A 126,699-nucleotide genomic window follows, 5' to 3' on the forward strand; every position below is an offset into this window, starting at 1 on the left:
TCTTTTGCCAAATCCCAACTAATTTTAAAATTATTATCAAATTTCAGTGGATATATATCAGGCTATCAGCATATATTAGAGATTAATGGTTGGTACTGCTGCCCTATTTTAATTTCAATATACGTCCTTGATCACAAACAAGGAATCCATAACACAATTGTCATGAAACAGAATTAGACACTTGTTGCTACAATTTTTTTATAATTCATGGCTCATTGAGTTCCTGCTTTAAGGAACACATAGTAACTATCTTCAGTTATACTCCCTATTGTTCTACTACCCTTTATCACCATAAAATCATTATAATTTTCCAAAGGTCATCATTTTTTCTGTTTTACAACACAATCAGCACCAGTACATGGATTACTAGTTGTTTCTTGGACAGAAAAGCATGGATAATTACTATTGTATTGCCCCAAAATTTAACAGCAATGGTGAACAGAAAATAAGAACTCAGATCCACAGTTTCAATGAATAGTAAACAGTTGATATATTATCCAGGCTTATTATTTCTCCCTTTCCAAATTGTCTTTTTTTATTATATTACATTGAGAAATTGAATCTCTGGCTTCAAAAGTCTAGATGTATAAATATTTTGGGATGATAATTTGATAGTCAGTCATAATTGTTGCATACCAAGACCTAGTGTTTTGCTTCAAGACGACGTTTTCTTTATTTGATTTGAAGACTTTAAACCTATGCTTCTTGCACTGCAAGGTCATAGTTTCATCTTATATAAAAGACATAAGTCATAGAAAAGCATTGGCTCTTTGACTTCTACAGATATAGGGTTATAGATAATAAGTCATACCATACCAGATGTCAATGGTATAAGAGAAAGCTTTTGCCATAGGAGTTGGCCCGTGTTACTCAAGGGGAAAATAAACCTTTAATGCTTAGTCCATTGTTATTTTGCACCTGCAATAGCAGGGACGGTGCTTCATGGGTGATTCCTTGGAACCTCAAAAATATTAATTTCATAGGTATATTAATTAATAAAATATATTTTAACTTCGTCCCAAATAAATCTATCTTTCTCCCAGATCCTAGGAAAATACTTTTGCTCTACCCTTGTTAGGAATGACATGTTCTGTGCTTGCTTTTAAATTTATCAGAAAATAGTTTTTTTTAACAGAAATCAACCTTGCTTGTACAGGGAAAGGAACCTTCTTAGTAATAAACAGAAAACATAGAGGAGATGCATGATCAGTTAAATATATTGCCATTGCACACATAAAATTATATACTGTGATTTTGTCAATTTGATGGTCTTTCTTTTCCGTATTTCTTCAGAAAAGGAGTTCTTTACAAGTTGAGAAGATGCCTAATGTACAAAAATGTCACTACTAATCTATGTCAGCCTACTAAAGTGTGAGTTTTATTGTCCATTTAAGCAAGAAGTTAAACGTTGGAAGACATCTTTGCTTCAAGGAATTGTGAGACCACCCATGGGATGCCATACCCAAACTCTTCCTCGGCTAGACTCAGCAAGTCATGGAATGAAGGTTGGTTCAAGTATGACACAAGGATTACAAACTGCTTCATTTTCTCTCCAACATAGACTGCAAGGTAGCCCTTTGGTGCATCCCCTGCTTTTGATGATACTTGATTGGCTGCAAATAATGCCTTTTTGATACCAGGTAAACGAAAATCCATTGTTGTATTGATTGTTTTATAGACTTGAGAAGAAAATGGTTTGAGAAAAGTCTTGAAAAACTTTGAATGCTTTTGGACGCGAATGATTTGTGTTGGTCCTAAATGCTTGAGGCCATGAATGTGTGTGTGTGTGTGGATAAAAGGATATGTAAGAAATCACTAACTACATGAATTATTGGTGAAGGAGGGATATGAGATTTGAGTAATGGGACCAAATGAAAGACAAGGTATATGGTGTTGTCTTGGAGGACTTATCTTAAGAATCAGTCTAACATGTTATAGTAGATAATGCAAGTCCCACCTTCTGTATCTTTGAAAAAGAAAGTCTAATTGGATCATGTTGACACTGATTGAGGGTGGTGGGGACCAGAAACTTCATTTATGTGTTCAATATTGGTTCTCTTCGTATCTCTGAACACTATTGCAGAGAGCTATTAATCTGGTCTGCTTAAGGTTTACTGGTTGCTAACTGTCACTATGATATTAGTCGATACATGGTGGAATATTTATATATATATAGAGAGAGAGAGAGAGAGAGAGAACTGTCATCTTATTTAAAGAAGCAGGAGGCGTGTCTAAAGCATGTCCACCATTGGATTAGCTATATCACAATGCTTGAACAAACTTTAGGTGTCAGGTGCGTAATTTGTTTGCCATTACCTAAGAAGGTGGGGTATACACTCCCATTGAACTTCCTAATCCTTCAAACAGATCTCTGAGATAATACCATGTGATCCTTTGTCCCTAAGTAGACCCCACCATGGCCACGACAAAAAGTAATCCATTGTTGAATTGGATTCAGAGGCACATAGAAACTATATATACACTATTTCTTGGGTTCTCAGGGTACCCAATTCATTGCATTCCTCCAGTATCAGAATTCAAATATTTCTTTCTTTCATATTCAAGTCCATTGTACGGTTTGTTGTGAGGAGCCAGAGAAAACAATGGGTTTCCGCATACCTGCTATTATCAGACAAGCATCGCTATCTACAACCCAAACAGCCTCCAAGAGGGTTGAAGTACAAAAAGGCTATTTTGCAGTCTATGTTGGAGATAAGATGAGGCGGTTCATGATTCCAGTATCATACTTGAACCAACCTTCATTTCAAGAATTATTAAGTCAAGCAGAAGAAGAATTTGGATTTGATCAGCCAACGGGTGGTCTCACAATTCCATGCAAGGAGGATGAGTTCCTAAACATCATCGCTAACTTGAATGAGCTGTAAATCATGCTAATGCAGTCTGAGATCGACTAGATTAGGCAAATTTGTACAGAAGGCATATTCGTTTATCGTAAAGATTTTCCATTTTCTTGTATAGTTCCATTGGTAGTTGGAATGTGTTCCCAAATGAGAATACAACACAAGACATTTGTTTTTTGACATTTTTATTTTGCAGAATCCTTACCAATTTTAATTTCCTTATCAAATTCTAGTTAATATATATCAGGCTATCATCAGCATATATCTATTTATAATAATATATAAAAGCTGAGCTATTTCATATTACGTTGTCATGTCAGCGAACATGATGATGTGGAAGAAGAAGAACATTCTTCTATTGAGTGATACTCACAATCTTCCAAAACCCTATACAATACATTTCAATTGAGTGATACTCACCTCCAGATGCCCCAGTCTTCTGCATTCCCTTCTACGTACCTGTTTTTCATCTCAAGATTTTTCACATACAACTTTGTCCTCTCCCAGATCTTCGGCGCAGAAGAACCTTTTGAAATTCGATCGCTTCATTCATTCTACGTTCGCGATTATGATGATGATACTATAGCAGTAGTATTTCGTGAACCATATTCACATCAAAAACCGAATCGCATGACCTCCAATCACATATGGCAACCGACGATAACCTCAATCAGACGGATTTGGGGTTGTGCGAGCCTCTTCGCATCAAACCCTGAATCGTACGACACTCCACGAAACCTCGGTCAGACTTTCTGAATCACATGACACTCGAGGAAAACTCGGTCAAATGAATTTGGGGATGTGCAAGCATCTTCACATGAAAGACCGAATCGCAGGACACTCTCCCAATCGCAGACACTCCATGAAACCTCGGTCAGACCCTCCAAATCGTGCGACACTCGACGAAAACTCGGACAAACGAATTTGGGGATGTGCAAGCATCTTCACATGAAAGACTGAATCGCAGGACACTCCCTGAATCGCATACTGCATTGTATAGTGAGAGCCTCTCCACAATCGCATACTTTAAAGTTTTGGTCCTACACACAGGTAAGACTTTTGATACTGAGTTTTGTTGATTTATAGTTTCACTTTTGTGATATATTTATTTTTCTAATGTGTAGATTTTCCCATTGATAGATGCAAAAATATGAAAAGAGGATAGACAGGGCAAAAGAACAATATAACTTAACTTGGAAAGAAGAAGGAGATTAGCAAAAAGGTGCATCCAAATGATGGTATGTAAACAATTTATATTTCTTCATATGAAAAATGTTTTTTTTATTAAGTTGAAATTCAAATTCGAATTAGTCATTGGAATTTAAATTCAAATCTAATAGACATAAGTGTTATTTTTGTCCTCTTCTTTACTATTGTCATTTTATAAGCCGGAAACCAAATAAACAAACAAGTACGCACACACACACTTGTGTAAAAGTTGAACTGTTAGTGTTTTATATAATTTTAAGTGAATGTGAACTTTTGTTAGGCTTAATTAATAAGGTTGATGAATTTGTGTCTTCAGAATGTTCCTTTGTTTAAATAATCACATTGCCTCACTTTAGGGATACATGTAGACATTTTAAAATATATTGTTAGTCCTTGGTTGACAACATGGTCCGGGAGAAAAATAAGCATAAGAGTCAGAGGTATATATAACTCAAAGGCATCAGATCAACATTTGAAGGTGTATCACCCAGAAACTTAAAATACGCTAATATTAACAAATAAAGTCATTATATATTTTTGTTAATTTATTTATCTCCATATTTGTTAATGTATATGTTGCTTCATGAAATTTCATTTCACCTCCTTAATTTCATAAATTCTAATAATAGGTCCAAATGTAGCAACACAACTTTGCCTCTTCCAAGTACATTATACAATCATGGTTACTTAACTCACCTTCCTCTTTTAGAAGAGAAAGCTCTTAATACAAACTTGCAACTACAATCTACAAGAAAGTTTTTTTCTAACTCAACTTTATAGTTAAACAATATTTTTCACAATATGAATAAATTTTAACTTAAATAAGATATGCTCTTAATTATTCATTGCCTAAAGGTAAAAAAAAAAAAAATTTAAGGAGTTGGTTATGAATATCACAATCTTTTTTCAATATTAAGATAATTGACCAACGTGACAGAGGTCGTGGAGATGTTTGACCATTTGGTTAGCCAACGGCAGAAGCATCAAGAGGGAGAGTAGTTATGAGAATAATTTGATATGATGAAACACCTATTTCAAGTAATTAATCTCCTCTCATCTTGTAGCTATTTGATATAGTTTAAATTATTTTTTTTATAATAATACAAATAAATTATTTAAATATTCTTTAACTATAGTGAGCAACTGAGTGTCAATTTTTTATCCCCTATTTTCATAGCAAGGTAATGTGCATTATATTATATTTTACCATGACAACCTAACCATGATTAGCATGACACAAAACTTGCATAAATGTTACTTTTAAATGAATATACAATATCATGGGTGTGCTTGCTAATATGATCTAATTTTAATATTTTGGCATATGATACTTCATGAGTGGCTGATGTTCAGCTATTGGTTTGGCCTATTGGTCTTTCACTACCTTATGTCAAACATGAATTTATGATTATTTTGTAACTTTAGGAATATATGCTATGTCAAAGGTGAATTTATGATTATTTTGTAACTTTTTCTGTAATTTAATTTGGACTCAAGCATGCACTATAATTGATTAGTGTGTAACGGAAGTATGTAGCAATCACTTTGTGTATAATTAGTATTAATGTTATCATAACATTAGACCATGTTTGATCATGTTGTATGCAACTTAGTAACCATGCTCCTTCTCTTTTCTTTTTGTTTTTGTTCTAACAAAATACATATATGAAAACTAAAGCATTTTCCAGCGCATCCACCACCATGGTTATCAAGTTAATCACCTAGAGTAGCCTGGACTTTGGCTCAAGCTCCTACTGTAACTCTTGCTTCTGCTATAACTCCTACTTCGGTTGCAGCTTCTTGATGCATAAGGTGATCTATAGTATGATCGATTCCTATACTTTCTATCCTTGGTGAGATTGACCTGAATCATAATAAAGGTGAGTATAAATATTATAGATCATCAAAAATGAAATTTTAGCTAATGTAATAACAAACCTGTAATGTCGTCTTTGTCTTGGAGGACAATAGTCTGGGTTAGGTATCACCCAGAAACTTAACATATGTTAATTTTAATGAATAAAGTCATTATATATTTTTTGTTAATTTATTTATCTCCATATTTGTTAATGTATATGCATGCTTATTATATATGTTGCTTCATGAAATTTCATTTTGCCTCCTTAATTTCATAAATTCTAATAATAGGTCCAAATGTAGCAACACAACTTTGCCTCTTCCAACAAGTCAAAAGGTACATCTTTATCATCTGATGAAGAAGTTTATGAAATCTCACAAACTCATTTAAGAAAAAAGGTAAATGAAGAAGATGGCACAACTCAAAGTCCAAGGCTACAACTATCCAAGTCAAAAAATGTATCTTCATCATCAAAAGAAGAAGAAAGTCCATTAAAGAAAAATGTGAAAAAAAATTTGTCATAAGCAAAAGCTCCAAGCTACAAGCATCCAAGAAGTCAAAAGATGCATCTTCATCATCAAATGAAATTTATTCAATCTCAGAAAGTTCATTAAGGAGAAAGGCGAATAAATAAACTGTTCTAATATCCTCTAATGATGAAGAGTCAATCTTACTTGAAAGTTTAAAAAGGAGCACACCAAACAAAATAAAATTCAACAACAGGTCGCCAGCAAAAAGAAATAAATACAAAAAATCTATTTAAGCAAACAATATATGGAGTTTTATTAGCATAATTTTTATGTGTTTTAACATTATGGTTGACTATTTTTCTTTCATTATATATATTTCACATTATGTGTTTTAACATTATATGTTTTATTATGTCAATTTCACTTTATTCTTAATTACTCTTATAATATTTATGCATAATACTTTCTTTTACTTTCACGTAACTCAATTTTAGTTGAGTGATCATACTCTAATTTTAAAATATTTCCTTATAAATATATGGATAAATATAAATTATCTTAATTTATACATAATTTTTTTTAACTCATTTAACTGTCAATGATATAAAATATCATTAAGAATTATATTTTTAATTTTTATTTATCAATCAAATTATTTATTTAAATATTTTTAAAAATTATTTATAAATCCGTGGATCGTGCGGGTCTATGTCTAGTTAGAGATAAATGCAGTAACTCTATACGAGATATTGACAAACCTTTATAATGGTGGTTATTGATGCGCTATTTTATTTTCAATATATGTCCTTGAGCTAAACAAGGAACCCACATAGTAACTATCTTAAGTTAATTTACGATAATTCGTTGATCATTCAGCTCCTGCTTTGAGCACCACATAGTAACTATCTTAAGTTAATTTAGTACTAGCTCCCTCCTGTTCTATTATCTCCGCAAAATCTTTATCATTTTCCAGGGTCATCAATTTTTCTGTTTTCCTAAACAAGCAGCACCAGCACATGGATTATTAGTTGTTTCCTGGGCAGAAAAGCTTGGATTATTACTACTATTGTATTGCCCCAAAATTCACCACAGAAATAGAACAAAGATTTATCCACACAGTTTCAATGAATAGTAAATAGTTGTTGTCTTACCCGTGGGCTATTATTTCCTCCTTTCCAATTCATTTCCATTTATTAAATTTAAATTGGGAATTTGGATCTCGGGCTTCCAAGTCCATCTGTATTACTGTAAAAAATTTGGGATGATAATCTATGATATAAATATTAGTCAGTCATAATTGTCACAGATCTAATTAAACCTATTAACTTTGCATTAAGGCAACTTTCTATTTATTTGGTTTGAAGATTTTAAACCTATGCTTCTTCCATTGCAAGGTCCTAATTTCATTTTATCCAAAACAAAAGTGAGAAAATCATTGGTTCTTTAATTTCTCCAAATAGGGTTATAGATAATAAGCCGTACCATACGTCAATAGTATGAGAGCAAACTTTTGCTATAGGAGTAGGCCAGTATTATTCAAATTAAAGGAAAATGTAAACCTTGATGTTAAGTCAATGGTTATTTTCCACCACCTTGCATTCGCAGACAAGGTTCCTTGTGTGATTTCGGCCTTGACACCTCCAAATTTTAATTTCCTATGTATATTTATTAATGAAATATATTTAAAATTTGTTCCAAAAATATTTTTTTTGTTTTTTAATATTTAACGTAACTACACATCTAGATAGATGATCAGTTTAACTGGAAAAACTTGCATCATCACTTGATCCACGCTCAATGAGAGATACATATACAAGATGTTATTCTTATTTAATTATATAATATAATATATGGATAAAATTCGATCTCGTGTCAGGCTAAGTTCCATTGAGTAGTGATCACCATGGACCAAGACTTGAATTTTTTATGTTTCTCTTTTATATTTGACTTTTTCTCTATATTAGTATTAATTATTATATCACTCATTTTATTTTGTTGCCTCTCTTCTTTTCCTATCTCTCTCTTATTTATAAAAAAAAATGGTGTATAAAAATATGGAAAAATACAATTACTCTACTAGTACTAGCCCTCCTTAAACATAGAAGGTACGTAACGATACAAATTGAAAACAAAACAAAAATAACTATATTTTATTGAAATTATTTATAGAATTAACAGTTTTCTTTCAATTTCATGCATATAACTAATTTATTTAAATTAATAACATATTTTAAGTTTTAACTAATTTCTGATTTAATATTTACGTTCTTTCATAATTTTTTTGTCATATAGGGAGCACCCTTTAATTTCTCCTTTTCTAGAACAAGGGGAGAAAATCAAGTTTATAAATGAAAATAATCCTCACTTTTTTTACTTTATCAGGATCAAGAAAATAATTTTCCATTTATCTTTATAAATATTTAAATATTTTCACATTGATAAATGAAGAGAAAATGTGAGAAAAATGTTCATGATGTACGAAATTTCTCATTCAGATGAACATTTTTTTTTTACAGTTGCCCAAGTAAGATAACAAAAATGGAGAGGGAATATTTTCAAGGCAAAGAAACTATGATACAAAAATGTGTCAAGTTTAGTCTACGTCTATATATGTCAGTTTTATCTTCATGTGATTAACACCTATTCAAGCGAGAAGAGGTATCTAAGAACACATCTTCTCTGCAAGGAATTGTGAGACCACCCATTGGATGATCATACCCGAATTCTTCCTCAGCTTTACTCAACAAATCTTGAAATGAAGGCTGGTTCAAGTATGATAAGGGGATCACGAACTGCTTCATTTTCTCTCCAACATAGATTGCAAGGTAGCCCTTTGGCACATTCAAGGCTTTTGAAGATGCTTGGATTGCAGCAAGGGATGCCTTTCTGATACCAGGTAAACGAAAACCCATTGTTAATTATATGTACTGTTGATACTTGGGAAGAGAAAGTTAACAAAAGAGACTTATAAATAAGATGCAAGTTTTTGAACTTGGAAGGCTGAATGATTTGTGTTGGTCCCGAGTGCTAGTCATGACCGGCCCATCTTATTAAGAGACCTAAAGCGAATTTTAAAATGAAATCTTTTTTGGTCTAACAATTTTTTTAACAAAAAATTATATTTTATTAAATATTTTTATTGAAAATTTATTTTTCAAGCTTTTAAAGATGTAAAGTTATTTATTAATTTATTATAATCGATTTTCTTTAATATTTTTCTTGAGACATTGTTAATCTTAAAAAAGATTTAATTAATTTTAATTTTGAAAAATTTCTTTCCGTCAAAGCAACATTTACTAGAATTATTAACATTATTCTATTGCTTTATATACTTCTTTGAGTTGAGATATTCACCGCAATGTTCTCTGAACTCTAAAACTGATAAATGTAAAACAAAAATATTTTAGAATTTCAAAAAATTATACAAAAATAATACCAGAACTGAATTATAAAAACTACAATCGTATTTCAAAAAGCAAAAAGATCATAAAGAATTCAAATAATTTAGTCAAATGGATAAAAAAATTATTAAAATAACATGTGTAATACCTTACATGTGAATCGGAACAAGAGCATCAAAGTCAAGCCACAAATCAAAAGCAAAACAAGGAATATTGAAAAGAAAAAAAACCAATAAACATACTTAATCAAATAAGAATAAAAGGAATATTTGCACGAACAAAGGGCCATGGAGAGTATAAATGAGAATTAGAGTGATATTTGAGCTAATTTGGGAGAGAATAAAAAGTGACTTTTGGATTACTTTCGATAATTAGAGAAAATAAGAAAAAATATTTCAGATTAATTTTAATGAAAATTGATATATTCATATTGAGAGACCTTTGATTTAGTCAATCAAGTCAGTGAGTAATTAATTTTAAGTAAAAATTAAACAATGAAATTATGGGTCTTATTGAAAATTAAAACTATATTTCTTCTATATTATTTTTATGGGTATTATAAAAAAATATGAGTCTTATAATTATTAATATTTTTTTAGACCTAATTTTTTTGGAAGCCTAAAGCAAAGGTATTAGTTGTTTTAACCTTGGGCCGGCCCTGGTGCTAGCAGCCACTAATATATATAGATGAAAGAAGGTGCAAGAAATGGGTCACTACATGAATGATTGAGGGGCCGGGTGGACCAATATGGTGATGCCTTACAAGACTTTCTTAGGAATCAATATATGTGACATGTTATAGTAGATAGATAGTACAAGTTCCACCTTCCACCAAAGCGAATCCACTTGAAAAAAGTAGACGTAAGATCTCAAATCTCAGGAATATAATGGTCTATATGATCTCTCGCTATCCGTCGCCGAATAATTCATCAGCCAGAATTTAAAATCTAGCTGTACTTCAACTTTATATAGGCCACGTGAAGGAAACATGTCCAAAGCATGTTTACAAAAATATGGAAAACAAATTAATGCATGTCCATAGGTTCTCACTTAGGCACGTCTCATTTGGTTACATGCATGGGGAGGCTGTGTATGTTGGTCATTGTTTGATATGGTGGGGTTACACAGTACTAATTTATGCTTGCTTGATAGAAGTACTGAAGACAACACCACGTGATATCTCATATGTACACCCTCCTTCCTTTAACAGTCACTTTCTCTGGGAATTTGGTTCTAGAGAATCTTAAAAGCTATATATACACTATCTTTTGCCTTCACTAACAACCCAAGCCATTGGCATCCTCAAGCATCAACATATAGGCTCATTCTCTGTAAATTTGGCATTGGCCTTCTTCCATCAAACAAGCACAAAAAATGGGTTTCCATTTACCTGCTATTCGAAGGGCATCATTCGCAGCTTCAAAATCTGTACAAGTCCCAAAGGGATATCTTGCAGTTTATGTTGGAGAGAAACAGAAGCGGTTTGTGATCCCCATATCATACTTGAACCAACCTTCATTCCAAGAGTTGTTGAGTCAAGCTGAGGAAGAGTTTGGATACGATCATCCCATGGGAGGCCTCACAATTCCTTGCAGTGAAAATGTCTTCCAAAGTACAATAAATCTATAACCTTAGCTAGGAGACTCACATAGATTTAGTAGAGACATTTTGTACAATAGGCATCTTCTCAAACATGTAACAATTGTTACAAATTTTTGAGTAATGACAACGAATTCAATTGCTCATACTTCTGTTTATCAATTATAATGTTCACTTCTCCTTGCAATTAGAACCATAGACAGTATTAGAAGGTTGCTTATTGAAAAAGAAAAAGTTGATTGTTCTAATAAATTCCACAGCATAATAGACCAGTGCTTCACAGGCAGGGCAGGGCAGAGCTAAATAATACTATTTTGCTAGGGCCAAAGACAAGCGTCAATTTATTTGGGACGGGTTTGAAAGAATTTTATGGTTTATATATACACACACATACATGTAAAATTAAAATTCATGGCCTCAATCATATACAAGATGCTTCCCCTGCCAGCTGCCAAGGCAGTTATAATGGACTTAATATGAAGATTTATTGTTCCTATTAATTTCAAAGGATAACATCCATGGCTAAAGAAATTTTATATTCATTTGACATATTTAATTTATCTATATAAAAAATTAGCAATAATCCATACCTTTTAAATTACCAACATTCATTGATCAGTGAAGTATTTATGAAAACAATCAAGTCTGGTTTTTCTTACAGCAAGCAACCTTGCTCGTAGTGAACAATGTAACAAATAAAGAAAAAGAACAGAAGAGCCACTTGAGTTGTTGAATTCATTATCATTCACTCATTGTATATGGTACAAAATGTCTATACAAATCTATGTCAGTCTCCTGGAGTTTGAGATTTACAACCCACTCAATCTATAAGTTATATGCCAGAAAACATCTTCACTGAAAGGTATTGTAAGACCACCTGTGGGATGATCGTATCCAAACTCTTCCTCAGCTTGACTCAACAACTCTTGGAAAGAAGGTTTGTTCAAGTATGATACAGGGATCAGAAACTGCTTCATTTTCTCCCCAGCATAGACGGCAAGATAGCCCTTTGGCAAGTCGACAGCAGTTGAGATGCTTGGTTTGCAGCAGATGATGCCTTCCCAATACCTAATACATGAAAACCCATTGTTGTATAGTATGTGTTGGGTTGGGAGTACTTGAGAAGGTAACTTGGAAGTGGAGGTTTTCGAATTTTGAATGCTTCACGATGTGAATGATTTCTGTTGGTCCTAAATGCTTGTAGCCATGAATATATATAGATAACAGGATACGAAGAAACCATTGGCTTCAAGAATTATCTGTGAAGGAGGGCTATGAGATAGGACTAGGGACCAACTGAGAGACAAGGCCATATGGAGTTGTCATAGAGGACTTTCTCAAGAATCAACGTAACAAGTTAAGAGTAATTAAGATAACATGTCCCACCTTATGGAGTGACGGCCAACAGATTTCCCCACTTGAAAAGAAAAATATATCTACGAAAATGAAAATATAATTGGACCATGTAGACAATTATTAAGGAAGTACGAAAATTTCAAGCTAAGTTTTTTAGAATTTTCCGTACATAAAAAATGTGGTTGATAGTGCCTCCTGATTATGTGTCCAATGTTGGTTCTCTTAATTTCTGAACACTATTTCAGAGAGTTATCAGTCTGGTCTGCTTAGGATTTCCTGGTTGTAACTGTCACTATGATATTAGTCAGTACATGGTAGAATTTATATATATATATATAGCACTATCATCTTATTTAAAGAAGCATGTGAGATGTCTAAAGCATGTACACCATTGGATTAGCTATATCACAATGCACGAACAAACATTAGGTTCTGAGGTGCGTAATTTGTTTGCCATTACCTAAGAAGGTGGGGTATGCACTCCCATTGAACTTCCTAATCCTTCAAACAGATCTCTGAGACAATACCATGTGATCCTTGTCCCTCAGTAGACCCCATCATGGCCACGTCAAAATGTAATTCATTGTGGAATTGGATTGCAGAGGCAATTAGCAACTATATATACACTATTTCTTGGGTTATCAGGGAACACAAGCATTCCTCAAGTATCGGAATTCAAATATTTCTTTCTTTCATATTCAAGTACTTTGTACTATTTGTTGTGAGGAGCAAGAGAAAACAATGGGTTTCCGCATACCTGCTATTGTCACGCAAGCATCGTTTTCTACAACCCAAGCAGCCTCCAAGAGGGTTGAAGTACAAAAAGGATATCTTGCGGTCTATGTTGGAGATAAGATGAGGCGGTTCATGATTCCAGTATCATACTTGAACAAACCTTCATTTCAAGAATTACTTAGTCAAGCAGAAGAAGAATTTGGATATGATCATCCAACAGGTGGTCTCACAATTCCATGCAAGGAAGATGAGTTCCTAAGCACCATCGCTAACTTGAATGAGCTGTAAATCTTGCTAATGGAGTCTGAGATAGATTAGCAGGGGCAAATTTGTACAGAAGGCACATTCTTTTATTGTAAAGATTTTCCATTTTCTAGTATAATTCCATTCGAAGTTGAAATGTGCTCCCTGAATGAGAATACAACACTTTAAACACTTTTCTTTTGTGGAATCAAAACCAATTTTAATTTCATTATCAAATTCCAGTTGATATATATCAGGCTATCAGCATATATTAGAGATTAAGTGCAGCAATTCTATACGAGATATTGATAAACCTTTATAATGGTTGTTACTGATGCACTGTTGTAATTTCAGTCTGAAACAGCTTTAGCTAGTTGTTGCTATAATTTTCAATAATTCTTTGATCATTCAGCTCCTGCTTTGAGCACCACATCGTAACTGCCTTAAGTTAATTTAGTACTCCCTCCTTTTCTATCATCACTTCAAAAACATTATCTTTTTCCAAGGGTCAACAATTTTTTCTGTTTTTCCTAAACAAGAAGCACCAGCACATGGATTATTAGTTGGTTCTATGCCAGAAAAGCATAGATTATTATTATTATTGCAAATTTTGGTTATCCATGGCCTATTATTTCTCCCATTCAAATTTATTTCTTTTTATTAAATTTAAATTGAGAATTTGGAGATCTATATATCTTCCATGCCCAGCTGTATACATATTTTGGGATGATAATTTAAGATATAAATTTTAGTCATGCATAGTTGTTACAAAACTAGACCTATAAAGGCAACTTTTTCTTTATTTGGTTTGAAGATCTAGACCTAGACCTATTAGCCACTCATAATCTATGCTCTTGCATTGTAAGTCATTGTTTCATTTTATCTAAAAGACAAAAGTTATAGAGAAGCATTGGTTCTTTGACTTCTACAGATATATATAGACATAGAGGGTTAAAGGGGCCATACCATACCATACAGTCAATGGTATAAGAGAAATCTTTTGCTATAGGAGTAGGCCATTGTTACTCAAGGGAAAAAGTAAACCTAAATGTTAAGTCCATTGTTATTTTGCAGGCAAATTTCCCAAAAGGGGTTTATTTTACAAACTATTTTCGTAAATGGGGTTCTTTTCAAACTATTTCCTATATGGTGTTATTTTTTACGTAAAAGCCATGCAAATCGCAGAAGGCATTGGCGAGTTCGGACTGGGGGTGACATGTGGCACTGGTCTCGCCAGTACCACCAGCGATTTGAGCTCCATGAGACTCGCTAGTTGAACTGGCGAGTTGAGCAGGCTGGGAATTGCCAACTCTACTGGCGAGTTGTGCAGCAGATTGGGAGTGCTTTATAATGCCATTAATTAAGGAGCTTGAGGAATATATACACGGAATATTTTTTAATGAATTATGTTTTTAACCTGTTATTAATTTATCCAGCATCATTAACTAACTAATCTGAATATATAAAATATTAAAAACATATGTTGACAGTGTCATGACATTCCTTTTAATAATCTCTGCCAACAATGTCTACTTTTAAGGACTAAAAACATTTTTTTTTAAATTACAAGAATTAAAATTATTTTAAATTTTAGGAATTAAAAACATAATTAAATCAAATTCAAAGCATAAATAAGGATAGAGCTAATAATTATTTTTAAATTCTCTGAAAAATAGTTAAAAAATACAATAATGGTTATTAATGAGTATACAAGAGTCAACCAAACACTGTAAAAAAAAATAAAATGAAGTGAAGTGGCAGGCACCTCTCACTTGCGTCCCAACTTTTTTTAATATTAATATTGTAATTATGATCAAAAAGGAAAAAATGACAAAAAAATATTTCTTTAAATTATTCCATGATTATTTTAAAAGGAATTTATTAAAAACCAAATTGCATTTCAAAATGATATGAAAGGTGCAGGTTCTTCTTGTTTGTTCTGATCAAAAGATTCACAATAAAAAAGAGAAGATAATGAGCCACGCCGCATTGTATCTCTGCTGCCAACGAGAGATTCCTGAGACAAAAACGGTAGTGCAAGGACACGCCATATATTAGGATATTATTAATAAAAAATATCCAAAGGTTTTAGCCAGCACAACTCGTCAATAGAGTTGGCAATTCCCAACCTGCTCAACTCGCCAGTCCCACTGGCGAGTCCCATGAAGCTCAAATCGCTGGTGGTACTGGCGAGACCAATGCCACGTGTCACCCTCAGCCCGAACTCGCCAATGCTTTCTGCGATTTGTATAGCTTTTACGTAAAAAATGACATCATACAGGAAATAGTTTAGAAAGAGTCTCATTTACGGAAATAGTTTGTAAAACAAACCCCTTTTGGGAAATTTGCCTTATTTTGCACATTCCTAGGCAGGGAAGGGGTACCTCATGGGTGATTTTGGTCTTGACACCGTAAAATTTTAATTTTATGGGTATATTTATTAATAAAATATATTTTAAATTTGTCCCAAATAAATTTATCTCTCTCCTTAATCCTAGGAAAAATAATTTTGCTCTACCCATGCTAGGAATCACATGTCCTGTTCTTGCTTTTAAATTTATCAGAACAAAGTCTCGGTTTTTTACACCAAACAACCTTGCTCATACAGGGAGAAGGGAACATTGTAACTATTAAACAGAAGACACAGAGGAGATGCTTGAGCACTTGAATTCATTCTCATTGCACAAAAAAAAATGATATACTGTAATTTTGTCAATCTGATGGTCTGTCTTTTCCATATTTCTTAAGAAAGCAAGATCTTTACAAGTTGAGAAGATTCCTATTGTACAAAAATGTCACTAGTAATTTATGTCAGCCTCCTAAAGTGTGAGATTTATTGTCCATTCAAGCAAGAAGTTATACGTTGGAAGACATCTTCACTGCAAGGAATTGTGAGACCACCCATTGGATGTTCATATCCAAACTCCTCCTCAGCTTGACTCAACAAGTCTAGAAGTGAAGGTTGATTCAAGTATGACACGGGGACCACAAACAACTTCATTTTCTCTCCAACATAGACTGCAAGGTAGCCTTTGGGTGCATCCACCACTCTTGAAGATGATTGATTGGCTGCAAATAATGTCTTTCGGATACCAGGTAAACGAAAGTCCATATTTGTACAGATTGTGTTAGAGAATTTAGAAGAGATGGTTTGATAAATATCTTGAAAACAAGCTTTAGTATTTTGAATGCTTTAGGATGTGAATGATTTGTATTGGTCCAAAATGCTTGCAGCCATGAATATATAGATAAGAGGATATGTAAGAAACCACTAGGAACATGAATTAGAGGTCAAGGAGGGATATGAGATAGGAGTAAGGGGGCCAAATGAGCGACAAGGCATGTGGAGTTGCCTTGGAGGACTTATCTTAAGAATCAACTTTACATGTTATAGTAGATAATACAAGTTCCACCTTCGGCATCTATGAAAAAGAAAGTCTAGCTAATTGGATCATGTTAGTATGTTATACTTATTGATGGTGGTGGGGGCCGAAAACATCAGTTATGAAATTTCCTGCCCTGTTGCTTAAAATTTGGCATACATAGAAAATGTGGCTCATAGTGCCTCCTGATCATGTGTCCCATGTTGGTTCTCTTCATATCTCAGCTGTTTCAGACCAATCAACCAGCTCTGCTCAAGCCTCAACATTTACAGGTTGCTTATGTCACAGTGATATTAGTTGGTACATGGAAGAGATATATCAACAGCATTGTCATCTTATTTAAAGAAAAATGTGAGATGTCTAAAGTTTGTCTACATGTCTACCATTGATGTATCTATAGCACAATAAATGAACAAGAATTAGGTTTTACCTTTGCTGAATCTGTTGGCCATTATCTCAGAAGGTAGGGACGTGGAGTATGGTATGAACTCTCATTTATCTTCCCAATCCTTGAAAGTTAACTCGGACAATACCATGTGATCCCCTGTCCCTCAGTAGATCCTAGCATAGCCCTGTCAAAAATCATTCATGGTGGAATTAGATTGATGTTGCAGACGGCCCATTTTGGACTATATATACACTCTTCCTTGCATCCTCATGCAACACAAGTCATTTGCGTCCTGAAGCATCAGAATTCAAATATTTATTTCTCATACAAGTCCTTTGACATCACTCAGTATATTATTTGTTTGTGGAGAAACAAAAAACAATGGGTTTCCGCATACCAGGTATTATTAGACAGACATCATTTTCTGCTGCCAAAGCAACTCGCACGGGAGTTGAAGTCCCAAAAGGCTATCTTGCAGTATATGTTGGAGATAAGATGAAACGGTTTGTGATTCCAGTATCATACTTGAACCAACCTTCATTTCAACAATTACTAAGTCAAGCTGAACAAGAGTTTGGATTTCATCATTCAATGGGTGGTCTCACAATTCCATGCAAGGAGGATGAGTTTCTAAACCTCACTTCTCGCTTGAATGAGCGGTAAATCAGGCTATAATGGAGACTCAGATAGATAGATTAGTTGAGGCAAATTTGTAAAGAAGGAACTTTTTTTGTCGTGAATATTTTCCATGTTTTTTTTCTTGTATAATCCAACTGAAGTTGGAAATTTTGACTTGAATGAGAATCTTAAGACTAGACATTTCCAAAAACACTTTTTGCTTTTTTTCCAAATCTCAATGAATTATAATACACTACAACATTACAATTATCTAATTTCAGTTTATACGTATCAGGTTTTCATCTTTTAATAGGGATTAACTAGTCCCAAATATGAAACCTTTCTCCATGGTCCTAGGATTAAGTTCTGCATGAGTGCAAAACCCACTTCCTCAAATGAATAGCCAATACTTGCAATCAAAGGAGATGTGATCAAGTAAAACCTAATGTTTGTTTGTGCGTTGATTGAATGATTGTTATCCCATACTTCTGTAGACACACGCTTTAGATATTTCACATGTTTTCTTTTATATTCCTAACGCGGCTTAATGCTAAGTTACAGCTGCCAATAGCCAGCTAGCATCTACTTGACGAGATGAATTATGTAGCAGTTGGCACTGAAATATCCTAGTGTTACTGTGTTAGTAGGGCACAGGAGAACTCGAGCATTATCAGTACTAGACTACTAACCGATGTAACCTTAAAATTTCATCTACCTAAAGTTGTAAAATGGAGTTATCAAAATTTTATCTCAATTTGATACATTAAATATTATTATTATGATATAAGTTAACATTATATATATGGGATAGGATCATTGACACTATGTATCAAACTTTTACACTTACACCACTCATCATTACGAAATTAATTAATCCAACCAGTTGAATAAGTTGATATTATCTTTCTTTTCTTTTACTGCAATTGATATAAAAATTGAATTTATATGGTCATAGTTTCATTCATATAACAAAAAACAGTAATATAAAAAGCATTGGTTCAGATCAATAAACCCTACGACAATGGTAAGAGAGAAAGTTTTTTCTGTAGAAGTAAGCTGGTGTTTTTCAAGGCAAAAATCAAACCTTGATGTCAGGTCCATTGTTATTTCACACCATAAATATCAGGGAAGGTACACCTCATGAGTAATTTTCATATGAAAAGGGGGAATACTTACTAATAAAAACATTTTAACATTTCCCCAAATAAGTAAATAATTCTCCTTGGTCCTAGTAAAAAAATACTTTTGCTCTTTCCTTGCTAGCTAGGAATCACATGTTGTATCCATGCTTTGAAACTTTCAGGACAACCAGTTCTGGTTTTTCTTATTATAGCAAGGAGGAACCTTGCCGCTACTCGATCAAGTGAACATTGGCAATGTAACTAATAAATTAATAGAAAAAAGAGAGGAACTACTGCTTGAGTAATTGAATTCATTTACATTGAACAAAAATAAATGGAACAAAATTGTCATTCATTCTAAAGCTTTTTTCTTTTCTCCTATTTCTCAAAAAGGAGATCTTTACAAATTGAGAAGATGCCTATTCTACAAAACTATGTCAGTCTTCTACAGTACGAGATCGAGTTACAGCCCAACCAAGCGTGAAGTTATGTTTTGGAAGACATCTTCGCTGCAAGGAATTGTAAGACCACCCATGGGATGATCATATCCAAACTCTTCCTCAGCTTGATTCAACAATTCTTGGAATGAAGGTTGGGTCAAGTATGATATGGGGATCACAAACCGCTTCATTCTCTCTCCAACATAGACTGCAAGATAGCCCTTTGGCACCTCCAAAGTTTTTGAAGATGCTTGGTTGGCAGCAAATGATGCCCTTCTGATACTTGCGGGTAGACGAAAACCCATTGTTGTATTATATTTAATGAGACTTGAGAAGAAAATGGTCTATAAAAGACTTGGAAGTTCTGGCTTATGAATTTTGAATGCTTCAGGGTGTGAATGATTTGTGTTGGTTCTAAAATGCTCGCAACCAAGAATATATAGAGAGAGAGAGAGAGATAAAAGGATATGTGTAAGAAGGCAACTTGAATCATTGGTAAAGGAGGGCTGAGATAGGAGTCATGGGAACAATTGAGAGACAAGGGCATATGGCAATGTCTTCGAGGACTCTCCCACAAATCAACGTACGTAACATTTTATGGTAGATAATACAAGTCCCACCTTCTGGAGCAAATTAGGCCATCAGATTAGCCCACTTGAAATGAAAAACACATATCTATGCAAAAGAAAATTTAAAACAATGATGTGGACACTTATTTGGGGTGGATGGGACCACAAACTTTATGTAAGAAAGTTCACATGGTGTTGCTTAAAATTTGGCATACACAGAAACTGTGGTTCATAGCACCTAATGATCATGTGTTCAATATCAGTTCTCTTCTTATCTCCAATTCCTATTGAGTCTGCTCATGTTTTAGAGGTTGCATACTCTCACTCTGATACTAGTTGGTGGACAATAGATATATCAATAGCATTGTCATCTATACAAAGAAACATGTGGGATGTCTATAGCATGTCTATCGTTGAAATAGCTATAGCATAATGAATAAACAAGCATTAGGTTTCCCCTGTAAATCTGTTGTTAGCCATTATCTCAGAAGGTGGTGGGGTATTTACTCCAATCAACTTCCTAATCCTTGAAATAGATCTCTAAGACAATACCATGTGATCCCTTGTCCCTCGGCTGACCCCATCATAGCCCCACCAAAAATCATTCATTGTGGTATTAGATTGCAGAGGCCATTGTCAACTATATGTACAATATTTCTTTGGTACTCAATAAACACAAGTCATTGAATTCCTCAAGTATCAGAATTCAAATATTTCTTTCTTATACAAGTCCTTTGACATCAGTACATTATTTGTTGTGTGGAGATTTAAAAAACAATTGGTTTCTGCATAGCAGGTATTATTAGGTACGCGTCGTTTTCTACAACCCAGGCAGCCTCCAAGGGGGTTGAAGTACCAAAAGGCTATCTTGCAGTCTATGTTGGAGATAAGATGAAGCGATTTGTGATTCTAGTACCATACTTGAACCAACCTTCATTTCAAGAATTATTAAGTCAAGCAGAAGAAGAATTTGGATATGATCATCCAACTGGTGGTCTCACAATTCCATGTCAGGAGGATGAGTTCCTAAATGTCACCTCTCGCTTGAATGAGTTGTAAATCATGCTAATGGAGACAGAAACTAGATTAGGTGAGGCAAATTTGTACATAAGGAACTTTCTTTTATTGTAAAGATTTTCCAATTGGTTCTCTTGTATAATTCCATTGGAAGTTGAAACTTGTTGCCTGAAATAAAGTGCAACACAAAACATTGTTTAAACACTTTTTGCCTTTGGCAAATCTCAATGAATCCTACTATATACAAGAGTTTCATTATCAAATTTCAGTCCATATACATCAGGCTATTAGCTTTTACCAGTGATTAAGTAGTGCACCAAGACTATTGGAGATATTTTCCAATCTTGACCCTATTGTATTCCAATATATATCCATTTTTGAGCCAAATAATGCACACACAACACATTTGTCATGGAACAGCTTTTGCCACTTGTTGCTAGATTTTCAATAATATGTGATGCACTCAGTTCTTGACTTTTTTCTTTCAGAATCACAGAATAATTATATCAAGTTAATTTGGTGCACCTTACAATGCTATCATCCCTGCAAAAACAGTTAGTATTTTAGGGGAATAGAAAAATTGGGTTGGTTGTTTAATGGCTATTGATGTGAGCTTTAGAGAGGTTATTAATAATTGACTTAGTGAAGGGAAATTGCATAGAAGTGTAATAGTGAGAAATTGGCCGTGTAGCTCTTAACAATAGTGGAGGAGCTTGTATTGATCTCTCAAAACTCATTACAACAGAGTGCAGATTACATATTTATAGGCAACACTTCACCACGTCTACTACATGTGTCGGTGGACTATTAAATAATATTATACATTATTCTAGCATTTTCCTAACTTAAGAACTATCGAGACATTTCTATTACATGTATCTGACTACTATAGCTTTATAGAAAAATCTAGATTTATCAAGACACTTCTATAGCTTTCTTTATAGTCATCGTAAAATGTCTAGAAATTTGCAGCACTTTCAACAAAATCATTCTTCATTTCCCAGGGTCATTGATCCATCTATATTTTTCCTAATTAAACAGAACCATCACATGGATCTCTGATATTTAAGGAGTAGAGACTTCAACCAGATAAGAATTTTGGGAGGATAGTTTGTAGCATAAACATTAGTGTTAATTGCAGGAGTGCTTGATATAAAGGAGGTTTCTCAGATTACCCTGTTATTTAGCTTTGAAGTACTAAAAGTTTTTGTTTGTAATTGTATGTATGGAGTGAAAACTGTTAACAAGTTGTTGGATAAGTGATCACATAAACCTGAATAACAAAAATTGAGCAAAAATTTCAAGGCTTCAATTGTAAGGCATCTCCCCAAGAGATACACTATTATAGACCGGAGTAATAGTGGACTTCCATATATAGTTGGGAGGACGACCAGTCTATGAGACACATCACAAAGTTCTTAATGTGAATGTGAGACTTTCTATTTAAAGCCATAAACTTTCTAATACTTGAGCAATATCAAACTTCTCCCATATTTTTTGGAAATGCTCACACACTCATACACTGTACAATGTAAGGTTACAGGTGCATTTTATCTAAAATGACAAAAATCAGAGAAACGCATCTGTTGCTTTACTTCTTTTATGAATTTAAAAGAAAATAAATTATTTTTTAAATATAACTTCTCATGTTGCCCCACAAATTTATTGACCAAACATCACAGAAGAAAACACTCCAAGCTAATAGTTCATGACTTCAAGGTCATATTACTGCAACTGTAAGTTCTTAACTGTATTGGAACAACTACAATAAAATGACTAAATTACTTATTAGTATTTCATGGGTAGCAGAGTTATTTCCTTGCATTTTTAAATAAATAATAAAAGGGACTGTGTTAACATTTGAAATACAAAGATTTAAAAAAGGATTTAGATTTATGAATTTCTCATTATGGATCATGACCCAAATTATTAACACTATTCCCAACTTCTGTCAAATAGTTGGATTTTGATATGAATCCAAATATATATTTGTTTAGAAAAAAAATGAGATAAAGAAAGTTCAATTCCTTTGCTTTCAACAAAAACAATTCATGGAAGGAAGCATCATCAACACTGGACTCCAGGTCTAGCCATCAATCAGATTTGTGCACTAATAAAAATATGATCCTGCAAGTATACTTATAGTCTAAAAAAATAAATTGACAAGCATGCATCTAACAAGTAACAACCAGAAATAAGGGGTCATGGGAAAATTTGGAAAATAAATGGTTGTCACAATCTCTGTTTATAAGTTTCTTTCAGGATACATCTTTCCAATTCTCCTCTAAGTACAAAAGTAAGATAAAATATTTACAATGCTCAACTATGTCTTCTCTGCAAAATTGAATTGGTCATTGACCATCTACATTTCAATCGTCTCCTCTACGACCTTTGCAAGCGAGAAGTGATATCTAGGAAGACATCTTCTCCACATGGGATTGTGAGGCCACCCATTGGATGAGCAAATCCAAATTCTTGTTCAGCTTGACTAAGCAGGTCTTGGATTGAAGGTTGGTTCAAATATGATATAGAAATCACAAACCGCTTCTTTTCGTTTTCTCCCACATAGACTGCAAGATAGCCCTTTGGGACATCACTGCGCCTTTGAAGACCAGGCAAACGGAAACCCATTGCAGATCAAGAGAATGATTTGAATGGACTTGTGTAGGAAATAATTTATGTTTGAAAAATGCAAAGGACTTGACTTGTTTGTGACTGAAGCCATGACTATCTCTATATATAGATTAAGAGATGGCCTTGGAAAACAATTAGACACAGAAATAATAATTGATGAAGAGATATCCAACAAATGGGGTCTAGCTAGAGGCACAGGTGTGATGGACCACATGGAACTGTCTTTGATTAATTTTATCAAAGACAAAGAAAATATGTGTGGCTGAATACCCCAGTTTTTTTATGAACGAGCAAGATGGTACCCACTTGAAAATTTAAACCAGAGAAATGTGTACAGTTCTACACCAAAAGGTTATCTGGCATTATCATATAGCTGGCTTGTTTATTGTGTCCCAGACACACTTGAGACATCTCATGTGTACTACAATTAATGTGATCGACCAGGAGGGAATTCATAACTAGTCTACCTTTAACTTAAGCCAATATATAAGGCTATGAAATTTTTGACCCATCACTGCAGTCTTTTTTAAATTGTTTAATAAATAGAAATAACCTCTATGAATTGTAGGAGTGAGAAATTTGGAATAGTCAATACCATGAATCATGATCCCTTGTCTCTCGGTTGGTTCACTGGATGAAGATTGTTGTTACTTCTCCTTCATTTCACGGTGCAGTGTTACTTTAGTTGTTAGGGGTTATCATAAAAAAAAATGGTTTTATATATAATCAAGCTATAAGGTGGAATAATTCTTTGGGAGATATTGACCAAACTTGATATTGTCACGACTCACTCTAAAGCCATGACCAATGCACAGGCTAACACTAACTCAAATGACTTTTATTCTGGCAAGCCTACAGATCAAACTGAACTAGGAATGCATACTCCAACAAATCAAAAAGTTTGATTAAAATTTCATTATTCAAATTTAATTACGGCCACGAGTTCTAAAATTTAAAGTTCATAGGCATGTTGTGTATATTTGTTAATAAAAAAATTAACTTTGCCCCAAATAAATTATATTTCCCCTTAGTCCTATTAAAAAAAGTGTTCTTCCCTTGCCAGTAATCACGTGATCTAGTCATACCTTCAAATAAATCAGGACAACCAAGTCTGGTTTTTCTTATAAAGACTGAAGTGAACGTTGGCAATTTTAAAAACAAACATAAAAGATAGGAGATGCTTGCGTAGTTGAACTGCTTGTCATTAAACAAAAAAAAAAATGGAACAAAATTGTCATTCTAATGGTCTTTTCTTTTCTCCTACTTCTCAAAAAGGAGATCTTTACAAATTGAGAAGATTCCTAGTGTACCAAATGTCTACAAATCTATGTCAGTCTTCTACGCTACGAGATTTATAGTCCATTCAAACGTGAAGTTATGTTTTGGAAGACATCTTCACTGCAAGGAATTGTAAGACCACCCATGGGGTGATCATATCCAAACTCTTCCTCAGCTTGACTCAACAAGTCTTGGAATGAAAATTGGGTCAAGTATGATATGGGGATCACAAACCGCTTCATTCTCTCTCCAACGTAGACTGCAAGATAGCCCTTTGGCACCTCCAAAGCTTTTGAAGATGCTTGGTTTGCAGCAAATGATGCCCTTCTGGTACCGAGTAGACGAAAACCCATTGTTGTATTGTATTTAATGAGACTTGAGAAGAAAATTGTCTAAAAAAGACTTGGAAGTTCAGGCTTATGAATTTCGAATGCTTCAGGGTGTGAATGATTTGTGTGTTGGTTCTAAAATGCTTGCAACCATGAATATATATATAGATAGATAGATAGATAGATAGATAGATAAAAGGATATGCAAGAAGGCAACTTGAATTATTGGTAAAGGAGGGCTATGAGATAGGAGTCATGGGACCAACTGAGAGACAAGGGCATATGGTAATGTTTCAGATGACTCTCCCATAATCAACGTAACATGTTATGGTAGATAATACAGGCCCCACCTTCTGGAGCAAATTAGGCCATCAGATAAGCCCACTTGAAATGAAAAACACATATCTATGTAAAAGAAAATCTAAAACAATGATGTTGACACTTATTTGGGGTGGAGGGAACCACAAACTTCACGTTGCTTAAAATTTGACATACACAGAAAATGTGGTTCGTAGTGCCTCATGATCATGTGTTCAATATCGATTCTCTTCTTACCTCCAATTCCAATCGAGACAGCTCATGGCTTACAGGTTGCTTGCTCTCACTCTGATTAGTTGGTGGATGGTAGATATATATCAATAGCATTGTCACTCATCTAAACAAACATGTGACATGTCTATAGCATGTCGACCGTTGAAATAGCTATAGAATAATGAATGAACAAGCATTAGGTTTCACCTGTAAATCTGTTGTTAGCCATTATCTCAGAAGTTGGTGGGGTATTTACCCAAATTAACTTCCTAATCCTTGAAAGAGATCTCTGAGACAATACCATGTGATCCCTTGTCTCTCGGTGGACTCCATCTTAGCCCCACCAAATATCATTCATTGTGGTATTTGGATTGCAGAGGCAATTGGCAACTATATATACAATATTTCTTCGGTACTCAAGCAACACAAGTCATTGTATTCCTAAAGTATAAGAATTCCAATATTTCTTTATCATACAAGTCCTTTGGCATCAGTATAATATATTTGTTGAGTGGAGCAATAGACAACAATGGGTTTCCGCATAGCAGGTATTGTTAGACGGGCTTCATTTTCTACAACCCAAGCAGCCACCAAGGGAGTTGAAGTACCAAAAGGCTATCTTGCAGTCTATGTTGGAGATAAGATGAAGCGATTTGTGATTCCAGTACCATACTTGAACCAACCTTCATTTCAAGAATTATTAAGTCAAGCAGAAGAAGAATTTGGATATGATCATCCAACTGGTGGTCTCACAATTCCATGTCAGGAGGATGAGTTCCTAAACGTCACCTCTTGCTTGAATGAGTTGTAAATCATGCTAATGGAGACGTAGATTAGATTAGATGAGGCAAATTTGTACAGAAGGCACTTTCTTTTTGTTGTAAAGATTTTCCAATTGGTTCTCTTGTATAATTCTATCGGAAGTTGAAACTTGTTGCTTGAATTAAAGTGCAACACACGACATTGTTTAAACACTTTTTGCTTTTGCCAAATCTCAATGAATTCTAATATATACAACAGTTTCCTTATCAAATTGGCACACTAAGTTCTTGACTTCCTGCTTTCAGCATCACAGAATAATTATCTCAAGTTAATTTGGTGCACCTTCCAATGCTATCATCCCTGTAAATCATTCTTCATTTCCCTAGGCCATTGACTCATCTGTTTTCCTAATTAAGCAGCACCATCACATGGATCTCTGATATTTAGTAAGTAGAGACTTCAACCAGATAAGTATTTTGAGAGGATAGTTTGTAGCAAAGACTGCTTGATTTGACGGATGCTTCGCAGATACCCCTGTTGTTTAGGTTTGGAGTAACTAAAAGTTCTTGTTTGTGTGTCTGGAGAGAAAACTTTAAGCATGTTGGTAAGTGATCACATAAACTTCAATAACAAGTGCAAAAATTTCAAGGCTTAAATTGTAAGGCATCTCCCCAAGAGAGACTATTCTAGAGTAATAGTGGACTTGCATGGTTGGAGGGACATCCAGTCTACAAGGCATATCACAAAGTTCTTAATGTGAATGTGAGACTTTCTATTTAAAGCTTCAACTTTTCTAATACTTGATCAATATCAAACTTCTCCCTTATATTTTGGAAATGCTCTCACACTTATGCAATTTACAATTTACAGTGTAAGGTTACAAGTGGTTATTATCCAAAAAGACAAAAATCAGAGAAGCACGTTTGTTGCATTACTTCTTTTATGAATATAAAAGAAATCAAATTATTGTTCAAATATAACTCCACGTGTTCCCCCCATAAATTTATTGATCAAACATTACAGAAAGAAGACACTCCAAGCTAAATAGTTCAAGAGTTCAAGGTCATATTAAGGCAACTGTTCGTTCTTGACTTTATTGGAACAACTACAATAAAATGAATAAATTACTTGTTACTTGTTACTTCTTAACATTTGCAATACAAAGATTTAAAAAAATATTTAGATTTATGAATCTCTCATTATGGACCATGATCCAAATTATTAACATTATTTCCCAACTTGTTTCAAAAAGTTGGATTTTGATCATGAATCAAACTATATATATGTGTGTGTCTAGAAAGAAAAAAAGAAAAAAGTTCAATTCCTGTGCTTTTAACAAAAGCAATTCATAAACAAAAATCTTTAAGCATGCAGATCATCAACACTGGACTCCAGATGTAGTCACTAGTCAGGTTTGTGCACAAATAAAATTATGATCCTGCAATTATACTTACAGTCTACCAAAAATAAATTGACAAGCATCCATCTAACAACATGAAATGAATGGTCATCGAAAATTTTGGAAAATAAATGGTTGGCAATAATCTGTTTATAAGTTACTGTTAGGGTACATATATATCTCTTTCCAATTCTCTAAGTACAAGAAATAAAGATAAAAAATTTACAATGTTTTTCAACTATATCTTCCTACAACATTGGATTGGTCATTGACCACCTACATTTCACTCTTTTCTATGACCTATGAAAGCGAGAAGTGATATATAGGAAGACATCTTCTCTACAACGGATTGTAAGGCCGCCCAATATTGGATGATCAAATCCAAATTCTTGTTCAGCTTGACTAAGCAGGTCTTGGATTGAAGGTTGGTTCAAATATGATATAGGAATCACAAACCGATTCTTTTCGTTTTCTCCCACATATACTACAAGATAGCCTTTTGGAACATCACTGCGCCTTTTAATTAGACTAGGCAAACGGAAACCCATTGCAGATCTAGAGAATTTGAATGGACTTGTGTAGGAAATATTTTATGTTTCAAAATTGCAAAGGACTTGACTTGTTTGTGACTGCAGTCATGACTATCTCTCTATATATAGATTAATAAGAGATGATGGTCTTGGAAAACCATTAGGTACAGAAATAATTGGTGAAGAGATATCCAACAAATGGGATCTAGCTAGAGACACGCACGGGCGTGAAGACATGGAACTGTCTTTGATTTCTTTCATCAAAGACGAAGAAATTATATGTGTGGCTGAATAGCCCATACACATTTTGTATTGAACAAGCAAGATGGTACCCACTTGAAACTTGAAACCAGAGGAATGTGTACAGTTCTATACCTAAAGCTTAGCATTATATAGCTGGCTTGTTTATTGTGTTCGAGACACGCTTGAGACATCTCATGTGTACTACACTGATCAGGAAATTGATCTCTAGTCGCCTACCTTTAAGAAAATAGATAAGGCTATGAAATTTTGAACAGCTAAGTGCCTGTATTCTCTAAATGCTTTTTTAGTAATAGAAATAACCATTATGAATTGTGGGGTATATAAGAAACTTGGAATAGACATCCTTCTTGAGCTCAGTTAATTATTGCAATCTGACAAACGTAGTAGCAGAAGAAAATTATAATTGAGTTCCACGTAATAATTAACATCCTCTCAACATTTCTATGAATGTGTTGTTTGTTGGCTTATACACCTTTCCAAACGGCCCGTGATGTTTGACCACATGAGAATATGGTTGGTATACACTTTATAACTGCTGTAAATTCAACACAGGCTGATATACATACATTATATTTCAATAAAAGATGTCATGGAAATGTTGTTTGATGTGGAAAGTGTTCGGATTAGGACCAGTGGTATGATTATTAATAGGGATAGGTACAATCTAGTCTTGATTGAAATCTCTCTCACATCTGGCTTACATTAGAATAATAACATAATAAAAAAAACGGCAAAAAAATTCTGCTTTTGGCTTTCAACTTGGAGCTGAAGAAAAGTACAGTGATAGCCTATCACTGATAGGATATCCCTGACCTTATTGATATTGAATGTAACATTTTACTTTTGTTTTTTTGCTGAATGTGACATTAATTTGACAAAAGAACATCACTAAACTAAATTTGGATTTTTATTTGTTGTTATTATTTACTTGATATTGTAAATTTGTCATTGCTTCTAGTTGTTTTCTTCTTCTTTGCTTCATTATTTCTGAATGAACTTGAAGCCTGCTTCACCACTGAATTAATTGCCTACTAAGAACTGGAATCGAAAAGAAAGTCTTGAAGCCGGCCAAGATTATTGCTAAATACTGTATTACATTACTACTACAAAACTCACATTGATTATACAAGGTCATGTTACTGGTATGAGTTATCAAGGATTTGTGTCCTGTAATAAAAAAAATTATAGGCACCTGTAATGATTAACATTTTTTCCAATCTAGATTCAACTGTAATACTTGTTTGGGAGATTATTCCCTGTAAACCAAATCCTTGAAATCTCTCAAAAGGAATATGCATTCATGGCTTTTGTGTAGTGAGTATTCAAAACTGGGATAAAAAAACAAAAGAGACGAAGGAATGATATTGTATTACAAGTGATTAACCTATGCATCACTTCTTTATAGTAAACCCTTTAAAAAAAATAAAAAAGACTTCCAATTCTTAATGTTGGGGCATGGAGTTGGTTTATTGAAAGAAAGAAAAATCACCAAGGATTTATTGAAAATTTTGTAGTTTATATACATTCTCATATTTTAAAAATAATTTTCTGAATTTTTAAACTAAAACTTAAAAATTTTACCAGGAAAAAAAAAAAAAAAAACTAAAGAACACCAAGTCTTTTCAGGCTTCAGCTGGCCCATTCAAAAATGCCCACTTGGGTTTTGGGTTGGGCTCGCTAAGTGATGATGGATCAGAGAGAGTTAAGAAACGACGTCGTAAAAGCCATGAACTGTGCAGCGTAATTTTGACAGACACACACAAACCCTAGCTAGAACTTGATGCTCAGATTCAGCTTCTATCTTTGAGACGAGGAGGTCGTTGATTGATATGATAAGACCAAAAGCTCATGTTCGATAAAGCACCGTCAAGAACAGCCTGAATTTAGTGGTCCTACCCCTAAATCACAGCGAACCAAAATGGGCAAATCCGAAGACAACGATAAGAAGGTAACTTTGTTTGTTTCGATTCAAAAAATTCTGATAAAACCCCAAAATAATGATTTCCCCCAAACCCTGCGCTTTTGGGAGTGTGTAAAGATTGCAGCTTGTTTCCGCTATTGATTCAAATTCGAAACTTTGATTTGGAACCCTCATCCATCCTGCACTACAAGGATTTCAAATATGATTTTAGAATGTCGTACAATGTGAAAACAAATTCCTCTATATGTTTTACTAAAGTAGGTTCTTTGTGTTGATTGGTGTACAAGTATAATAACCATTTCTGGGTTGGGTTTTGTGTAGAACTTAGGTAAGAAACTCAAAGATGTGGAAATAAGCATTCCAATAGTGTATGGGAACATAGCAATTTGGCTTGGCAAAAAGGCTAGCGAGTAAGTATCCTACATTGCCACCAATTGGCCTAACGTTTAGCTTGAAGTCACTAAAATGTTTTTTTTTAAATAATAAAAAAATAGAGAGTAAGAAAGTGGACATTTATGTTATGCAAGGTATCAGTCGCATAAATGGACAGTAAATGTTCGTGGAGCAACCAATGAGGATCTTGGGACGATAATAAAGCATGCTGTTTTTCAGCTGCATTCTAGTTTCAATAATCCCACACGTGTGGTGGAGTCGCCGCCTTTTGAATTGTCAGAGTCAGGATGGGGGGAATTTGAAGTTGCCATCACACTTTATTTCCAGTGATGTTTGTGACAAGCCTTTGAACTTGTGAGTTGTTGGGTACTGCTTACTTTGGATTTAGTAGCTGGTTATTGAGCCTCTGTTGATTTCTTGATTCAGTATAGAGGTTCAAAATATGCTCAAAAATACTCTGGGTAGGCAAAATGGAAACTGAATTTCTATGTGTCATCAATAAGTGCAGGTATTTATGGCAATACTTTTATCATATTTAAAAGTATATAATATTTGTGGATGTGAAAGATATTGTTAATTGGTGATGCCTTGATGGTATATTTAATGAATCTGAATGAGCCATGACAGCAAGCATATGCTTGCATCTTTAGAAAATAGAAAAGAATGTATCATATATGATCACCTATTTGGCTGTTTGTAGTTACCACCCTAGCAATATAGATTATAGATGCGCTGGATAGTTTCTTTATCGAGAAATGTGATAGCAATACCATCAAGATTTGTAATCTTGATGCTGGGTTAATGTTTTATTGAAAATGAAATATATAAGGATTGTTGGAGATTTCTTTTTCTTCAAATTTTCTGCACTTCAGAACATATACTTGGGACTCATCTGTCAATATACTGAGACTACTGTTCTATGCTCGGGAGTTTAGTTTTGTTTCTATGATGTTTATGGCCTTTTTTTGCTGATTAGTCGAACTCGAAATAACTATGCCTTTGAATTATTAGAACAGAATGCAGAGGCATTTTCTTAATTTACATTGTTGGGTGTACTGATATGTGCATGTAAGGATTCTGGTTTGTAAGTAAATGATTTATTCAACTTCTAAAGAAAGGGGAATCAGTGGAAAGGGAGGGGAAGGGGAGAGGGAAGACAGATAAGATGTTGTGTATGTTGATTAACATTTTTCTTTTATTTAATAGCCGTCATGTTGTATTACTTCTGCTTGTTCATCATTAAAGGATTTAATTAAAGCATCCATTATCATCAATATATCGTGGGTTCTATATGTTCTAATCATGTTCTATGTGGCACATCATAATGCAATTATATATTAATAATAAAAAGAAATGACATGACTAAAGTATACAATTCTGACATTTATGCTTTACTTTTTAATTTGAGAGCACGCAGTAGATGAAGTTCTTTTCATCCAAATCACTGACCCTTGTCAGTATACTGAAGTCTGTATTATTCCTTTTCATTATATTTCCTTGATAAGTTATTGATTGTGTGGGTTCGTGTTAACTTGTGTATCCCCATTATGCTTGTAAATTACGAGGAGCTGAGAGAGGTGGTTGATCTTATTTTCTTGTTAGTTAAATTGCGAATGTGTGTTATTCTTGAAGGCTTTGAATGTTCTATCATCTCTCAATCTTGTAAGAAAACTGTGTTCCAATTGACAGTTATTTTATGCTTCCGATGGGTTAAGGTCAAGCTCATATTGCTAAACTCAGACGACAGATAAGCTTGATAGATGGACAGCATCAGCAGTTTAAATCTTCTTCTGACCAGTAGGTGTACAATTAGGATCTGACGTTTATTTTCTAATTACTGAGAGAGCAGAAGAATGGGATGGTTATATGCTTCTGATCAGCTAGTTGTTTCTTCAGCTGTATTGTAACTTATTTCATTTTTTTTTGGGCGGTGTTGTAATCTAAGAGCACTGTACCTTTTGCCAATAAACATAAGCAGCCAAATGTGTATGATTTAATCATAAAATATTGAAAGATGTCCTTTTTTATTTCTGATAATATATATTCAATATAGCTATCAAATTTAGAAATACCATTGTTGACAGCGGTTAAAGACATGTTTAAATAAGTAATGTAATTAAGCATTTATTAATAGTCTTTGTCAAATAAGAACTTGTATACTATTCATAGGCTTGGCTTAAATCTTATTGGTTGTTAAAGTGGTTGAAAAGTGTGTTTATTAAATTATAAAAGTTTGGTAAAATTAGTTTAAAAGTGAAAAATAAGATGAAAGCAATAAATTATTATTTATTTAAAAAAGATAACTAAAAAATTTGATAAATATATTAAGAAAAAAAAGATAAGAAAAAAAAACTAGCTATAGAAGCTAGAATTTAGTATTTTAAAAAATGTTACTTTAAGTAATGTTTTAAAAAAATACTAGAAATTATTAAAATTATTTATCAAACAGTCAAATAAGTTTTTCGACTAATAAAAAAGTTAAAATTTAATTAAAATAGTTAATAAAAAAATTAAAAATTAATTGAAATATTTTATTAGATAGATGTTATAAATGCACATGAGGTTTTTTCATGTTATAAATGATACGTGTGGACTTGAGTTGGATATAAGTATTTTCTAAAATGCACATGAGAACAAGTTCCAAAATAGCCTACCCAAACCCTACTTGCTATCATCCCTAACATTTGGAAGGCACAAAAGGTGTACGGAATTGCATAGGCTAAAGAGTGAAAAAAATCAGTAATTGAGGTGGTAAACAAGTGTGCAATGTGCATCATGAAAACAACATACTTTTCAGCTCTAGGAAAAAAAGAAACAGTATACTTTCTCTTTTGAATTGGTATTAAATTAATGTATTGAAGTAGCATGGTGAGGGAGAGTACAGTCCATTTAAAGGCTGGCATTACATATACATTCCTGAGTGGGTTTGGGTGGGTAATATGGTAGCTAGTAGTAGACCTTAGGGCTTGCCGTTAATGGGAAAATCCAACTTCCAGCTGTTTTATTTTGGTGGGTTTTGTAATTCTAATCTAAGTGAGGCTCCTACAGTGATGTTCTCTTGAGCAGGTACAACGAGCAGACCAAAAATTACCAAGTAGTTAGCAGGTACATTGGTACAACAACGTAATGCATGACATGCTAGCCAAGGAATGGCCCTTTGGTACGTCGCTTAGTACAAAATAATAATTTATGGAAAAATTGCCATTTGGGCCCCAATTCGCACTGCCCTGGTCATGGACATAGGTTTTTGCTTTTGTTGTGCCAGCTATTGAGGACAATTCAATCCATTATATGTATACGTAATAAATATTTTTTTGTTATAAATTAGAACAAGAACAAGAACGCACTCAACGAAAATTTAATGTTTGCTGCTTAATTTAGACACAAGCTTTCGTTAATTGGATATGATAAGACTCTTACAATAGTCGGAACAAACGAGAGTCTTATCATAGAATTGACATATACATAACTGGCATCTTTTTTCCAAGAATAATTCTTTTAAAATAAAAATCATAGTATAATATTCATACTGTTAGAACCAGCAAGTGGATGATCCAAGTAGTGATAGACTTAAATCTCCTAAGCAAGTGGTTAACAGTTCAATTTAGCTCTTGTTGTATGTAGAAAAAATGTAGTTGAAAGTTAACAATATCTACCTTTAAGTATTAGTCTCGGTGGCAACAAGGTACCCAAAAAAAAAAAAAAATAATGATACTCCTAAAAATGATAAAGGATCAGAATATTACACAAGTTTCTTAGATGCATTCGAAGGCAACTCAGAAGAATTTACAATTTTACAGAACATGCACTAAGTTGTGATTCCAAAAGAAACAAATAAATGTGTTGTTGTGGCTAGTGAGTTGTGACGTTTTGTTCCATTGGAAGAAGGTTAAATTAGGCGATCGAGTGAGTGAGTAAAGATGGGCGTTTTCAAGTGGTTGGAATGATCTCACAAGTGGATTTTGGGGGCAAGAGTAACATGGCCTTCATGTGCCAAAGTAAAGGTTAAGTCCCCATCAACTTAAAAGAACATCCCCTTCTTTGATTTGCTCCTCAGAGCACCGCATTTTGGTGAAAATGGTGGGCCTTAATATATTTCAACTCTCTCCCTCTCCTTAATTTTAATTCCATCTCTTTCTCCAATTGATCTCATTCACAGAACATGAAAGAGTCTGTCCCAGGAAGTCGACATCCGTTTATCTGGTTTCCCATGTACACCTTACCTTACACTACACTGTAATATATGTGCATTATTACATTTCAAATGGTTGTACGTACTAATATCCTTACAAATAAACAAACCGACACAGCTATCCAATTTTTCCTCTCTTTTTTCTCCACCTTACTTTTTTCATCACATCTATTGCCATGATTAGCCTTTGTGAAATTTCTCTATACAGTATAGCAAATCCATTAAATTCCTCACTTTCTTCTTCGAACTGTGGTCCATTTTCATAAGGACATAAATAAAAGCACTATATATATGAGTGGTGAAAAAATGAAACCATAGAATTCAATTAAACTAGGCTAGGCTAGGCTAGGCTAATTTACAATTTTGAGTTAGGCACTTGAACATGTGCTTGTGAAACCATGTTATATATGTCCTACTAATTATTAGCTAGCAAGGAGTTTGGCATTCAGAGGGACACAATTAAAGTGCAAAACAGATCACTAAAATGCCGGACACTCCCGTATACGAATCACTGAATTAATATAAATAGGATCAATTTATTAATTATTGTGGGCATAGAAAACATGCTAATGTAACGAAGCAGGTTAAACCTAAATAGTGGTGCGCATTGAATATAATTTATGTCTTATTATACTTATATGCTATTTAGAGGTCATGGTTTAGGCAGGACCACATGGGAAGCCCTGCATTGTTGAGACACTGATTTCTAAGTGCACTAACCATTGTGTCCAAGTACTTGGCCAAGGCCAAGCCGAACCATCAACTCCTATATATCATATGTTACATGTTCCATGGGAATCTAAATACTATACAAGCATATCTCTGTCAATGGATTGAACATTGAACTATAATGTTGGAATTGATGCCAAATCATTCACACTATTTGAGTTTTCAATTACTTTATTGTTATTATATATATATATATATATATATATATATATATACATTGAGCCTATCCTTGTATAGTTTTTCGACTAATAAATACGAATGTCTTCTATGAAAAGAACTAACCAACCACGTTGTTGAGCATGACAACTTTAGGTTCACATCAGACAGCTTAGCTTGCTGATTATGCATGATGATTTGTTCTAAATTAATTTGTATTTTAATAAATCACAATAGCTAGATAGCCAGATTGGGATTAATTAATGGATACAGTCGAATAACTATTTTAATCAAATATTTGTGCATGAAATTGGAAGGTGATGAAGCATGCATACAATTTTTCCTCTCTCGCTGACAAGACTAAGAAAATTTTAAACCAGCTCCCAGATCTCATTGGTTTAATTAAACTGAACTGAATGTGTTATCCTTCTTCACTAGCTTTCTGTGACAGTTCTGTTATTTCAATTAATTACACTTTATAACACTCTGGGGTTTTAATCTATCCAATTCTCGTATACATCCACATTATTGTAGTTAGGAATTCTGAAATCAGCAGACAACTTGTATGTATAGTTCGGCACTCATGAGTCACGATACTCAAGTGTGACGCACATACGTACTATTTTGCATTGTGATTTTTTTTTGTGAATATTTTGCATTGTGATGTTTGCAAAGAATAGAATTTTTACGGAATTGAAATTAATTAAAAATAAATTATGAAAATGTTGCATATGGACTGCACGACTCCATGTTCTTCTACGACCAAGGAGATAAAAACAGAGAAGTATAGGAAGTATAAGTTATATATATATATATATATATATATAATGTGATTGAAGAAAAAAAAAAGATTTAAAAAGTGATAGATGATATATGATCGAGTATTTGCAAAATACTAGTGTTCATATATATCACCATTCATAATTATTTTGATAAAATAAATTTTACGATCAAATTCACATTCGTGTGATAAAAATTTATATTAGGTATATACTACTACATTAAGCTATTTATCCAAAAATACCTAATCAGTGGTGGTCATGCGATTTCGATGAAATGGGCGAGAAAAGGACGTGAGTGTGTAGGCTATTTTTAATTTTTTGCTGAAGGTAGAGTAATGATACTGAGGCCAAATTAAAACCGGTGAAGTATAAATAAATATCACTGCAACAGACACATGGGTTTCTGTTTCATGAGTCACTTATCACTTATCAGTCCTCACTCACTCGTCAGTATCACAAGCCGAACAATCAGAAAGGCCAAACCATCACCAGGACCAGCTTGTACGTGCCCATGATTCCATAGAGGTTCATAGAAAAATTCATTCAAGTCACTTCTTCATACACTCGCATATATATCATCTGCACTCTTAAGATAACAAATTAATTGTGTTTACGTAAGTTTGGTGTTATTAGCAGCACCAAAATATATAAAATCCAAAGTCTTACTTACGAGGGATATGCATGTGCAAATCAAAATAAAAGGTTTCATATTTATTTACCAAATTCGGGAGAGACTATATAAGCCACATGTTTTTTGAACCAGATAGATTTCAGAAGCCTTACGGAATTGAAATTACTATCTGTTTCCATCTTCTTAAAAAGTGACGTACGTACAGTTTAAAAGTAATAGTACTTTTTCATGATTGTTAATTTTATCACTTTACAATTAGGCAGAGAAAAGAGAAAACAACAACTGTTTATTCATGTGGGAATTCATTATTAACTTATGCTATATATGAAAAGAAGTCTACGTAGAATAGAAGATTTGTTAAAACAAAATTAAAATTGAACGATCATATCATCATATATACTATGTTATCAAAAAATCGAGTCAAAAAAGAGAAGACACATTGTATAAGGCAAAAGCTAATGAGAAGGAGAAAGATTTTTTTTATTGAGATACATTGTATTGTTTCTTGATTATTTTTACACTTTTCCATGATTTTTATAATAAATATTTAAAAAAACAATCAATGTCCTAAAAACACTAACAAACAGTCCTAATAATAATAATAATATTTTGGAAGGAAGGAAATGATGAAAGAAACAAAGAAAATGAGTTGGGTGAATTAACAAGCTAGGTTGAAAGCAGACAGATAGGAAGGTGTATTAGAGTGAAACTGTGGACCATGTTGCCGTGAGGAGGACCAACATAGAATAGTATAGCCAATGGGTTTGGCTCCCACCATGTCCTTGCACAAAATACACAAACCCCAAAACACCCGTGGTCTGTCCTTTAATTTGCCTTGTGCCCGACACCACCCTCTCTCCATAAATACCCCCTAGCTCCTCATCCATCTCTCAACTCAACTCAACCTCAAATTAAAATGGCCATTAGAAAATCAAACAAGCTTCCCCAACACGCAGTTTTGAAGCAAATCTTAAAGAGGTGTTCAAGCCTAGGAAAGAAAAACGGGTACGATGATGATGGGCACCCAGTTGATGTCCCAAAAGGGCACTTTGCTGTTTATGTTGGCGAAAACCGAACTAGGTATATTGTGCCAATCTCCTTCTTGGCTCACCCTCAGTTCCAATCACTCCTTCGACAAGCCGAAGAAGAATTTGGATACGATCACGAAATGGGCCTCACAATTCCTTGTGATGAAGATGTCTTCAGGTCTCTAACATCCTCGTTAAGATGAACAAAAAACATCAACAACAACAAGGGACGAGGTTTATTTATTTATATATGATGGACGGTTCTGACTGAAGAGGATGGCCAAGATGAAGCACACCACTTTTTGCTTCTTTTTTCTCCCTTCGTCATTGCCATTTTCATTGGCCTTCGTCCTCTCATTAATATTCTTGATCTTCATTAGCTATTTTTAAGATCCATCTCATTCTTTTTTTTCTTTTTTTTTTTGTGGGTTTGTTGGAACAACCTGTTGTGATGTCAATTATGTGACTCTAACCTTGTTTCCATGAAGATTGATTTCATGGTAGAAAATTGTACAAAGGTTTGAAGTTTTCCTCGCAGAGGTTTCTAAATAATTAATATACCCTGGGAGAGAAGTTCTATATATGTCCATGAAAGCAAGTTCCTTTATGTTCTACACTCATGCTTCTCCTTTCATCTCACCCTGCCTCCTCCTATACCCTCTCTTATTCCTGGCTGAAAATTATTTGCAGTGGATGGTGCAAAATTTCAGTAAAGTACATAATTTCTAAATTATGTCTATTTTATTTCTTTGAAATTTGAATTTCTTTTTAAGAAAAAAATAATGTTTGAAGAACTTTATTTGCTTAAACTAGTCCACTTAATTAGGTTGTTTTTTAATCAAAGTCTCAAAAGGAAGACCAAGTTGTGGTGAAGGATTACAATAAAAGAAAAAAAGAAAAAAAAAATAAGACTAACAATTGTTACAGTCATTACAGTTAAAGTATTAGACTCATAAATTCTTAAGAAATTAGGTTTTTCATAAAAGAAAATAAAGATAATGGGCCAGTACCTGTGTTGTACGGATTATCTCGGTACGGCTGGGCTTTATTTTTCAATTATCTCAACTAGAAAAATGAAAAAAGGCTCTCACTTTGTAAGATTCCCTAATACTAACATTACGTATAGTAATTATATATGGATACTTATTTATTAAAAATATTTTATTAATATTCATATTTTTTAAAAAAATTATCTTCTTTATCTCACTATATTTTTTAAAATTCATTATATATTATGAATAATTTATTAATATTCCTTATATTTTTTAATATAATCTATTATATTTTATTTTCTATTTTTTTATCTCTTTCTCTTTAAAGTATCAAATAGAGCATTCACCCATCGTTTTACCAGGAATAGATATACATGGTCGAACAAGAAGCAAAACGATGTCAATTTTTTCTCATGGTTTTGTGATTTGCAGAGAGTTTTTCAAACCACCATCAACGTGTAACTTCGAACATGATATAAAATAAAAGAAAATCATATTTTAAGGAAGATTAACTAAAAAAACGCCTACAAGTTCCATTCACTTATCAGGGGAACGTTCATATGTTAAATGTCTTTGGTAGAATCCTATGTAAAAATACATTCTTTTATGTTTTTATGTAAAAATACAATCATAAGAGGTCTGATTTACTTAGTTAAATAGGAAGTGTAAATGAGTTATTATAAACCTCCTTATACCTATCTTTCACTATCACAGATTAAAAAACTCTATAAATGTGAATATTCATTAAGATAGCTTTCAATGATCATACCCTATAAATGATTCCTTATTTTGGTTCAAATTCAAAAATATTTTACAATTAAAGTAACTGTCTTAATTAATATTATAAGAAAAACCAGAAAAGCCGTTGGATTGGGAGGACCATGGTTTTAAGCCAATATGTGCAAAGTGGTTGTTAATGATGAAGACAGGGCAAAAATGATGTTTGTGGCCGCAGGTAGGCAGGCCTCTGATAATAACCCAGGAAGTGCGTACTAGCCTTACAATCCTTTCTCTTTGCCAAAAGCAGATACACTTTTTTACGTTGAAAGAGACCAAAAAACTACCTAACTGTATTTACATTTATTTAATGTCAACATTAATAGCTTAATTGTACATCTCAAGCAGCCCTCAACAAATTGTTGCAATAAAATTATTCTATCAACTTTTTTTCCCTAAACTCCTCTCTCACTCGACCATCAAGTAAAAGATTGCATTCTAGAAAAAATATGAAAATGCAAAGTCAAAAATTAATCTCTTTCCTTGATATTTATTATGAGAACAAAACTTAGAGAAAATAAGGGTGCCTGTGCTTAGATAGATGGTCCTCTCTGTATTATTATTAATGCTTCCTACCTTTTTCTTTCTTTTGGTTTGAGCCACAAAACACTTCTGACACTCTTGTAAGTTATAACTTCCTAGCCAACTCTTGTAAGATAGATGATATGTCATCTCCTTCTTCCCACAATCCAATTTTTTATGTCCCTCTTCAGAATAAATATCTTCGCCCCATTTCTCTCTTGTCCATGCCTTTGTTTTCTCACTCTCGAGGTCGTTCACAAGTACAAATGATGAGGGTTTGATTTTGTCTGGACCATAAAAGATTCAATCAATTTAAAGAATGCCAGGAGTTCAACTTCAAACTAAATGCAAGTTGGGACTTCATTATATATGTGGCGAGAGGAAATTGATCGATTTTGCAAATCTCATGTAGTGTCAAGTGATTAAAAAATAACTTTTGTATTAATAAATTATACTATGTTTTACATCAGTTGATAAAAAAAACTATGGTTTACATCAAACTTGAAAAATATTAATAAATCATTTTATTTTAAAATCAATTTTATTCAAAAAAGCAATTTTACAAACCATTACTCAAAGTCTCAAACATACAGTTATATCTTTGTTTTTCTTTTTGTAATATCTGTTACTAGTTTCTATCTCCAATAATGCATTTGCACTTTGCCCTGTACTTCACTGTTAATTTGATTATACATTATATTCCCAATATAGAATAGTTCAGGGTGTTATTATCTATTGTCTTTAACTATGCTGAGTGAGATCTATTGTATGCAATTTCTCTGCTGAAAATTTGTCCCTAAAGTGTCCCATCCATGTGTCCTCTGCTATTTCGTGGAAGGTTCCCATCTTGAACTATTATCTTAGAAACAGATTAAGAATCAATGTTACCTTTTTGTTTTGTATTAGCAATTATCTATAACACCGTGCAAATAAATAAAAATCTTAGGACATGTTTGGTTTGTATAAAAGAAAAGGGGTTTATTTTTATTTTTATAATATTATAAAAGGCATCATTTACTGTTTGTTTATTTCTTAATTAAAAATATTTATAGAAAAATGATATACATTATTTTTTATCATTTCTTAATATTTTTTAAGAGAAGCAGTATAAAAATAAAAAAAAAATATACTATTTTTGTATTTATTTAAAATATAAAAACAGAAATCATTTTTTCATACCAAACCTATCATTACAGTTTACATGAAAATAATTTATAAAAATGTAATATTTTAAAACTAATTTCTATATTTTTCTATTATATAATAATAAATTATAACGACAGTATAATAATATAATATTATAAATAGTAATATAAAAAGGTGAAACACTGGAAAAAACTAATTTTGTAATATTTAGTAGTATATACACTATTATAGAAATCTAAGGTGGGAGGGAAAGCTAAAAAGGAGTGGAATGACTAAACAAAAACGTGAAAGAGAAGAAGAGCTTTGTGTGAGGAAAAGTTTTATGGAAAAATGACACATGTTCAACCAAGGTCAATGTTTTAATTATTATGTATAGTAATATATATAGTAACTAAATGAATATGTACAATAAAGTGAGCTTACCCTGCATAAGGACATATTTTGTGTACTAGTGCACAATGGTTTATCAACCCTGCATGTGCTTGTGTATGAAAACATGAATACAAGTCACGCCACAACCTTTCCTACTGACCAACCTACACCCTTTTCCCTAATGATCGAACCTCTAGGTCTCATTGTGATAACACATATCAAGAGAGGAATAGGGATCAATTGTCATTGCATCAAAATAACGGTTAAATTATCAGCCAAATTAAAGAAATAAAATGGTTTTATTTTATTGTAAAAGTATGTGTCCAAATCAAGTTTTTACTCTTTAATTAGTCGATGGTATAAGTAGTCATCATTTGATGGGCTTTAGCCAACTTTAAACAAAAAAGAAAAAGGAAAAAAAAGAGTCATTTGGAAATTAAATTCAGACAAATTTAGTGTAGTCATAGTAAAGGACTTTGAGATCAAACACTATGGTGGTGATTGGTGAAGTCTTTATTTCTTATTCTCTTGCTTTTATTTTTCCTCTTATTGTTGATTTAATTTTGTTGGATTAAAGGGAAAATAGTTCGAGGTCTCAATTTTTACTTTATTTTTTCTTTTATTTATTTGGGGTGTAAGTATATATAGAGAAAGCGTGTTGGGCAGCCAAGACAAATTTGAGAGAGATAGCACCAATTAAGATATATAGTATTACCTTCATTTGCAGCATGGCGTGCTATATCATAAATATTACTCATTTCGCATCATCTTATCTGTCACATTTTGGGTGTTTTAATTTGTTTCAAAATACTTATCACTTTAAAGAATCAAGATAATATTGATAATTTTTTAAAATAATATCTATATTTTATTGGTATCATATCTCGCATAAATACTTATATTATATAATTGGCGAGTACATTCTAATTCTTTTAATAAAAGATATTTATGTAAAAAAACCATTTATTATAGTAATTTGCGTTGTTAATATTTTAATCTTGCTCAATAATTTTATTTTAGTCATAAATGCTAGTCTTAAAAAGTGGGCGCATTCAAATAACTATTTTGAAAAAGGAAATCAAGATTTTTGCCAAGAGTCTTAGACAGTGTTATATCTGACATTTTTAAGAGTTTAAATTTTACTTTAACATTGAAGTTAAATTGTTTTTTTAACTTTACTGGACATGTTAATAAAAGAGGACAAGATAGGATTATTATCCAGTGATATCAAAAGTACGAATTCCATATAGGGTCCAACCGTTTGGGGAAGTATAATGTCACCCGCAGTCACCTATCCAAGAAAAAGGAGAAGAAAAAAAACTAAAATGCTATTTCTGAATGCTGATTGTGACCTGAGGGGAGGGGCCACCGAATGATGGACCCCACCACAGAAGATGAAGATGGTAAGTATTTGGTAGGTATGAGCGGCACGTGATAGACGCCCCACAACACAAAGGCATCACCACAAAAACTCTTTGCTCTTAGGCCATCATCACATGACCTCTCTTCATTCACAAATCAAACACTAATGATCATATACGTAGATTGCATGAATGCATGCATTTTGAATTTTGATTAGATATCAAATTATTATTATTATTCTTCTCAAGAGTTGTATTATATTAGTATACTCTTATAGCATCTTTGAATTTTTTAATAAAAAGTATTCAATGAATATACTTGAAGACATTTCAGTCAAAACAAATACTTTAAGACATAAATTGAGTATGGTATAATTAATATCTTAAAAGAAGTTATACTAAAATTTGGATTCATGGTTTTTTGTGTATTTCATAGTTTAATAAAAGATCGATCATGCTAGATACATGTTACTCGTTATATATAAGATATATATTTTGATATTTGGTTTAGTTCAACATAAGAAACATAAACAGAAAATAACATCTAAATGCACGAGGATAGAGCGGAGAAAATCTTTTACTTCTTTTTCCCATTTCTCATTATTCTTCCATCTCTATATCCCCCAATCCTACTATCCTAGACTTTGTGTGTGTATGATGGGATTTTGTCATTCTTATTATACAAAAACTTGCTTTAATTGACAGAATTGACACCTCTGTTTATGACTGGAATATTCTAAATTAGAAGCAAAATTATCATTTTTTTTTACTGCAAATTGTCATCCTTGTTAATTAGTATTAGAAGTTTATCTCTCAGTAACTCCTTCTAGTCAGGAAAATTTATAATATCTTGTATTATACCAAAAAAGACTTTTTGTAAGAAAATGTGAAAATAAATAGATTTGCAAACATCTCATATTACTTCATCTGATTAAAACAAAAGTTGTTTAATTTCTAGTAAAGATCTTTTGTTTTGTTTTATTTATTATTTAATAAAATAATAAATACTAATATTTTTTAAGTTCATTCTTATTTTTTAGTATTTCTAGCTAGGAAATAGGAAATAGATGAGAAATGTCATGAATCAAAACAAAAGGATGAATTAGTTAGAAATTGTTTTTTTTTTGTAAGTTATGAATATGTAATACTTTTTTTATCATGTAAAAAATTTAATGAACCAATATTTTGAAATAGATTGGATAGTGGATATATAAAAACTTTTTATGTATCATTATTAAATTAAGCATTTAAGTATTTAAAAATCAAAACAATAATGATCAGAATAACGACCTTTATCATTATTGATAACATATAATTTACATTCATAATAAATTAAATCTAAATTCAACATCAATCAATATATAAAAAGACCCAAAATTTGAATACTAGGGACATGCCATTTGCAAATGCAGTGGATAGGGTGTGCTTAGCGAATGGATAGAAGTTAGAAGTCTATTTTAGAAATGACAAGACCAAGTTCTCGTACCCAAATCGATTAATGACGCCTTCTTTCAAAAATAAATTATCGTGGCCTTTTTAATAACGGAAATGTTTGACATATACCCACTTTATCTTTTATATCTCCTTTTTCTTCTTAAGATAACCAATTTATTTTAAAAAATTAATATTTTTTAACAGTTATTTTTTCATACAAACTTGAAAATTAAACTCTTAACTGAAATAAAATAAATATTTTTGTTTTACATTTGATTTGAAAAATGATAAGAAACACTACAAATCCTCTAATTTTTGCTACTCATAGTATAACATTTTATGTTAGATACAAAATATTAAAAAGACATATATATTTCTATTTTTATCTCTTTAATAACCAAAAAATAATAAGTAGTAACTAACCAACATAATCATTTTAAAAAAGAAAACACTATGTTTTTTTATTCTAATCTTTCTTTATTTAGGTAAACACATTAAATTTAATATAAATTGTATTAAGATAATTAATATTAGGTATTATAGTAACTATTATATTATTTTACTTATATTTTATATTTTCACAAGATGATGTACAAGATAAAAAAATAATCTTTTAACTTATTTTGTTGTTCTCTGTTATTTTTTTCATGTCTAGTATCATAATTTTAATGAATCAAATAAATTTTTAATGGACAAAATTATCTAACAATCATATTACAACATATTAATATATCTCTCCTTCCATTTCTTTTTCTCTATTTTTCATCATATGATTTTTTTTATATCTCTTTTCCTTTGCCTCATTCACTCCGAAATGGGGTGTATGTTCATGGACTTGTTTTACTTTTTATTCCCCTTTCAATATTTAATTTCCATATATAAAAACACATATATCTTTTCAGAAAAGTTGAATCCTTTAGGCTTTAGCATGTGGGAAATGATAGCATGAGGGCCCAACTGGAGGAAAAATGTTGTCAAGAATCCAATTAACGAGAAGACAAGATCCATTGAGGCTGACCCAAGTAATGCTTTCCGTCGAAACAATCAGTTGGTCTCGGATTATACTTTTAGGCCATCATTATTCAAAGACTCCCAGTGGGCCCTTTCTTTTACTTTTTTCTAATCTTCTTAGGCATAGCCATTAACATTCTGATTAGAACAGGATCATTAGGCCTCAATCACTCTTGGCATAATTCCAAGCAAGATGCTAATCACTGACAATCAATTGTTTCCAACCACCCTCCAATAGAATTTAACATTTCTGCATTATGTGTAGATCATCCTATTGTTTTACCATTTGCACAAATAATTTGATATTGAATCTTTTTAATAAGGTTTAAAGTTTGATTTCTGACTTAAAAATATAACCATAATTAAAAATATTGTTTTATTTAAAATAAATCAATCCAATAAGAGATAAGTTAATTGAATATCAAATAAAAATATGGAATATATTGATGATCGACTTAATATATGCATCTGTGCTTGCACATGCATGCAGTACTTTTTTCTTTCTAGATTAACGGTCTATCCACTCACTAGTCACTACCTTTTACATTGTCAGCAAAACAAACCCGTGATCCATGTCATGTTGGAAATTTAACATTGTGTTTTTTTTCTTTCAAGAGTGAAAAAAATCTAATATGTTAAAAAAATAATTAAGTATGATATGAGTGGAAAAATATATACGTACTCGTTACTTTAAGATTTGAAATTAAAACATGTGGTGACTGTCAATTGTCAAGCTTATTATGATTTCTCGATTAACCCATTAATTAATATATGTTACTCTCTCTCCTTTTGAGTTTTGGGTTCCCTGGCCTAACGCAACATTGACTATGAATACCTTTATATCAGTACTAAAGAATATACTGATCTGAAAATTGTTCAAGTACGGAGAGAACTAAAGCTGAATTCTTCGTTGATTGAGGGGATCAAGCTCAAGAAAAACAATATTCAAAACAACAATGATAGTAATTTACGAAAAAAAGAAATTAGGAAGAGGGAGGAGAGGACATGGACTCCCCACACACTAGAAGAGGCATCAATCACTAACTCATGCATCCATTCATAATGATAAAAAGTGAGGGAGAAAAAGCTTGGAGTGATCGATTTCATATTCAGGCAAAAAGAGAGGTAGAAAGAAAACATACATTTGCATCAAATCATGGTGAATTGAACGAGTATGATTTTAGATTTTTATTCAATTCAATGTATAATTTTCGTGTTTAATTTCGCCTACTTAGATCCTGAATATATATTTGAAAAGTCGGCATTACTTTTACTTTATTCAAATAAAAATAGAATAAAAAATCTATATCGTTATTATCGTTTTCATTTTTCTTCTTTATGTCACATACATACGATATATAACCCAATCCTTTCCGTTTGCGTACTATCGTGCATGCTCAATTATTGCAAATATGAAAATTATTTTGGATAAAAGTTACTTAGATGAGCAAGCTTACGTCAAATCATATAGTTATCCAGTGTATGAAGCTTTAAGACCACATCTTATAAAAAAAATCGCCTTCAATATTTCTTAAAATCAAGATGAAGGAAAACTTGTCTTTTGATACGGTGTTCTTTTCAAAGAGTTTTGCTATATTCTCTTAAAGAATCTTCTTAATAATCACCAATTATAGAAAACGCTGCTTTAAATTTTAATGATTTAAAATTATAATTTTAAACTAAATCAAGGGTAGATATACCTTATTTATTTAGAAAACAAATTTTTTTAAGAAAAAACGTTTGGCAAATCAAAAATAAAAATGAGTAGATGTTCAATATCTTTAAAACAATATTTATACTTACTTTATCTAATAATTAAGAAAAATATTAAAAGCATTGACTTCAATTGGGGCCATTTTATAATATCATGTCAATCAAAATTACATGTGCATTTGGTTGAGCTTAAGTTTTTTATGATATAGGCTTTTTAGGACTTTTTAAAAAAATTATTTTCTGACTTTCAAAATAAGCACTAAATTTATATATTCTTTTTAAGGTTTTGCTTTTCATTAAAAGTAGAATATAATTCTCTTTTGTTATTATTTTAATTAAAAAGGTTATTTTTTCTTAAAAAAACACAAATATTTCGAACATAGTGTAATTTCTTGATCCACGCTATCTTAAAAATATACATCTCATTCTTGAATTATTTTTAAATAAAAATACTAAGCAAAAAAAAAAACGTATGTGTCTGTAATGAAAAATAAATGTCAAATTTTTCTGCTGGAGTGAGCAGGACGGGCAATTAAAAGCCTTCCAAAGTGCAAAGCACAAGCATAGAGATTAGGTTAACATTTCCACGTTTGAAGAGACGTGATTAATCCTCCTTTCATTTTATTTGCTATTTTTCAATTCATTTAAAACCTTAAAATAATATTAATTATTATTTAAATTATATCTTTACCTTTATAATTTTATTCAACCTTTGATTATTTTATACATTCATTATAAATTAAAATATTAATTTTTATTTTATTTTATTTATTATCTTTTATTTTAAAGTCAACAAATAATAACAAACAAACAAAAATGAAAGAAGTCAACAAATAATACATTTATTTTTAATCAAATTTGTCATAGGCAATCATCCAATGCAGACAAGAAATACCTCCTAAGTCCTAACATTTAATCATCATTATCATCATAATAATAAAAGCTCCTAACATTGGATTTTTTTTTTTTGAGGCAGCTCCTAAATTGGATTAACAACCATTAAAAATAGATGTAGGTTTTTTTTTTTTATCATCAAACATAGATATAGTTTTTTTTATCATAAAAAATAGATAGATGTAAGTTTCCAGTTAGGGATTACTAAATATACTTTTATCAAAAGATATTATATTTAATATTGTTGATACATTAAATGCCATAATTTTAAATTTTTAATACGAATTTTCATTTTAATCTTAATTTTTAATAACCACCATTCAAACAACGATTAACAAACTTATTTAAAATATACATGAAAATTATTTTAAAAATTAGTGACATATCCTTTCTGTTTCAAAATATTATTCATTAAATAACCTTAATTTAAAAAAGATCATCATAATAACTGTCTTAACTTGTAAATTGTCATTAAATATTATTCATTAAATAACCCTAAAATTGTCCTAAACCCTATTCTACAAATAGTTGATTATTAAATTGGACATAAAATTCTCTTAAACTCCCAATGATTTTCTTGGAAATAAAATGATTTTTTTTTTAATTTTTTTAGTTATTATAGTGAATATTTAAATGTTTTCAATAGATGTTAACTATAAGATGATTATAGTTTATCATCAAAATAATATTTTTTTAATTAAAATAATTTAAAAATGGGAAGTCAACATTTATGTCATAATTTATACTTTTCTATAATCAATAAGATATATTCTGTTAAATATATTTTAATATTCTTATATTTTACACAAGTTAGCTTGTAAAACAAATAAACTTTCAACTTTTTTCTTTGAATATTGAGAGTGTTATCATTTTAGTCCTACAACTTAACAAAGCAAAACAAAAATAGTCCCAAAGCCAGTATTATGAAATTCGATTCCGTTATTGACCCGATGGAGATAATGGGTCAATAGTTTAATCAGTGGACCAATAATTAACTTGATTTGATCTGGTATATATATTAAAATTTTAAAATTATATATGCATCAATTATTTATAAATATATAACTAACAATATTTGATTAAGAAAAAGTTCATCCATATTCCAAAAATTAGAATAATAATTGATAATAATGAGATATTAAAACGACATCATAGAAGTGATTTTTTTTGTAAAATCAACTAAGAATAGATTGGTCTAACCGGGATCCGATAACTTAATCGGTCGGATTTGACCGGATCATTTCGAATCAATTAAGTGATCGATCCAATAATAAAATCAATTCAGTTAAGTCACCAAACTTTGATTAGACCAATCCAACCGATCCATCGAATTTCATAACACTATCCAAATCTATAATTTATTATTTAAGTTAGTCCTTCCATTAAGTATTTGTTAAGTATTTGTTGTTAACTTTAACCAAGTATGATATGTGGCATGTTAAAGTGCTTATATGATACACACATGAGACATCGATATAATTTATATGTGTAAGGATTCTTTTGAAGAGTTTAAAATTAATTATGAAAAATTATAAAGACTTTAATTTGATCTCTGAATTTGACACCTGTTGTCAAATTAACCACTGAATTCAGCATTATGTTGACGTACTAGTCTATAGGTTTGACAAAATTTAAAAATTGTCTCTGATTTGCATTCCACAATTCATATTAGTCTAACAATTAACTCGTGTTTGATAATTTTTGTGAAGCGTCCTAGTTGGCACCTTCGGTGCCTATGTTTGTACACACAAAAATGACTTTCATGCCTTGGTCGATAAGGACCAAGATATTGCATCTTCATATCTAGCGCATTCCAACTTTGTGTTGCTTACAACAAATTATATAATATACATGTCTTCGAGGACTCAAAATTTTTTTTCGAGCTCAAACCATTTTCCTAATTGGAACCGTGAGCCATTTTTAAAACTTACATTGAAAGTTTTCCAAATTTCATTGTGCTTCTTATCAATTATTTTCCCTAACCTCATATCTCACTAAAACCGCAAAAAGTGGAAACGCAAGATAAAATCACTTGTCGCATATAAGATGGAGAAACATCACCATGATCTATGAGGATGAGGAATATCACAATGTAACACATGACATTGTTGCAACCACTATGTTAATTCACTGTGTTGTCACTGCATGATGATGCATGCTAAATGATTTTTATTGTAAGAAACTCAGTGAAGACCCTTTTCCATGTGTGGAGGGACTTCATCATGTAATTCCAGTGTGTTTACAATATAAATTTTTTACCCTGACAATATATAATCATTAAAGATTAAACTTAATTATATTTTTTGTTTCGTTCATATTTCGCACATTTAAGGCCAATTGGGGATTGACTTTTTATCTTATAAAGTTTAACTGTAGTGTAAGAAAACTTTATCCATGCGTTATTATAAAATTAAAATAAAAAATTTAAAAGAGGACAAAAAGGAAGAACACACATCTTGTAAGTTGTAACCTTGCTCTAAAATGGAGCCAAGTAATTTGCATATTTTACAAATTACAAATACAATTAATAGACAACATTGGATCTAATCCAATTCACCCCGCTCGACTTCGCCTTCTTTTCATCATTCCCCTAATAACTAAAAAAAATCAATAATTAGGGTAAAAAATACAAGCCCAAAAAAAGTAGTTAGTGATTAACGATTATTGTATTGCATTTTCAGCAAATTGGCTCGTCACGAAGCAACGGCCACGATTCTCCTCCTACAAAGTCCACGTGGCAGCGTGTCTGAAAATCCTCGAGCGAGGAGAAACCGGGTAGGGGTACGGGTCGGGCCACCACCCGAAGAAGGTGTTCGAAGAGAGACTCGTCGCAGGGAATAGCGAGAGGACCGTGGTTGCAGAAACCGTATTCCTCTTCGGCCTTCACAAGAAGCATCTTGAAAATCGGGTGGTTCAGGTGCGTCGCGCGCACGATGAACCTCCTCCTGCTGGGCCCCACGCACACTGCCACGTGTCCCGCCGGAACGTCCACCGCCACCTTCCTCCGCCACCGGAGAAGCATTTGCCGCACGCGCACAATGCGCCGGATTTTGCTGCTGCTGCTGCTTCCCGTCGACGCCGACGACATTATCAAAAGACTCAACTCAATAGAGTGGGTTCGGTTTTTTTTTTATATTCTCAAAGTGTGAAACGGTGGAAGAAGAGAAGGGGCGCGTGGGGGTATATATTGTTCGGGGGAATGGGAAATGCCACTGGAGTTTGAGATAATTACGAGATTGTGCCTGTTGCCTCAATCGTAGTCAAGCCCATGTGGAACCGAGTGGAATGTGGGCTTTGCCTTATAGGCTTATAGCCCACTAGGCTGCTTCTTTCTTTCTTTCTGATCGTGCATTACAATTTTCCTATGCATTGTACTAGACCTCCTTTTAGAAAGCTAAAAATAAAATCTCCACTTTTTATCCTTAACAGCTGGTTTCTCTGTTCTCATCAACTTTTTATTTATTTCCATTTTCATGCAAATCACAGCTATCTTTTGCAATAAATAATTTCACTCAAACTTATGACAATAAAGTTTTTCTTCTGAATATTTAATACAAATGTATATTTAAACTCCCAAATTTGATTAAAACAACTCTTGCCAATTGATACACTGTTTTGTTTGTTGGTGATATTTTGATACAGTTTTTAATTGTCTTGTTTTAGTAGGGTTCGAATCGAATCACTGTGTTAAAGTGAACGAAAAGTGGTAATGTGAATTATAATGAATGTGATGAGATGATTCGGAAACGAGAGATTTTATTTTATCCGTGATGAGATGATTCAGAAGACAATGCACCTGTTGTCAACAATCAACCAACATATAATTCATGGGACTTTGGATCCATCTATAGTGCAGCAATTGTAAGAAGTGGGAGTTGAATTAATGTTTAAGAGACCAGGCCACGATACAAGTTTGACTCACATCTTGATATCTACAATTCTACATCACCGAATGTTAATAAAATAATTGAAAACTAGTATAATTTAGTTATCATTAGAAACTAGAAAGACAAGGAAGTGGCTCTTACTAAATTCATATGTTGTTTTTTAATAAAAAGAAAGAAATCGTAGAAACGGAGATGTTGTGAATCAAAACAATTTTTTTATTTTCAAGTTGGAATATGAATTAAACTAGAACAATTAAGGCGTAACTTTGTTTTTAGGTTATGTTACTAAACAGGCTCACGTTACATGTGCTTGCCTCAATTAATTATTATGTTTCCCCATATCTAACATCGAGATTATGGGAAACTCAAAACCTGATCTTTGTCTTTGAACTGCATTAGATCCCAACTACATACCCCTGTTGCAAATTTGTACTGTAGCTTTCGTTATCTTGCAAATTACATATATTTTGCACATACTGTTGTAAATTAATTACTACTAATCAAGGGCACGGAAATGGGAGTGCATGCGAATCGTTATGATTAGATGAATAATGAGAAAAATACATAGCGCCGTTGGCTTCGGTGGACATCGACCAACATGAAAAATCATTTTGCTTGGAATTGATTAGTAATTACAGAAATTGTTTGCTTTTAGAAACCATGATTTGATTCCATAATGAGATAATAGGAGGGAACTTTGGTGTAATATAGGTCATGTTCCCAACTAACAAAGTATTATAAACTACTCATAAAAACGAAAGAAGAATGGTAGCGAGCAAAAGAAGACATAAAATACGGAGGTGATGAGATTCGGTGATAACACTCAGGTCAAATCAAATTAAAAGTTTGTGTTGTTTATTAGTAAAATATACAAAAGATTGTGAAGAAACAGACAAACATGGAGGGACAAAATCAACTGCATTTCATTTTGTAATGTTTGATTTTCTTAATCCCATGATTTTCTTGTCCCCAGAATCATTTTAACACAGTAATCCTGATTAGAATACAGGCATAACTGATGATTTTCAAATATATGCCGGCCCCCGCATCGATCAACAATAAACAGTGGAGAGAGAACGTGAACCGTTTTGCATTTTATTTTCAAGCATCACAAATATAATGTGATAGGATCCAAATTCCTATTAAATTTCTGTCCTTTTCCTTGTACATATTAGGAGTTAAATTTGGCAATGTCACTCCATTTTACTCAAAGTAAACCAATTTAGGCCTCGTTACGGATGATGGTGAGTTTTTTATTTTTTATTTTAAAATGTTTTCAAAATGAAAACGATAAAAATGAGACTGAGTTAGTTTTTTTTTTGTTTTCAAAATAGTTTTTACTCTATTTCAAAAACAATAAAAATGGGTTTATTAATTTATGTTTCCGTTTTTACCTGACCCTCATGCATTCCCTTCATTTCACGATGCTTCCTTCACGCCATTGTTGGTCTCTCTCTATTGTTTGATCCTTGTCACTCGACGATCGCCGCCATTGGTCGTTCGATGTTCTCCCTCTCGTACAATGCACTCTCTCTCTCTCTCTCACATGTCGCCATTGGCCGTTCGCCACCACCATCTCCTCTTCATCTCTCTCCCAAGATCTAGATATACTTTGACGTTGATCCTCCCCCAAGATCGTCGCATGTCCCTGTCACATGTTTGTGTTCTGTGTTTTGGGGTTCTGCATTTTGAGGGTTTGGATCCGGATTTTTTGTGATTAGTTCTAATTTCTGACATTGAGTTTTGGAGTTAGCGATTCAACTCTTCCCTAAATTATAGATTGAAGGTGATGGTTAATAACTTCAAAACAGTTAAATGCTCATCTTGTTGAAACAAATTTCGAAACTAAAGAGGTGAGTGTATTTAGTTGTGCCATTTAATCTATAAAATTGGATTAAAAGTGATGGTTGTTGTTTGTGTGGAGTTGAAGATGATGTTGAATTGGGAGGCAAGTAGATGCAAGGAGAGTTGTTGGATTGGCATCATGCTTCACATGAGATGTGATACGGATTGGAGCCCGAAGGAGTTGATGAGAAAGATAACTATTTAGTCAAAGTTGAAATTTTTTTAAAACTGAAAATTCAAATCTAAAATTGGGTTTAGTTTATTAAAATTTCAAAACTACAAACTAAAAACCACCCCAAGGGTTGAAGTTTGTGTGTTGTTCTCTACATTGAGCAATGGAAACTACTATTCCCACTACCAATAGTATTAATGACAATGCCAAGACATCTAAAAAGACCTTGCTACCCTCCTCCATTTCCTAGACCACCATCCCTTTCTCTTATTCCTCACCATCCTCTCTCCTTACACCCCACCGTCAAGATCTGCATCACACCATGTTTTGTCGTTAGGATCTGAGAAACACTGCGCCACATCAGCCACCAACGCAAACATCCAGATCCATGCACCTCACCCAACCCCTCATCGATCCACATGTACACCACCCTCAATTTTTTTTTGGATTTTGTTGTTGTTGTCAATGGGTTTGGGATGATAAGTTTGGGATGTTGATCGTGGAGGTAAATATGTGTTGTTGCTGGTATTGAGGATGTTGAGCCAATAATAGAAATATGATTATATTGTACAATGTGCAACAGAGTCATGTTTCCGTTGGAAGGATAATTTTGAAAAAAGTGCAGAAAGCTACCCAAGTGGGAAGTGCCAATAGTAGTTCCCTTGAGCAATTCTGTCACCAAAAACAAACATGGGCTTCTACTAACGAGAAAAATAAATCATGGGCTACGCTGACCAAAGCATGTGCTTCTCAGCACTAATGCTTTTGGATATACCCATCAAGCATGTGAAATCCATTGAATATTTCACGAGGAAATAGGACCACTTTTTAAACTTTGGAGGACGTTCTTCCTCATGATTTGCTTGAATTCAGTCTTAATACATTCAAGCCTTAAAAATGATGAGATCATTAACTTTCATTCATTCGAACAACGCAATTCATGAAACGAAATATTTGTTGCAATGATGTGGAGATTGTGAAGAAATTTCACTATGATTCGGTGGTTATTCAGCGTAAACTTATTTGAAGAAACCACAAATTCCTATTTAGAGTAGTGCATAAAAACACAACACTAATCAATTTTAACCTTTTAAACCTCAATAATATTTGACAAACCAGTGTATTTCGGTTGTATTTAGCTCACAAGTGTGGAGAAAGAAAGCTGTAGACAAAACAACGTAATGTGGCGGTGTTATCATCCTTAAATACAGGTGGAACGTTTCACATTGGACAGCAAGAATTTAACGCTCAACAATAACAACGTAAGAACTCTTAAATCTCGAGCTTGAACACAAGGGCAGGTTTGGCGTGATATGTAGATGAAGTATTTTACTATTTCAACAGTATAAATTATAGAAACCATGCCATTTTTATGCTAGTCTTGCTATTATTAAAATAAAATTTGAATAGATTTTTTGTGGTACATGTTTTATTGTAACACCAAGCATGGCATACTTTGTTGTGTAATATATCCAAAAAAAATTTACCAATTAGGAAATTAGATTATCACTTTTATCTGATTTTTCATTAACACTTTATTTGAATAAGAAAATATTACCTAAAAGAGAAATAAAGTAGAAAGAAAACAATAAAAGAGTAGTAGAAATAAATTTTTAAAGTAATCACATTGTTTTAAATGATGAAAGTAGTACCAAACCACGGCATTATAACATTACACTTGGCACAACACAACAATACAGGACATTGAATTAATCAGAGATTACAAAGTTTTTGTCAATTGCAGAATAAAAAGATTCTTAAGCTCCACCATAAAATTTCTGGGGAAAACAACACATGCAGAACAAAATCCAAAGTTCCAAATGAAAAATAAGTTTTCGATATTAAAAAAAATCTTTTTTGTTGTTGTGTTCTTCTGCAGTAGCAAACCATAATGTAACTTGAAAGTACTTAACCATTTATTCAGAAGTAAGAAAACATAGTAAAATGTCATTATCAAGAAATATTCAGAGCGGGACATACTCTAATTAATCGTCATTCTTTTTCAGGTAATTCATCAAACAGTACAAAGACATCTCCCATTAATTAAAAACATAAAGTCATAGAGCATGAAATAATTACTAGTGTGTTCAAATTTTCGGAAGTAGATAAAATCATGACTAGAAGTACTAAAGAAGAGAAATATGGCACATGAAAGCTACGCCACCAAAAAATGAAAATGAGTTGTAGAAGGATGAGAAGGCAAGTGCTTTGCTGCTTTGATTGCATACTCAATGAGAGAGAAACAAACAAAGTGGAAACGAGTGCCTGCTGTAATTTGTGAGCTATTCTTAAGATTGGCAAGAACCTAACAAGAGACTCGGTCACATTTAGGTATAACAGAGCCTATTATTATTAATTTTAAAAGATACACGTCATACAAAAGAACTTGTTTCTCTCTGATTCCTAAATTCCAACACTCACATTAACATACAACATTCCATGCAAGAGTAGTGGTTACCGAGGTGTCACCAAAGAAGGCACAAACCAATTAATCACCAAAAAAGCTTGGTGGCTACGTCAACCAAATTGAAACAGAAACTGAGCTTATCACATTCCATCTTCTTCACTCTCATATCAGACCAAAGAAAATAACAGTTCAGCATGTTTTCTTCTCCCCCAAACATTCATCCTACAAAATTTATCCTAAATAAGACAAAACTAAAAACAAAAGAAAACAATAGACTATAGACTCTATCCTTCCAGAGCAAAAAATCGTTAGTTATGACCAAGGTTTTATTAATTGTAATTGCAGTAGCAGTCCAATTGCAATCGCGAGAAATCACAGACAAATATAGCCACGACACAAATCTTAACGCTGAGGCTGATGTCACGATCCATCCTATCTGTCTTTTTAAAACCTTGAACTTGTAACTGATAAGCAGCAAATCTAAGGCTGTTGGGAAATGGCAGTAGTATCAGCAACAGACGACACAACGAAAACTCTCCTGGCAGGAGGACGAGTAGACTTTATCACATAAGATGAATTCCACTCCCCACCATCTTGAGCATAGTAATCCATGGGATAATCTCCACCAAAATCTTCTCCTCCTCCCTTTGCATCCCCACAACAAGAGCCACTCTTGTTGCAACAAACCACCTCATTATTCTTCTCCCACCACCCAGGTATCACTCCCAGCGCAATATCGGCCTCAAAAGGAGTAAGCACCGGTTTCACAAAAGCCTCCCCCCAGTCGATGGACAACCTAGGACACGCAATCTGAATCCAAGCATCGATAGAATCCTCAAAGAGAGCAATCCTGGCAGGACTCATCTCCGACATCAAAACCACAGTATAATCAAAGCCTCTATCCCTCATCATCTTCTCCAACCTCTCCAAAATCCTTGGATTCCCTTGCCTCCCCAGCGTCCCCAAAACCAGACCCCAACTCCGAGCCTCCTCCCTGGCTTTAAAAATCGCATTTTTCCTGGACCTCTTCATACCCAAATGATCATATTCCTCCAGAAACAACTTCCCCATGTAAGGGTCATACCTGAATGCCCTAATCCCCGGATTCGCAATCATGAACGCCTCCAAGTGAAACCTTCCATCCGCCACAAAAACCAAAACACTACTCTCACCATCATCACCGAGCAATTTCGACGATACCTTGGGCGCAGTGCAACCCAGAACCTCGCCTGCGGAGAGCGGCTTGGACTGAGGAATCAAAACCCTAAACCCTAGTTCCTCCAATTGGGGCTTGGCGGTGCGAATTGCGGAGGCGAATTGAATGGTTCCGGCGATGACGAGCGTTTTGGCTTTGTGGAGGTTTAAGATGAGGGTATCGACGAAGTGGGGGACGTCGATTTTGATGTCGACGAAGATGTAGAGGCAGGGGATTGTGGTGGAGTCGATGGGGACGAGGCAGCTGTGGCCGTAGTGGATGAGAAGGTCGGCGCCGAGGGCGGAGGCAGCGAGGTCGTCGACGCAGCAAGCGCCGTAGGTAACGTCGCCGAGGACGTAGCAGTGGGTGACGGCGGCGAAGGAGGTGAGGATGTCGGAGAGGGGGAGCGAGTACATGAGGAGGCCCTCAGGGAACTGGAGTGCCACGCGCTTTGCTCCGCTGGAGAGTACACGCCAAACGCACTTGTGGACCTCGAAGTTGTAGTTCGAAGGGAGCACGGAGATTGCGGCGTTCAGAACAGGATCGTTAAGGATTGACTCCGGGATTTGGTTTTTCACGAAACGCTTTGGCTTTGGCTTTGGCCTATTGTTGTTGTTGTTGTCGTCGTTGTCGGGTTGTTTATGAGGGGGAAGGACCAGAACGTTCTCTGCTTCAGCTGGCTTCTCCATAGCAAACCCTTTTCTCTTCTCTTCTATGCTACTGACTTCCTTTCAACCGCCGCTGTTGTTGGGTTTATGAGGGGGAACAACACTTGCTTCCTGTCTAACTTGTTGGAAATCCTCTGTCATCGTGTTGAATTCTCATGCATAACATATTTAATATCTCTTGAAAGAGAAATTTGATTTATTTTTATTTTAAAAAGCAAAATTAGGTTATTTAGTTTGGATTTTTTTTAAATAGATCAAAGTAAATTAATAGATTTTTTTTATCCAATCCATTTATTTTGTCACCATTAATTATAGGGTGCTCTTCTCCCTAACCAACACTAATGCTGTTTGTACAGGCAAGCTATGCTGTTTGTACTAATGCTTTTGGAAATGCTCATCAAGCACATTAAATCCATTGTACTAATGCTGTTTGAATATGCTCAGGCAAGCGATACAACATTTTTATGGCTTTGTTTGGAGGAGTCCTTCCTCGTGCTTTTCATGAATGAATTAGTTGCAAAAATGTGGAGGTTGTGAAGAGATTTTTAAAAATTCGCTTGTTATTCAGCTGAACTTTATTTGAGGAAACTGCAAATTCCCATTCGAGTAGCGCATAGAAGCACAACACTGATCAGTTTTAACTTTTAAACATAGTATTTGGCAAGCTAGTACTATTGTCCACAAACAAATGTGGAGAAAGCTAACGACTATACAACACAGGTGAAAGTGAAACATTTTATACTGAACAGCTACAATTGAACGGTCAACAATACCAAATCAACATAGACTTGAAACTCGAGTTTAAAGGTCAAATTTGGGGTGATATGTAGATGAAATATCTCACTCTTTGAACCATATAAATTATGGAAACCAAACATGACGTAATTTGTTGTGTAATATATTCTTAAAACCTGAATTGGTACAAAACAGGAAATGGAAATGAAAGAAAAAGGGAGAAAAAGAATAGAGAGAACGAACACAACCAAACACAATTCAGGTTTTGTGATTTGTTCGAACTGGCGGGACTTCATTATCCCCTCCTTCCTCTCATTTCTAACTCTCTAGAACCCTTGCGTCAGTTACAGTCATGAGTTCTGCAACTCATTCCTTTATATATATGCGACTCTATATGGAACTAAGAGAGATGCTAAGGATGAGGAAACCCTTGGGAATTGATTTTATATTTGGTGGGTCCAACATAACTATTTCCATCTCCCTTCCTATTTCAGCTCTAACCAAACACATGAAATGCATCATGTACTCCTTTCAATTTAAGAATAAAATGGAAATTTCATAATTCATAATTCATAATTAAGAAGCAAATGTTGCAACCAAGACATAGCAGGCAATTTGATATATAAACATGGAACTCAAAAGAAGACATGGTATTCATTATTTAAACAAGGCAAAATCTTGAACATTTTCAGCGCACTAAACTCGATGCTCCAAGATTATCCAAAGCTTAAACCAGAGAAGAAAAAAAAAATGGGAGAAAACATGATACAGTTCCTTGTAATGAATTATTTCAGTATTCTACTCCATCAATGGACAGATAATAACACCGGGGATCTCTCATTGCTTTCAATGATGAGCCTTCTCCTGAGCTTTTTGATGAGATTTGGCTTTTGCCTGAAAGTAAAACAAACATGATAAGAGAATTAAAAACCAATGCTTACACAGCAAAAAGCAACGAAATTCTACAAAGTGCACTACAACATTAAGATATGTAGAAGCAAGGTAAAGCATCCCAAATTTCCTACATAATCAAGAAATAACAAACAAATGTTAAAATGGGAGCCATTCGGCACTATCAGACTATGAAACCAACGCATTAAAAACATAACACATGGCACATTGGCACAGCACAACAATGCATGCCATTTAATTAAACAGAGATTACAAAATTATGTATAACAAAATTCAGAACAGATTTAAACCATCAAAGCTTTAGTATATAGCACACGTTATATAAGCATTTTTTTTTCCCAACATCAGGGGACTATTTAACACTCATTTTAAAGTCGTTATGAAAATATCGGTAAACCACTCAACAACAAATTGACCTGGCAAAAGGGCTTCTAATCTATGAAGCACGGACACCCCAGCCCTTTGCTGTGTCTGGGTGTTCGACACGCACCCGCACCCGACACCGACACCCGGTACGACAGGTGTCCATGTGTCCGGCGTCCGTGTCGTGTCCGGCGTCCGTGCTTCATAGCTTCTAATTCAAGCTAAGGCTGTAGATATAGCCTAAAAGTAGAATCAGTCACGAAAGGATCGGCAAGCTGAGGCTTTGATTAACCAATCCAACTACAATAAATTTGTGTTCATCAGTCAAAGAATCAAAATCCGTAAAACATAATCCACACTACGTTGACGGAGTGAGAACCCGAATGAAAAGAAGGTTATCAATCTAGTTGTAGGATAGGTAGCGAAACCCCCCAAGAAAAGAAAGCAGTGCTAAAATCATTTCGACAATCAAAATTGAGCACCATTGCACCTAAAAACTGATTCACCCAACTCAACATGAATGTAGTGATAATTAAGGCGTGAACAGCAGCAATTCAGATCAACATTGATTTATTAATATTTTCTATAAAAAAAAACCCATCTAGATCGTTAAATTACAAGTCAGAAAAGGGAGTCAAAGATCGTATGAATAAATAAAAAAAGAGGGATTGGTTATATACAGTACCTTGAGGTACTTGAGCTTAATGGTTCCATAAACAAGGCCAAAGGAGAAAGCGGAAGCTCGAGCGACCTGTGAATGAATGGTGTGAGTACCTCGAGAAAAAAGAAAGAAAGAAACGAGAAAGGGTAATTGGGAGCGTACCAAAGCGAGGGTGCTGGTACCAGAATAAGGTCCCGGTGGTGGTGCCATTACGAGCGAGAGTAGTTGTCGGCGCAGGAAGAGAGGAAGGGAGGAAAAAATGGACGAACAAAACGGTGTGCTTCACAATTGTCGATTATCGAACCCTAGCCAGCAAGGTGGGACCGCAGTGAGAGGGTGACTCGCTAACTGCATGCACTCTGTAGTTTAATAGATTGATACTGAAGCCCAATAGGCCCACAAACACTGTCATTTGGATACAGGATTGAGATTTGTTCCCTAGAAGAAAAATTTTATTATCAAAGAAATTTAAACCCAAAAAGAATCCCAGTAATTTTATTATCTTCATCAGAAGTAATCATGTTCGAGTGGAACAGGACTTTTATGGACAACAAAAAATATTTTTCAAATATTTAATACAATTACATATTCAGAATTCTAACTTGAAAACCTGTAATTAAACTGAAACAATCAAATGTTAGTTGATCCGCGAGTTTTGTAGTTAGTTTTAAGGAAATAATAATGGCATACATTAATCTCTAATTGTATATGCAGGATACTTTGCAGGCTTTGAGTGACCGAACTAATCATGAGTTTAAATTTTTATTTTTATCTTGACAAAATCATAAGAGTTTAAATATGCATATATTGTTACAACTTATAATAAAGATTTATGCCTTCTTAATTAATTCAAAATTATTACAGTTGTGATGGTATTTATTAATTAATTATTATAAATGTTAGGAAATTTGTTACATATCTGTCAAGAAAAAAACATATTGCATGTTTACATATAAGGCCTTGAAAGCGTAAAGCCCAAAACTCTAGACCAATAACCAGGTCGATTGGCCCTTAATAATGACATGCCTGCCATATAAGGTTGTTAGAGTCTTTGTTTTTCAGTTTGAAATTTTCATATAGGTAAAAGTAGGTTTATTGAACTTTTATTTAAATAAATCACGATGTAGGGGCTTTTCTAACTTAAATAAAAGCTCATACTTCATCATGTTTACCTATTTTGCATTCTCAAAGCTCAAAAGTGCTTATTCATTATTTTAGTTTGTGGGTCCAGTCTACAACCTTATCCAACTTGAAAACGAGTTTCAATTTCACAATTCTGTATCTCTTCCAATCCGCTTTGTTGATTCCTTTCCCTCTTGTCTCACGATATGTACAAGGAGAAAGTTGACGTAGATTGTATTATGGAGTTCAGCGTTTAAATATATTTTAAAGGCCAATATTTTCCTTGCATTGATTTGGCTTATCCTTTTGCTTTGTCATTGCAGACAGCATTGTTGATTTCGCCGAAAGCTACAAAGTATATAATTGTTGTTAATACAACATTCTGCATTGATAAAAATATATTTAAAGGAAAAGGAAAAGAAAAAGAACAATTTAGGATAAGTAATGATCATGGGTGTGGGTGTGGGTGTGGTATTATACTATATTTTTTCTTGTCTAGACGCGGTTGCGCTCCACCTTCTGCGTTATCTTGGCGAGTGGCCACATTTAGGGACAAAATCCATTTTTTTTTCCCGTATGAGCAATTATAGGGCAATAAGAAACTATTTGAAGCAAAAACAAAAATCTTCGCCAGCTTGAAATTATTCAATCTTCATCTAATCCCAGTGTCTCTCAATTATAGTATTTTATTTTTTCGGATTAATTCTTTTGTTTCTTGGTATCGTAATTAAAGGGATAACTAGCTATTCAGTTACAATTCTTTCATAAGCCAAAAAAAACTATTCGTGTCTTCACTTGCTCTTATCTGTGACCGAAGAGCGAAGAGGAAGGTATCAGATTTACATAAGAATAAATTATAGTGTTACTTGACGCAACGGAATCTCAAGTCTTATCTCTCGTAAGTTGGAAATAAATATTAAAAAAACATGGAGAGGGAGAGAGAAAGAGAAGTGGCCCAAAGTGATCCAAAATCAATTTCAATAAATTCTCAACTCAAGCAAAAAAGATGTTCAGTTCACACTCAACTTAGCCAAGAAAAGTGTTAGCGACCCCCTAAAGCGAGAACTTTGATACAAATTACAAAATTATTAGTCACTTTCATCAACAAGGAGATTCCAAACATTGACATTGTTTTTTTATTCAAAGTATCAGTGCTGGCATGTTTGGTTTCTTATATGAAATTTGGTTATTTTTTCACATTTATTAAGTACTTGTCTGATATAGGACATAGAAAATTAAGTCAATAGGGAAGTTCTTCTTTATAATTTCACCTTTTTTTTTAATTGACGTGAAAATATAAAATATGTGATACAAATGAGAATTCAAACACGCTATAAAAACATAATAGTTATAATTTCTATATTCTAAATGTAATTTCTTAATTACCCTTTTCAACGACTTTGCAAACATACATTAAGAGGAGTTTCATATATTAGCCTTTAAGATTTACAGCTACGGAGCCATAAAACTGAGATTCATGCAGTATTGTTTTAATTATACAATTATTTTAATTTAAAATAAGAATAATTATCTTCTCTTTTCATAATATTTTTTTTTCTTTCTTTCAATTTTACACATATGCAAACAAATGAAAATAAATTATTCTATATCATTTTTTTCTAATTCTATCAATCCAAACAACAAAAATTTTACCAAAAACTCACTTCAATTAATATTCCTCTTTATAATTATTTTCTCTCAATTTCACTTTCTATTCAAACAAAATGTTAGTATGAGATAGAAGAAAAGATGAAAAAAAAGAAATTAGAAGATATGGGAATAAATAATATATGTGAATATTATTAATTTCTGTAGATTAGATAAAGCCCAATTTATTCAATGATCTATATATATTCAAAATTAAACACTAGATTAACTCAAAATTAAAAGTGTTGGTTGAGTTGAACATTAAGAACAGGAGCTAGAGCCTTAATATATACTTATGAGCAATGAATCATACATGGTCAAAGTGAAAAGTTTGTTGCTACATCAAAATATAATATTATTATTACTCATGAGTGGTGGCCTTGGGTTTTGTAGGGAAGAATTCAATTCATCTTAAACTCATTAAAATATCTCGAACGTCACTATAATAAGTAAATACTATATTTTAAGGAAATAATCATCCTTAATCTTATTCTCTCTCTCCCTCACACACACGTAGCAACCCTCCCCACTATCCAGTTCTCATTCACCAAGTCTCTATCCTTCCCTTTAAAAAAGTTGTCAAGCTTGTCCACGTCTAGGCAACATTTTGTCCCCGTTCATATCCAGTGACCACCACATCGATCAAAACTCAAAAGCTTGCCTGCACCATATGTTGTAAGGCTTGTGTATGTTAATCACCGCATCGAATATCGCATTCTTCATACCAAAGCTCGCAGTGCCTAACAAATACCACATTGCAATTCAACGATATTCCCACTGTCTTAGATATGATATTTGTTTCTTCCCTCTTCAACTGATCGATGCATATGGCTTCAGGAATTAGGATTAGGAAGATTTGAATAACTTAGTATATATAGTCTTTGTGTACCAATTTATATCTAGGTTCATTGTCTGCATTTCAACTAAATAAATCATGAGATTAATTAATGATTTTTTAATAAAAAGTATAAAATTTAACTAATTAAAGGAAACGACTAACATCATTTTAATCATAATTATAAAATATAATAAATATTTAATTTTGATTTCGGTTCAGTTTGATAACTTTTGAATGGTTCAGTTTTTCTTTTTTTTTCTTTTTATAAAAGATTTAGGCTTCTAGAGATAACAAATACGTCAGCAAACGAGTTATAGATCAAATTGATTGGTCAATTTTTAGAACTATTAAATATATTTTTTACAGTCTATTAAATAAGTATACTTGAATACAAATATTAAAGTAAAAATTATATATATAGTATTAAATATTAATTACTTCTTAATATAATATAATATAATACAATATATTAAGCAAAGAAAAAGAAAATATTCCTTTATATATATATATATATATATATATATTATTTTTTTTACACTCCTATATTCAATCAAATTTAGCACGTGTATTATACAGAATGAGTAATTATTCTTACAATTAAAATTTATAATAAAATATTTTAAATTTATAAATTATAATAAATAAATAGTATATAAATTATATTTTAGATATATGATAGTAATATGCTGTGATATACTGTTATTTTTAATTTTGATAATTTCTTTAAAAATATATTTAAATTTAAGTTAGATCTAAAAATATTAAAAATAATAAATTAAAAGAGATAAAAACTTAAATTATATCGTTTAGTTAATATTAAAAATAGAAAAGATATATAATACCCATGTTAAGAATATATTTGAATTTTAAAAAATATAAATATTTACTTATAGCTTATTATATACTTAACATGATAAATTTATCATATCTTATAAACACAAAAGCAACAAATTATAAGATAATTATTCTATCTATCGTATTCTAATAGATTTAAACGTAAACGTTTATATATATATATATATATATATATATATATATCTTTAGTTATAATTTATCATTATTAATATCTTTAGTTATAATTTATCTCTTATCTCTTTCACTTTTCTTTCTATTTGATTGATTATTGCTGCAATTAACTTAAACCTCACCATTCTCTCTCTTGCTAATTTCCTCAGAGCCCAAACTCCTCCGTGATAATGGCCTTAGCAGTAGCAGCACCCACTCTATCATCTTTCCTTTCCAAACCGTCTTCACTCCTTTTCTACACTCACCCTTTCCCCAAAACCCCCACTCTCCCTCTCCAGCTCGTTTTCTCCAAAAACCCGATTTCCGATACTGTGGGAAGCTACGACGATGATAAGCCGCGCGAGGAATGCGGCGTGGTTGGCATATACGGTGACCCGGAGGCCTCGCGGCTCTGCTACCTTGCCCTGCATGCGCTCCAGCATCGCGGCCAAGAAGGCGCCGGAATCGTAACCGTCCACAACAATGTCCTCCAACCACCCATCACTGGCATGGGCCTGGTCTCCGAAGTTTTCAACCAATCAAAGCTTGACCAGCTCCCTGGCAACCTCGCCATCGGCCACGTCCGCTACTCCACCGCCGGCCAGTCCATGCTCAAAAACGTCCAGCCCTTCGTCGCCGGCTACCGCTTCGGCTCCGTCGGCCTGGCCCACAACGGCAACCTCGTCAACTATAAGACTCTCCGAACCAACCTCGAGGACAGCGGCTCCATCTTCAACACCTCCTCCGACACCGAGGTTGTCCTCCACCTCATCGCCACCTCCAAACACGGACCCTTCATTCTGCGAGTTGTTGACGCCTGTGAAAAGCTAAAAGGGGCTTATTCTTTTGTCTTCGTCACCGAGGACAAACTTGTCGCCGTGCGCGACCCTTTCGGGTTCAGGCCTTTGGTTATGGGAAGGAGGAGAAGCAACGGTGCCGTAGTTTTCACTTCTGAAACTTGTGCTCTTGACCTAATTGAAGCGACTTATGAGAGGGAGGTTTACCCTGGTGAGGTTATCGTGGTGGATAAAAACGGTATTCAGAGTATGCAGCTCATGTCGTCTTCTCATCCGAAACAACAGTGCATATTTGAACATGTTTACTTTTCGCGGCCGAATTCAGTTGTCTTTGGGAGGTCTGTGTATGAGACTCGTAGAAAATTCGGGGAGATTTTGGCTACTGAGAGTCCCGTGGAAGAGTGTGATGTTGTGATTGCTGTGCCTGATTCTGGTGTTGTGTCAGCGATTGGTTTTGCTGCAAAAGCTGGAGTTCCCTACGAGGTGGGTTTGATTAGGTCACAAAATGTGGCGAGGACTTTCATTGCCCCATCACAGGAGATTAGGGACATTGGTGTGAAGCTGAAGCTATGGCCAGTTCGTGCAGTGCTAGAAGGTAAAAGTGTTACGGTTGTGGATGATTCCATTGTGAGAGGAACAACCTCGTCCAAGATTGTTAGGTTGTTGAGAGAGGCAGGTGCTAAGGAAGTTCACATGAGGATTGCGAGTCCTCCCATAATTGCTTCCTGTTATTATGGAGTGGATACTCCCAATTCTCAAGAGCTCATATCGAGTAAGATGAGTGTGGAGGAGATAAGAGACTTTATTGGGGCGGATTCACTTGCCTTTTTGTCCTTTGATAGCTTGAAGACCTTGTTGGGAACTCAGAGTCCCAATTTTTGTTATGCTTGTTTCTCTGGGAATTACCCTCTGGATCCTAGTGAGACTTAAGCCACCCTTCAGTGGGCTGGGGACGGGAACTTACAACAATCATTTATTCATATCGCTAATTAGAATACTTAATCAGCTGAAAATACTTACTAATAATCACCACTCAATTACTCATTTTCAATTTTATTTGTTAAATTGTTCACCATTCATGCTACTGAATACGTTTTATAATGGATGATTTACTTACAGTTTATTTAGATTTTTCATTTCATAACTAATTAATTTTTTTGCAAGCATTATAATTTGTTTATGATATATTGGTTAGGGATTAAAATACATCCAAGCAAGAAATCAAAAGTCATCACATACTGAGGTGTGAAACAATTGCGAATGAAGATTGCTATGGTGCAGAGAAAATCGCGATTGTAGATTGCTAGGATGTGAAGAAAAATACGAATGAAGATTGTTATGTTGCGACAGAAAAACGCGAATTGAAGATGTTTAACATGAAACTTTATTTTTATAGCATAATAGTAGTTTGTTTTATTCTTAGGTCAAAATTCACTTTTAATTAGTTGAATTACGTAGAAATAATATTAACATGCAAACATTACATGTTGATTCAGTAAAAAAAAATATTAATTTTATTTAAAATAAATGAATGTTATTATTGAAATATACCATTTTCTAATTAAGCATAAAATGTGTATGAAAGACTCAATCACCATGCAAATATCTCGTAACAGCTTCCGCAACAACAAATATATGACTTTTTTCTATGAAACTAGGTGATTTCGCAAATTTGTATATCAAACTAGGTAGTTTTAAAAATTATTTAGTATAAAATTCATTATTCTTAAAGTAAATTAAAAAATAGTTTTTTTTATGAGATGAAGATATATAATTCACATTGAAAAAAAATCCTACATGCTGGGTATCTATTTGAAAAATATGCATGAATTTTCTTGACACTCGCGGATATCTATGGGTATCTCAAAATTTAAAATAAAGAATGTTTTTCCATAGAAAAGGTTGTGGTTCGTGCTTCATGTCATGATTGAAGAAGGGAGGAACATAACATAACAAAAAGGGTGAGAGGCGTAATAAATTATAATTGGATGAGTGTGTAAACTTTTTTACACTTTTTCTCGTTTTTAATTAATGATTAAGAGTCATAATAAATGTGTTTATATTGACTAATTTTTATCTCTTAAAAGTGATCTGACTTCCATTCCATTGGAGGAAGAGGCAAATTAAAAATTATTCTAAATACATTCACATGACCAGGCTTGTTTGAGACGGCGTAAATGCCTGCAATTTCCCATTAGAAGAAATCACTACCTATATAAAGAGGAAAAATAAAAGAATTACATTTGAGGAGAAAAAGTAAAGTGATTTGAGTTGGTTTTAGTCAGCAGCCATAACTACCAAAACCTAGAACAAACATTGGTTGTGTTCCCCCGTTTTCTCAGTCACCATGGCCGCAGCAGCAGCAGCCACTCTCTCCTCTTCCTTCTCCAAACCCTCCTCTCTTCCTTTTCACACCCACTCTTACTCTTTCCCCACAACCCTACCAACAGTCCCCACTCCCCCTCGCGCCGCCGTCGTCAAAACCCCTCTCATCGTTTACTCCAAAAACCCCATTTCCGACATCGTCTCCTCCACCGAGTCACGCTCCGGAGGCGCCTGGGACGACGAGAAGCCGCGCGAGGAGTGCGGCGTGGTGGGCATATACGGCGACCCTGAGGCCTCGCGCCTTTGCTACCTCGCCCTCCACGCGCTTCAGCACCGCGGCCAGGAAGGCGCCGGAATCGTTACGGTTCACAACAACGTCCTCCAATCCATCACCGGCGTTGGTCTCGTTTCCGACGTGTTCAACCAGTCGAAGCTGGACCAGCTCCCCGGCAGCCTCGCCATCGGCCACGTCCGCTACTCCACCGCCGGCCAATCCATGCTCAAAAACGTGCAACCCTTCGTTGCCGGCTACCGCTTCGGCTCCGTCGGCGTGGCCCACAACGGCAACCTCGTCAACTACCGCACCCTCCGAACCAACCTCGAGGACAGCGGGTCCATCTTCAACACTACCTCCGACACCGAGGTTGTTCTCCACCTCATCGCCACTTCCAAACACAGACCCTTCATTTTGAGAATCGTTGACGCCTGTGAAAAGCTCGAAGGGGCTTATTCAATTGTCTTCGTCACCGAGGACAAGCTTGTCGCCGTTCGCGACCCCTTCGGATTCAGACCTTTGGTTATGGGAAGGAGAAGTAACGGGTCTGTGGTTTTCGCTTCTGAAACCTGCGCTCTTGACCTTATTGAAGCGACTTATGAGAGAGAGGTTTACCCTGGTGAGGTTCTTGTTGTGGATAAAAACGGTATTCAGAGTCTATGCCTCATGTCTCATCCTCAACCCAAACAATGCATTTTTGAACATATTTACTTTGCACTTCCCAATTCGGTTGTTTTTGGGAGGTCTGTGTATGAGTCTCGGAGACAATTTGGGGAGATTTTGGCTACTGAGAGTCCTGTGGACTGTGATGTTGTGATTGCTGTGCCTGATTCTGGTGTTGTGGCTGCGCTTGGTTATGCCGCCAAAGCTGGGGTTCCGTTTCAGCAGGGTTTGATTAGGTCACACTATGTTGGGAGGACTTTCATTGAGCCCTCTCAGAAAATTAGGGACTTTGGTGTGAAGCTGAAGCTATCGCCCGTTCGTGCCGTGCTTGAAGGTAAACGTGTTGTGGTTGTGGATGATTCCATTGTGAGAGGAACCACGTCGTCCAAGATTGTTAGGCTGCTGAAGGAGGCCGGTGCTAAGGAGGTTCACATGAGGATTGCGAGTCCTCCCATTATTGGTTCTTGTTACTATGGTGTGGATACTCCTAGCTCCGAGGAGTTGATTTCCAATAGGATGAGTGTGGAGGAGATAAGAGACTTTATCGGGTCGGATTCACTGGCCTTTTTGCCTTTTGATAGCTTGAAGAGGTTGTTGGGGGGTGAAAGTCCGAATTTTTGTTATGCTTGTTTCTCTGGGAATTACCCTGTGGAGCCCAGAGAGCTTAAGGTGAAGAGGGTTGGGGACTTTGTTGATGATGGCTTGAATGGGAGCTTGGAGTCTATTGATGGTGGTTGGGTTCAGGCAAACCAAAATCAAATCAAGCTTGGTACTGGTACTAGTACTAGTACTAGTATTTCACAATAATCCTCTATTTCTATTTCTGGTTTTTGCAGCATAAGGCATCTCTCAGTGGACAAAAATCAGATGCAGTTCTTCAGGTGTTTTTGGTGTTGTTCTTCATTTCAATTGAAGTTTTACCTTGATGATTCGCACAATAATATTGTTTTACATTATAGGTCAATATAAATTCTCGAAGTAAAACTCTAATTCTGACTCAAGAAAGTACTAGAAGTACTTAAGAAACTGTATCTAAATCTTGTCCCATTTGATAGTTTAAGCCTAACCGTACTACTACCTATGTTGTGATGTGATGATGTGATGCGGGGAGGGGAAATACTGTCAAAGCATCCAGCTCCACTGGTGAGCTTCATTGGTTCATTTGGATTCTGAAGGCCGGTGATGCTTTTGTCATCTGATATATGGAACTTTTGTTATTTAGAATTTAGAACAAACCATGGTATAAGAACTTTGGATGTTTTTCTTTACTCTTTTTTTTTAATATATATAGAGTTTTCTTCGAATACACCTTGGAATTTTCTTGGATGGCTGATCTCCATCTCCTTTTTTGTATATATTTGTTCGTGTGGGTGAAAGAAAGAGAAGTAAACATTTTAACATAAAAATGTAGAACGGTTGAAAAATAGTACCACTGCTTTACTTGAAGATCAATTAGAAGTGGTATTATGTTTTATACTCTGTAAACATTTTTATGTTGCAGTACGGTTGTTTTAATCTTGTACCTTCCTAGTTTTCTCCCTTTTAAGGATACATTGATTTGTTGCAAATTCCAACTTCTCACTTCTCAAAATAAACACGTTGTCCCTTTTTTCTATTGGTGTTGCTATAGTTTTTCTTTAATGTTAAACAAACAAAAGTGCTAACCAAAATTAGCACACTAGTACTAGTGTTGAGATTAAGGGTGTGTTTATCCTAAAAATGGGGGTGTGTTTGATTTTTATTTAAGAAATTGCTTTTAGTTTCTAAAATGCAATCACGCAAAGTTATGTAGACAGCTTGAAATTGGCGCAAGGCACAAAAGAGTGTGGAATTCGGGGGAAAAGTTGAACAAGACAAACAGAGGATGATGGGAAAGCATCTTTTAACTGCTTTTTGTTTTTGTAGTTTTTAAAAAATTGTTTTAAAATAAATTTCAAAACTTAATAGTGGTTTTTAAATGTGGAATCGATTGATAAACAGTAATGTGGAATTGTATCAGAAAACAATTATTAAAATCAGAAATTGAGAATGATTTAAACTGGGCTTGAATTTCCAATTGTCATGATAGTTGAAGGGTTTCAATCTATTGGCAAATTAAATTCTTGACGTTCTTGTGTTACATTTTTAGGCGACAATCCTTATTGGCTGTTGTTAAGAACATCTGTTATATCAAGAAATAATGTGATCAAATTTGTGGGGGGATGGATTTTGCGATGTGAGGACGCAATGCTGTGCTCGATGAAGACAACATACGAAATAAAAACAATATCTTGTTTTAGACATTCATTTCTTGACTAATTCCTAACGGTTTAAATGGTACATGGCAACAAGTTTAATTCTGTGAAAAAAATTGACTTCAAGTCTTGTAAATGAAAATAATAATAATAAACATTAAAAAGTTATGCTTCTTCTAAGTATTTTTTTAAAATTCAATTTAAAGCAATTATGAGATGTTATTCTCCAATTGACTCTTATCAGTAACTACTAACTATTATATAATATTTTCTAAGAAAATTCAATTTATTTCAGATCCTTATTTACTCACGTTAGGAAATTTAATTTATTTCAGACCCTCATTTATTCACGCTAGGGAATTCAATGCTTCAAATTCTAATCCTAGGTCACAATCCCTTAAACCTTGACCCCTATATATAGAACTCATATCCATCTTCGTTGAACACATCCACACAACACTTCTTTGCTCTTTTACTTTCTTCCAAGTTTGAAAACACAAATCATGTGTCACATGCGTTTCTTTTTTCTTTGTCTATTGCACAATATGTCTTCCTTATCTGTCAAATAATTAGTGCACTACGATGGTCAAATCATCAAAATAGATGAAGAGGATACTTTTCAAAACCTCAACCCATTGTTCTTTGAAACAAAGCGAAGCCTCACACTTGAGGTCTTGAAAACAAAAATCCACCAACACCCCTGTCTTCAACCATTGGATCAAGTATGCAATATTTCATTCCAATACTCATAAGTAGTGGGGCGTAGAATGCTGAAATTTACAGCAGTCCAACTTGTTAACAACGAAGACATGAAAGATATGATTTTAGTTATTCACCAAACTAAGATTCTTCAGTGTTACGAATTGTATACAAACATCGAGTGCAATACAGTTTCCATCCCAAACCCTAAATTAGTACCTTATCAACCACAATATTATCCTCAGTCCCATTACTTACAATTATTTGATGCAACCCAAGACACTTTATCTTTATCTCAACAAGAACAAAATATATTTGAACCAAACGCATCTTCTTTTACCCAACTTCTTTTTGCACCATTTTTCACCAAAATTTTTTACCCACAACCATTTAATGCTACTAAGGATCATCTTCACTCATACTTCAGTACCTCTGCAGTATAGTCTTCCTCATCAACCCGGCCAAATGAGCTTGAGTTCATAGCAGAGCCAAGCTTACTTAACGAAGAACTCGATCCCTTTAGTGAGGACGAAGACAAAGTTCTTTACAATCAACCTTGGGAGGAAGATGATGAGGAAGAAGCCCGACCTGTTTCACTAATCACAATTGTACCACCCCGTTTGCAAAATTTTGAAGAATCTTATTTTCAAGAATTGGAATACAAGCATAGCTTGGATCACAAAGAAGTCAAACGTCCGGTGAGGACTTTCTTTGAAGGGATACGTTTCCTGACAAAACAAGATGTACAAAATGCTTTGCAACTGTATCACGTGAGCAAATGAGCTAAATATTAGACATAACTATCGAACCCAACAAAGCTAATCGTCATTTGTAGTGATGATAGTTGTGCTTGGAGGTGCAGGGCACCATACATCCTTGCATCCAAGCAGTGGAAAATAAGAAAGCTTCATAAAGCCAACACATGTTCAAATCCTTCAATCTCACAAGATCATGCAAAGCTCTTGTATTTGTTGATCAGTAAAAGCATCCATAACTTCATCGAAAACGATCCATCAACTTGAGTGCCAACCTTGATAGCAAACATCAAAAGTATTGAAGGATACACCACCATGTACCGCAATGCGTGGTTGGCTAAACAAAAGGTTGTTGAAGACATCTACGACAACTGGAAAATATCGTACCACGATCTACCGAGATTTTTGCAAGCAATGCAACAATATCTTCTTTGTATGTTGATGAAGAAGGAAACACTGCTAATGCCACCACAAGGAGGTCAACTGATAGAGGATTTTGTCATTTTCCATTGACTTTTTTGGAGTTTTAGACCATGTATTGATGGGTTTTAATATTGCAAGCCCATAGTTTAAGTCAATGGAACATGATTGTACAATAAGTATAGGGGGACCTTCCTTGTGACAGTTGCACAAGATGACAACAATAAAATCCTTCCAATAGTCTTTGTTGTTGTCAAGAGTGAAACAACGAGAACATGGTTGTTCGTTCTCCGAAATCTAAAAAGACATATCACCCCACAGTATGGTCTGTGTTTGATTTCAAACAAGCACAGGTCAATCAAAAGTGTCTACTCAAGACGTGATAGTGGGTGGATGACACATAATTTTGTGCATGTGTTCTATATTCGACACATTGCACAAAATTATATGAGGAGGCACAAGAACAACCTTATCAAAAAATTAATTATCAATATAGGTGAGTGTCAAACTTTTTTCTCTTCATATTAAATGTCACTTCATTTTGTATTTTTCATAATAATGAAATTGTATGTATATAACTACTCAACATATGTAAAGACGAAGTCCATGTTCAATTACTACTACAACATGATGAGGGAGGAAGCGGATGTTGATCGAGAAATTAATTGGCTCAGCAAGATTCCGCAAGAAAAATGGGCTTTTGCATGGGATAGTGGCCGACGATGGAGGCATATGACCACCAATCATGTTGAGTCAATTAATTATGTACTCAAGAAAATTGTCAATAGATGCACTAGTAAAATCTACATATGTAAGGTGTAATGGATTGTTCAACAAAAGAGAGAGAAGCCACAACAATACTTGCATCTGACCAAGTTTATACAGAAGTACTAAACAAGGTCATCGAAGACGCACTTAGAAAGGCAAATACTTACAATGTTCTTGAGTTCAATTGACACAACACACGATTCTTGATCCAAGAGACAATAAACCCAAGAGAGGTTTGGTCCGCTGCAGATTTCACGACCAGACTAGATGAAAGGTGGTGTGACTGTGGAAAATTCCAAAAGTTGCACATACCTTGTTCTCATGTTGCTGCTTGTAAGCATGCTTATCATTAATACAGAAATTACATACATTTCGTGTATACATTGGAAAGTGTCTCCAACTTATATAGATGATTGTTTAGAGAATTGTCCGACAAAGCCTATTGGCCACCTTGTCACGAGTCAATGATCTCCCCCAACCTATAATAGAAAATAAGTACTAAGAGCCATCTTGTCTCCACTCGTATCCACATCGAAATGAATATCCGAGAATTGGGTCTACCAAAGTGATGTTCCGTGTGTCGTATCGCAGGTCATAAAAAGAAAAAAAATTGTCTTCATCGTGTAAGCTTAAGCCAACAACGTTGAATGTATGTCCTATTGTTTGTATTTGTAAATTTTTGTTGTATTAATTCAAATTTAAATATTTTACTTCAATTGAATTTGTTTTTATATTTTTAATCTTCTTTTGATTGTTTGCTACATGCTTCTTTTCTTTTTATTATCATTTATATTTTTTTCACTTATTTTTAATAAGTTAAATGTTTTTATCAAACTAAAATTTTAAAATCAAATAAAATTAATTTTATCATTAACTTCATTATTTTTTCTAATTTTAAAAGTGACTTTTAAATTTTTATTCAATGTTACACTCTTCTTAGTAATTCAAAACATTTTATATGTATAAATATCATAAGTGATATCATTTCATAGAAAAAATATTTGATGAACATTCACAATGTTATTATCAAATATCTAGGGAGAAAGAAAAAAATAATTATAAAAAATATAACTTTGATATGATTTATGATATGATAACAAAATAAACATATAAAAAAATAAAATATGTTAATAAGTAGGTAAAAAAATATAGGGATTGAATTTGGTCTATAATCGATTATGGATTTTATTTTTAGTTTTAATTTAATCAATTCAAAAGTTTAACTTGTTCTATTAATCAATTTAAACATGTATTTTATATTCAAGTTTTTACATAAGTGTAGATAAATTATATTTTTTTAAATTAATATATATATATAAATTAGTAAACTAAAATAATTTAAACAAATTAAAACAAAAGAACACTCACTTTTTAAAAAAAAAAGTTGTAAAAAAATAAAAAAATTAAACAAAAACAAAATCAAACACGTAATTTTTTTTAAAAAAATATAGGGTAACAAGAAATAGAAAACTATTTTTAAAAAACTCTGAAAATAAAACTCAAATAAGTAACAAAAGAATTTTAAAAAAAGTGTTTTTTTGCTATAAAAAAATCTTACCACATCGGTTTCCTAAGAATTAATGTAGTGAGTTCTTTAGGAAAAATAAAATAAAATACCGTTAGAAACCGATCTCACAAACTAAAAAAAATGGGGGTGAGAACCAATTTCTCACTTATAAACAACTATTCATATTATAGAGATAAATAATTATTGGACTTATATTATTTCTGTAAATATTATTTTTATTTTTATTATTGGATTAGTTAAAACACCTATGCTGACAGGATAGTAAACCAATACAAGACGTGTCTATAAAAAGTTAACATGACCTGTTCCAATGAGCAACAAAGAGAGCAAGGAGAGAGGAGATGTCGGTGGAGCAGAAAGCAGCAGGGAAGGAGGAGGAGGGAAAACTGCAGAAGGGAATTGCAGAGTTCTACGACGAGTCGTCTGGCATATGGGAGAACATTTGGGGCGATCACATGCACCACGGCTTTTATGACCCGGATTCCACCGTTTCTGTTTCTGATCATCGCGCTGCTCAGATCCGAATGATCCAAGAATCTCTTCGTTTTGCCTCTCTGCTTTCTGGTATGTGCGATTCTTTGCAATTTCACTAAAATTAAATGTACTCTACTAGATTTAACTTAACAACACATATACATCAATAACAATAAAATCTTACCCCACCAGCACCACATGAAATGGACTACATGATACACCGTACGCGACCTCATTGCTATAGTTAATTACAAATCTTTAAAGAATACTATTATTATTTTGCATGAGGTCTTGACGACTTCTTCAAAACTTACTCTTTTTTCGCCTCTCTCATTCATTTTACTGAACTAAAAAAATCATACTATTTTTTTTTCTAACTTGTGCTCCTCGTGGACCTTTTTTTTTTTTGTGCGTGTACAAACCATCTATAGTTACATTAAATATTTTATAGAATAGTGTGTGTATACATACACACAAGCAGTATGGGTACACTGTCATGATTTTTTTATTTTTTTTGGATGCAGATACTGTCATGTTTTGTTAATCAATAATAATCGTTGTAAATTGAATTTTGATTTTAAGATATGAATTTGATATACTTTTTTTTAGTGATTTGAAAGTGGATGCAACTGACTAGGAGTATTTTGTTTTTGTTTGTGAATGGTCAGAGAACCCTTCTAAATGGCCCAAGAGTATAGTTGATGTTGGGTGTGGCATAGGGGGCAGCTCCAGATACCTGGCCAAGAAATTTGGAGCAACGAGCGTAGGCATTACTCTGAGTCCTGTTCAAGCTCAAAGAGCAAATTCTCTTGCTGCTGCTCAAGGATTGGCTGACAAGGTCTTCATTTCTCGAAATGCATGTTTTTCATTTCTAGTACCGAGGTTATTAATAACATGCTACAGAATCTCTGCACATGTAGCTAGTAGTACTTTAAGGTTTTTAATTTCTAGTATCTATTTTACACATGTTTTTAATTTCCAGTATTTGCTTTCATGTGTACGTACGTCTGTAATTGCAGGTTTCCTTTGAGGTTGCTGACGCCCTAAAGCAACCATTCCCTGACGGGAAGTTTGATCTGGTATGGTCCATGGAGAGTGGAGAGCATATGCCTGACAAAGCTAAGGTTTCATGAATTTTAATTTCTCTTGCAATTAATGTTAGTTGTGGTTGGCCCCCATTATTTCTATTCTCTAACACCAGATTGATTTATTCCCTTAATTTGCTTTAAACACTTATTAAGTAATTACCTTACAGTTGAAATATCTCTTTCTATGATCTGTACTATACTACTATTAATCTCACCTCAGCTTAATTTCCACTTAATGCAACCGACAGTTTGTTGGAGAATTAGCTCGGGTAGCAGCACCAGGTGGCACCATAATAATAGTAACATGGTGCCACAGGGATCTTGGCCCTGATGAACAATCCCTACTTCCATGGGAGCAAGATCTCTTGAAGAAGATTTGCGATTCATATTACCTTCCAGCTTGGTGCTCAACTTCTGATTATGTTAAGTTGCTGGAATCCCTGTCCCTTCAGGTACTTAATTAGCACAATTTTTTTTACCTATAAATATTACTTGTTAATTTATTATTTTTTTAGTAAAAAAAATTCAAACTCACCACCTCTATATATAGTTCAAGTTGTGTACGTTGCTACTATAACATGCATGGTTGCTATGTAGGACATTAAATCAGCAGATTGGTCTCCCTTTGTTGCTCCATTTTGGCCAGCAGTGATACGCACCGCCCTGACCTGGAATGGCCTCACTTCACTCTTGCGCAGTGGTAAGCTCATATTGAATTTCATCTCCTATCTCAAGTCTTGTACTGTCATTGTCGTTGATAATTACTTCCATATACACAGTAACTTTTATATAGCTAATTAAGAAGTAGTAAGAACATTACTATTTGTATTATGTTCAATGTAATAAATCAAAATACATATATGACTCATTGCGTGATGTTCACAAGAAAATTATCTTATTAGAATACAAATGGCCTGTCCAGCATAAAAAGCTTTAACCCAATTTACGTACGTACGTGAGTACGTCCATCTTAAAAGCTTCAGCCTTCAGCCCCTTACACAACTCAATTTACAATCACCACTAGGCACGTGCTATTCCTCCTAGCTATACTCACACCACTTTTCACGTTAACTACCAGTTTATTAAATATAGCACATGCACATCCACTCTGTTCATTTGACGAGGTTGGCCACCAGAACCCATAATAGACCCCTCATTAAATATGTTCTGAAGTACTGAAAAATAAAATGCCACCTACCCGTCATTAACTTTGATCCACTACTTCTGAAATTATTTGAAGAGAACTAAGACGAAAAAAGGGAAGAAGATCTGAAAAAATTTAAAAAGATCTAGCAATTATATTTGAATACACATTTTCTTTCAACACTACATTAACACTTTTATTTTATTTTTTTCTATCTTCTTATCATATCATATCACTTATAATACTTATATTTTTATCTCTTTTTAGTAATGATACGTGAACACTCATGTATTATAAATACCTATAAATAATTAACACTTTTTTCTTATCTATCTTTTCCTATCAAATTAATCATATCACCTATTATATCTATATTTCACTCTCTTTCTCTTTCAAGATATCTACTAACATATGGGTTTCCATTAATCTTTATTAATCTTTTTTATCTCTCTCAACTAAGTTTCTAGTGACACAATGAGTGGTCATGAATATTTTTCCAATTGAAAAATATCTACCATATACACTTGCTTTATCTTTTATTTCAATTTTTTACTTCTATTTTTCTTCTGATCTCTCTCATACCTTGTCATATCATTTATCACTTTTTTTTTCACTTTCTCTCTCTTTCTTAATTGTTTTTTCTGTACCTCTTTTTTCTTTTTTCTTTTCACCAATACACCCAAAAATGAAATACAGGTTTATTATTACTCTAAAAAATTTACCCTTCATTTGACGTCTATATTTCAATATGTTGACTTGTTTTTTTTTTAAAGGAAATATCAATATATTGTCTAGGCTCCATCATTGAGTAAACATAAAAAAATGCTTAATCTTCAAGTGTGAATCAATTAGTACAAAATATTTCAACTTAATTAATATTTTTGAGTTTGGATTTTAAGTATGCAGCTTCATTTTGTTATGAGAATACTTATGATATCAACGGGAAAATAAAATAAAAAATACCTAATCACAGAAAAAAAAAAAACTCATGCTTCATCTTTGATGCAAGGATTGATTTCTTAAATACTGATTTCTAGCAACTTTGGAAGCTTGGAAAATTTATAAGTAGTTAGCAATTTTTGTTATATGAGTATTTTTAAAATGTAAGTGAAATATAAACAAATAAATTTTAAAAACTGTTCAATCGATGCAAAATTATTTATTGTAAAAAATAAATTAAAATAAAATATAGACATTTGAAAGTTGAAACTTCTCATTTTGAATTTTTTAATGCTTAATTTAAATTATAATGATTATTTAAAAATATAATTCTTTCTCTTCAATCAAACAAATCAAAATCAACGTTGCTGTTTGTGTTTTTTTTTTTTTTGTTATTCATCTTTTCTGTCACCCAAATATATGGTAACCCAGAAGTGTGCATGCATATATGACGTGACTAATATTATATAGAAGAAAAAGGAAAATCATTATGGTAAAAGAATAATAAAGAGCAATTATAATTATAAAAAACTATTATTTATCTCACTATATTGTTCGTATATATACTATATACAGACTATCTTTTTCATTATATATCTATCTGCTGCCAGAGGCGGACTTCGGATTTCCTTGCAGAGTTTCTTGAATGTGTTTTCATTATTATTTTTTGGCCTGACCTAGGAACTTCTTGTTGAACTGATTAGTATTTTAATTTGATACTTTTTAATTTTTTTTTTGTCCAGGACTTAAAACCATAAAGGGAGCTTCGGCTATGCCATTGATGATAAAAGGATACAAGAAGGATCTGATTAAGTTTAGCATCATTACATGTCGGAAGCCTGAATAATAAGCGGAGGCAGGACATGTTGTTTTCATAGAATCTAGCGCATGTTCTCGTGTGAATGTATAAGAGTATGTGGTTGTTTAAGTGGATTATTTATTTTAATTTTATGAGTTTTATAATTTTACAAAAAAATATTTTATATAAAAATTTATTTCAATGCTGTTAAAATAAGTGTTTAATTTAATTTTGTGAATCTTAAATTTAAATAATAATATTCATATAAGTAATTTTATGTTATTTGTTCTAATAAAAAAAGTTAAACAATATTATTTAAAGTTAAATATCTCATATAAATATTTCTAAGATGCTCTAACAAGATTCTAATATGTCATTTATTTTTTATAGTTGGATAATAAGAAAAAACAAACGAATTAACTGCGGTATAACTTATCATTTTCTCAGCAACAAATTAAAAAAAAAAACTTAAATCTATTTTTGGTTCCTATAATTTAATATTTTTTTATTTTTATTCCGATAATTTTTTGTTGTTTTAATTCTTACAAAATATGTTTATTTATTTTTTATCTTTAAAATATTTTAAATAGCTCTTCGAACAGTAAAAAAAGTGTTTTGAACATAAAAAAATATTATGTAAAATATTTTAAGGATAAAAAACAAAATAAAATGAAAAAAAATCAGGATCGAAAATAAATAAACGTTAACTTAAATGGATAAAAATGTATTTATTCAATAAAAAGAAAACATAGCGCAAATGACAGTCGTCCACATAATAAGTATTAACTACTAAAAGTAAGATTTTCTCTTGAAAGAAAATAAAAGGGGACATGCTAGGTGTACCCAGCAACATTGTTGGTGCACCCAATAATTAGATGAATAGACAAAATTGTCCTTGTGTTAAAGTTTGAAAATAAAACTAATTTTTTAAAAAATAATTCCTCTTCTGAAAAAAGAAGATTCTTCCGGTAGAATAATTTGTTCTATGGAAAGAAGGTTCTTCCGGAAGAACAAAGCTACCAGAATAAGTTTTTCTGGTAGCTTCTCCGAAAGAAGGTTCTTTCGATAGAATAAATTGTTCATCCGGAAAAACCTTCTTTCGAAGAAATTACCAAAAAAACTTCTTTCAGAAGAAAAAATTATTATTTTTAAAATTAGTTTTATTTTCAAATTTTGGTACAAGGATAATTTTGTCCATTCACCTAATTACTGGGTGCACCAACAATGCTAGGTGCATGTCCCAAATAAAAGTAAGATTTTGTTTTAAGCCGGTGGATGGTCATGTAGCCCAATGAGATTGGATCTCCTCGTTCCCCATTTCCTCAGTTGGGTCTCTTACCTATATACCTTTTTCTTGGGCTGATTGTTTGCGACTCAATTTTCTTGCTGGCTTTTATTTTTGCAGAGTTCTCAGAAATATTTTGGCTATCTGAATTGGATGAATGAATGAATATCTTATTGCATTTGTTTTCTCTTCTGTTTCAGAACTTAATAGAGAAATTCTTATTGAGCATGAGACCTTGTTTTTTCGTCTGGCAAAATTTCTCCTTGTTTGAATTTTATTGTATGCTCGTTAAAATTATGTTTCAAGTTCAGGTTCAATCCGAAAATAATCCTAATTTACACTTTATTAACTATAATTATTAAAAGGGAATATTTAATTGTCATAAAGTATAAATAAGTACTCCACAAAAAAAGTATAAATAAGTTTTTTATGCTCGTTTAAAATTTTTATGTGAATACTCTTAATTTTCACCTTATTTAATAAGTTTATATATATTTGATCAATAATTAATAATATTAAAGAAAATTTATTGTTAATCTTTCTTAGACTACTGCTATTTATACATGACATGCGGATATGTTTAGAGTAGTATGATAGGAGTAGTTTATATTAATAAACTATTGCATGTTTAAAATAATTTATTTATATTCAAAATAAAAATATTCAATTATTAATTAAAAACAAAAGAAGCTTATCTAAGAAATAATCACACTGCTATTTATAGATGACATGCGGATAGGTTTACAGTAGTGCATTAACTTTACCCTTATTATTCATCTTTTTGGCAGTTGCAGTTAGAGTCTTATCAAAGATTGTCTGCTCCTTTTATAAAAAAATTTCTTATTTTTTTAACGTACAATAGAGGTGTTTTTAAACTTAGATGAAATTTCTCCTAAATTTAAATTTTCATTAAAACAAGTATAACTTCTATTAATAAAATACGTTTTTGTGGATAGATTGATTTAAATTTTACTTAAACATGTTATGATTTGTGGCTCTGTAAATGCAATTTTTTTTTATCAAGAGAGATACAGATTATTTTGATGATCTCTACAAGTTAAAAAGAATTATAGTATCCAAAACTCCATTAAGAAATATCCTTAGTGTAAACCAAAAATTTAAAATCAAGCCATCAACAAATTTTATGAAAATTAAATAAATTAGCACGCATTTATTTTTATTCGGTTATAAAACTGTCATTACGTTTTTTTATACATAAATTGTCATTATTGTTTGATACATCAGTGGCCAAATTATTGTTTGGTCCATCAGTAGCCAAAATTTTGTGCATAGATTATAGAAGTATTTTTTTTTTTTTTAAAAAAAAAGTTATTAACTTATTATAAAAATGTGTGTAGAGTGTGGCACAGCGAATAAAGTATGATGTTGTGTATTATGTTTGTGTTGAGGTTGTTCGAAGCGTGGAAGCGATAACCATATTCTTCTTTTTCGCATCTTTATAGACTATAGTATTGATTATTTTGTTTTTTGTTTTTTCTTTTTTTACCAGTCAAATATTTCTTTTTCTGAAACCCATTCTCATTCTCTCTCTTTCTCAGCCACTGTAGTGTGTCTCTTGACACAGTTCGTTAGCCGCAACCCTTTGGCTCCTCCTTCCACTCTCACTCTCACTCTGTTTTCATCGTCCTCAACCAACGCCATGTGCTCTTAGTTAGACCTCCCAGAGGTACTCTCTTTTTCTATTCTTCTACTTTCCCTTCTCTTTGTGTTTTTCGTTTCTTCTCCTTCTTCTTATTGTCATCGCTTTTTCTTTATGTATTTGCTTATGGAAAACTGGCACTGCTTTCCGATGGAACATTTCCTGATTGGGTGACGATAATGTTTTGATCTAAGGCTGGAAATGGGGGGGAAAAAGACGATAAGGGTTTAAGGAATGGAAATGGTTTAGATCTTTGTGGGAACTGCATGTTCTGTTTTTTTTTCTAATATGCCAATGTATCTAATGCTTTAATTTTAGCAGAAAATTATAATCTATTTTTTGAAGTTTAATAAGGGGAAACGGTGGCGGTGGATAGAGCCCCAAATAGGGGGAAAGGAGGGTTTTCCACTTTATAGGAGTGGGATTAATATTTTCAGATGAGGAAATATCAATATTAATGAACATATATATCATCATAACTATGGATAGGTAAATTTGTTTTTTATGGTGAATATTAGAAGGTTATAGTAATGAAAAATTTGGAATCTATTCTGTGCATGTGTGTCTTATGGAGGCAATAAGATTTTGGTAATTGTTTGTGTAGGTTCTTCGTAGACAACACAGAAGAACGATTTGTTCCGTTGTTTTAGTAGCTCTTGAAATGAAACCACAAACCAATGGGATGTCTAGAGCTCATAAGGCAAATAATAATACACAGTTTGAAGGGCCTAACTGGCTTATTTTTGCTGCTGGTGCTTTGTTGAGTACCCTATCCATTCGCCTCGGTTACAAGTTAAAGCAGGCAGTCGACTCCAAGCCGAAGCAAAATGCAACTACTGGTCAGAAAGGTCCTTATGTACTGTTTGGGGGACACCATTCTCCCCCTTCTGCGTTTAATTTTTTTATCCTAAGTGGGAAAATAAACTCAACTTAATAGTCAAAATGGTTTAGTGCTTTTGTCTATTGTGGATTCTTACTTCATATTATTTGTTACTACAGGAAATGGAAAATCCACCCACACAAAAAACTCCACAGATTGCTTTATGCAGTCTAATGGATATTCCCAAACGCAAGATAATCATGGATGCTTCAGTTGCATTTCAGGTTTACTATCTGCTTCCAAGACAATTTTTATTTGCTGAGTTTTGATGACTGGTTGTAGTATTTTTTTCTTGTACTTTTCTTTCTTCTTATTTAGAAAATTTCTTTTTCTGGCAAGATTTTGTTTCTGAATTTTGAATTATGTTGGATGTGTATTAATGTTTGCTTGTAGGATGTTATGCTGTTTTATTTTGTTATTTGTTAAGACTTGTTAACTGCATTCCTTATCATGGTCTATCTGTTCTATACTGAGTGTTACTGTGTTAGTGGAGCATCTTCCACTCATCTGTATACCTGATGTGTTATGATGTTTATTGCTCATCAAATATCTCTGTACTCATCTTTGTTTCTTTAGTGTTATTCTCATCTTATTTATTTATCGTCTCTGCTCCCAGTTCTACATTACTAGCACTACTATTGAATGCCATTGTTGCATGTGCTAATAATAATAATGTACAGAATTTCCTCGTGAAGTTGGTAATTATGAAGTGGTGAGCAGATGCAACTTATTTACCTGCACTCATAAGATAGGGTGGGAATGGACACAGCCATGTTCTAATTAAGCAGATGAGCTGAACATTCTGAATCAAATTTTAGCTCAGTGGTCTATGGCACTTGATATTTGATCTTGCCTGCTGCTGAACATTTGCAATTATGGAGATAAAACTTTTTATTTGGTATTGGCAGATTTTCTTCTCTTTACGAGAAAAGAGATGCAAACTACACAAATAGCTCAGATATTTAAAGCAAACCTGGATTTACATGTTCTTAAATGTGTACAAGTTGATGGGCTTCCATTCGAAGTTGACTGCAGTCTGAGAAATGCTGTCAACTTTGTAGATGAGTCATTTGCAAATAATTGGTGATAGTAGTTTGTGAATCTGATTCTGCATTCTCTATGATATTATTCACCTAATTTCTTTAATTTATGGCTTGTTTTACAGGGATGCTCCTGAGCCCTAAATATTGAAGCTTTTTGTTCTGTTTTGCTTTTCATCTGAGTTAGATTTTGAGTATCAATTTGACAATGTTTTGGACAGGAACTGGAGGTACCATGGAGCTAAAGTGCCCACCAAATGGCCAAATGCAGATGCTGAATGAGTTTGATGGGGCTCTCCCTTTGGTAACAGTTCCTGCTGTTGCTGAATTTAGCAAGGAAAATGGTGTTGTCTGGGCATGCTCTCCTGATCGTCTCGAACTGCCTTCAAAGCCATTCCACCATTCAAACTGCTCAGATTCACCATGCGTATCAGAATCTGGTTCTGATATTTTTAGTAAGCGGGAAGTCATACAGAAACTGCGGCAACAGTTGAAGAGAAGAGATGATATGATACTAGAAATGCAAGATCAAATGGCTGAATTGCAAAATTCACTCAATGCTCAGATGGGACTTTCTTCTCATTTGCAATTGCAGCTTGATGCTACAAACAGTGACTTATTTGACTCCGAGAGAGAGATCCAACGGCTAAGGAAAGCAATTGCAGATCACTGTGTTGGATTTGTTCACCATGACAAATCTTCCAAGGTGACAGTTTTTCCTGCTGAGATTAGAAATGACCTTTCAAATGGGCATCTTGATGGGGAGAATAATTGTGAATCCCCTGAAAAACTAAGGGATGAGGAGGAGAGAATTGAGTTGCTGAAAAGGCAAGTAGGAGAGTTGAAAGAGGTAATAGAAGGAAAAGAATACTTGCTCCAGAACTACAAGGAGCAAAAGGCAGAACTGTCTCTGAAGATTAGGGAATTGCAGCAGAGATTGGATTCTCAGCTGCCTAATATTTTGTAGAAGCTATCAAGTTTGTGAATACTTTGGTTCTTTACATTTGACAAATCTTCACTGTCTTCCTCATTCTTTATTTTCTCTGTAATTAGCTCAATATATTTCGAGTTTGTGCAATGTGTGCCTACTAAGGAGTGAACGAGGGCCTGGGTATTTAAAATGAGATGAATGCATATGGTCTTAGAAATAGAAAATATTACTCTTGGTTCTTTATATTTCAAGTAAAATTTATATTTGTCACTGTATATATTTGGCAAAATAACACTTTTCCTATCAATAGGCTGTTTCGAGACAACTTGACCATGCAATCGGTTGGAGGGGGCTGTGGTACCAAGAAAATAATTTTGACTCCTAAGTTAGTTTCAAATGCTATAACTAATACTATAATTAATTAATACATGTTAAAATGTTACTAATTGATTAGTTATTATATATAAATAATAAATAAAATAAAATGGCATATTTGGGTTTAGTTTGGCATTATTTATTATATAGTAAAAAATATTTTGAAGAGACTAAAGAAAATAATCTTGTTTAAATCAAATAGAATTATTATAAATAATAAAGCTTTATCTTCTTCTTTTTTGTTTGTTTAGATCAATTAATACACGTGCTCGCGCTTAATAGTTGTAATATAATATTAATGTAAAAGTTACTTGTGTAAGATCATTTTAACTTTTACCATTGAATTCTAAATATGGTGAAAATACAAATTTTATTACTGTTCTATCAGTTTGAGCAGAATTACATCACTTAAAAAGATATAAATAGTCTTAATAAAAAAATATAAATGTTAAGATTATTTTAAAATCATAATGTGGAGACATAAAGTGTTTTCCAGGAGGAGCATTCATGGTAGCAAATTCATAGTCCCTCAAAACCTGACTGAGTGTGATGGACGCCAGGATGTCTCCGTATCATCATCAAGATGCGTAAAACAAATCGGTCCCAACCCAACGAACATTTATACATATCCAACGCATTTAACCATTATTTTTTTTAACTTATAATAATAATACAACTTTTTTAGCTATCTTAATTCCCCACTCTCCCACGTGGAAATCGGGGCATGAGCATTATCAACCTATAGATGGTGCTGTTACACTGCACAGGATCTTCTGTATTGTGTTGTTGACGGTCATTTTTTGTCAATGAGAATTTACCTTTCGAAGACTTACCAATTTGTTTGTGATAAATTTTGTTGAAGAGATTGAAATTTTTGTACCCTTGTGATTTATTTTACGTAATCTCAAGTTATACGATAATTTTATAGTTTTGAAAAATTATCGAATTGTTGGTTTGACGACAAAATATTTGATAAATAGAGAGAGGTTGACCAGGAGATTAAATTAATAAGAAATTAAAGAGCAAAGCAAAAATAAAGTGCTAAAAATAAATGACCTTGTAAAAGATAAAACGAAAATGGAAAAATATGCGATGAAAGTAAAATAAGAGAAACATAAAGAGTGTTAAAGAATAAAGTGCCAAAGATGATGTTTTTTGAAATTAAAAGAACAAGAAACTAAATGATCAAAAATAATATTTTTGCAAAGAGGCAAAGCGCTGAAATAAAAATAGAAAGGAAAACCCAAATGCAAGAAAATTAAAATACTTGGAAGATAAAGATGTAAAAAATGTAAAGAATTTTAAGTTTAAATTGAAATAACAAAAAAAAAAAAGTAAAATGGAAGATATGTTTGATGAATTCCTTCTTTGAAATCAGTACGGATGTGAGGAAATATTTCTTAAAAAAAAAAAACTGCTATAGGACGAAAATCGTTTCGTACGAAAAATTATTAGAAAACTACATTCGAGCAAGTATTATATGAAGAACCATAATCTGCTAAAGCCATCTTTATGAAAACATCAAACATTTATGGAACAAATAAATTGATTTTGTTGGTTGTATCAATTTGCTAATGTGCTTATTACAACATGGCTACTCTTTTACACCGATCCTATGAATAAAATAAAATAAAATAATTAAGAACTGACAAACTAATTAACCTAATCTTGATTTTGTTGACTTGAAAACTGACAAAATATTACTACGAATTTATCCAATCAATTAGATTTATTTATCATTGTATTGTCACCGATCCGCTACTATCATTATGAATCTTCAATTAATAAATCTGTTCCACATTTGTCTTTGTATTGTCAACAACTAATTTCCACTTGACAAATTTGTCTCATGTTTTCGGCAGCAAATCTTTAGCCGATAACTTTTTTTTTTAAAAGACTTTATTTAGCCAATAATTTTATTTCATATTATCAATGAAAAATATTTACTTGATAAATGTCTTACATATTTTTACAACAATTGCTAATAAACAAATTTTTCTTGTCCTCAACAACAAATCATTCAACAAATTTATCTCACATGAATCTATTTTTTCTTATCATGTTATCCCAATTTTTAGGGTCCCGCCGTATTTAACATTACATCCCGAAACAACCTCTTCGACTTAATGCATCTCTATCAACAAATTAAGTTGCACTTAAGAAATGTCTTTGTTAAAATTTAATAATGACCCCGACACGTATAAATCAAGTTGTAATATACATACGAGTATCTGAAAAAGAAGAGTTCTGTTACTTACAGAATATTTTAAGTTTTGATACTTCACTTTTATTTATATTTTCTTTCTTTCTTCTACCACATCCCAAGGCTAGTTCGTTCCCAAAACATGTTCGAACATTTTCGTTGACAACAATAGTCAGATCTTACCCCTACTTAGCTCGCACCGAAATCCACACTATCAAAAATACATTTTTTTTTCTTTCTTTTATAATGGTAGTAAAGATAGCAAAGATTTGACAGCAACCTGAAAAATCAGATGCCAAAACGATGAAACAAGAGTTTCCCTGAAAACTAAGGATATACATTTGTCAGAATTTGTATGCTTATATAACACTCAAGAGGACCTAGTGATCCAACCATGTGCACTACACTAGTGTAAGAGCATAAACTTTGATATTCATCCAATCTAGTACTGGTTCAATAGTTTTCCTTGCGCTCTTGTGAAATAGATTTTGATCTTGAAAGTAATCTAAGATACTAACTTCAAGACAATGGTTGATACCCAAGATAATGACTTTTTTTAAAATGGATATTAATCCCTTACACGTAATTAAAACTCTCCCAAAAGGTTTCATTCAATCACTGTCGAGAATCACCTAGCATTCAAATCAAATTCACCAACTTCACGCCAGCCATCCTGGGTCCCAGTATCTCCATTTTCGGCTTCATCATTCAAGAAATCTTCAGATGGCTCCTTCTCATCTCTCTGTGTATTGTTTCCCCATCCATTAATCATCTCACCGGGGTTACCTGCCTGATCCTGCTCTCCCATGTCGTGGCCAATCACAATGTCATTGCCTTGGGACCCTAGTGCACTCCCTCTCATGGGTGCTCGAGACATCATTTCAGCATGAGACTGTAAATCTGCCCGAGCCTGCTCTGCTTGAAACATTGCTGCCATCCGTAATTTAGCCTCATGGGCTTCACGACCAGCCTTCTCCCTGGACTCTATTTCTGCTCTTAATTCATAGTTAGCCCGTTTTTCTTCTTGGAGAAGTGCCTGCTCAATCATCAGTCTCTCCTCAGATCGGAACTCCCCCAAACCTCTCTTTTGGGTTATTATGTTGAAGGCAAGTGCTTGTTTCTCGAAAGTTGCAGTGAACTCAGCAATTTTAGCAGTAATATTATTATCCCACTGCTGGGACCGTGAAAGCATCTGGCCAGTAGTGTCAGAATCAAGAATCCTATCATCCTCTTCTTCTTCATAGTCTGCCACAACATGATAAGGCAATAACCTGCAAGAGGAAAATTTAGGGAAATTCTGAAACATAAGAAATCCATGAAAGAGAAATTTTCAATTGTATAGACTTAAAATATAGGACGTGCTCATTTGGGTTTTCTCTTGTTTTTTTTTTGGGAGTTACAATGGTACCAGCATTATTCATTCTTTTTAACAAAAAATAAATACTGCTTACTGGCTAAAGAAAAAAAAATCAATTGAGAACTATTATGTTTAGATTGGTAGATCACATTTCAAAGAAATGCAATCAGGACCAAAAAGAATTTAATGCTATGATAAAATACATCAAAGCAAGTAATAGGAAGTTCCACACCAGTGACTGTTGTTTTAATTTACAATATCAGACCATTAAAAAACTAATTTGTGGACAGCAAAAAACTGAATCGCTAATGTGTGCATTTTAATTTTAGTGAGGCCATCATGAATGTCATTTCAAGCATATCAAGGCCTCCCATGAAATCATGTTGCCAGATTTACTAAAAGGGAAAACATCACACATTTGCAGGTAATAGTAATAAACAAGTAGAGTTCTCAGTTGATTTCTACATTGCAATAAATCAACTGTCAGTTCCGTTGCTCTTGATTGAAGTAAATTGGCACATATCAATTGCCATATGACAGAACAAGGGTTAAATTTGATAGAATCAAAATGTTATAGGTTCTGCAGAACTATATGTAAATAAAATATGCATATAGTGAAATTACAAATAAGGATATGGTAATAGATAACAATTTAATTATATGGCCCCAAACATAAATAAATAGATAAACTTTGATATGTTATTAGAATCAGGGACAATGACAAGGAAAATGAATTTGGGATAGTGGATGACAATATGGCATGCTAAACAATTCTAAAAGCAGAGGAACAAAACATGACATGGAGTCAAATATCACAGAAGATCAAAGATTACTCAAACTAAGACCAAAATGACAATTTAGAATTTAACTTCAAATCAATTAAAAAGGAGAAAGCAACATGAGAGTATTCTGTAGCTGCATAGCAATCTACATAAGGAGAAGGTTGCAGTGAGAGAAGAGAAATTGCAAGTGAAGAGATAGAATCAGTATTCAGACCAGAAAACCGGTGCCAATTAATCTTTATCCATATAGAGCCTATAAACATATAACATAAACATTGATTAGATTTTTGGCCTACAACTGCTTAAATGAATGAAAGAGACCAAGCTGCATCAGCAATGATCAACATTACTTTCATTATCTTTGTAATCCCATCTAAAAAATGATCAACATCTCCTACTTTCGTTGTTACCCAGAAATTAGTATCATGAAGAAAAAGATTGAAAATTGGAAATCAATTCATAAAAAATTAACAGTTCTAAAAAGATTAAAACATTTTTTTTTGGGTGGGGTAGAGCAATGCAGAAATCTTATTCAGGAACATGCACTTGTCAACACAGAAACAATGATTGCAAGTAAGCTGAGTCACCCTGTGATCAGTGTGAGACACTTAGCCACCAGCAGATGCCTACTGACAGCTACACATAGCCCAAAAACTAACAAAATACAATTAACAATTTTGGCTTTTGCCTTTTAACTTCATGAAATGAAACCCATTCCCTACTAAACATTAGAAAACTCATTAAGAAAAAAGATGGAGAAAAGTACAAAATATAGTTGAAACTTGGAAAGGTTGTAATATTGAAGGCCACCTTTAAAATACACAGTAACATGAATCTCTCCAATGGTTCATCAATCAAATAACAGGCATGCCAATGAAATCTACTACTACTCTTCACAAGCATATCCCATCTGATTCTCCTAAGGTTACTCCAGAAATTCCACAAGTTAGTCTGTGTTTTGGTTTAATTTATCTTGAAGAAATAATTGCTTACTTTACCAACTTCCAGAGAGAACTTTTAAAAAATGAGTTAATACTTACATCCTATTTTCACACAATGAAAACAGAAACATCACTGAAATTAGTTTATCTATGATGATAGGACAAGAATGTGCCGATCAAAAAAAAAAAATAGGACAAGAATGTATCATGCAAAGGACTTACTTATATCATTGCAAGTTGCAACAGATTAAGTAATATACCAATATTTGTCTAATAATCCCAGTATTTTATCATACCTCTCATATGTAATGGATTGAGGAATTAAGCTTCCTCTATATATCAATCTAAATTAACATATACTCATCTCTGTGTGATTACTTCTTTATGAAGATTCCCTGACATACTCAAATCTAAACTATCCCAACACAGTATGATTAATAGCTTCATTTAACAGCAAAGACTTTTTTTCTGATTCAAAAACTATTGACTTAATGGTAAAAGCACAAACAAAAATCACAAAACAGGGAGCTTGAGAAAAATAAGACTCTGAATTAAGTCCAAAAATAATTCTGAATTATCTGCAATAAAGTGATTGCAAGGCCACGAACATAGTTCCTGAGCTAAACCACAGTGAAGATAGTATCATAAATGCCAACATATGCAATCACAAATTATACATCCATATAATAGCACCAAAAAGGCTATTATATCTCCAATTTTTCAATCTCTTATACACAACATAATGAGCCTCTATATTTACTGTTTACATGGGTGGCTCGTCTTCTCAACTCTTCCTAATGCTTTTAGCTGTCAACAAGCAAACCATTTACAGCACTGGCACCCCAGAAAATTCTGTCCTAAAGCTTCAATAACAATCTCAATCATACAAATTTACAGTTCAAGAAGAGTTTCATGGTATGTCAGATAAATCCAAAAGTTATTTGCCATTAACATCAGTGTGATCTTTCCAACCTTCATGGAAAGACATTAAATGATTAAACAAGCCTCTTCAACAACCGCTTGTCTCTCATACAATTACGTTGGAAATAGCCAAGTCTTGTGAGATATCCCTTCTTCTTCCATCCTAATGTGAATTAATTATTACTAATAAAGCACACATAAAGCATGATAGATATCATCAGCATTTGAGGAAAGAAGAGTGTGCATGTGAGAGAGAGTCTTATTTCTTTCTATACTAAACTTGACGCAACTCATCTAAAGTTATTAAGAAAACCAGCAGGCAAATCGCAGTTAGCAAGGTTAGAAAAAAGAAAATTATAGTAGCACAAGTCAGAACAACAAAAAGGAATATAAAAAATTGAAATTCAAACACACACACAAAAAAAAAACATCATTGTTTACACAGTGAACAAAAAAGAAAAACAGAAAGCAACGATGTTGGTAGGATTAAAGAACAAACCTCTCGCAGGCATCTTCAAGAGAAGAGAAGGGTCTCTTGAAGTCCGGGTGGCAGACCCGCCACGCGTCTTGGTACGCCATCTGGAGCTCCATCTGGTTCCCGGGTCGAACAATCTTCTGCTGCTGCTGCTGTTGCTGTTGCGGCGGTTGCTGCTGCGGTGGTAGATGGTTGGAATTAGGGTTCTGATGCAAATTGAGAATGGGATTAGGGTTAGGGTTGGGAGCGGGATTGAGGTTAGGGTTAGGGTTAGGGTTTTGTTGGAGATTGAGGGGTCTGATAGGACGCAAGTGAGCGTCAATGTTGGAAGGGAAACGAGAAATGGCGGCAGCTTGTTGTTGATGTTGCTGCTGCTGCTTTTGCAATTGCTGTAAGAGCAGATAATGTTGTTGATGTTGTTGTTGTTGCTGTTGTTGTAACAGAAGTTGTTGTTGTTGTTGTTGTTGTTGCTGCTGCTGCTGTTGCTGTTGCTGGTGCAATGCCTTTGCCTCTTCCATTTTTTCGCAAAGTAAGAGTAGAAGAAAAATATAATCTCTGAAATCCGCTCAATTTGGAAGCCGAATTTATGGGTTTGAAATTGAACCCGGAGACAGAGAAGGAGGAGGGAGTGCGTCTTTCTTTTTTTTCTCTCCAAAATCTAAATTCCCCGTTTGATGATCTTTGATAAACGAAGAACAAACACAATCCTGTTCCCGTCCACACTCTCACCCCGTGCGGAATGCAGTGTGACCCAGATGTCTCTGTTTTTACTTTATTATTATTATTATTTTACTTTTGTTTAGTTTTTTCACGATCAATCACTCGGGTCGGACTCGCCAATCAATAGCAAAACGGGATTATCCTCGACCAAATTGCAGAAAAATAAATACAAATTTAAACTTTTTTTATACATAAAATCCAAATTTAAGTTGACACTTCAAAAAAAATTAAAGAATAAAACATGTTTTAAGTGATTTAATATTAATTAAAATTTAAGTTTTAAGTTTACTAATAAAAAAAATATTTATTTTTAATTTTTATAAAATAGAAAAGATAATATTTATTAGAAATTTTTTTTTTGCATATGTTAAAAAAAGTTCCAATTTTTTACATTTAAATTAAAATATATATTTTTAATTTGTTTTATATCACATTTGTGATTGAATATTTATCTTTTAACATAATTTAAACTATAAATCATTTAATTAAGAGATACAAATTGTTATCATTTATGTCTATTATTGATAATAACTAAGTTGATCTTTAAAATAACTTAAAATTTCACAAAGGCTTGAATTATAATTTTTTAAATATATAGATTTATTTAAAAAAAACTCAAAATAGTTAAAAAATTGAAGAAAAAAAGTTTAGAAACCTATAAATTAGTAGTCATAGTAGTAGTACTTGATGTTTATGTTCTTAGATTTAGTTGATCAGCCTTTGTCCTTAATTCATTTTTTGGTTTGATTTCTAGTTCTTACCATCAAGTTTCTTCATGAAATAATGATGTAATAATTAATATTTATTTTTTAAAAATTTTATGGCACCTTTGTTTTTTAGCTTAAAAAACTTCGAAATTTTGTGAATTATTTAAAATGTGTTAATTCAAAATATCGTAAATCAAAATATATTAACACAAATGGTAAGATCTTTCCCAAAGATACTAAAATATACATGTAGATATAAAAGTGATAAAATGATAAAGATGGGAAATTATATTTTTAGTTCTTAAAGTTCAGACACGTCTTGTTCATCTCTCATACGTAATAATTATAAAGTTCGTTGCTTAAGTTGAAAAAATTTGAAATTGTTTAATATTTAAATATATTTAAAAATAATATATTTAGCATACAAAGAAGTTGAGTCCATACCTCGTTAATTCCCTCATCCATGCGTCTGGACCGGCAAGGTAGTCGATGACCTTTGTTACCAAGAAGATGACTGTTTCCTATGTTGTTAATGAAGAAATGGATGCTTACGTGAGACACATGCTACTTAGAGATCGAACCAAAGGGTGGCGTGTTTTCGTCTTTAATAGTCTCGGCTGTGGAGATAGCCCTGTTACTACTCCTCAGGTGAATACTGTTGCAACTCTATATGTATATGAACAGGTTCTGGTTAGTTTGTTTAGGAGAAATTTATCCAAACAAAACATTTCTATTTGTGACACTGATGTGCAGTTCTATTTGGCTTCGTTTTTGGGAGATATGCGAGAGGTTGTTTCCCATGTCACCGGTAGATACCCCAATGCTAATGTATATTCCGTAGGATGGTCAGTTGCGGCCAACATTCTTGTGCGTTACTTGGGTCAGGTAGCATCATTGCTCATTCCTGCAAAAGTGTTAATTTAATTTTGGTCTGAGGATTTGATTTTTGAAGTTTATATCTGTTCATTAGGCTAGTGATTTCTATATTTGGTGTAAAAACTAAAATGTTGTTTTGAAAGGTATATAGCTAGTGATCAACAGTCTGTTGACTTGTTTGAAAGGAATAAACCACCAATTTCACGCTCGAGCTATTACCCTCTATCAGTTTAGTTCACAAGTTGATGTATTTTAGTTAAGTTCAGGGTCCAGTTAGATGGTTTTTTTAATATCTAAGGTTCTACTTAGCATGATTTGTAATACTTCTTGGATTATTTAAGTAATTTGTTTTAGTTTAAGGACAATTTAAGGTATTACTTTAAGGATCAAATTGCTTGTTTGAGTGATGAGATTCACCTCAGTTGTTTGTTTGAAAAAAATTAGGGAATGGACATTGAATTTGAAATTATACTTTATTCTCACTAAGTAAATAATTAGAAGTGATTGTAGGTGTATCATCTTTGCCTTTATCCATTGAATACCGTTTCTGCCATGCTATTTATGTTTTTTCATTTGTTACTTTCAGGAATCGCACAATTGTCCACTTTCTGGTGCCGTGTCATTGTGTAATCCTTTCAATTTGGTTATGGCAGATGAGGACTTCCGCAAGGGCTTCAACATTATTTATGACAAGGCCCTTTCAAAGGCTCTTCGCAAGATTTTCAACAAGTGACTAATTTATATGTTATTGTGGCTATTCTAGCTATACTTATTAATGAATCCATTTGCTGGACATGATGTATCTATCTATCAATAACATCTTGTATTTTTCTCTTTTTGAGTAAAGGCATGTTTTACTCTTCGAAGATATTGGTGCTGAATATAACATTCCACTGGCAGCCAATGCCAAGTCTGTTAGGGAGTTTGATGATGCACTGACCCGTGGTATGTGCCCCTACTTAATGGAAGCTTGATTGATAGATCACAATTGTGATTTCTGTCTGCTCAGATACTCATCTATGAGGCTTCGCAGTTTCTTTTGGATTCAAGTCTATGGATGAATACTACTCTAATTCCAGCAGTTCAGACTCCATAAAACATGTTAAAACCCCTTTGCTTTGCATCCAGGTAATTTTTTTGACTCAAAATAATTTTATCTGTTTCTTTTGGTTTGTAGTTGTGTAAAATTGAAATGAAAACCTACTTTCTGCAGTGTTGTTTTCTTGATTAATTATTTTTGTCAATTATGATTTTTGACATAATGCATCCCTTGTATTACAAAAAAAGTAGAAAGTATATAGGAATTGCCAAATGAATCTTCAATCTAGACTGACTTTTATTATTATAATTTATAAATCAAGCCGTTGGGCTTGTAACCCAAGTGGCACTAGCGCTGATCTCTAGAACTGGGACTGCTTTAGATTTTGCACCTTCTGTTGTGAATAAATATATTACTTTTTTCAGGCAGCCAATGATCCGATTGCTCCTAATAGGGGAATCCCTGGTGAAGATATCGAGGTATGTAATTGAGAGGTGGGAATTGGGATTATGAAATTTAGTCTTACCATTCCATTCTTGACTTATGTGTGTTTGATAATGGCTTAAGGGAGATGAAAAATACTAAAGGGAGAATGGATAGTTTAGTAACTCATGATAGTATCTCTTAAGTGATGACAAGATTTTAATTTAATTATATGTTGATGTTGAGTGATTAAGTTTGATGATGTGATATTATGAGACTAACAACAAGTGTTGAAATATAATTTTTTTTTATAATTAACCAAAAATAAATTCGAGATAATAATATGAAATTGATTTATTTTTTATATATGAAAAACATATTTAAGTCAAAGAAAAACCAACTAAGTTAACATATTTTTAAGTTAAGCTAAATGATCTATTTGATCTTTTATCTTATTTTATTTTTGTTCAATTTGATTATTTATCTTATTTTTTGTTTTGTTTAGTCTAGTCTTTTATCTTTTAAAAAGTTCATTTTAATCATTTATTTTATTTTTTGTTTAATTTAAACTTTTATCTTATTTTTTTGTTTAATTTAGTCTTTCATTTTTTTAAAAGTTCAATTTATTCATTTATCTTATTTTTTTGTTATATTTAATCCTTCAGTTTAGTTAAAATTAATGTTCTTAATCATTTAAAAATAAACTTTTTTTGTTATATTTTCTCTTTTTCCTCCACTTTTTTGGATCGAATTGAACAAAAAAAAGAAATAAATGACCCAATAAATTTTAAAAAAAAATAAAAGACTAAAAAGAAATAAATGACCCAATAATTTAAAAAAATAAATAAAAGACTAAACCGAACAAAACAAATATTGGTCCAAATTGAATTTTTTTAAAGATAAATGAACAAATAAAAAATAAATAAATAACCAAATACTACCTACTAGAAAAAAGACACACACTAAGACACCTTAAAGAAAAAAGAAAAGAGTTTTGAACTAAAAGCCACTGATAATTGATGATAAGTATTGCCTAGGTAATACATGAAGCTGCAAAGGATTCTTCATTACGGTTGTGAATTTCAGCTTCTCTGACAGATCAACATCATCGATCTCCATTCCCAACCTTCCACGCAAAATACCAAACAAAATTGGCCACAAAGTACTCTAAGTGCAAAATTTCCAAAGCATAGCCAGGACACATTCTCCTCCCTGCCCCAAACGGCATCATCTTGATCTCTTTACTTCCCATTATGTCAAAATTTGTGCCTCCATTTTGTTCACCATTGTTCATGAACCTCTCTGGCTTAAAGGCCAAAGGATCATCCCAAGCTGTTGAGTCCCTCCCGATCTCAGCTACCAGGAAATTCACAGAGGCATAAGTAGCAACCAAATAACCATCTAAGGCGTTGCAGGAGCATGTGAATAGGACTTAACCTGTGAGGGGTGAAGGATTCTTGAAGTGAGGTTACGCCGAAGGAGGCGCCATTTGGGGCCATAGAAGCTGAAAAGAATGTCATGTTGGTTGCTACTAATAATCTTGTTGGTGGGATTGGCCTTAGGGCGATCAGCGAAGACGGTGCCATGTTGGATCAAAGCTTGGTGTGCAAGAAAGCGATCTGCAATGAAAATGTCTGTGCGAGAATAACCAACGTGAACAGTGAAGATTGAACCATATTTTGCATGAAGCTTTTGAAGAATGGTCTTTGGATCGGTGAGGTATTGTGGTAGCAATCTAAAGCTGCATTTGTGAGGCCCTGGAGGGAGGGGAGAAAAGAAAACGTTGCGTATTGCTTTGAGAATCACTGAAAGGCAAAGGCACAGAATAGTGGCAACGAACCACGTTTCCATGTATGAGAATGAGTGAGTGAGTGATGTTTTTGCACGTTGTTAACGAGGAACCAAAGCGAACAGAGGAAACTTAAAGGGTGGGTTACTGGAATTGGAGTGTTACTTTTTTCATGTGTAGTACTTGTAATTTTTAAGAGCCCTAACTAAACTCATAACGCATGCGTTAATTTTAGGCTTGTAGTGTAGTATTGAATGCTATTTTGCTCATTTATGTTTAATTTGTAGGAATTTGGAAAGATTTTTTTCGGTAGAGCTATTTAATTTTGGCATTTGGCAATACTGAGTCTGAGATTAACTACTGTCACGTAAGTGGATGTTACCTAATAACACATTTATAACTTTTCCGTCGCTGATTTTTTTAATTCATAAAAAACAATTATAATTTATAGTAATTAAGATTATTATAATTAATATATATTATGATTTGAATTAATTGATATAATTACGTATAATATATTTTCATGTTTTAGTTAAGGTAATTCTGAATTAAGAATATTTTAAATAAATTAAATAATATAGGTAATTTTGATTGTGTTAGCAACTTTCGTGTACTTCTAAAAATTATAATTTGCTCTGCATGTTTATAACTTCAAAATTATATTTTAAATAAAAATAACATTATGATTATAATTCACTTTCAACATATCACGAACCGTATTATCTTCACGAGACTGGGAAACAAATATGATTTCAATGTTATAAATTCAAAGAACAAAATGGTTTATCCCATTATAAAATATAAAAATAATAAGGATGATCTAACTCGATCAATTCAACAATATAGAATGTTATAAATTTTCTCATATCATGTTTAATTCTTATGGTTATAAAAAAATAAAATATCAAGTATATCCCATGTGACTTGTTCTTCTACGGTTTCCCACGGGACATAATCATAAACAAAACCAAATAAAAATTTTTTTAAAAAAAGACTACATAGGAACAGTATAAATACATTATGGTTTTATTCTAATTCATAATATATGATAAATTTATTGTTGATTTTTATATTAACTACTTATAAGTTATATTAACAATGAATTAAAACTCAAAAAAATATATGAATTAAAAAATCTTCATCCCCAATTATATATAAAAAAACATCGAATTAAAACTCTAGTTAATCTTGAAAATCCATTTTGTCAATGTGAATTCGAAAGAAATTTTCCTTTTCGGCTTTTCTAACAAACTGGCTCATGTTAGACTGTGAGACTATCTTACTAGTTACCAAAATGTGTTTTCAAGATTTCAAAGTCCTCAATTCGAGATTTCAATGACGTTCAATTCTTTTAGTCTGGCACCAGAAGGTTGCTATTTCCTTTAACGAAAGAGGAATCAAATTCACACAAACTAAGATTTAATTCTTACTTTTTTGAGAATAAGATTTAATTTAATCCTTATTGAAAGAACATGCATTTGTAATTTTTCTAACCATTGAATGATCCATTGTTTATCTGAAACACCAACCATTTTGTTCTTAAACTACAAATTTGTAATTAAAGGGAAATCTACCCCGAGATAGAAACAAGTACCAATCAAAACAATAAAATTAAAATAATGAACGAAACTTTACCTCATTTTCCACGTTTGTATCACATTAAAATCATATGAATGGTTAACAGCTTAAGTATAAAACTGGTCAATGAAGGGGAAACTCACCCCATAATTAGGTTAGATGGACTTACAACATCAATTTCCGCTAAAATTGACGAAACAAAAAAAATCTTATAGAAAAGAAATAAGTAAAAAAGAAATGTTTTTCCCCACCCATCATAACATGGCTCCATTCTATAGATCTCAGAATCTGAAGTCAGGATCCACATCCATTGCCCAACAGAATTTCGCCAGCAGAGACTTGTTGAAAATCTGTAACATTTGAAGCAAGTGGCACAGATAAGTGACAAAATGAGAGTAAGGAAGGCCTATAACCAATCAAGCATCACATAAGAGCCATGTCAGTTTGACCACACAAGAGCATGAATGAAAATGATGCAGCATCCACAGCCCATGGAGCTATCCCTCACTAATGGGGCAACGATATTTATACTAGTCCGATTCTGGTAAGAAACCACATGCCTCCAGCCATTGTTAATAAAGCACAGAAAGGGTCTCTTGGACCTCCAGCTCTACAATACTTTAATTTGTTTTTATCAGTTGCAGAGAAATATATACACACTTCTAGACGGGGGAAGTCAAAACATTAGCTTAAGAGGGGCCAAGAATTAAAAAATAACTTAATAAAGAAAAATTAAATTTCCGCATGCATAATATAAGAATTTTAGTATTTCCACATGCATAATATATAACTAATATTTCATTATCAATAAAAGTACATAATTGTATGACAAAAAAACTATGCGCTAACAGTATAAAATAGTTTTATATTATCATCTAATTACATATCACAATGTATGATAAATTTGTTGACCTTTCCAGTAACTACATCAAAAGTTATACCAATGATAATTTATAATTAGATGATCGTCTAAAATTATTATACATTGTGGGTGCATCACCATTAAACTAAAATAGTATATAAGAACTTAAATACATTATATGGATCAAGTAAAAAACTTTTTATATATTTTAGAGGGACAATTTTATTTTTTTTGTAATTATTTAAATAAACTTCAGAAAAATTGGGAGTGAACATGGCCATAACAGATCACCCCAGCTTCTAGAAATTGAAGAAAACAACGTGATTAATAACTTAATCTGAACAAAGAAAGAAGCCAGCACCTTTTCAATAGGAACTTCATGCCGCTTGCACCAGGCAACTGTAATCCTAGGGTCAAGGTAGTTTATCTTGGATGTGCCCAATGCCACAGTTTTCAGATCTTCTTTTGTCTTCATATCACGTTGCATTTTCTCAATTTTTGCATTGGTTTGAGATATCTTTTTCTCTAGCCTGCAGATTACATAAACCACAATCATACATCATGTTTAAACATGCAATGGTTAAAGATGTTATGAAAAGCTAAATTACATTTCGGGACCCAAGTTCTTTTTTCTCTTTCCATCTGAACTCTTCGAAGGGGGCTTTCCTTTCCTTGCCCTGTCTAAGTCCGTTTTCAGTTCTTTCAGAACAGCCTACAAGTAAAGATAAGCATAAGCCACTTTCAATTATATGTCAATGGGTCACACAAACCAAGTCTACTCTAAATTCAAGAAATATAATGCAGTCCCAGGTTCACAATTTTCAGATATTCTCTTTATACATACCTGAAGTTCATCAATTTTTTCAGTTAACTTTGACATTTGTGCAGTATGAGATTTTGAAACACTGCGTTGATGATTACAAATGATAGCAACCTGTTATGGGAAACACAAGTCATGACAACTTAAATATGAAATATTAAAATACTAAAATGCAATATCATAGGTATAATAAAGCAACATTTTTTAGCCAATTCACCTGTTTATTTGCATGCTGATAAACAACAATCTTTTCCCCAACTTCTCCATCTTTAGTTTCCTTATTCAACTGTGCTCACATAATTCCACAAAAATCAAGTATGTAAGTCTATAATATACAACCCAACAGTAGAAATCATAGTATATACATGATCCAATAAACGTTTTGACTTAGGGTATATTGATAGCATAAGTTTTTCTAAAGCATTTAAGGGATGCATAACAATTTCAAGAGAAGTGAATATTTCACAATGGAGTGCAGTTTTTTAAACCATTTCATATATTGCATATGAAATGAGTACAAAAGTTTTGATATGGCCCTGCACACAGATAAATCTAAAGCCTTTGAAACGAGTGAGGCTTTGGTATATTAATTTAGGAGAAAGTGCATAGAGCAGGACTTGAAGTCTTAAATTTTCAAATTAATGATGTTGAAAAATTCAAATCTAATGAAAGATAACATTGCTCTCTAAGATGTTAATTTCAACATCAAGCATACAATCAAATAACAGTGTATACTGAGACTGAGGGTGTATAAGAACAGAAGATAACAGAACAAGGTAATGATCTTTTTCCTTTTTCTATGTATTATATCTTCAAGGAACACACAATTTCAGGAATTTTGTGTCAAATCAATTTATACCATAACATCCAATGTGATCGATGCATTGAATGTACGGAAGACTTTTGCTGTTAGACCGGGCATGAGTTCCTTCAGATGAGCATTTAATTTACTTGTATCCAGCTGATCGAAAAGATCATCACCAGGCTTTTTATCTGAAAATTACAGGGGGGAAAAATACTTAAGTGCTTCAGCCTCATGCTTGAAACATAAAAAAATCAATAGCCAGTTTCCCACCTTTTTGGAACTTCAAAATTGCATTATAAACAGGAAGCTCAACCTCAACTGTATTTTCATACTTGATAGAATCTTTACCAAGGAAGTTAAACTGCATTAAAACAGAAAGGAAACAAGGTTACTAACATTAAAACAAGGTTACCACAGCTCATCTGCATTAAAACCAGGTTACATATAAGTAGTAAGGGAGGCTACCATTAAAACAATTTGAGAACTACTACTAAACTTAGAAAACCCCCTGAAGGACTTAAAACTCATCAATCCCAACATAAAGTACAGTGAAAATAATTAGAAATCCCAATACCTTCAGTTTGTTGGGGGGTTCTCTAGTCACATTCTCTACTTTTAACGTGCAGCAACCAACAGTATCAGCTTCATCGTCATCCTGAGCAAATACAATTCAGAAATAACCAAATTTAACAATTAAAAATCAAAGAAACTATCGGCTATAAATGCAATCAAACAAACTATTAAAGCTGCATGCCAGGACCAAGTTATTTCAATAAATTCAAAGAATATATACATTTATTGACCGCTTGGACTGCACTATCAAAAGTATATGATATTAATATAGTTCAAAGCAGATTTACGCATAAGAGTAGTTGGAGCTAGGAATACCTCCTTGCTATTTACTAACAAAGAGTTACATGCAAATAATTTCTTCAGAAAATTTTATTCAAAAATCAAGATGATGCCATCTAACAACCAGAACTTTATAGTGAGTAAGTGACACTGACAACTTAACTCGGGCTGCCTTCCTTTGCCTAGTTACATTCTCTATAAACACAATTGTAAAAGCAAAATATTCACGAGGAAGTAGTACATGATTAACTGAATCTTTAGATATTTGGGCAATTTAAATGAAATTAGCAAATGCTTAATAGTCCAATTGACAAAACATATTTAATTCACTTTCCTAACAAAATAAGCATTTGCATGTGTCCAAATCTTGACATCTTGTATATATATCTATGCTTTGGTGAAGAGGGAAACTTGCAGTTACAACAAATGAGAGTTTGCAAGTGCATATACCAACATAATACCTTCTCATTGCCAGCCCTCAGAGCTAATTTATCAATAAGATAAGTAGCAACAGCAATTTGCTGCTTTGTAATATCTTTACTGGTAAAATCTTTTGTGTATGCAGACCTAATATTCCCTATATAATTCTGCACCAAGATATAAAGAACTTCCATAATTAGACAGGTTTTTAAATGTCATCCAAAAATATCATATGAAAAACATAAAATTAATAAAGGCTAACAAAAAAAGCATGAAAGCACCTTTAACATCCTAGCTTTCTCATACTTTTCCTTGTCGCTTTGCCCCTTCAAGGAACTACTAGCAGCCAGAAATACATATTTGAATAACTTGGGATTGATAGGGTCACTCCAATAGGCTAACCAAGTAACTGTATTATCATTTCTTATCTCCTTCCAGCTGCAAAGGTTACAAAATTCAATGATTAGAAAAATGGGCTTTCAACTTGGTGGCATATACAATTCTTTTGCTTTTTAAATTTCTTCTCCAAGTGAAATAAGATTTGGAAGAGTAATACCTTTCACCAGGAATAGGACATTCAGGAATTGGGGCATCCTTTCCAATATTAATTGTGATATCACCTGGACGAATGCGTCTTTTCAATTTTCCCATCTAGTAACATAAATTACAGTCAATAAGTATACATTATAAATTGTAGAAGCCAGTCAAAATTCTGAAGATGAAGCCGCTGTATATGAAAATGAAACCACTGTATCTAAATATATAAATGTATCTAGTTCCAGTAACAACTATCATAACCACCTTGGGGTGCTCTCCTCGGCCTCGGAACAATCCTGGTGGTTCAACTCTAAAATTTCCAACCTAAAAAAAGATTTAATAAAAATTAGACATAAGTTAAAATGTTTCCTAATGAATAAATTTGAAAAAAGTTTGTATATAGAATGCCACGGAATTAAATAGGAGAAGAAAGTGCAGCTTAGTCAGAAAATAACAACTTCCTTAAAAGCAACCATTATCTAAATGTTGTAAATAATAGAGACACACAATTGTATGGAAAGAATGATATCATGTATCCTAACAGTGCCAATTATTCAGCAAAATGAAGTTTACTACTATGGCAGAAGTGAAAATTAAATTTACATGAAAAATAAGTGTAAATTGTAAATTAAGCTCTTTAACTTTAGACCATGCACAGATTAAACCTTTAGGGTTTTAACAAGTGCAACTAATCCATTGAAATTCAAAATGTATGCACAAAACGCCTTTCGTCAAGCAAACCATTCAAATACTAGAAGAAATATCATATGACTTGCTTATAACACCATTAAAATATGTTAAACCTCTAATAATACAACTATTTTGTGAGAAAAGCAGATTATCTTAGTTTTTTCATCTAAATCTGGATTGTGTAATTAATAATGGTATTTTCAGGTTAAAACATATTTTAATGTAGGGTCAGTCACATGATATTCCCCTAACAGGGGGTTTATGCACAAAATTTGAACCCTAAGGTCTAATATACGCATGGCCCAAAGTTGAAGGGTGTAAGGCACAAATTACTCAAAATTGAATGAAGAATAGACACTGATCCATATTAAATTGGTAGCATGATGGTGATTGATGCTCTTCTGTTCAGCATTAATAACTTCACAAAGCAATCTAGCTTTAAATTTGATAGAGATATCAAGGGTAAGTGAAAATCCAACTATGATAAAATAACTCATAACAACTTCAAGAAAATGCAACACCAATACTTCTCCCATTACAAAATATAAAGGCCCAGTTATAGTTCATAAAGTCTGTAGCAAATTGGTATGAAAGAGATCTACACGAATTAGAGAGAGAGAATATTAAACCTTCTCTTTAACACCATCAACAATAGCCCACATGTATTTCTCCTCTAGTTTCATTTTCTCTTCCTTCAAAGCCTTCTTCTCCTGCATAAAGAGGATACAAATGGGGTTGAATACAAAAATAATAGAAGACATGAATTAACCTATCAAGCTAACTCGGCACAAACTTGGAATAATTCAAATACATATACATAGAGATATGGATATGGAAATCAAAGTAGGCATATAATATTTCTGCATGTTTTTTAACACACTCTTCTTTCCTTGACTGATAACAAGAACAGTATCAGCCCCAGGAGAAGTGCTTACAGAAAACAACTTTCTGAATAAAGGGAGAAAATAAATACAGACACAATCCTCACAAAACTTTCCACTCAACTACTATCTACCTCCCTCACAATCCACTCCTTTCAATCATTTCTTTCTAACAGAAATCACTTTCCCCCTAATTTTGCCATGTATGAATTATGTTATTCCTGTAGAGAGATTTCTCTGGTACTCTCAACTGCCCCATGTGAGCTGTGCCTCTCTTGTTGTGATTTTGATTTCCCATTCTAGGGCACACCTTAATTGGGCATTATATATGTGTATTTCATAAGATAAATTAAAACTGCAGTATGATCAACAGCATGAAGTACTTCAAAACTATACTAGTTAAAGTCAAAATTATATATCACATCACAAAAGGCAAATATGTTGGAAATAAATCCACTTAAAAAAGCAAACAATGCTCTAATATATAAATTTCTACAATTGTCAAATGAAATGTATACTGAATTGCCAACTTACTTCTGTAGTCATTTGTTTCTTCTTTTCCTTCTCACTTTGGTACCAGTCATAGATTGGAGTAAAATCACAATCTTTCAAGTTCTGGATTACATGATTTCTTCCAAGCAACTTTCGCCAGTCATTCCAGAAATTTTCCTTGAACCTATCTTTCTGCATGTACTCTGTATCTCGCATGACTGCATACATTGTAGCAACCTGCAAAATAATTTTGAAGTTTATAATATTGTCAACAACTCAAAAGAGACTTTAGAAAGAAGCTTTTACATGAAAGTACTTAAATGATCCCAACTCATCAAAATAGAAAAGGAACAAGAGCAAACAGTCACCCAAAATCTAAAGAGCATAGTCTTCTGAGATAAAATCCCACCTCCTCTAGCTCAGGAGTCAAATCAACTGGTCTCCCCTTATATAACATCTTTACCCCATGCGGCTGGTATGGAGGAGGGAAAATGACACCATTGTGAACCAAAGTAGTCCATTTTTTCTGCCCATCACCAGAGCTAGGAAGAAGCTTTGTAGATTTGGAATATTCTGAACCACTGCCTGATTTTTTAACTGTCTTCTTTATCTGTTTCTTAAAAGGTTTTGAACCAGACTTATTAACTTTAGTAACCTTTGTCAGCAACTTCTTTGTGGCAGATGATTTATCACCTGACATGGCTGATTTCTTTATTCTCTGGGAAATAGGAATATCATCATCATCATCCTCTACCTTCAGCTCATGTTTCACCGAGACTGGCTTAGTTTTGATAGATGCAACTGGATCTGAGACCTTTGGCTTCTTAACAGAGGCATGCAAGGAATCACTATTATCTAGGGGTCTTTTAGCTGGCAATGGAGATGGCCTATCTTTTTTATTACTCAAGCCAGCACCATTTTGCCGCTCTTTCTGAATTTTAGAAATAGGCTTCTTCTGATCAGAGTCGTCACGGTTACTGCTAGTTGTTCCCAAATTGGGATTACGGTATAACTTTTTTGCCAAAGGGACATCATCATCAGAGTCTTCAGAAGATTTTTTGACAACAACAGGGGTCGCTTTGTTATCATGGTTAGAATTCTTCAATCTAAAACTCAATGGTTTATTATCCTCATCATCTTCTGAATCTTCAACAAAATTTTTAGCACAGCGTTCAATATATTTTGGTTCCACCTTAACATCAACGGACATTTTCTGTTTATCTCCCAAAGAAGGTGCTTTTGAGTTTGCTACTGGCAACTTCGTAGAGGAGGTGTTGACAAGAGATTTTGAAGCTTTAGAGATAGCTACAGAAGGCTTCACGGGTGACGGCTTAGGAGAAGGGACAGTACTACCTTTCTGCATGCTAAAAGTTTGGCCATTCAAAGAAGGTGCATCAGAAATCTGTCTATATGACTGTCCAGCATGACTGTGAGAACTTGACTTCCTTACTTCTGAATGCAATTGATTTTTCTTAGATGATGAGTACCTTTTGTAAATTACTGGCCCATCATCATCATCATCAAAATCATGAGGTAAATTTGGTTTATCAGAAGTCTCAACAGCCATTATTCAACTATTGAAAGTTTTGGAATGTACGTCACACACAAATCCTGGGAAAGAAAACGAAGTTTCAATTAATCATCAAACATCAAGTTATAAATTTCAAAAGCAAACTTCAAGTGACAACACCAAGATAACATCATTTGTACAGCACTATATGACAGGGGATTTCAATTGCAACAAAAGGGAAAAATACCTCATCAATTCTAGATCAAATGAAAATATTATCAGAAACGAACCAAAAAACTATTTAAATCACAATCAGCTGAAAGTGTTAATCTAAAACCCATCCCAGAACTTTTTCAAACTTTTGACAATATATGTACTAAAATATTGATAAAAATTCATGATGACCTATGCCCTGGGGATATAGCATTAGCATATGCAGCCTCGCTGAACCAAGAAGAATGCCCAATTAGTCATTGTTGCTCTCACACACTTAAACATAAAATTAAAAAACACCACATCATCATATGCATGAAGCAAAACAAATGGATTGCTGAGGCTTGCATTAAAACAATAAAAAGGTTGGATTAATAGGCCACTAACATGATACTAACCAAACCTAGGCTATTTCAGTTCCAAAAAAATAAATCAGTTTAAAATCAAAACGAAGAAAAAATGAAACACATTAACCCGCTGGCACCAAAGGACAATCACGAATTAATACTATCATCTAACTCGTAGAAGCCTATTGTTCTCCGCAACAGTTGAGAATAAGAGGGTTTTAAGGCTTGGCTTAGAGCCTACACCAATCTATTTAATCTATCTGTAATAGTTCGATCTATCTTCCTGAGATGAGAATTTGTTTTGAAATAGCTAGATTAGAACTGACCGCCTTGCCTTGGCTTATTGTGTGATTTTTGAGCAGGTTCACAAAATTCTTGAATAAGCACGCAGGCACGCACATGTCAAACACCTCAAACTGCAATATCAAATAAAATAGAAGCAGCGAAGCACCGAGAGCTAAGGTTGAGGTGATATTGTGATGTGAGGAGAGAAAAAAGTAAAAAAGAATAAGAAAAAGGGAAAATGGTGGGAGAAGAGAGATGGAGGAATTGGAGCAAGTGAAAGGGAATATTGATATTGATTACCGAATGGCGGTGGAGGCGAGAGATTGGATGAGATAGGGATGGAGGAGAAAGGGTGAGCGAGCACAGATACAACCAAACGCGAAAGCAAGAAAGAGAACGAGTTAGGGCGGGTGAGTTTTAACTCGACTCGGCGAATTTCATTCGGATGAGATGAGATACAATACAATACAATACGATACGATACAATACAATACCAAGTTTTCTTTACTTACACAACACAGATCTTGTCACGGACTCACGGTTTGGTTTGGTTTGGTTTGCTTTGCCCTCTCGTTTTCACTCTTCCCTTCCCTTCCTTTATAATTTCTCCAACCAATGGGCCCAATGTCTCAGGCCCTGTCCTTTCAGCCCATATTTCCAAATTGACCCAAACTATAACAACACGTGTTTCTTCTCCTTCTTCTTTTCGTTAGTTTGAAATGGTGTTAGTTTAGGATCCCGTCATTATTTCTTTAAGCTTGTCGTTTTTAATTCGGACCAAAGTTCTCACCCTTCAAATAAACTAAAGGAAATTGTTGAAGGAACATGAGTTAATTCTTTTTTTTTTGGCTGAATATATTATGTCATATTGTGATCAAAGCTTTGAAATATATATATATATATATATATATATATATATATATATATATATATAAACTCGTTGGCAAGTGTATCAAATCGTCACAAGTAGTAAAGTACTCGAAAGTTCGAGTGTCGAATCTTTCGTACTTAGATTAATGTAAATTCAATTTAAAAGCAAGACATAAGAATTTAAAATAAAAGATAAAGGAAGCTAGTAGATAAGATAAAGTAAAGATAAAAGATTTAAAGATAAATTAGAAGATAAGGGAAAAGATAAAAGAATTAAAGATAAAATTAAAAGATAAAGAAAAAAAATAAAAGATTTAGATAAAAAAGATAAGATAAATTCAAGATACTTCAAACAATAAAATAGGGAATAGAATCTCTATAGTAAAATTGTTAAAACCTGACCAATCTAATTACCTATATACATGGATTCTGGACTTGTCTGTTATTAATACCAACGAATTAATTCTGCCCCATATTTATCCATCTACTTGCCTCTGATGCCTCAAGATGACACGTCTACCTTAATTACCTATCTTCCAAATGCCCTTTGCAAAGACTCAATAACTAAGATGCATTAGGATTACATTCTAGATGTTTGCTAAAGCATGGGCATTGGGACATTAAGTCATGCTAACCCTCTAAAAGCGTTACCCTTAAAACAGATTCAAGTATTCATTCCTTACCCCTAATTAGGCTTTACCCTCTCCTGAGTGGACTAAACCCTAACAGAAAGCAAGTTCCGAGATACAAGATGTAAAAAGAAAGAACGGTAAATAAATAAAAGAACCTGGAGGGAATCCCTCTTTTTATTGATAACTCTTGAAATGCTTCATACATCATTGATTTTTTAGACCTATCAGACCCTAACTAGGGGATTAGCCACTCATGGCAATTGAGGGCTTTACAACTGGGGTGAAAGAAAGAATAGGGGTGATAAAAACAAAGAATATAGAGAGAGAAGGGAGAGCTCAGGCTTAGAGTGCTGAGAGAATTGCTCTGAGCCGAGATGTCCTGTTTCCCTAGGACTGGCTCTCTATTTATAGATGCTAAAGTGAGCTTTGAGCCTTCATATACTCGCTTAGCGCGACACCTCACGTTTAGCGCGTTCGGATCGCGCTTAGCACGCGCTGCAGGCTTAACCTGTGCTTCTGTTGGATTGCGCACTTAGCGCGTGGCTGGGGCTTAACGTGTGTAACGGATTCTGCATCTTCGAGCTCAACGCTTCGCTTAGCGCCTATCTGCTTTCCTCGCTTAGCGCGTGGCGCGCGCTTAGCGCGAGTGTTGGGCTAAGTCTGCTTCAGACTTTCTTCCTTTTTCTTCATTTCTGTTGCCTTTTTGCTTAATGTAACTTCAATTTTTGTATATGCAACCAGAAATTCAATTTAATTAATTTTCCAACTTTTAATCACAAATAACTGCTAAATAATTAATTCTAAACCAAAATTTGATTAATTCACTACTATTAATTCACAATTATTTAGCAGTCATCAAAATATATATATATATATATATATATATATATATATATATATATATATATATATATATTTATACTCAAACAAACCAGTTTACATTGTATTAGAAAAAAAATCATATTTAAAAGCAATGGGCCCGTCATTACTTCTCTTCAGGCCCAATTTATTGTCCAGCTCATCTCGTCTTTCTTTTATTTATATTAGAAATGTATTAAAAAATCACAGTAAATGCGTATTAATGCTAATTTTTAATGATTTTTTTATTACTTAATCAGTGTCCTAAGCTACTGGCCTTATTTTTCTGGAGTTAATACGAATTGGAGTTGCCATGGAAATAATGATGATATCGTAGATAAATTTGAACAGCAAAACACCATGAAAATGCGATAAGTTAAAGAAACTTGAACAGGGAAAGGGAGAATTAAACTTTCGATTTTTTTCGTGACAAATTAATATGTCGTTTCATTAAAAAGTCGATTAAAATATACATAAATTGTATTCCCTATTAGCTGAAAGAAAGGTTAATTAATTTTTTAATTCATTAACTTTTTTAAATTATAATTTTTAATTCCTCAATTTTTTACGACCTTTAATCCTTCATTAATTTTTTGTTAACATATTCAGTGCCTCGTTGATTTGGTTGTTCAAGATTAATCTTTGTTTTACTCATTTTTAATCTCTCGATTATTCTATAATGGGACAAATTTGGCAAATAACATATAAATAGAAAAAAAAATCTCTTAAAAAATCCCACTATTAAAAAAGAACGGAAGTAGTAATAACTTTTTTTCTAAAATACAATATCATAAATTTAACGGTAAATCACGTAATATCAAGCTAATACGTATTAAATTTTAGATAAAGTATTAAATATTTTTAAAATAATATACAATTTTGTAAACCTAATTCATTTAATAAAAATTCTCAAAACAATTATTAGATTAATGAAATTCAATATTTATAGGGCTATTAAGTGAAATAAGTTAGACAAGACTTAAGTCATGTTTGGATTATTAATTTATTAGTTTTGTTAAAAAAAATTAATAGAAAGAATTTAAACTCATGACTTCTTATTTTCCCCCTTCTCACCCTTAATACCCCTTCTAACCATTAACTCAATCTTATATTTTCGAAAAAGAAGGAGGAATTCTAGTATATCGTTTGCTCTAAACTTAATTTTGGATGGGCCCAAATGGTACCCCAATCATGCACTTACTCTTCATTGCAAGTGGATTCCTTACCATGATATTCTAAAAATGACAACTACAAAATGTAGGAGTATGTAAACAATTAAGAGGGATAAGTTTCACCTTGAACATTACATGATTACAAACATATCTTCTAAGTTCAATCCAGTCCTATAGGCTATATCACAGCTTGTATGAGAAACCACTTAAAACACGTATTAGTTACAACAACAGCGTAGTCATTTTCAAACCCATGATGTGCGAAGTGGTATTGACTACGAATTTATGATTCACTGTACTATATATTAATCCCAAGGTAGAATATATGTTGTACTGTAGTTGCAGTGACAATCAAGCATAACTATTTCGGCAGAAAGGACCGGACCGGGTAACTGAGCTTCAGTGCAGCATCGCAGGCTTTAATTTCACGATCCAAAAACCAAGTCACGTAAGGAAGCCAAAGGTGAGCTATAACCATGGACTACGCTGTCTCTCCAGAAAGCCGTTCATGTCACAAGGAGGAAAAAAAGTTATGGTTGTTACAAACTTACAACGGGACAAAAGAAGGTTAAGTAATTTTGTATTAATTTCTTATAAGCTACTGTTGCGTGAAATAGTTATAACAACCTTATGTTTGATTATGATTTACGAAAACAAAAATATATAACTACATTGAAAATGGGCTATTTATTACAATCACTCGACAACCAATTAATTTTTTAAAAATAAAGTACTTTTAATACCTAAAGAATCACATTTTTGCGGAATGTATGCAGCTATATTCCCAACAGGAATACCTTATTTTATATATTTAACAATATGGTTGCTCAAGACATGGCACACCAATGAGTAATGCATCATCAGCAGTAGCGGTAAATCATATTGCATAACAATAAGAGAAATTGAGATATTGTGCATCAACCTGTGAGGACATGGCCCAGATATGACATAAGTTAACACAGCCTAGGAATGGCAACAGATATATGTGACAGTGTGTTTATGAGTGCTATAGGGTTAAGAGAGTAACCTATCCACGAAATCAGACCAACAGTTGCTGATAAGAAGAATTCCTTGCTGATAATGTTTAAACTGCAAAAAGAGCAATATTAGTCTATAGCTGATTCTATATTTTACTCAAAAGAGCACCAGAAAGAAAAGTAAATAAGCAGACTGGACATAAAACTCACAAGTATAGGCATGCAATATTCCCATATCCGTAAAAAAGGGTAGCCCACACTGAACCGGTGAACCTACCATCACAGTTAATTGAATTGATAGAGTTAATATATGCAGAAGCAGCTTCACAAGATTACAACAAATGCAGCACTCAAAATGGAAAATCACAGGTAATGGTAAAGTTGGACGTATGAGATACATACAATTGATGAATTTCTGCCGAAGTGTGTATCATTAGAGGCAAGCAAATAAAAGTAATACTCAGTATAAAAGTTGACAAGCCTTTCATGTTCTCAGGATTAGAGGCAGCAAAATAATTACCACATGAAATCGCGAATCAAGAGAGCACGTGGAAGCATAAGCCCATTTCCAAGCATGGCAAGCAGCATAGAAAAAGCTGACAAGCCTTTCATGTTCTCAGGATTGAGATAATTTGTCCACTATGGCAGAACAAAAAGGTTAATAAAAATGCATAGGAGATAGAAGTTGAATTACAATGCTCTTAAAGCAATTAAGATTCTCATATATATAGTTTACCATTTGAGAAACTGGCATCCACATGAAGAGTAATGTAGCTGTCCATCCAGATATTCCTCCAACAAATTTGACACCTTTCTCAGAAAGTTTTCCAGTTCTTGCCTGCAAATCTTAGAGCAAAGCGTTTAAAATGACAATGAAACTGAAAGCCTATTTACAATTCCATAGGTCTCAATCTAGAAACAAGACCCTGAATTCAAATTTCCTGGTTTCAGTTAACACCCTCTTTTTCATGGATTGGTGAAATAAGTACTTATATGAAATTTCAAGAAATATATGGGGTTCTGTGTTGCACTGATAAGAGTATGATGGTATGAGCACCAGATATGATATGGCTAATGACATATAGCAACTTTTACGTTGGGGAGAAGGGGCAAATTTAAATAAAGTCTAACTTAAGTATTATGCCACTCATGACAAACAAATATAAACATATTTGATACCATATGGCTCATTTCATTTTTTTTCTTATTATTTACTTAAATTATTGTTGATTTATTCACAACAGTTCAAGTTATAGTGGGGTAGGATACCCATATGCACTGGGTACATGACCACCTTTGGCATATCAATGCATCCTGGAAAGTGAAAAATATGTAAGTTAGACTTTTTTAGGTTTATTACAATATTAGAGTTGAATATTCATTAATTTTATTTATAATTAATATGTATATAAAAAGACTAGTTAGTCAATCTGATAGGATGAGCTTTAGAGACTCAAATATATTCGTAAGCCTACATGGCGAAAAGACTACTACATATTGGATGGTCTTAATATTTATTTATGTTTAAAATAATATGATGTTAACGCATGAATAATTAGTATCTATTGACTGACATCTATATAAATATATTCCTTTTACAAGAAAATCAATGAATGAAGAAATCAACGAATATTATATTACTTTCCTTTTTATCTTATTGCCAATATTAATGTCGTGACATGCATCTAAAAATGTCATGTGAGAATAAGCATTATATAATACTTCTAAATACATATAGTGTAACAATTTTTTTTTCTTTTGGTGTTAAGGAGGCAAAGCCCAAACAAACAAACTACAATGGAACTCTACGGATCATACGAAGACCCACAGCATCCTTAACTAACAAACCCAACTATCATGTAACATTTTTAAATACACATCATGTAACATTTTTAAATACACATCATGTAACATAAAAACCATTAATTAAAAAAATTATGAGAACTTAAAAGTAAAAATTTTATTTTTGGAGTATTAAAACAAAAATTACCCATATTTATTGGTACTAAAACCATATTTAAAGGGATTTACAAATCTCCAATGTTCCCTTATATAATTGTCCTCTTTTTGAATCAGGAAGTCAAATTTCTAGGTACATACTTCCTCTGTGTATATATACATTGTAACATATTTCTATGATGAGTCCAAATTTAATGTTTCAATAGCATGGCTTCCATTTGTCTCTTCCTCGCAGCATGTTTTAGTTTCTCCAATGCAACAAGTCCAACTTGCCTTACTCTTTCTCTTGACAAACCTATCCTGCAGAAAGAATACAACAAGAGTAATGGTCAGAATTTGAATTTCGAGGACAATAGAGACAGGGGAAGCCGTGCTGTTAGTGTGATATTTTCAAGCATCATTCCAACTTAACATAAGTATACTTAAGAAAAGAAGTAACAGGAGGAAACGTGGTTGAATTCACCGTTTACTAATGTCTTCCCATGTAAGACCTTCTTTATCCAATCCATAATAAAGTCGAATAATTTCTCTCTCTCGTTCCACAAGGGTCACATTAATGAGTTTGTTCACTTCGTCCTGTGAATGAATATTTACAAGTGGTATTAATCATTATGTAAGTTTATAACATGGATACTGATAATGTTAACAAGTGATCTTAGGTTATTGGTTAGGAAATCGGAAATAGAGCTTTTATGAAAAAAGAGTTTTGTTATCAATACATTCCCACCATCATTTCAAATGTAGTCCCACTCTTTCAATAAAAATTTCTGTTAGCAAGGCCCAAAAAAATTTTATGAAACAACATAAAAAAACAGAAGAGCTATTACTATGCAGGCTTATCTGAAATTATTGATTACAGTTCAGTTAATATACTTCGTAGTTTCTAAAATAACATTTATAATACATCATATTGTCCACTGTGAAAATTATTTTGTTTTTGTCCAATGACTTCAAGTCAATATACATATACATATACTTAAACAATCAACATACAGAGCATTAAAACAATCCTCTGCATGCCAACAATGAAATACCTATGCTTTGCAATAAGTCAGGTTTCACTCAAATATTTTTCTAAATACCTTTAGTGCCCACTCGTCTACTCCATTCCATGGGATGTTCTCCACTCGATCATCCGCAATATACTGGTAATGGAAAGAAAAAACACAAATGAGACAATTGATATTCTTGAGAAAAAAGAAAACATAAAGAATAAGAAGAAAGCAGTTCTTATGATCTTCCTTGATGGAATAGCAGAAAGGTATTAACACTTACACTATGATGAGTTTCTCCTTGTATACCATTCAGAGAGGGGAATGCTTCTCTATCAAGCGAGATAGTTTTGCTGATTGCCTGCAACGAGTATAATTATAGACATGGTGAAACAAATGGATAATAGAGACATTACATGTATCATGCATGAGGATCATTGTTACCTCAGTAGCATTTCTGACTTTCTTTTGAGACATGTTAAGGTATTTTGCAATCCTCTGCAAAACATGGGAACAATTCAGTAAGGTCTACAATATTTAGAAATTTTAACATACTTGATACAGACTGCAGTAGCTTTCTTTTTATACATTTGGTTGACTTACATCAATAGTTGGAGTAATGCCTCTCTCTTCTAGTCTAAACTTTGCATTGCGGATTAGAGATAGCCTCTCATGCAAATGAGCAGGCAATCTTAATGTTCTTGAGTTCTCAACTAAAGCTCTTGAAACTCCCTGTCAGCAGAAAAACAGTATTTCATGGTGGTTGGACAAATTTGAGATGCAAACAGCACAAACACATAGGATTCCAAAACTAAGGAAAATGAAAAGGAAACAAAATGATGAAGAAGATGCAATCTCTACAGCTAAAATTGTTGCTTAAGCAATAACGGCAGAAATTATGAAGTTAAGGGAAGCAACTGATTAGTCATACTTAACAATGATAACAACAACAAAAGCCTTATCCCACTGGATGAAACTGATTAATCATACCCAAATTCAGAAATTATGACTGCAAAGGACTGCCAGAGATTTAATACTGATTATGAAACACTAGTTACATAATATCCAGGTTTACAAAAATTATGAGAAAAAATAAGTATTTAACAGAAATTATTTTAAGAAATTTCATGAAAATATTTTCTCATGTTGTCCTTCTTTCCATTGATTTTTAAAATATAAACTGGGCGAATCTTATGACATACTCTGTTTAAAGAACAACAATGATAAAAATGTCTGATAATCAACCATATAGAAGGCAAGTCTAGAAAATTCTCATAAACACACAAAACCTCACCTGACGTATCCACCAATAAACATAAGTTGAAATCTTAAACCCTTTTGAAGAATCAAACTTTTCAATACCACGCAGTAGTCCAATCAAGCCACCCTACCGAAAAAATAAGATGAGTATTTCACAGCAGAGGAAAGGGCAGAGCCAACTGGATATGAATTTGAAACAGAGACATGTTTATAATCACCTGAACAAGATCGCCCATTTCTGCACCCAGGTTATCATATTTTTGAGCAATAGACATAACTAAGCGAACATTGCTCATAGCCAACTTTTCTCTTGCCAGAGTGCACTCTATCATTCTTGCTCGTAGTTCAGTTCGAGAAATCTTCAATGAAATTGCCATTTGATCATCAGAGGGTTCACATCCTAGTCTTTCCTTAAGTCTGAAACTCACGCAAAAAGGTTTACGTATCGTGTAAGTCAGTTATCCTTGTCTTTGAGGTAAAACCAGAACCAAAGGAAGTCAAGTTACAAAGTTATTTGCTAGAATTTCCATAAAGAAAAGATATATATATATATATATATATATAAGTACCATGAAGAATAAAAAAATTCCATTATAAAAGACTATTATGTTATGACTTTATAAGAAGTGAATACATGCTTAATGATTTATATAATCTTTTCTCCATTCTAATTCAATTCTTAACAGCAACACTTCTGCTTCTGCCTCCAGCTATATTGTTGAAAGCTAACATGGTGAGAAGGAAATATATGAATTTCATCAATTAAATAAGTCGAAAGAAATTCAAATTAGTTCTCTGTCTTCAACCTGTTAAAAAGTCATGTGCACTATATGATATATACTTGTCAAGAAAACTAAGGCTCTGGCATTGACATAAAAGTTTTAAACAGTAGGGTGGTAATAAAACAATGAAACTGTTATAACAATAGCTTTACAGAACAAGTTGCAATGAACAAAACCAGACCTTCATGCAAAGCAAGTTAGAATCATCTTAACCTATTGCATTATTAATTTCTCTCATTTCCCATTCAGATTAGTATGATTAAAATAAAAGATGATAATTAAGGTTCAAAGCTTCAGTAACAAAACTTCCAATTAAGAGATCCAGAGATTCTTTAACTTGCTGCATTGCTTCACACAAATAATCACTAACAAAGTTACAATTACATAATATTGAAGCTAACAGGCAGACTACAATAACAGATTCTTCATCATTTTAATTAATCATAGGATCAACCATATATGCAATTACCTGGATTTATGCTCCTCTAAGGAAAGCCCAACTTTTATTCTCTCTGATAGGTTTACAACTTCTGCATGAGAGAGCAATTCCTCACTCACTATGCCTTTCACATAGCCCTTCAAACGGTGTTGAAGCAGCTCTGGACTGATTTTGGACTTCAGCTGCATAGCACCACAAGTTTTAATCGCAGTCTTCCTCTTGGTATTCATTCTTCTTTGCCTTGCAGACACCCCAGAACAAGTCACCGCCACTTTCTTACATTTTTTTCCCTTACTAGAATGTTCGGTTAGCACTTCCCTTTCAAAGGAAAGGTTCCATTGCTTTTCCAGCATTGACTTCTGCAGCAAAAGAAGAGCCTCCACAGAATAACCCATTTCAGAGCTTTCCACCTCTAAGTCGTTAGAGTTGCAACTCTGAAACCATGAATCCGCAATGGTAGGGGCATCATCAACATGCTCCTTAAGAGCCTTAATGGACTGATTCTGCTGGTTCGATGCTGGAAAAGTTGGAGTGTAGTTGGATGACTTCTTGGCAGCTATTAAAGACTTTGTAGGAACAATTTGATAGTGTGTGGATCCAAAATCACTGCCATAAGATAGCTTTTCTATAACATCAGAGTAATGGTATGATGAACTCAAGAGCCTCTTTCCTCCACTGAGTCCAATTACTGCAGCAGTAGCCATTATATCCTTTCCTAGCCACTGTGTATGATTACCATCAAATTCTCCTATAATAACAATGATCCTAAACTGTGTCCACTACTCCCTATTGCTTCAGAAACTTCCTAAATTGTTGCTATTCTTCTGATAAACCAAATAATAACAAAATATATATATATTAGTTATTGTTATAATATAAATAACGAATTATTCAAAATTTCCTTTATAAAGAAGATTAATAATTTCTTGCCCCCCACCACTTAGAATATACATACTTCATGAAAACAACAATATATGCCTGTAGTACCCAAATGAAAACCAACGCAATTTTTTAATGGAAATACAAAGCCTGCAAAATGAAAAAAAAAAAAAAAGATAATAGTGCATGGTATGTCTGTGAATGGAGTACCTGAAAAAATTGCAATTTGGACAATGATGAATGCTCCAAAACAAAGAACTTAACAATTTTGAATCATTGAACCAGCTGCAGCTGCACACTGGAAAGGCTTCAAGCACAAAACTGTTGGTGCGGAAGCAAAATAACTATTAGATTTTTTTTGTTTTTCTTTTTCCCTCCTTTTATTTATTTGTTATTATTCGTATGAGGATGAAGTTAATTTGGTAGAGGAAGAAAGGGAAGAGAAAAAAAAATAGAAATAGAAATGAGAAAAAAAATGAAAAGATAAAGATATGAAAGGATGAGACATTATTGGCTGAAACAGATATTGGGAGCAACCTTGTGTGGTCTATGATGCGTTATGTTCTCTCTTCTCTTGATTCCACGTTCACCTTGGATTCAACATTCTTTTTATTTTTTTATCCACAACTTAATTTCTTTCTATAAATTCTATGATCTAGGTAATAGATTTTTTGTATTACTGGATGGAAACCAATCACATGTCTGTTGGCAAAAACCAAAACCTGTGTTTACATATTACAAGTTTATACATAGAATTTATTTCATGTTAATCGTACGGATACTATTTAATTATGAATATTTGTTTTACTATTCTTCTCACTCTAGATATAAATTTTATTAGTTATTTAATAATATTTAGAGCTTATTTTTTTCAGTTGTATTTCTTTTTTTCTTTTTTGTAAGATGCATGAAATTGAAAGGCAAGAAGGGCCTCATGACAAACAAACAGAGGGCCCAAAGGGCTAAAACAGGAAGCCCAAGACCGAACAGTACTTGGTGTCCATGTATCATCGCAGCTTTTTTTATTTTTATTTTACGTGTTGCACCACTCTTAATTTTATGTAAGTTTTATTTTTAAAATGAGTAGTGTGTACACGGACAATAAAGGAATTTTATACTATATGGCAAGTTTGTTAATTTATACTTTTTTTTTAATGTGAGAATGCTTTACTAAAATTCAGGAACAGAATTGTCCTCAGGCATTACATCATTCTCAGCTAAAGCAACTAATTGAAAGGAAAAATCCTCTATCGAAAGCTGTTCAAAAACCCAAAGAGCTGATCTAGCCAAATTATCAGTCACCCTATTTACATTTCTATTCACACAAGTCAACAAATTCAAACACATACTTATCATATTTTCTTATTAACAATGTACAGATTAAACTCTTTAAAAATACTCTTATACTTCCTCTGTTCTCAAATATAAAAAAATATGAAATATTAATTAAAAAATTAATTAGTCTCATTTAATTATATCAATTTTAATTAAAAAGTATTTTTTAACATATCTTTCATTAAAACTTGATATTAAGAATAAGAAAATATCATTAAAACTAACATCTCGATTAAATGAAAGATATTTTAGATATAGTATCTCAAAAACTTTAACTCGTGTATACATATTTTTAATAACTTCTGAAACATATTCTCTTCCAAAAAATTGATTTCAAAATGTTTTGTTAAATCACTTTCAAAATTTTAATGTTGGAGTACATTACAAATATTTTGAAACTAAATTTTCAAGAATTTTTCTAATATATTCGACAATTGAAATTTTAAAAAATACATAGGCACTCATTTAGATAACAGTAATTTTGAAAGAAAAAAAAACAGTATAAATTAACATAAAAATGGTCTGATTAGTTAAAAAAAAATGTGCAAAATCATCTAGTAAATATAATCATTTGTGCTTTGTTAGTGCGAGTGGCATTTTCAATGAACCATCAATTGATCTATTAAAAAAAATAGTTTCACAATAATCAGCAAGAAAAAGGAAGGAAAGAGATAGTGAGAGAGATAATCAAATTCCTTCCGTATAAAATAAGTCATTGATTGGAGTACTACAAATCTAATTTTCTTAAATAAGATCTTAAGTTCAAATTTTGTGAATGAAAAAAAAATTGATTAAAAGAGGAGAATCAGTTTAAGATTGGTAATCAAATTTTCTGAAAAAAATTAATTATTAACAAAACCATGATATTTGGTACCAATAAAATTGTTCAAAAAAATTCCGTCATTATTATTGTCCGAAGAGATTTAGTAATGCAACGAGCATTTCTACAGTATAATACTGGGCCTCCTTTTTGGGTGCAATGTGGTGGACTTATTTGTTCATCTTCTATGATGGGTATTCGCAACCTTTCTTTTTTATTTTAACATTCCTCTTCTGCTTTTTTTTTCTTCTAAAACGTAATTTCTAAAATTTATTTTTTATGCTAAATTTAATTTTTACACTTTTGAAAACTTAATTTTAATTGAATTTCCAATATTTGTTAGTGCAGTTTTTTTAGCTATCGTAATTAAAGTTTTTTAATTCTTTGATGAGATTATGATGTTGCATGTTATGTCTGATCAGATGATGTTGTTGTTATGCTTAGATTTCAAGCATTCCCGGAGAAATTGAGATTTGCGAATGGAGCATCTTGCTTTGTTAACCTTGCCTTTGTCTCGAAATTTTGACAAGGACAATTTGCTCCTGTGAAAAATAAATTTTAAGAAGTATTATAACACTTCTAGAAATACTAAAAATTATATTTTTTAAAATTACTTTTTGAATTTTATTTGAAACTAACTTTTTGAATATATATTAACTATTAAAAAAACGTTTTCAAAAATGATATATTTGAAAAAAGAAACAGAGGAGGATCTATTTACACTATATTAAACATTTGATTTCTATAATTAAGCACATATATCTATATTAACTTATAAACATATAGATAAGCACTTACAATACCAGTGTACAAATTAAAAAATGTGGGTGCCAAGATAATAGCCGAATCTTATATGTGGCTTAAACCAATGGGCTTCTCAAACCTCTAAAGGAATTGGCAGACTTAGGCCGTGCTTTGATTGGCTAATGGCTATTTATTCTATCTATTATTTTTCCCAAAAAACATTTAAATGTTTTTAGAAAGATTGTATTTGATTCAATAATATTATACTTTGAGAATTAGGAAAAGACAAAAAGGAAGGTGCATAAAACAGGCAGCACCACAGACGCAATGACCTGAGAGAGGCTGAAAGGCACAAAACCTGCAGTTTCATTTTCTAGTTATTTTTAATTTAATTAAAGCATTATGTGAGATGACAAAATAAAAATGTGATTGTTGTGTGTAAACCCATTTACACTAACAGTGTGACAGTATAGGTGCATTAATCTTTTTAAGTATTTTTGGAAAGATTTTATTTAATTCAATAATATACTAGTATTATACTTTGCTCTTTTTAGTTATTTATTTTTCAAATGCTGTTACGTTCTATTGATTCAGAAATTCATATCAAAAGAAAGAAAAATAATATAAGTGAATAAAAACAACAAAATGTCAAATTCGAATACAGAGAATAATCATATTCATGCAATAAAAGTATCTAACACATATGGCTGACAAGTGACAACACACGTTGTAATTGTGAGAGAGGATCCCAATTTGATCCTCATAAATTACAAATTACACGATTTAAGTATAAGATTAAGTTTTAGACTAATTATTAATAATTTGTACAAAGTCAATACTTATAAAAATATCTCGAGATTTCACAAAAGAGTTAAAGACTCTAACTACCTATGATTAAAAAAAATATTCATGCAATAAAAGTTAATATTAAAAAATAGAAAAAAAAACTTATTAAGTTGATTATCTTAACCATTAATTTGTCCTAAACTCCTATCAAATGATAATGTGATTTTTAATAATTGTTTGCATATAATTAATGAAAACTATTTAATATATTAAAATAAAAATTTACATGTTATTATTTAATTTTAAAAAATTATATATATATATATATATATATATATATATATTATGGATTTTGATTTAAATTTTGTGTGCCGGCCGGTATCTATATGGAGATGGTGTAATTCTGTCGGATTAGTTGTTTCTGAGGAGTTTCGTGCAGGTTCGAAGATGAAAGTGTACATAGATCAATAATACATAAAGAAACTATTAGTGTCCCTGTTTAAAATAAAGTAATAGCATCATTTGATTAAAATATTAACTGATAATATCATTAAGCTTTACCTGAGTGGTTAGGGAGATAAATATACAGGTCATGAGTCACGATGCAAATCACGCTGAAATATCTTATTCGTCAATCCAAACTTTAAACTTCTCAACCCCTCTTTAACATAGTGGCTAATATTTTAATCAGGTTATTTTATTTGTCACATTCAATGATTCACAAGCTGATACGAATCAAATTCACGGTTGAAAATTTTTATGACAAAATTAACTAGTGTTACTTTGAGTCACAATCAACAATTGGAAATCACTAACTTCATGGCTGGCGATGCTGAGTCACCCCACTAGCCACTACTCAGCTGTAAAAATAAATAAATGAAACAATGAGTGAATTAAAGACCCACGTGACAACACAATAATGAAGCTTCCTCTTACTATAACTATAAGAATAATAATTTCATCTATTAAATCTTTGATATTGAAGTAACGAAATATTATTGTCATTACTATCAATTCCTTGCTTGCATTATTAGTAGCCATAAGTAATTGTATCGTACAGAAGACACGCCACTTTTGTGGGGATTATTTATACCACCAAGTTAAGAAAGACCTTTAATTTCCATGGATAACATCCATCTACATGACCATAACTGTCTCTCTCGCCGTCATCCTCAATTCATTTCCCATTCTTCTTCATCCCTTCTCGAATAATGTTCACAATAAGTATAAATAAAACTAATTTAATTTCGAGCTGGCTATGATTCAGATTAATTGGATAAGGTTAGTCTACCTTATAGGCATCTCGATATAAACAAAAGAATCAACCTATTTTGCCATGTGTTGGCAACGTATAAGAACATTACAATGCATATAGAAACAAACAAGTACTAGTATGTCTCAACCTTGAACTTTGTATTAAAGAATTCAATCCATTTTAAACTCCTAGTGGGTTAGATATATGTCCATATACTGCATCCGTTTCAAATATAAAAATAATAAATAAAAACTTATTCATATTAACTATAAAATTTAATAAACCAGGTTTAATTACATCAATCTCAATCTAAAAGTTTATCCGAATGTATCCTTTATTGGAACTTGACACGGGAATAAAAAAATTATTATAACTAAAATATCAATTAAATAAAAAGTATTTTAGAAATAATAATATTAAATAAAATAAAATAAGTTGAAATTTTTATATATTTGAGATCAAGAAAATAATATTTTTTTTCTTATATTTAAAATCAGAGCAAATAATATACATCATATAATATGTACCATTTTTTATTGGTACTGGTGAAATTATTATTAACTTGAGCATTGCAAAGTTTTTTACAAATACTTTCACTCCTGACATTTCAACTACCTCAAACTTAGGTCAACAAAAATAATATATACCTCAGTTAGAACAATTTAGCATTTGATCAAAGGTGTGAGGTAAATAGTTAATCTTGACAAAAAAAAAACACAATGAAATGAATAATAAAGGGGATGAAGTTAGCCTTTTTGAAATTGTTAGGTAAGGATTTTAAGTTAACTTTAACTTATTTAATCATCTTAAATCTTAAAAGTCTTTTATGT

At 32.9% G+C, this 126,699-nt stretch overlaps 20 protein-coding genes and 3 pseudogenes across 26 annotated transcripts in view; 10 read left to right on the forward strand and 13 right to left on the reverse strand.

Moving 5' to 3' along the window:
• The window catches only part of LOC114424996 (auxin-induced protein 10A5-like), a 3,565-nt gene extending 545 nt beyond the window's left edge, over positions 1–3,020 (forward strand). The window contains exon 2 of the mRNA XM_028391708.1: positions 2,592–3,020. Within this exon, the coding sequence (XP_028247509.1) occupies positions 2,592–2,885 (294 nt within the window). The 3' untranslated portion in view covers positions 2,886–3,020. The remainder of the gene's footprint in view (positions 1–2,591) is intronic.
• Positions 3,021–8,922: 5,902 nt separating this feature from the next.
• Positions 8,923–9,310, reverse strand: LOC114424994 (auxin-induced protein X10A-like). Its single transcript, XM_028391706.1, has one exon. It carries the CDS (start codon positions 9,308–9,310, stop codon positions 9,032–9,034), a length of 279 nt encoding a protein of 92 aa, XP_028247507.1. The 3' UTR covers positions 8,923–9,031.
• A 2,809-nt stretch (positions 9,311–12,119) lies between these two features.
• LOC114424986 lies at positions 12,120–12,732 on the reverse strand (annotated as a pseudogene).
• A 657-nt stretch (positions 12,733–13,389) lies between these two features.
• On the forward strand, positions 13,390–13,979 carry LOC114424991 (auxin-induced protein 10A5-like). Its single transcript, XM_028391702.1, has one exon. It carries the CDS (start codon positions 13,496–13,498, stop codon positions 13,775–13,777), a length of 282 nt encoding a protein of 93 aa, XP_028247503.1. The 5' UTR covers positions 13,390–13,495; the 3' UTR covers positions 13,778–13,979.
• A 5,532-nt stretch (positions 13,980–19,511) lies between these two features.
• On the reverse strand, positions 19,512–20,259 carry LOC114424990 (auxin-induced protein 6B-like). Its single transcript, XM_028391701.1, has one exon. It carries the CDS (start codon positions 19,985–19,987, stop codon positions 19,706–19,708), a length of 282 nt encoding a protein of 93 aa, XP_028247502.1. The 5' UTR covers positions 19,988–20,259; the 3' UTR covers positions 19,512–19,705.
• A 3,222-nt stretch (positions 20,260–23,481) lies between these two features.
• Positions 23,482–24,141, reverse strand: LOC114424995 (auxin-induced protein 15A-like). The gene has a single exon (XM_028391707.1). It carries the CDS (start codon positions 23,897–23,899, stop codon positions 23,651–23,653), a length of 249 nt encoding a protein of 82 aa, XP_028247508.1. The 5' UTR covers positions 23,900–24,141; the 3' UTR covers positions 23,482–23,650.
• Positions 24,142–25,080: 939 nt separating this feature from the next.
• LOC114424993 (auxin-induced protein 6B-like) lies at positions 25,081–25,673 on the reverse strand. Its single transcript, XM_028391705.1, has one exon. It carries the CDS (start codon positions 25,531–25,533, stop codon positions 25,255–25,257), a length of 279 nt encoding a protein of 92 aa, XP_028247506.1. The 5' UTR covers positions 25,534–25,673; the 3' UTR covers positions 25,081–25,254.
• Positions 25,674–26,232: 559 nt separating this feature from the next.
• Positions 26,233–27,073, forward strand: LOC114424992 (auxin-induced protein 10A5-like). Its single transcript, XM_028391703.1, has one exon. It carries the CDS (start codon positions 26,570–26,572, stop codon positions 26,849–26,851), a length of 282 nt encoding a protein of 93 aa, XP_028247504.1. The 5' UTR covers positions 26,233–26,569; the 3' UTR covers positions 26,852–27,073.
• Positions 27,074–30,724: 3,651 nt separating this feature from the next.
• Positions 30,725–33,348, forward strand: LOC114424987 (annotated as a pseudogene).
• Positions 33,349–38,665: 5,317 nt separating this feature from the next.
• LOC114424988 (auxin-responsive protein SAUR50-like) lies at positions 38,666–39,441 on the forward strand. Its single transcript, XM_028391700.1, has one exon. The coding sequence runs from the start codon at positions 38,716–38,718 to the stop codon at positions 39,028–39,030; it is 315 nt and encodes a 104-aa protein (XP_028247501.1). The 5' UTR covers positions 38,666–38,715; the 3' UTR covers positions 39,031–39,441.
• A 12,045-nt stretch (positions 39,442–51,486) lies between these two features.
• Positions 51,487–52,199, reverse strand: LOC114367231 (auxin-induced protein 10A5-like). The gene has a single exon (XM_028324374.1). It carries the CDS (start codon positions 52,135–52,137, stop codon positions 51,727–51,729), a length of 411 nt encoding a protein of 136 aa, XP_028180175.1. The 5' UTR covers positions 52,138–52,199; the 3' UTR covers positions 51,487–51,726.
• Positions 52,200–57,279: 5,080 nt separating this feature from the next.
• On the reverse strand, positions 57,280–59,381 carry LOC114424997 (2-(3-amino-3-carboxypropyl)histidine synthase subunit 1-like). Its single transcript, XM_028391709.1, has one exon. The coding sequence runs from the start codon at positions 59,242–59,244 to the stop codon at positions 57,841–57,843; it is 1,404 nt and encodes a 467-aa protein (XP_028247510.1). The 5' UTR covers positions 59,245–59,381; the 3' UTR covers positions 57,280–57,840.
• Positions 59,382–60,548: 1,167 nt separating this feature from the next.
• On the reverse strand, positions 60,549–62,241 carry LOC114424998. The gene is made up of 3 exons (XM_028391710.1): positions 62,057–62,241; positions 61,919–61,984; positions 60,549–60,852 (listed from the first exon to the last, which is right to left on the reverse strand). Exons 1-3 carry the CDS (start codon positions 62,102–62,104, stop codon positions 60,805–60,807), a joined length of 162 nt encoding a protein of 53 aa, XP_028247511.1. The 5' UTR covers positions 62,105–62,241; the 3' UTR covers positions 60,549–60,804.
• A 4,333-nt stretch (positions 62,242–66,574) lies between these two features.
• On the forward strand, positions 66,575–68,368 carry LOC114367361 (amidophosphoribosyltransferase, chloroplastic-like). Its single transcript, XM_028324526.1, has one exon. The coding sequence runs from the start codon at positions 66,698–66,700 to the stop codon at positions 68,231–68,233; it is 1,536 nt and encodes a 511-aa protein (XP_028180327.1). The 5' UTR covers positions 66,575–66,697; the 3' UTR covers positions 68,234–68,368.
• A 1,152-nt stretch (positions 68,369–69,520) lies between these two features.
• LOC114424999 (amidophosphoribosyltransferase, chloroplastic-like) lies at positions 69,521–71,871 on the forward strand. Its single transcript, XM_028391711.1, has one exon. It carries the CDS (start codon positions 69,651–69,653, stop codon positions 71,370–71,372), a length of 1,722 nt encoding a protein of 573 aa, XP_028247512.1. The 5' UTR covers positions 69,521–69,650; the 3' UTR covers positions 71,373–71,871.
• Positions 71,872–77,268: 5,397 nt separating this feature from the next.
• Positions 77,269–81,626, forward strand: LOC114425831 (tocopherol O-methyltransferase, chloroplastic-like). The gene is made up of 6 exons (XM_028392793.1): positions 77,269–77,533; positions 78,112–78,281; positions 78,463–78,567; positions 78,780–78,983; positions 79,129–79,231; positions 81,358–81,626. Exons 1-6 carry the CDS (start codon positions 77,311–77,313, stop codon positions 81,459–81,461), a joined length of 909 nt encoding a protein of 302 aa, XP_028248594.1. The 5' UTR covers positions 77,269–77,310; the 3' UTR covers positions 81,462–81,626.
• Positions 81,627–84,135: 2,509 nt separating this feature from the next.
• On the forward strand, positions 84,136–87,433 carry LOC114425002. 2 transcript variants are annotated; one of them, XM_028391714.1, is made up of 4 exons: positions 84,136–84,385; positions 84,963–85,197; positions 85,358–85,462; positions 86,500–87,433. In XM_028391714.1, exons 2-4 carry the CDS (start codon positions 85,020–85,022, stop codon positions 87,243–87,245), a joined length of 1,029 nt encoding a protein of 342 aa, XP_028247515.1. In that variant the 5' UTR covers positions 84,136–84,385; positions 84,963–85,019; the 3' UTR covers positions 87,246–87,433. The 2 variants fall into 2 exon arrangements, with proteins under 2 accessions (XP_028247515.1, XP_028247514.1); XM_028391713.1 differs by having other exon boundaries at positions 84,145–84,385; positions 84,963–85,206.
• A 2,566-nt stretch (positions 87,434–89,999) lies between these two features.
• LOC114425003 (probable E3 ubiquitin-protein ligase bre1) lies at positions 90,000–95,028 on the reverse strand. The gene is made up of 2 exons (XM_028391716.1): positions 94,288–95,028; positions 90,000–91,058 (listed from the first exon to the last, which is right to left on the reverse strand). Exons 1-2 carry the CDS (start codon positions 94,779–94,781, stop codon positions 90,416–90,418), a joined length of 1,137 nt encoding a protein of 378 aa, XP_028247517.1. The 5' UTR covers positions 94,782–95,028; the 3' UTR covers positions 90,000–90,415.
• A 1,151-nt stretch (positions 95,029–96,179) lies between these two features.
• Positions 96,180–98,190, forward strand: LOC114368514 (embryogenesis-associated protein EMB8-like). The gene is made up of 7 exons (XM_028325749.1): positions 96,180–96,338; positions 96,444–96,575; positions 97,153–97,295; positions 97,414–97,511; positions 97,600–97,694; positions 98,031–98,084; positions 98,173–98,190. Exons 1-7 carry the CDS (start codon positions 96,180–96,182, stop codon positions 98,188–98,190), a joined length of 699 nt encoding a protein of 232 aa, XP_028181550.1.
• An 805-nt stretch (positions 98,191–98,995) lies between these two features.
• LOC114368515 lies at positions 98,996–99,931 on the reverse strand (annotated as a pseudogene).
• Positions 99,932–101,428: 1,497 nt separating this feature from the next.
• LOC114425005 (DNA topoisomerase 1 beta-like) lies at positions 101,429–110,690 on the reverse strand. 6 transcript variants are annotated; one of them, XM_028391721.1, is made up of 17 exons: positions 110,410–110,588; positions 110,151–110,240; positions 108,164–109,365; positions 107,797–107,991; positions 107,011–107,091; positions 105,956–106,015; positions 105,711–105,805; positions 105,436–105,592; positions 105,196–105,321; positions 104,457–104,537; positions 104,153–104,243; positions 103,937–104,070; positions 103,295–103,363; positions 103,102–103,191; positions 102,866–102,969; positions 102,619–102,787; positions 101,429–101,745 (listed from the first exon to the last, which is right to left on the reverse strand). In XM_028391721.1, the coding sequence occupies exons 3-17, from the start codon at positions 109,319–109,321 to the stop codon at positions 101,677–101,679; spliced, it is 2,679 nt and encodes an 892-aa protein (XP_028247522.1). In that variant the 5' UTR covers positions 109,322–109,365; positions 110,151–110,240; positions 110,410–110,588; the 3' UTR covers positions 101,429–101,676. The 6 variants fall into 6 exon arrangements, with proteins under 6 accessions (XP_028247522.1, XP_028247523.1, XP_028247524.1 ...); XM_028391722.1 differs by lacking the exons at positions 110,151–110,240; positions 110,410–110,588 and adding an exon at positions 110,622–110,690; XM_028391723.1 differs by lacking the exon at positions 110,151–110,240.
• Positions 110,691–113,672: 2,982 nt separating this feature from the next.
• LOC114425726 (maltose excess protein 1, chloroplastic-like) lies at positions 113,673–115,584 on the reverse strand. The gene is made up of 4 exons (XM_028392677.1): positions 115,355–115,584; positions 115,139–115,257; positions 114,829–114,891; positions 113,673–114,730 (listed from the first exon to the last, which is right to left on the reverse strand). Exons 1-4 carry the CDS (start codon positions 115,376–115,378, stop codon positions 114,595–114,597), a joined length of 342 nt encoding a protein of 113 aa, XP_028248478.1. The 5' UTR covers positions 115,379–115,584; the 3' UTR covers positions 113,673–114,594.
• A 974-nt stretch (positions 115,585–116,558) lies between these two features.
• Positions 116,559–121,344, reverse strand: LOC114425007 (RNA polymerase sigma factor sigA-like). Its single transcript, XM_028391725.1, has 10 exons — positions 121,140–121,344; positions 120,081–120,874; positions 119,048–119,246; positions 118,864–118,956; positions 118,173–118,301; positions 118,014–118,067; positions 117,853–117,930; positions 117,660–117,722; positions 117,041–117,153; positions 116,559–116,877 (listed from the first exon to the last, which is right to left on the reverse strand). Exons 2-10 carry the CDS (start codon positions 120,752–120,754, stop codon positions 116,769–116,771), a joined length of 1,512 nt encoding a protein of 503 aa, XP_028247526.1. The 5' UTR covers positions 120,755–120,874; positions 121,140–121,344; the 3' UTR covers positions 116,559–116,768.
• Positions 121,345–126,699: the final 5,355 nt, after the last annotated feature.

This window comes from Glycine soja, chromosome 9, assembly GCF_004193775.1.
Source record: "Glycine soja cultivar W05 chromosome 9, ASM419377v2, whole genome shotgun sequence".
Taxonomy (NCBI): domain Eukaryota; kingdom Viridiplantae; phylum Streptophyta; class Magnoliopsida; order Fabales; family Fabaceae; genus Glycine; species Glycine soja.

Bases quoted from the DNA above. Each gene is read 5' to 3' on its own strand.
- LOC114424992 (XM_028391703.1), top strand. From the start codon at position 26,570: ATGGGTTTCCGCATAGCAGGTATTGTTAGACGGGCTTCATTTTCTACA.
- LOC114424995 (XM_028391707.1), bottom strand. From the start codon at position 23,899: ATGGGTTTCCGTTTGCCTGGTCTTCAAAGGCGCAGTGATGTCCCAAAG.
- LOC114424998 (XM_028391710.1), bottom strand. From the start codon at position 62,104: ATGGCACCACCACCGGGACCTTATTCTGGTACCAGCACCCTCGCTTTG. The intron at 61,985-62,056 runs GTACGCTCCCAA...ATTCATTCACAG, and splicing joins GTACCAGCACCCTCGCTTTG to GTCGCTCGAGCTTCCGCTTT. The intron at 60,853-61,918 runs GTACTGTATATA...TTTTACTTTCAG, and splicing joins TTAAGCTCAAGTACCTCAAG to GCAAAAGCCAAATCTCATCA.
- LOC114425007 (XM_028391725.1), bottom strand. From the start codon at position 120,754: ATGGCTACTGCTGCAGTAATTGGACTCAGTGGAGGAAAGAGGCTCTTG. The intron at 119,247-120,080 runs GTAATTGCATAT...CGTGAGTTTCAG, and splicing joins TTAGAGGAGCATAAATCCAG to ACTTAAGGAAAGACTAGGAT. The intron at 117,723-117,852 runs GTAAGTGTTAAT...TTCCATTACCAG, and splicing joins AAGGAGAAACTCATCATAGT to TATATTGCGGATGATCGAGT.
- LOC114424993 (XM_028391705.1), bottom strand. From the start codon at position 25,533: ATGGGTTTTCGTCTACTCGGTACCAGAAGGGCATCATTTGCTGCAAAC.
- LOC114424990 (XM_028391701.1), bottom strand. From the start codon at position 19,987: ATGGGTTTTCGTCTACCCGCAAGTATCAGAAGGGCATCATTTGCTGCC.
- LOC114367361 (XM_028324526.1), top strand. From the start codon at position 66,698: ATGGCCTTAGCAGTAGCAGCACCCACTCTATCATCTTTCCTTTCCAAA.
- LOC114367231 (XM_028324374.1), bottom strand. From the start codon at position 52,137: ATGTCGTCGGCGTCGACGGGAAGCAGCAGCAGCAGCAAAATCCGGCGC.
- LOC114425002 (XM_028391713.1), top strand. From the start codon at position 85,020: ATGAAACCACAAACCAATGGGATGTCTAGAGCTCATAAGGCAAATAAT. The intron at 85,207-85,357 runs GTCCTTATGTAC...TTGTTACTACAG, and splicing joins TGCAACTACTGGTCAGAAAG to GAAATGGAAAATCCACCCAC. The intron at 85,463-86,499 runs GTTTACTATCTG...TGTTTTGGACAG, and splicing joins ATGCTTCAGTTGCATTTCAG to GAACTGGAGGTACCATGGAG.
- LOC114368514 (XM_028325749.1), top strand. From the start codon at position 96,180: ATGACCTTTGTTACCAAGAAGATGACTGTTTCCTATGTTGTTAATGAA. The intron at 97,512-97,599 runs GTATGTGCCCCT...GAGGCTTCGCAG, and splicing joins TGATGATGCACTGACCCGTG to TTTCTTTTGGATTCAAGTCT. The intron at 97,695-98,030 runs GTAATTTTTTTG...TACTTTTTTCAG, and splicing joins CCCCTTTGCTTTGCATCCAG to GCAGCCAATGATCCGATTGC.
- LOC114424999 (XM_028391711.1), top strand. From the start codon at position 69,651: ATGGCCGCAGCAGCAGCAGCCACTCTCTCCTCTTCCTTCTCCAAACCC.
- LOC114425726 (XM_028392677.1), bottom strand. From the start codon at position 115,378: ATGTGGATGCCAGTTTCTCAAATG. The intron at 115,258-115,354 runs GTAAACTATATA...GTTCTGCCATAG, and splicing joins GGATGCCAGTTTCTCAAATG to TGGACAAATTATCTCAATCC. The intron at 114,892-115,138 runs GTAATTATTTTG...CTGTGATGGTAG, and splicing joins TTGATTCGCGATTTCATGTG to GTTCACCGGTTCAGTGTGGG.
- LOC114425003 (XM_028391716.1), bottom strand. From the start codon at position 94,781: ATGGAAGAGGCAAAGGCATTGCACCAGCAACAGCAACAGCAGCAGCAG. The intron at 91,059-94,287 runs GTTTGTTCTTTA...TTCCTCTTGCAG, and splicing joins CTTGAAGATGCCTGCGAGAG to GTTATTGCCTTATCATGTTG.
- LOC114424988 (XM_028391700.1), top strand. From the start codon at position 38,716: ATGGCCATTAGAAAATCAAACAAGCTTCCCCAACACGCAGTTTTGAAG.
- LOC114424997 (XM_028391709.1), bottom strand. From the start codon at position 59,244: ATGGAGAAGCCAGCTGAAGCAGAGAACGTTCTGGTCCTTCCCCCTCAT.
- LOC114425005 (XM_028391722.1), bottom strand. From the start codon at position 109,321: ATGGCTGTTGAGACTTCTGATAAACCAAATTTACCTCATGATTTTGAT. The intron at 107,092-107,796 runs GTAAGTTGGCAA...CTCTTTATGCAG, and splicing joins AGAAACAAATGACTACAGAA to GAGAAGAAGGCTTTGAAGGA. The intron at 104,071-104,152 runs GTGGGAAACTGG...TGTAATTTTCAG, and splicing joins AATTTTGAAGTTCCAAAAAG to ATAAAAAGCCTGGTGATGAT.
- LOC114424994 (XM_028391706.1), bottom strand. From the start codon at position 9,310: ATGGGTTTTCGTTTACCTGGTATCAGAAAGGCATCCCTTGCTGCAATC.
- LOC114424991 (XM_028391702.1), top strand. From the start codon at position 13,496: ATGGGTTTCCGCATACCTGCTATTGTCACGCAAGCATCGTTTTCTACA.
- LOC114425831 (XM_028392793.1), top strand. From the start codon at position 77,311: ATGTCGGTGGAGCAGAAAGCAGCAGGGAAGGAGGAGGAGGGAAAACTG. The intron at 78,282-78,462 runs GTCTTCATTTCT...CTGTAATTGCAG, and splicing joins CTCAAGGATTGGCTGACAAG to GTTTCCTTTGAGGTTGCTGA. The intron at 78,568-78,779 runs GTTTCATGAATT...TGCAACCGACAG, and splicing joins ATATGCCTGACAAAGCTAAG to TTTGTTGGAGAATTAGCTCG.